This window comes from Varanus komodoensis, unplaced genomic scaffold, assembly GCF_004798865.1.
Source record: "Varanus komodoensis strain SLA01 unplaced genomic scaffold, ASM479886v1 scaffold46_3, whole genome shotgun sequence".
Taxonomy (NCBI): domain Eukaryota; kingdom Metazoa; phylum Chordata; class Lepidosauria; order Squamata; family Varanidae; genus Varanus; species Varanus komodoensis.
The window spans coordinates 5,064,762-5,208,940 of record NW_025336044.1 but is presented as its reverse complement, the minus strand read 5'-3'; the positions used below and the strand labels follow the sequence as shown (position 1 = coordinate 5,208,940).

Below are 144,179 nucleotides of genomic sequence, written 5' to 3'. Positions count from 1 at the left end.
CAAAAATTTCACCTCTGCGTATAAATTAGCCTTGGCACTTGCTACAGAGTCCTGTGTAGTCTGCTGCCCTGTGTCCTGCTGATGCGTTCCTCTTCCGGGGCATTCTCTAGTGGCCACCCCACTGCCTTTTCTGCCTGACTGTATTGGCCCAGGTAAATGCTGGCTTTCCATGATCTGAGGCGGAAAGAGGTGGCTTCACACCTTGCCCCTGCCACAAACTCTCTTGGTAGCTTTCAACATGGATCTCTCAGACATGCCCCTAGTTTGTTCAACTGGGGGAACATAGTGACCCCACAGGCTTCTAATGAAACCCTGAGAGTTTGATATAAATGTTATAAATAAGGCCAGCAACAAAATTTTGTAGCATGGAGTGCTTCAGCCAGCCAGCAAATGCCTAGCCCTGGATACTCTATTCCATTTCCCCATCCCACAGGTTTTCTTTGCCACCTCTGCTCAATCCACCTTCTGTGATTACTGCACGAGGTTGGCCTTCACTGGTCAGATTGGGACAGATCGGGGTGTTCTCTCCTCTTCATTTTTTTTCTAAAGGGGCTCCCCTCCTACGCTGAAAAGTTTGGGTTTCTTTTGGCTCATGAACAATTGATGCCTTTTTAATGTATTTTTGATTTTGTAAACATATTCTTGTATTTTAATATCTGTTTTATGGACTGTGGTAAACGGCCCAGAGAGCTTGACTGTGGGGTGGGGAAAGGAACGGAACAATTTGCTATGAAGTTGGAGAATAAAGTTGCTATTAGTCTGCAGGAGACTTCTCCACAGACAACTCCTGTCATCTCCAGCCACACTAGAAGGGGATAATGGGAGATGCAATTGAACACAGCAGGCTGGAGAAAGATCATAAAGAGGACCGTTCCAAGTGCATTCTGGGATGCCACAGTTGTGACATGTGAAAGCCGTTAACATGCTGGGGCATGGGGGTGGGGAGCAGAAATGTTCAAATGTTCCTGAAAACAGAAAATCCCCACCCAAAGACAGTCTGGCTGCTTGGGTGCCTGACACAACCTTGCGTATTGCAACCAAAAAATGGAAGACACTGTGAAAGACACCAACGGGCAGCCTAAAGTGTTCACGGCATCCCGTGCAGACCTTAGCAGGGCCATGAAAGCAACAGGCATCTTTATTGCTGCGAGAACCTGCAGAGCGGCAGGGCCTCTGTGAGGACATGAGATAAAGAGGGGCTGTCACTGTGCACCTGCTTCCCTCCTCCCCGAGATAAGAATGTTCGCACACCCTTCCGGTGAAGCCCCCCGGGAGTCTTGAGGCCTCTCCACCCTTCCTCTCTTTTTTCCACTGGCAGCTTTTCCAGCTGCACGAATAAGTTACTTACTGTCTCCCAAGTTATCCTTCAGGACAACGAGCAACACGCTTCCTTTTGCTTCCCAGCCAACGAAGCCAGTTTGCGAAGCCACGGCTCATGCTTTCTCGTCAGGAGAATTAACCAGTGCAGCTACGGTCTAGGTGCAGATGACACTGGATTCTTTTTTTGAAAGACAGACACACAACCTCAACCTCGCACAGTGTAGCAAAGCAGCGCCCCTTCCTGCTCTCCCCCAGCTCTGGCAACAAGAAAGGCAAGAACTCCAGCATCCATGCTCTGCTGAGTCCCGCACTGTCCTTATTGTCAGGTGTTCCACAAAGAGATTGCAAACACCAGGCCCTTCCACCCCACCCCTGCTCCTCCTCTTCAAATCAGCTGCTGATTTAAAAAAGAAATTCGGCTCAGCAGCCGCTGCTCAAATACAAACAGAAGACAGAAAGAACACCCTTGCCCCATCCTGCCTCTCCGCTTCCCGGCAGTCCTGCCCCTTCTCCTCTTCCAGAGAGAAATTCCATTGCTTCTGCTCTCCTCAAGGTTGGTCCCTTGGCCAGCTCCTCAGTCGGCAAGTGGCTGCAATCCCAGACAAGACAAGCCACCCCTTTGGCTCCCCCGTCACCCCACCAGAAGCAGTCAATTTAGTCCCTGCTGAATTGTTGTGCCTAGCTGGCTTCTGGCTTCTGCTTGTCGGGTTTTCTCAAGATCACAAAGGTTTCCCTCTTATCTTTTTGTACCCTTCTTTTCTTCAAAAATCCGGTAAAAGAAAAATAAAAAGCTGCTGAGATCTGCAGCTGCCAATATAGAAATAAAAACCAGCAGGTGTATTTCTTCTTATCTTCTCTACTTTTCTCTCACCCTCTCCAAATTTTTTGTTGTTCTTATCCATGGATAACATACATGTTATTTAAGTCTTGTGGTAAAATAAAGTGCAACCCCCATCCCACCCCACCCCCTCTTGATCTGGGCCTGGTGGAAGCACAGGGCGTAGCTGTCACAAAAAAAGAATGAAGAAAATTGAGAGAAGATCCTGCAAATTCATTTATAAATGATGAATAAAAATTAAAATAAAATGAAAAATGAAAGATAAATGAAAAATGTGACTCATCCCAGTAGTTTTCAAGATTCAGCAGCTTGCCTAGGGCCTTCTGCATTTTAAATTCCTGAGGGGCGATGGGGGATATGCCTTGTCTCTAATGCAGGTGCCAATAGCACCATTCCGTCTTTCCATGCCTGGTAGCTGGGCATCCAACTCCAGCGAAGGGGTGGAGCTAGCACTGTGCCGGCATCTGTCCTCCGACAGCCTGAATGTTGTCTTCTGCCAAGAAAGAGGCTCTCATTCTTCTGCTTCATTCTCAGGGTGTTTTCAAATGCATTTTGAATGTCCTTTGACAGTCATTTTGATCGTGCAAGATGGCTGGGTTCCACAACAGAAGCCCCAGTTTGAGCCTGCAAGAGCTGAGCAGGGCTGTCAAAGACAAGACATTTTGGGGGCTTCATTCATAGGGCCGCCACAACTCAGAGAGAAATTGACAGCACATTACCGTCTCTGTGGGCCGGTCAAGGGTTCTGCACTACTCTGCAGCCTCCCAGACTGCCTTCACTTCCTGGTCAGGGAAAGCCCTGCAGGACTTCAAGTGACCACTCTATGTGAAATGTGGCAAGTCAAGGAGGCTACAGACTGCAAGGGGGGTGCTTGCACCATTGCGCCGGACAGTCACACACTCCTAAGGAAGGGACTTCCTACGGAAGGGAAGTAGCAGAATTCTGAATCACAACCATTTCCCCCAAATTCCTTGTTCTCTGAATTTCCTTTGGAAAGTATTTCTTCCCCATTAAACTGAATGAGAATGGCTGGAAAATAAGTGGGAGACACTTTCAGCACAGCATTAGCTCAGAGCACGTTTGGTTTGTTTTAATCAGGGTTGGAAAACATTTGAACATACAAGGAATGCAGACGCTGTTGGAAGGCACAGAAAGGTGGTTGGCAGCGGGGTGAAGTTGGTGTTTCAGATCTGAAACAATGCCTGCAGCGTCTGGGCTGGGGTGGGGGTGCACAAAGGCATGAAGTCCAGGGCCCAGGACAGCTGGGCTGCACCCCACCCTTTCCTTTGAGTCACGGCCCTCTCCATGGCGATTCTCCATTGCCTCCAACGGTTATGGAAGCCACGGGCTGAGCAAGACATATTGAACACATTCACAAGTTTAATGTCACATCCAGTCTGGCCTCTGTTTTCACTCTCTGGCTGTTTCATTTTATGGGGGAAATGGTGCCACGTTCTTCAGAAGTGTGGCCAACACCACATGAACTGTGATTTTTTATCTAAGTTGTGTGGATTTTGTTTCTGGCAGAGTTAGCTACCTTGGAAGATTCTTTTACAATGAAAAGGCACCTCAAGTTAAGCCAGCTGAAGCTTTCCAGTTCAGTAGCTCCAGCCATTGTCTCAGAACAACCTTTCCACCTGATCCATCTTTTAATGAGATGTTTTCTCTTCTTCCCCAGCCTCACAGAACTTAATCCATGATTCCAGCCCAACACAGAATCCCCCCACTTTTTAGAAAAGTTCTGAACACTGGGGCCTTCCTTAATCCTCTTAACCTGACAAAGTCCCCCCCCCCCACTTATTACTTAAGTCTGTACCTTCCCCAACACTCAAACCCTCCCACTTTCCCTTTCTTCCTCTTCTGGTTACATCTAAGCTCTTGATTGTAAAAAGCTACCCCAGCAGATAAGCTCTCAAGAAAGGCTTACATGATTTGGGGAAGGAAACAGGACACATTTTCTCAGTTGCCAACTGAGAATCTCACAACTTATCATTTGCACAGGGGTACCATCAGCTTCGTCATTAAGCTGCATGTGGGAGAAGTGTTTACGCTCCCCTTCCACTGACTGATCTCAGCACTACAGGATTTATTCATGTTCTTATGAGCCACTGTGGGTCTTCATCTCTCCATCATTTATCCTGCTGGCATCAGCCTATACATAGATCTGGGAAATATTAAACAAGATGCCTTTTTTTTAAAATTACCAACCTGTAGAAAGTTAGCATGTAATGTGGATGGCAGGCATGTCATGAGTGGAGGTGGCTGGAGTTGAGGATCAGACTAGATAGTCCAGGAGGCCCCTTCTCACTTGCTCAGCTTCTCTGTTCCTAGGCTAGCTTTGTATTGTGTGGGTGATGCATGCTTAATAAGCAGACTTGAATTGATTTAAAATACATTCCTGAATCTTGGGGAGCCTGGGGAGCTGCAATTCTGGGAGATGGGCTGGAGGTCTCCCATAGAGTTCTCATCAGGCTGTTTCCCAAGATTTGGGGGGAATTACATCAGAAAACAACCAACATACTTTTGCAGTGAAAAGAGGTGCCTCTAACTAGATAGGTTTTTTAAATTTACTTTCTTGTTTCTAGGCTGCCTGTGGAACCCTGAGGCAGACAGACAGACAAAGTGTAGTTATCTCATATTCAAACAAGCACCCAAGCTGGGTTATAGAGATACTAAGATCTTCTATGAAGATCAGTCACACTATGCATTTATGAAGGAGAGCAGCTTTATCTTTTTGGCTTCTTAACTGAAGAGTTGTTTTAGTTTGTCTATTAATGAGTAATTGTGTTTCATTAAAAACTGGAACTGTTTGATTTCATGTTGTTTACATTGCCCTGGGATTGTTCATGGGTGAAGTGTGGTTTATAAATTTTAGAAATAAACAAAAACAAATCAATAACCCATGTGACATTAAAGGCACAATTTCTCTAGCTCCTTTTTGGAATGGCATAGTCCCTGGAAGCCTTTATCAGACAGTATTTCTTAATACAAGGACCAGGTCTATTTCTCTACGGCCTCCTAACACCATGCACTAACAGCAGATGTTCACACATAAATTGCTGGAAGAAAATAAAACTCATACATACAAGTTTAGCAAGGAGGAAATTGCATGAAGAAAAATGTGCAAGTAAAAATATGTCTCTGTTTCTTCCCTGGAGAACTGCATTTCATTTCATGGCTGGGATTAAACTGGAACCATCCACTGAGCTGTGCTGGTTTCTACCTTTTGATGGTCACCCTATCCCAGATGAATCCTTCCTTTCGTCTCTGCTGGAGCCAGCTAAGAAGCAGAGAATGCAAAGTTTGTACTTGCAACGCACACACAAAGGAAAGAACAAATCATTTGTTTGACATACATAAGGTATGCAAACCAAAGCAACTTCCCATATCTGCACCCTAAATTAATCAATTAATTAATTCATGCTGCAGCAAATACCTGTGGTTTCTGTATACTCAAACTCTTGGTGGTTAAAAGAGAGACAAGGGCAAGAATATCTCTGTCTTATCTATCTTAGTTTCATGGGTTCAGACCTGACCTCTGCTAAGTTTCGTGTGCTGCAGATCATTCTATTAGCCCCTATGGATGCCTGACCTATATGTCCACATTAGCAATAAGAAGACTTAAAGGACAAGAAGAAGAAGAAACCCCAGCTTTTGTAAAGCTTCACTGACTAGTTACTTGCAGCTTCCTCACTACAGGCAACCAGGCAAGTGGCTATTTACAAACCCAGCCAAGACTAACCAGTTCGTAGGGTAAATGAGGCATTTCTCTTCCAAGGCGTCCTAGATGAAATCCATCTAGTGAAAGCCACTGGGGGTCTTCATCTCTCCATCATTTATCCTGCTGGCATCAGCCTATACATAGATCTGGGAAATATTAAACAAGATGCCTTTTTTTAAAATTACCAACCTGTAGAAAGTTAGCATGTAATGTGGATGGCAGGCATGTCATTGAGTGGAGCTGGCTGGAGTTGAGGATCAGACTAGATAGTCCAGGAGACCCCTTCTCACTTGCTCAGCTTCTATGTTCCTAGGCTAGCTTTGCACACTTAATAAGCAGACTTAGAGGAAAAGAAGAAGAAACCCCAGCTTTTGTAAAGCTCCACTGACTAGTCACCTGCAGCTTCCTCACGATAGGCAACCAGGCAAGTGGCTATTTACAAGCCCAGCCAAGACTAACCAGTTCGTAGGGTAAATGAGGCATTTCTCTTCCGAGGCCTCCTAGATGAAATCCAGGGGGCACCTGCACTGCAATCACTTATCCTGCCACCACTTCTTACATAGACCAAAAACAATAGTGAAGATGAATGGAACATTTTGAAGCCTCCTTGGATTCAGTGAAGAAGTTTGCCCTTTCGACAGTATTATGGGTGTGTAACTGGCACATGCAGAGTAGAGGAAAGAAGCCACTGTGGTGTCTTTTCCCAGTGCTCGTGCAAAGTCAGCATCTGTCTCTCGCCCCCTTCATTCTAACAGCACATGGCTGTTCTCTAAACCATGCGCTCCTTTTTATTTATTTATTTTATTTTATTTTATTTTTCGATTTATATCCTGCCTTTTTCCTACAAAGGGCTCAAGGCAGCTTACATCATTCTCCTCCTCCATCTTATCCCCACAACAACAACCCTGTGAGGTAGGTTGGGCTGAGAGTCTGTGACTGGCCCAAAGTCACCCAGTAGGCTCCATGGCCGAGCGGGGACTTGAACCCGGATCATCTGAGTCCCAGTCCCATGCTCTTAACCACTACACCACACTGGCTCTCTTTTTTTTCTTTTCTTTTCTTTTTACTGTTAAGCATCCACCATCCTTTTTGTTCTGTTAACCAGATGACTATCGTGTTTGGTGTACAGTGAAGTTCAAAACATAACATACAAAATGGGAATGAAACAATGATACCAAAACAAGTTGTAAGTAAAGCAAGATAAAATCAGGAGAGAAAATAAAACAGCACCAAGTTTTTGAAATATTGGAGAGAACAAAAAGATGGTATCCTGATGCTAAAAAGACCATAATAAAGGTGCTAATAAAGGACTATCTTGGAAGGATTGTCCATGGGGAGGGGGCCACTACTGCAAAGGCCCCCAGCAGTTTTATACACAATATTATGTACTTCAAGCATTTCAGGCCTCTCATTCCTCAACCCGGGTCCAGCGTGGCTTGCCATATTTATGCGCCTGGCGCTGGGGGAACTACACAAGACATTCCTCCAGCATGAGAATGCCTGACTCACATGATGTGCATGCCAAACCACCCTTCTCATGCTTTTTCTGCCACTGTATCCTGGATTTCTGCAGAGCAGTTCTATCACAATGTTTTTACGTCTTGCACTTTTTCCATGGGGATAGAGACAGCTGGCCCATCTCTCGCTCATGGCACGCTGTGCTGTGGGACTCCTCATCAGGTTCTGCAGAAGAGGAGGAGTGGCAGGAAGGGGGCTGCATCCTTGGAAGCTTCTTCTGGATTCCCCTGTGATTTCCTCACGCTGAGTGGGAGAGTCCATCAGTTTTGGAAGTGGCAGAGGGTTTCCAGGAGGGGAGGGGGAGCAGAAGCGGGACCCAGTCCTTGCCCCAGTGAGGAGGCACCGGGAGAGACAGGCTGCTCAACCACAGGGACTCCATCACTCTTGCTGCCTTGCTCCCCAATGAGCCAGCCAGCTTCACTGAAGAAAGGAGCACGAGATGTTTCCAGTGTGGGTTCAGCTCTGCACATGAATAGCTCCACACTTAGAATTAAGTCACATTGTCTTCAGCAGCGCTTATAGACATGTCCGCCCAGAGACAGGATGGTGACAATCTTACCTAGAACCCGGCTTCCTTGGTTTGCAGACTTTCTTTGAGCACAGCCCCGTCTTAGAAAACAAGCCAAGCTGGGCCAAGAGGAAGTCCCCAACTTCGTGGGCTTGTGGCTGAGCAATTGACAACCTTCTTCCATGCCATGTGCGGCCCGAACAAAGGCTGCAAAGCATGTGCAGAGGGGAGGGACCCCTCTTGTGTAGCAATCACAGGTGCCTTGATTCCTGGGGAGAACCACACAACCATGAGCCACCCCCCCAGCCTCCCCGTCCTCCCTCCTTACCCACTTCTCCTTCTCCATGATTTTTTGAAAGAGAGGAAGAGAATTAGTTCAATGTTTTCCCTTCTTTAAAAAACTCCACCAGTTTTCTCCCTTGCACTTGTGCATGGCTTAATGGATTTTAAATAAAATACAAGGAAGGGTCATTTCCCTACACACAACACCTTTCCCACTTTTCCTGCAATTGTGTTTGCAAGTGACACAAGATTACAGTTGCTACACAGTGGAAACTGCACTCAATTAGTACATGCGCAACAATGGTATAAATGTGTTTTGCATAAGTTGCCCTGATATACAGAAGGGGCTCAAATGAGACCCCCCCCAACTGTGCTCAGTGGCACTTACTTCTGAGTAGATATTATTATTATTTATTATTATTATTATTTATTATTAAAACATTTTTATGCTTTTTTATGCAAGGGGTTGCACTGTAAAACATTTCTGTTTGGAAAAAATGGTCTGAAACAGGAAGACCAATCCTGTCCATGGGTGGGAGAGGCACCAAAAATCCAACAGATTCCTGTCAGCAGGAAGGGTAGAAGGATATTGTTGCTTCACTTTGGGTCCTTTGTAAAGTTTTGGGAAGACTGGTGCAGACAGTCCACCAGCTGGTAGGGCCAGTCTCTTCCAATCCTGCTTATATAGCACCTGAATGAGGACATAATATAAATAAACGCTCTGTCTTGTCACTGAACTAAAAGATTTAGCACACGTTCTTTGGAGTAGATCTGTTTGAACTCACTAGGACTTTCTTCCAAACAACAGTATTAGATTATACTGTTTGTGGGATGAATTTGAGACAAGCGGCACCAGTTTCAGATAGACTATCCACACTCTTGCAATGCCTTGTGGTCACACTTCTGTGCGGTATCACATCTTTTCATTTACATTGCCACGTGCGAGCAGGCCAAGCTGTAGAGGCCCTTACTTCATTACACTGTTTGCTTTTCATTTTAACGAGGAGGCAATTTATAAAGCACATGAAGCACTTTATGATGAACAGGTTCTTCCCAAAATGTTCAGAAACACAGGGCCGTCTCCTGCCAAATTCCACAGACACATGCGAGCATCGGGGGAGCAGACAGGAGGAAAAGGGGCAGTGTCCAAAGAGTCCATGCCAACGAAGAAAGAGATGAAAAAACCCTTTGTAGAATAAGCACTTGAGAGACTAGGATCTTCTCTACATGATATTACCAAGTGTTTGCATGAAAAGGATTCATTTGCAGAGCGATAGATATTGGGCTCTTTTTCTAAGGAGAAGAGAACCAATAAAATTAATCTGGAATGGAATGAGGGGTGCACAAAATGATCCAAAGCTCTGCATAAGTTTTTTTCCTTTGGATTCTTCCAGGAAATTATCATAACCTTTAAAATGTGTGTATTTTGAGATGCGAGTAGAATTTTAGGTTTGTGGGATTCCTCTCTCTTTTGAAGGAAGACCAATGGCTTAATAAGAAAAGTCTGAGATGGGTCGGCAGGCTATCATTTCCAGATTTATGTAAATAACTTTCCTGCTACATACATGATTGGCAAAGGCAGAGGATGAATCCCTATCTCCCTCCAGTCCACTGGTCTCCACTTAACAAAGTTTGCTTTTGCCAAATGATGTATGTAGCAGGAGTTATTTTCATAAATCTGGAAATATGTCACCAAGATGAAAGAGACCAAGAGGCATATTATCACAACTAGGCTGAATTTTAAAAATGGAAGGAATCATATTATTTGATGTTTTCGTGCCAGGATTTTGAACACAAAAGGTGTTATCTTAGGGCAACCAATGTTATTTTGTTGCTCTTTCATAGTATGTGCTGGCAGGATAGATATTTTGAGCAAAAAGGGAAGCTTTCCAAGGCATAATTCAGCTACACTTTAAGATTTTATCTTGGAATGCAAGTAAGATTAAAGGAAGGAAGGAAGGAAGGAAGGAAGGAAGGAAGGAAGGAAGGAAGGAAGGAGGAAACCAGGAGAATTTATCACTCTTCTACTTCCTGGATCAAAACTGTTTCATCACTTGGCAGAATATTATAGACTAGGTGGTCACATATTTATTAACAATGTCAGAAATACATCAGCAAAAAATAGGACAAAGTGGACACAGATTTACATAAGTTGTGCATATTTTAATTTATAGTTATAGATGAAAATTAATTGGTACAATCTAAATATCAGCACTGCGAAAAGACTGTGACCAACTGAACCTGCGTGCCCTGCTCTCTCCATCTGCTGCCTGGGCTGATAAGTATAAATGGGAAACTTCAAGGCCCTTTTGCTCTCCCTTCATTTATCTTTAAACTGGAATTGGACATCAGGGATGTCCAATTGTTTAGACTGCCCTCAAGCAGAACACATGGCCGCTTCACTTGGAAATGACAACCCTGCTTGCAGAGCAGTTCCCCCAATCTGGTGCCCTCCACATGTTTTGAAGGTTGGTTCCCATTGGCCCTGGACAGCATGGCGAATTGTCAGGAATTCTGGGAGCTTTAAAACAAAACATCTGGAAGGTACCAGCTCAGGGACTACTGATATAGATAATGCTTTCAAGTACAGGACAGCCGTCTTTGAAGTTGGACACATGGCCCCCTAACAAAGATAACCAGGTAATTACATTAATCAAACATTAATGTGCCACTTGTTAAGGTTGCTCACTCTAAATAGAAGGATTTGCCCTAAGATGGACAACTTTGGGTTGACTCAATTCATTTAATTGGTATGAAATCTCCAAAATTCATTACAATTCTGATTCAGCTGTCTAATCTGTTTAATAGGTGAGAAGAACAGGTGCAGGTGGAGGGCATATCCCGCAGCCTGCACTGCAATCCACTTAGATTCTCCAGACTATCGATATTTCATTGGTCTATATTTGGTCTGGTAAGCAGTGTTACAGTCACAAAAGCCACCTCAGATCCACCACTTGTCTGCGGGATCCTCTCTCCTCCATCTGATTCTCCAACCTCCTTTTCCAGTCTGCTACAACCTTCCAAGCAGGACCGGTCAGCATGGTCAGGCAACTTTGGAGTTGCTCCTCATCTTCCCCATCACAACCTGCTTGATGACCTGCTTCTTGCTCTGGCACAGGGAATGGCACAGGGTAGATGCCACTGCTGTCTCGCTCACTGACTATCTGCCTGTCAATGGAGCAAGTGGCTCAGTAATGAGAGAATGGAGGAGGAACACCAGAAGCTGCTGACAATAGGAGGGAGGCTGAGTGACTGCAGGATGAAGCCCAGGGAGGGTCGTTCGCAAGGATCCTCCCAAACATGGAGGCAGTGTTGCCTCCAAGCTCCACACTGGAAGGGCTCTGCCTCCAGCCTCCTGATGCATCACAGGTGCCCACACTTTGTCATCAAGGGTTGAATCTAAGAATCAAAGTCCAGGGTTCCCAAAGAGCAGTGGCAGACCAGCAGGGCATCAGCACCTGCAGAGGTGGGCCTGCTGGTACCCACAGGAGCTGATACTGCTTGCCATAGCATCCTTCCTCCCACTTTTAAAAGAACATTTTATAGATATGGGACAGTCAGCCTGGCAGGGATATGGTGGCAGACACATATTTCATCGTTCTCTTATTCCTCTGACATATTAGGAATATAGAGGTAGCTGAGAAGCGTAGAGTAGAGGTGAGGAGAGAGCAGAGAAATGTTAGTAGCGCTTCCTTTACAACTGAAGGATACTGAGGCCATCTCAAGGAGCCCCATACAGGACCACTAAAGGAACAGTCTTATGCAACTCTTGACAAGAGAAAAAGCCTACAACTCCCAGCATGCTGCACTCTGCTTTGGTCCAGACCCACATTCCTTCAGGCTCCTTTTCTGATGTTACTGTTTTGTCCAAGCCCCATTTCAGCTCACTGCAATTTCTACAAGATTTGTTTCTTATCTCTGCTCTCCTCTAGGCTCCAGCAGTCAAGAGCCGGCCCCAACCCTCTTTCCTTCTGGCTATTAAACTCGAAGAAATCCTTTGAAGTGCAATCCCTTTACCGAAACCTAACCAATATCAGAACAGTACGGATGCTAAACAGTTGAGGGAGAAGCATCTGCCCATGGAAAGAGTTGAATCCAACTGGAAACTTCTCCTTAATCCCTCCCTTTCAATAAAATGTCAGCGGACGGCTGCTTGAGGACAAGGTGGCAAGAATACGCAAGGATCTCTCACTGGCAACTCACTTCTCCCTCCGCCTCCTTACAGGGCCCAGGACTGGGTCTTGCAGCTGCTCTGCCTTCCATTCCAAAAACCCTCCTGCCCTTTCCAAAGGAGCCCAGTTTCCACGCTCTGCCTGAGAAACTTCGCCAGGTAGCCTTTATACTTCAAAGTCCCCTCTCACCTCCTCCTCAGAACCAAACGGATGTCTCTGAACACTCTGTAATAACGCAGGGCCAGGCCCACTTTCTGCCCCAACCCCAGCAGGTACCGTGGTTGGGGGATTGTCTTTACTTTTCTTTTTTTTAGGTAGCCCAAATAGGCTTTGTGCCAGAGGTATCATAACCTGTTTTATATACTTGGGTATTTTAAACTGTTCGGAAAAAATATTTAAAATGTCTGTTTCAATATTCAGGGAGATTTTTGTGTGGGGGAGTAATACTTTTTTCCAGTAAGGAACCAGAAGCAACCCTGCAGCCAGTGAAACAACAGACCAGCATTGCCAGTTTTGCCAAGGGAAGCACACAAGCACACTTTGTTTCTATAAAAGAGAGAAGGGGACAATTAATGAATTGACATTTAAAAACCCTCCCACAGACCAGGCCATTTGTAATAAGGCACTGAGATTCTCAGACTGACATTCTGATGTGTACCAGGTGGCATTTCCCTGGTTTTGTGCAACTTGTGCAATTAGTTGCTTGAATTTGTACTGGGATCAGTTAAGCGTAATCACTGTTGACGAGCTGAAGCAGCACAGACAGTGATCACAACATTTCTCAGATGCTCAGCAGTCTCATGCCAGAGCTGTCAAGCAGTCAGCAGAACAGAGGAAGATGCCTTTTCTCTGGGTTTCGGCACTGTTCCGAGATGGACATCTGTATGCCTCCTTGGCTTCTCGACTGAGACTGCTTTGCACAGTGCTGCCGGTACCCTCCTCCTTGGCAGTGGTGAACGCCAAATGTCCCAGTGGGAGCTGTGTCCCCCAGACTTGCACGTGACCAGCCATGCTGGTTCCTGTCCCTCTTCTGCTGCTAATTGAGTCAACAATAGTACAGGGCTGTGGTGAAGGGTCACTGCTTATTCTGCATACATTCAAACTTTAGTTGCATTGTCATAGACTGTACATTGTGCATTTCATTGCCACTTGACTCTGTTCTTCAGCATTTTTCTTCCTTCATGTGTGTTTGTGTACCAGGAATGCTAAACCACTTTCAGCCTGAGGACCAGATTCCATTTGGAAACTTTGGGGGCCACATCGCAAAAACAAAAGGGATAAGGCCAATAACAAAAGAGGCGAGGACCACATATCGGAATGTTGTGGCATTCTTCCTACCAGAAATGAAGTCTAGGGAAGGAATTTCAGCCTTTTGATGGGAAAGCAATTGTGCAGAACCTGGGAAACCACGAGAAAGTGAAATTGTAGTGGGTGTGAAGTGAGGGATCAGGAAAGAAGATGGAGGTTGCGTACCAGCAGAAATCTCCTTTTCAATGACCACTGCTGCTTGTACGAAAGGGTGATGGAGATGAACAGGCAACTTGGTGGTTGGCAAGAAAAGTGTCTGGAGCAGATTGGTGCCCATATGCATCACACTGCTGCCCCCTTGCTCTAAAGAAAAACTCAAAGTTGTTTCAGTGCAGCGATTCAATCTTTCTCTTACTCCAAAGAGGTTTCTGCCATGACTTCATCCTGTCTTTGACAAAACCCAGCATGTGTTTCTTTACTGTTGCTTTAAAGAATCAGGATTAAGAAACAAACAAGTATCAGCATGCAAAATGATTGTTGCGGGCTACGCTTTGCATAACCCTCATTATTAGAAACAGCTCTCCATGTCAGCTGCAGTCCTGCATGATGTTTTTCAGCCAGAGAGCAAAGACTGATTTCCTGGTACGTGAGAAACCCAAGCTGTGAGAGAGCTAGCTTTGCCATGCTGAGAAAACCCTGGGGCAGATATGAATAGGGAACCATCGAGCCAGTAATTCCATGGCAAGGGGAGCCAGTTCCTTTTGCCTGAGTTCCGAGTGGATCTGGCGCCAGTGCCGAGCTGGTAAACACCATTTCTTAGTGTCACTTGACACTCTTTAGCAGATGTTTCTGCTTTTCGGAGTAATGGAAATTTTATGGACCATTTTCTTCCCTCTTTCTAACCATCCTCTTTCTTCTCCTCAGATGTTCAATGGAACACAGTAATTATCTAAGGCAAAATTTGCCAAAATGGAGGGACCGCTCATTTTAGAGTTCGAACCATACATTGAAAATGACACACACATGACACACACAGAGAGGTTCCTTAAGGAAACTGCCAAGGTTCCTGGCTACCTGCTTCTTAGTTCAGTGACATTTACACTGCAGCCAAAGCGACACGCATGAAAACAATAAAGGAGCACTGCCCCGTCACCACGTAACGTACAAGGTGCTATTGGAAATTCTGGGAGGGAGCTGTAGTGCTAGGGCAGAGTACTTGCTCGGCATGGCAAAAAGCCTGCACTGCCTGGAGTAGCCAGAGACAGAGCCTGGGATAGTCTCCATGCAAGAGTTCCTCTGTCAGAATCACAAGACCCCCTCCTGCCCAGCTCCTCAGCAACTGGCATGTGCATGCACGAGGCCCCTGGTGAAGAAGGCAGCACACAGCCAGCAAGCCTAGTGGCCACTGATAGACCCCTCCTCCATGAGTCTGCCCAATCCCCTTTTAAACCCATCCAAATTGATGGCCATCACCACTTTCCATGGTAGCAAATTCCACAGTAACTTTGAAAATCTGGTAGATTTTCCAAAGAACAAAGCTTGCAATCTTGTCGAAACCTTCACAGATGTATCTTTCCCTTTGGGACCTGAGGCAGCATGAGAGATAGTTGCTCCTAAACATTCTCTGACTGGGCACAGCACAGGGTCCTTGGTTTTCTGAGGAGCTCGAGACCAAGTGCTGGGGCAGAAAACTGGAGCAAAATGCAATCAGCAATTAGGGTCCATGTTACTGCCTATTCCATGGCAGAGAGGGCAGTGAAGAAATGATTTTTCTCCACCTCCACTGCATTAGTACAGTATATAGGAATTTGGCAAGATGATGATGATCATGATGATGCAGTTGAGACTAGCATTCATGGGAGTGTAAGTAATAAGCAGAGTTAAGAATGATTTCATCATCAATTACTCCTGTTGTGAGTGATCACTGTGCTGACTTTTAATCCATTTAAATAAAAGGCTTGGCCTCTTGCAGTTTCTAATATTTTGGTCCCACTATTTACAATCACCCCTCTATATTCATGTGTGGACACACTCCAAATGGATGAATGAGTCACTCTCTTTCTCTCAGTTTCTCATTTTTCCAGCCTTAAGTCTGATTCATCTCATTGAAAATTTAATTTTAAAAGATTTCTCCTGGAATTAAGAAGCATATTTGTACACGTGCATTTAATGCACTGTTGCCTAACATGCACCCATCTTTTGCATCTTTTCTTAATACATTTTTGAATGCTATTCCCCCCCATGTAGACATTTTTGCATGCTTTGTTTGGGAGAATTCAGAGAGGTGCGGATTTTGAACTGCAACTGAGCCCGGGCTCACATGGCAGTTCGATGTGCACCATTTAGATGTGCACCCATGAAATTGTGTGTATGAGTCCCTGCTAAAACTATGACTGCATGCACTTGACCAAGTTCACTCTGAGGAGTGCTTGGCCCCCCAGAAGTCTTTGAACTACAACTCCCATCATCCCTCATCACTGGCTATGCTGGTGAAGACAGATGGGATTTGCAGTCCAGCAGCATCTGGGAGAACCACACATTCCCCAAGCCTGTTCTTGCCCATGAAGCTGATGCCACAAACATCTCGTTGCCAAGGGGCCCAAGCCTGCCTGAGGATGTGCTGCCCTGGTTACCAAGAAGCTTCAAGAAACTTCTTGTTCTTCCCTTGCTTCATTCCTGCAACAGACTTTGCTCAGGGTATTTGTGTTGCCAATGCTTGGAAAATGAGTGAGTACAACTCTTTCACTGCTTTTGTTGCAACATCCTCACATTAGTTCAGGACTGTTGTTCCAGATATCTTTGCGCATCGCAATAAGCAAAGGCAATTCCAGTGGGCAGTGTTGATTCGATTTCGTATTGGGACACAACAGCAAAGCTTCTGCAGGGGCTGAGGGTGGCAAATGGTAACGTGGCACGGCTGGAGATGAGAGGCTCCCTGCAGAGAGCTACGAATGGAAAGAATATCAGAGGTCAGAAACAAAGTTCATCATACCCTTTTCCAAGAGTTCCAAGTTTAACAGCCACAATTGAGTGAAAGATGCAGAATTCAAAGGAAAGTATTGGGAGAGAAATGCAGAATTCAGGGAGGTAAGTAGAAATAGATAGTTGATGTGGGGGTTGGGGGAGATGAGAAAATTGCGGACAAGTAAGATGGATGAAAATGTCCTGCTTGCAGCCCCAAACATGACTGCAAATGGGATTGCCGCTTTTGGAAAAAGCCACATATTTTTAAGTTTACTATCATATTAGAAAAATGCACCTTTTTCAAAGAGGATACCCTGTTATAGTTAAACCAATGAGGGGAAGCTCACATCTTAGCACATGCTTGCAAAAGTGCCCTCTTCCTGTTTGAAAATGGACACTTTTCCTGTTAAATGAGGCAACATGAGCAGGATAAAGAAAGGGAAGCCAAGCTCAGAAATCACGCATTCCCATAGTCTTCGGTAAATCCTGCTGTGGCTCATGGGAAGGCCTTTGTCTCAGGCGGGAGGGGAACGGTGGTGAATTGCCTCCCCAGCACCCGCACTGTAGCCCACCAAGGACTAGCTGCCCCCTCCGCACTGCCGTGGATGTTTGTCTCGGGGAGCCACTGACATGTCACCAGAAAAGAGGAAACAAGAAGTAAGAAATGTGTAATTCTCTGCAGTGTTTTGCCGCTGTTTGGTTGAAAGATTCTGGAAATCCAATACAAATTATAAATATTTTTAAAAGGCCACAGATTTGTATAAAAATGCCACTGCTAATTTTCGTCCTTATTTATTTGGAGCGTTCATAGCCTGTGCTTTAGCCAAGAGGCCTCCCATACATACTTAAGTGCGAAGGTGTGACACACGGAATTAAGAAGAGAGAAGGAGTATAAATGACTGTGAGCAGCATTACAAGCCTGCTGGAAGAGTGGGTGAAGTTCCCCCACTTCCTCTCCAGCTTCCTGAGTAGTCTGCTGAAATGGTCTCTGTGAGAGGTGCTGCTTTGTGAAACAGCAGCAGCTTCCAGGAAAGTGATGAGTATGCATTTACGCAAAGGTTAATAATCATGTTGGGGAAGAGAGGTCAGGGGACTGGCCTGCCTGCTCCACTGGATGTCCTGCTGCGTGGGAGGCTCTCAGCACTCCTCAGGTTCTTTGTCTCCAAACTAGACTTGGACTGAGTGCTTTCAAATGGAGGTTGGTTCCAGCTAGAGGACTGTCAGTCCTACAAATAGAAGACCTCTTCAAATGAAGAACTGCCCTCTGCCAGGTCAAATCCACTGGATCCTGAGCCCATCCACATTTCAATGGGGCAGAGAGGCAATGTTGTGAGCCAGACTCTCCCTTTCTTGCTGTTAGGCTCCGAAACAGCAGACAGTCTTTGCACTGCAGGGCACTTTGCAGATAATAAGACAATGTAACTCTAAGTGCCCTCTATATGAGAGATTGGCCTCTGCTCATATAAACAGTGTTGAACCCAAATTGGAAACCTCTCCCAAAATTCTTCCCTTTCAGTAATGCTGTGGACTCCACCCTCAGCCTGGTCCCCACTGGTGAAGGACCAGCTGGTGAGACCTACACAAGCCGTCTAACTGGGTAGCTCATCTCTCCTGATGCCTTTTAACCAGGCAAGGCAATGGCTCTTCCTTCTTTTCTTCCTGGAACCCTCCTGTCTCTTCCAAAACACGTCGGCTCTCAAGGTTGGCCTGGAAGACTGCAGGCAGCAACCCTGGTGGAGCTTCAAGGGCCTCTGCTTCCATCGGAGTTCCCACCCCTCCCACTGCTGAGTCCTTAATTTCTTCAGAATCTGATGGATGATGACTCTGGAATGTCTGCGTGGAGGGAGTGCCTGCCCCACTCACTACAGGAAATATCTCGGGATTTTGATGAAATGTGAAGTTTCATTCCAAGGCATAGCCCTACACATTCTGGCAGTGACTAATGGCAGGGGGTTTCTTCATGGTTCTTTATCTAAAAGTGCTTGTAGAAATGCCTGAAACAAAGATTTTTTATTGCTTATCTTGGTACTTCCATTTTTCCAGCTCTGATGCAGTTTATTAATGTATTTGGTTAATTTGTCTACCTATTCAAAGGGTCAAAATCTGAACTGATGATAACTGGAGATACTACTTCTCAGAGCAATTGCACTGGTAAAATATCTAAAATGACCAAGATTAATTTGAACCAATTGCTTAATGAGATTTTTTAGTATTTAGATTGATGGACATCTGCCACTATGTGTTTGTGGTACAAGGTAAATACTTCTAAGATAAATCCTACACCTCAGATTCTTTATACTGTATGAGGGACCCCACTATGTACATGAGGTAAATATTTTCAAAAAATGATACTTTGTTTTGTAATTTTTGAGGGGTGGGAGCTCCTGTTAAAAAAGGTGGAATTGGTTCTCTGGATCTTGCTTATTGGTTGACTCTTCCATTCGTTAGTCTCTTCCATTCAGATCAGATTTTCTACCTTGGTCAGTTTTGGACTCTTCTTTCTTATTTATTTCATTCTAAGCTTTTATACACTGTCACAACAGCCACATGGCTTTCTGGATGGTTTACAGCAAATTAAAAAACAGTCAAGCAAAACATAAAAGTCCATAAACATTATCCGCAAATTCAATAAATAAAACATCAGTTCTATCAGCAGCAACATCAACCATATTGACCTCATACAATGGCTGATTGGACACATCTTATATTTAAGTAGCAATTAAAATTTTAAAATTCATAAATTAAAATGCCAACCTAAAATAAGAATTAAAATTTGATTTAAATCTGTCAGCAGTTAAATACTCTAAAAATTAAAAAAGTCTTTGTCTGGTGCCAAAACTGCAAGAAAGGCACCTGGCACACTTCTTTGGAGAGCCGGTTCCACAAACTGGGCACCATGACTGAAAAGGCCCTATACCTTTACATCCTTTAGAGGCAACTCCCAAAGCAGGACCTTCAATGAAGATCTTAGGATCCAGGTTGGATTATATGGATGGAGGTGTTCCTTAGATCAGGGGTTTCAAACTCAACTTACCTGGGGGCAGTCTGGGTGAGGCTGGACTGCATCAAGTATTCCACCACCGCGGTGGTGGTGGGCCGCTCATCCCGCGTCGCTCCCGGATGCCGGCCCGGGTGCCGTTGGCGCTTTGAAGGCTGCAGGGCCCCACCCCCGTGCCTCCCCCGTCCCAGCAATTGGCCTGTGGGCCACGAGTTTGAGACCCCTGCTTTAGATATTGAGGCCCTAAACTGCTTAGGGCTTTATATGTTAAAACGAGCACCCTGAAGTGGTTCTGGACTTCAATCAGCAGTCAGTGCAATTGACAGAGGACTGGTGTTACATGTTTAGTGCTACCAGTCCTTATTAGCAATGTGGCTGTTCTAGTTTGCGCCCCTTCAAGCTTCCGGACCATTTTCAAGGGCAGTCCCATGTAAAGTGCATTACAGTAGTCTAGCTGAGAGTTACCAGGGCATGGATTACTGTTGCTAGGTTTTACCTATCCAGATAAGGTCAAAGTTGATGCATTAACCAGAGCTGCTAAAAGGCACTCCTGGCCACAGGACCCACCCAGTACTCCAGGGACAGCTCAGGATCTAGAATTACCCCCAAGCTCCGGACCCTGTCCTGTAGCGGGAGTGCAACCCTATTCAGGGCATGGCAAATATCCTCCATCTGGACATGGGACACACCTATCAACAGCACTTCCATCTTGTATAGTTTAAGCTTCAATTTGCTGGCCCTCATCCAGCCCCTAACTCCAACCAGACACAGGTTTAGAACCATCACCACCTCACCTGGATTAGATGAGAAGGTGAGGTAGACTTGCTTCAGCCCAAGTGTACTGATGATCTCTCCCTGTGGTTCTATGTAGATATTTAAAAGCATGGGGAATAAATGGAGCCCTGTGGTACTGCATGACATAATTGCCATGATGCAGAGCTACACTCCCTCAGCAACACCATCTGGAATTGGTCAGCCAGGTAGCAGCGGAACCACTTCAAAGCAGTGTCCCCAACTCCCAACTTGGCCAGCTTATCCAGAAGGATATCCAAGATGATGGTATCAAATGCCATTGAGTCTGGACTCTCTCTCTAAATGGATAGTGTTAAGTTCTAGGCATATTAGTGTCGTGAGGCCGTAACTCACGTACCAATTACACAGACGCAGGCAATAAAAGCTAAAGTCCTTTATTCCAAATGAGTACAAGATTTATGTGAATGACAGATAGCGCAGGAGCTACCGTAGATAGTACTAAGCAACACAGTTGCCCCCTCCTTTCTGACCTCTCTGAGAGATGTTACGTGGATCTCAATCTCCTCCTCCATCCCTCCCTCCCTCAGGGGCTGGATAAGCGTCTCTCTCCCCTTCTTTCACTATGTCTCTCTTCTAATTGGTCTAAGCGTAAAAGTCTCCTCCTCAGCCTGGCACTCGCCATGGCAACCACTTGCCCAGCCTGATCTCCAGGAGCATGCTCAAAAACCCCAGAGTCAGGTGGCGGGGGGGGGGGTGTTTGTGCCATGGGCACCAAGTATAAATCTTCCTGCTCTAAAGCCTGATCCCTGCTGGGGACTCCTGGCCCTCTTTCACAAGCTAACGACTCGTTAGGCATGACAATTAGAATGGATAGGATCCCGCACACAGCTGCAACTGTTAGAGATGTGTTGCACATAATGCCATGTAAATTTGAGTTTGATTCATCTTCTCATGCTAAATTGACAACATGGGGAAATCCAGATTTTAAAATGGGAAATAAAACGTTTTTGTGGTGGACATGAATAAATCAGGAATTTTTATTACTTAACTATGTTATTTAATTTCATTTCTATTGCACAATAGCCAAAGTTTTCAGTTGATCCAAGATTTTACTTTAGATCAACGGCTGGGTGCTGATGATGCACTGTTGTTGTTCTTTATTTTGTGGGTTAAATATGATTTACCAGATATAATTGAATGTTAATACCTGCAACTGCAACTTTTATTAATATCTAGGTCTTCCCCTGTTGCTTTTACAACATCAACATTTCCGTCTCTATTGCAAGCACTTATTGAGGCCAAGCAGGTAAATGAAACCTTCAATCCATTTCTATAAATACTTGTTTATGGTAAATATTCTATACAGCATATTAAGTGGGAATGGAAAAGTGAATTGTCCCATTTTGCCTAATGATTGGATTGCCATTTTGTCACCTGTACCTGGTGTGTTTATGGATCTCGATGCATCTTATTTATCCCAAACTTTTGTTTTGTGTCTACTTAATAGTGCAATATCTCTTTAATAAGGGATCGGCTAAGTTGGCTAATTCTTAGAGCTATAACACAGGTAATGTTTCTTCTATGCATAAGTTCTGGCAATGTCCAGTAGTTACTCCTTTTGAGGAAGAGGTCATTATGTAGGTAAATGTTGTATTGGAACACTCCTTAATATTACTGGGAGACATACTATTTTATTCTCCTGCTTCTTAGAAGTTAATGTATGGATGGTACAAATAGGATATTTGTGCCTTTTTGACAGATAAAAAACTGGTCTTACAATATTGGAAGGATAAATGCTTACTTTCCATAATACAATGAATTGGAAAACTTCCAATGCTTGCAACATTTGAAAAGGTGGTATTCACCTGAGAATGAGTACTTATTTGGATATCTGGTCTCCTTTTACTGAGGTTTATGTACAGTTCTTAGGCCCAGTACATACTATAAATGCTTCAAAATTCAAATCTATGCAGTTACATTTGTTCTTTCTTTTTCTCCCCCTTTTCTTTGTTGAAAATTTATGTTAAAAATAAGATAAAGTGAGGAAAAGATAATAGCCTACAAAATGAATCATGAAGGAGGTTCTGGAAGAAGACCTATATGTATTAGTCAGAGACAAAATATGCAGAGATACTCCTTGAAATAAAACAATGTTCATTTTCAATATCCTGAGACTTCCTCTCTTCATTCCGTTGTGGATTTTGGATGTTACCCAGTTTTGTTTAGTTCCCACCCTGATTTTGGCTGGTCACTATTCCCTGCCCCAATCCATCCTTCAGGAGCCACTGACCTGTATCAGCTTTAGAGTGGCTATGCCTCTGGCACATGAAGCCAGTGGTTGCTACAGGACTGGCCCTACCATTAGGCTGAGTGAGGCCATTACATCATGTAGCAGGTGCTGCAAGATGGCAACAAGGTGTTGGGAAGAAAGCCATGTACTGCTTGGCTTGCCCTGCACCCCCTAAGCTGGCCTGCTGCCTTGAGATGCAGCGGAAGGGCCATCCCATAGAAACATCTAGTCTGATCCCCAGCTCCAGCCCACTCTGCTCATGACATGCCTACCATGTGCATGTTCATCATCAGCATGGACAAAGGATTCAGCCAGTCAGACTGTCAAGTAAGCTTTGCACCAGGAATGGGATACAGCTGAAGTAAAGACCAAAACCAAAGAGAGTATTGTGGAGGAGTAGGTTGTGGTTGCCACAAAGCTCTTCATGAGCTATTCATTTTTTCTAAATGGCTGCCATTCATATTCAGGATCTAACACTATTCAGAACAGCTGCCTGCACCAAACAATGGTCACTACCTTGAATGGGAGGCTACCAATATGCAAACGGTACAAAATGAAATCATCAACTTATGGACCACAAAGGTATTTTCCTACCTGGTGTTTGCAGCAAGATATTCCTCTGCCATTCTGGACTGCACACCTGACATTGTCCAAGCCGAACCTAGGACTAGAAGGATGTGTTTTATAACACTAGCAAAGACCAAGTGAAGATGTTTTCACAACAGGGAGGTCTGCAGTAATTTCTCAGGTTGTATTGTAATAGAAGATGCTACAAGAGCTGGGAAGACAAAAGCGCATCTGGAAAATGTAGACCTGTCCCATCATAGGATATCTGCTTGCATAGCTATCAACTGAGCAAGCATGTTAAGCTGAGAAGCTGCAGGCATACAGCTGTATGGGTGACCACATGTGGAATTGGGGCAGGCCCTGGACTGCCTTCTAGGCCCCTTCCAACTCTACTTCTATTCTGAATAGAAGGTGGTCTTAAATAAAAGTGTCATCGTGCGTCACTTCACGGAGATGAATTCCAAAGTGAAAGCAAGCGCAATGGTGATGTGCCAATGCAGTGCAGACGGCCATGTTTGAGCTCAACAGACTTCGGGGTGGGGTATTTTGGAGAAGACTCACCTAAAGCAACTTTTGGAAACATCTCATCGTACATTGCAGCCGCAAGCTGCTTCATAATGGTGAATTCGTGTGGAAACAGTGAAGGATTCCCACCCCAGACTGGAAAGTAGACAATGCCCCAACCTTGCATTTTCAGTTAAAGCAGATGGAATCACTGAAAAAACCTGAAGCTTTGCATTTTGTGTGACTTCTTGTTGTGGTGATTTACTTATTTGAAATTTAAGTCATAAACAAATAACTCCAAGGGGCTGCTATTTTTGGAATCATAACATAACATGACAAGCAAAATTAATTCTCTGTGGTTATCATTTATGCAGAAGAAAGAACTGAAAGTCTGAGATGAGGGAGCAGTGAGTATTAGATATATGCTGATACTCCTTTCCTAATATTAATGGACTTGCAACAGGGGAAGTTGGACAATCTGCAGTGGATTCAAATGCGTTTGCATTTCTGTGAATACACCTGCACAATGAAGTGGCTTTTTCCAAGTCACATGGATTTCTCAGATTTATAAATGAGTTTTATATGCATAAGGGGTAGTGGACAGAATTTGTGCTAATCCACATTAGCGCTCATCTGCATTAGCTAACATGCATTTGTACACACGAGAGATCTCCTTTGACTCAAGGCCTTGTCTTATGTATACAGGTTTATGTGTACGACGATATCAAATGCTATCTTGGGAGCTGTAAGTTAGAGTCATGTGATGTGGCATGATGTCATGCATCCCCACATAATGGTACTCCTCCCCGATTGGCTGTTGCCACGTGGTCTTTCTACAAAGTGTTTATTCGCCATCATCGAGTGGTATGTGGGGGAGAGGTGTAGGGATCCGTACAGGAAGGCCTACTTGAGCTTCCTGGATGTTTGTCTGAGCATGACAGATTTGTGGGAAAAGCTCATCTGTCACTCCTTCTCTAAGGACATATTCTTATGGCCTTCTGACTTCATATGGGGGAGAAATGGGATTTTTTACAGTCCCAGTGCTGAGGTCCTGCATCTTCGGTGCTAGGCTTCCAAAGATGAAGCCCCTCCCACCTCACAGCTGGAGCAGAAGAACCTTTCTGGCGCCCTGTCTGGGATCACAATGGGGTTGGGAAGAGGGCAGAAAGGTAGGGGGCAGTGTGAATAGGAGGCTAGGACTGAGGTTTGATGCTGATTCCTATTAGAGCCTGGAGTCCTCTCCTCCCACTCCCCAGTGCTTTATCGAGATGAATAAAAATGGCCATCTAGATAAACTGCATGGAATGAGGAGCGGCAGCAGCCTCACCTCTCGTTCCAGTTTTAGGAGGAGCAAGCGAATGGGTTTGTGCCCTGACAGTGTATGTGTTGCATCATCTTTCCCCTTGAAAGAAAAGCAATATACCAACCAACTCAGCACATGCTCAGGAATACTGTAGTTTAGATGTTCCAAATGCTGCAACGCATTTCAAAATTAATGGATTTTAAAGATAGTGATCCAAGCTTGAACACTGCAAGCAAGTTTCAACCAGAGGACAAAATTTGGTGGCATCAGTAGTTCAAACAGTAATATTTGACCAGTTCAGTAACATTCTGTTTAATCAAAAATAACGATTAGTTTAATTGTTGAAATGTCTATCCACTGCGTCATCCCTTTAACTGAATGATACTTGCTTAGGAATTTTAAAATTGTGTATCATGGACATTATTCACCAGACTTGCTAAATGCTTCATTTTTCTGATTTCTGTGAGGCTCTGTACATTCACCAGGATTTTTCCCAGACTGGTCAAATAAAATGCATATGTTGGAATCTTTCTTAGGCATTTTCAGTTGCAGACAGAACTAATGAAAGTTGGGGAATCCCAGTGACTCACACCTGTGTTAATTATTTTTAGCAGACCTTGGATTTAGTGGATGAGAATATTATCCGGTGGGGATTGTGAATACAATGGGAACAGGAAACTTTTTAAAAGAGCATTTCTATGTCGATATTATCTCACTGCTTCAGGACACAAGATTTACTTAATTGCAGCCAAGAAAGTTTTAGATTACTCCCTTTGCAGAAGGCAATCCTGTAAGTCTCAGCCATCAAGGGGGAGATTTTTTTTTGTTGTTGTTGCATGCAGCAGGGGGGGGGGGGGGTGGCTCTTTTCAGATCTGAGCCATTTCCACTGAATATGTCAAGGAGGAGGGAATTTGCACTGATGAAAGTGCTTTCCATGCACTCTTAACAGAGCCTGAAATTAAATTCAGAGTTGTGCAATCTCAGTCTGTGGATGACATGAAATGGCTTATCTTTTCAGATTACATCCTGTCTTTTCTTGGTGGAGAAAAAAGGGTGCCATCGTATTGGAAGAAGCTGTGGTAACTTCACAGGATTCCCTGTGGGTTAACCCCCACAAATACAGCAGAAAGACTCCTGCCAGGGATCAGAGTCAAAGTCCAATCTGGCCAGTGAGTGGGTTCCAGAGCTGGTCAACAAGAACCCAAATGGCCGGGCACAAATGGAATGGCTGTATGACAGCCTTGTGGTCAGATTCCAAGAGGCAGCGGAAGGAAGTCTGCTTAGCACCTTCCTGCACAGACAAGTTATTTCCTTTGCTGTGTCTGAGCCCTGGGAGATCTGGCGAGGTAAAACCTAGCATTCTGTTTCCACGAAAGCAGGCAGCAAGCACTCTTGCTAGACCTATCCCAGATGCATTTGTATAATCAAGAACACAAGGCACCTAGAGAGCGTGGCTACTTAACACAAGAGAGAGAGAGAGAGAGAGAGAGAGAGAGAGAGAGAGAGAGAGAGAGAGAGAGAAGAAAAAAGAGAATAAAGATTTGGATATTTGCATAAGCTAAGGCAGCCTTCTGCAGCCTCATGCCTGCTGGATGTTCTAGACTTCGACTCCCATCTGCCCCAGCCAACACTGCTGAGAGTCATTGCCCTAAACATCTAGAGGGGTAGTCTCTGCTACAGTAGAGGTGGATAAGACAGTTTGGAAATGCCAGCTGTAACTACAATAGAACCATAGTGGGTCAGAGAGTAACCAAGTCAGACTTGGCAGCAAATGTTTGTTGTCTGAGAACAAGAATGGTCTCCCCTCCTATTCCATATAGAAAAGCTGACAGGACTGGAAGGTGAATCCCTCTTCTAGACTGGGAATGAAGCAGCATCCCCCAGGCTGCCTTGCAGAGTGCAAAGTAGGCCTCTTGGCACCTGCTCTCTCTTCCAATACTGTGCTGCTGACTGCCACAACTACCTCACCCTACCTAATGGAAGGGCCGGCCCTGAACCAGGTGACCTGAGTCCTGCTGTTGATTGGAAGCTTCACAATTCTCCTTTCTTGTGATGCATAATCTTTAACTGCACATGGACTGAACGTCCCTTCCAATAGAGGACTATCCTTTGCAGGATATGACAGACGTCTACCCCAATTGTGCCATCAAAACAGCATAATTCAGACCAGGACTCTTCAGCTAGTGAGGTTGGAGAAATCCACAGCTGAGTCAGAGGAGTTCAGGGTTTGCTGGATCTAGACCATCCATTCTGCATCAGATTGGCTTTTCCCCTGTTGAACAGATCCCATGGATTTATTGCTTTTTTTGGACTTTCCATACCTTTATGCAAATCTAGTTATAGAAAAATACAAAACATAATAAGAATGTTTACTGTGTGAATGCCCCCCATAAAGTAAAGCTTGAGGGATCTGAATAGCTGGAAGCACAGCAGAGTGCAAGTGAAAACCCTTCCATGGAAATCTACCAAATCAGACAAAGTCCCTAACTGGAATCCCGGTCCAGCTGTCCAGTGTTCTTGACTGTGCCATCTTACTGTGGCTCCACCCTCCCATTCGTTAGGGAGCTGACCAAGCTTTTGTGCCACCCCCTCCCCCAATTCTAATAGGTTGGTGTGTCCATCCTAATGTTTAATTATTGGCAGTAAAGACTCTAAAGAGGGCTAAGTGCCCAATCCTGCTTAATCTCGGAAGGCCTGGTTAGTCTTTGGGTGGGAGACTTGACTCCTGCATTGAGCAGGGCTTTGACCTGATGGCCTTTCTAGGCCCCCTCTAACTGTAAAATTCTATGATTCTAGTCTGTTAAAAATCTCCTTGCCCTCTGAAACGGAATGCAACCTTTGGGCTGGCAGAGATGTTGCGCTCCAAGAATCATGTCTTTGGACAGCCATCTTCTTCCCCACTTAGCACCTTAGCACCGTCAGTTTTCTTCATTGTCCAACTTTCACACACAGTGGTTGCAAATACAATACTGTTAATGATCCTGGCCTTGGTCTCCAGTGAAACATCCTTACTCTCAATCTTTTCTTGTTCCTTTTTTGCTGCCCCTCCAAGTCTCAGTCTTTTTCAAATTTCTTGGCAGCAGTCTCCATTTGAATTGACAATTGAGTCAAAGTATGCAAAATATTTTACAAAATCTACTTTATCATGGTTGACATTAAAGTTGTGTAATTCTTACGGAATCATGATTTCTTTTCTTAATCTTCAGATGCAGACCTGCTTTTGCATTTTCTTCTTTTGCTTTCATCAAGAGTAATCTCAATTCATCCCTGTTTCCTGCCAGTAACACGGTATTACCTGCGTATCTTAAATTATTTATACTTTTTCCACCAGTTTTCACTCCTTCTCCTCCTGTTCCTAATCCATCTTTCCTTCTGATATGTTCTGCATACAGACTGAACACAGGGAAATAACATACACCATTGTCTGATACTTTTGCCTATCGGGGGACCATTCTGTTTCTCCATTTTCTCTCCTGACAGTAGCTTCTTTTCCTCGATGTGAGTTACTCATCAGGACAATCAAATGCTAGGGCACATCATCCAACTAGGCCTTTCCCCCCACTTTTTTGCTACAGGAATTATCTTTCGACATTCTTCCCTAATAATGTATCAGTTTCAGTCCACAGTTTTCTGCTTCACAATCGTGTTCAGAAATGCAGAATGGTTCTTTAGGTGGCCTTTAAACTCCTCAGGAATGTTATTCAAGTTGTATTTTTGTACTATGCTTCTGTTAGTAACCTTCTTTGAGCTTTACTCTGAATTTTTTATAAACTGCTCCTGGCATTGTTTTTGCAGGGATAATTCAGTATCATCTTCTCCTTCGAATTACATAGTGTATTTTATTTCTATATTGGCTATGTGTATAGTCAGGTGACTGGTGGCCTGAAGTATGCATTTGCAAAAAACAGATTTTTGGCTTCACAGAATTCTGTGAGTTGTTCTCCTGCTTTGTTTCTGAGCCTAGGCAAAATCCCCTCACAACACTGGATTCTGCTTTGTTTCCTGCTTTTTCTTTCCAGTCACCTAAGATGATCAGCACATCTTGTTTTGGTATGTTATCAATTGCCTATTGGATGCCTGCATAGAAGTTTTTTATGTCCTTCCCTTCAGCAACTGTTTTTGGAACATAGACTGAAATTATGGTTATGTTGATAGGTTTTCTGAGAGTTCTGATTGGTATTGTTCTGTTGGACTTTCAGTATCAGAACCATCCCTTTTGTTCTGAGTTTTTCATTTCCAGAGTAAAACACTACGTGTTGGTCTGACTGAAAAGGTCCCAATATGACTATAGTCCTCTTTAAGCTTGTTCACATAAAGTATTGCAGTGCTCCATTTCCTGGTTTACAATTTCTGGTTTGTCTTGATTCACACTTCTCATACTGCACACCCCAATGGTATGTGTTGTGTCACACCAGTCTTTCCTTTTTGCCTTTGTGCATGCCAACCAGTAGACTTCTTTACAGCTTTGATCTAGTTGTCTCAATAGTGGCAGCACTCTCCGTACTTCTCTTCTGCTCTTCCCCAGTAGTTCATTGGGTGCCTTCTGACCTGGGAGCCTCCTCTTCTGCTCCAGTGGTCGGCATACCTCATCTCATTTTGGACTGTTTCCTCTCATTTCTATTCCTTGTCATTGGTGCTTTCATGTTGACAGTGCTGAGCATCCACTCTCCAGGCTTCGTTTGGAGCTTAGAATGTCCATAATTCTGCAAGTCCAGGGACTTAGGTGCAATGGGGGGGGGGAGCGATAGAAATGTACCTTTAGAGATTTAGTTCTATGTTATTATTACTATTTTATCAATTCCTGCACTGGAGAGAGGGGGGTTGCATTATATTGTGTTTAATTCTTTTAAATATTTGTATCTTGGTTTATAGATTATAGATGGGTGGATTAGAATTGGAATAAATAAAAGAATGAATAAATTAATAAGTCAGGCTTAAAGATCCATCAGAAGGCCTTGAAGTTGCCTGACTAAGCAGGGCAAGAGATGGCCTTCCAGTCATAGTCTTCCACCATGTGGCGAGATGTGCTGCACCTTTCCTTCATTAATTACAATTATTTCAAACTTTGCATCTGTACATACAAATCAACATATGCACATTTTATGCCCTTTTAAGCCTTCTTTTGTCCTGTTTTTGCTTATGTGTTTCTTCTTTTTTGTGTCAGACTCATAAACGGGTATAACATTTAAACCAGCACACTCACGCACTAAGTCTGGATTGAAGGATTCTGGTAGGTTAGGCGTCTGGATCAGAAACTACTCAAATCTAGGAATTTAACTTTTTAGGCCCCAATACTGGTTACCTGGCAAAATACAGTTTTACCTGTTCGGAAAATACACCTAGTTGGCCCCTTAACCACAGCACAGCCTCTTTGCTACATCAGTGAAATGCCATTAGCCCTTTCCAAAAATCCTCCAACTTCTTCCAAGAAAGGCCAAAGGATCCAAAACGCAGAACAAAACAAAAATAAAACTGAAAACCAAGACGGCTGCATTCTCCAAGTTAAGTCATGTGTGAGGGGCTCTTTTTTTGTAATTATTTGAGGAATTGGACAGCCCCTTAGTGTCGCCAGGATTCACTTTGTCAGGTTAATATCAGGAGCAGTGCTTGTGAAGACAAATGCTTCCATCCTTCAGGTATGCAAAGCCTTGCTTGTTAGATCAAGTTTCATATTCTTCTTGAAACTTTTCTTTCTTTCTTTTTAAGTAAAAATAAAGCCCCTACTGTTCAGCCTTGAGCTACTCCATTGCCTGCCCCTTCTCTGGTGTTTAGGAAGGTTGCTTGAAGTTGGCCTACCCCTTGTTTCCTTCCATTCCATTAAATTAAGATGCAGGCCCCTGTATTCTTCAGTTTTCAGGAACAACGTCTCCCAGAAACAAACATAAACACACACTCCAATTACGATAGAGCCTGCCGAAAATTCCATAACAAGCCATTTAGTAGATACACAATGGCTTCAGATTATCTCTGAAGAAATTACCCCAGCAGGAGGGAATTCCACTTCAGTCAATCTTGGACATGCTTCAGTGCTTTGGACATTGGGTTGATGAAAAAGGTGGTTATAGACCTCAGGCTAAACTCCTATGGCCTGTTACATGGAAGTAAGCCCCATTTAACTCAGTGGGGCTTGCTTCTGAGTAGACATTAGGCTGTAGATTAGCCTTGGTTTCAGGAAAGGGAGAGACCCTTATACTAAACACGTGTTGCTGTTCTCAGTTTGTTGTAAACTGCAATTTGCCACATTCTTTGAATTCTGTGGTTCTATTTCTCCCTCTGTGCCACACCTAGGGGGCCTTCATGTGGAAAGGTGTTGCAGAAATATATTATGATGTAACACCTGATGATGGCAAAGTTTTAGGGTGCATTACAGGTTAGATCAATGCCACATTCTGAGATAGTCATGGTCAAGTTAGGTTGATGAAAACTCCTCAAGTACCTCTTGCCCAAAGATGCTAGCCAATTCTTTATGCTTGTGGTAACTCCGCAAAAAGCAACTGAGCAAACTATGTAGCAGGTGAAGTGCATACTGTTGTTATAAACAAGGGGTGGGCATCATGAGGGCCACATATATGCATGGTTTAGAATGGATTTAGCTACTCTTCCCACCAAAAAGTCAAACAACTTCACAACTGAACTTCAAAAGAGAAACTGCCTTGGCATAGGGCCTAAACATTCAGAGAATGGTTCACTTTCATACTGAACACCAGTAGCTGGAACCTCAAAATGAGACACATGGTGTGTGTCTCTGTGAGAATAAACCACCATGCAAACACTCTCATAACTAACTCCTTGAAATGACATCTTTCAGTCTTTCTTTAATCAGGCATATATTAAACGTCTTTCTACAAGACAAAGTAATCCCTTTCCACCAGTACTGGAAGGAATACAAATACCACCCTAATCCTGACAAGCTCTCTTGCTGAGAAGCGTCCGCTGGAGCAAGTTTGTTAGTGCTCTGTGAAACTGTCTGCACAGGTTGTGTTTGCAACTGCAGATGGCTCTGTTGGGAGGAAGCTGCAGCTTCCCATAGGCAGGCTTTCAAAACCATGTTTTAGTGAATGTGTATGCCTTTCCAACTGTTAACCATGAGCTGCATCAGTTCAGAATACAGTTGGCAGGGGTGGGGGTTCCACTTTGGCATGTTACCTAGGGTGACCACTTATATGCCACCAAAATGAAGAGGGCACCAATTTGCATAATTTCAGTGCATGCTAATTTATAGGTACAGATGTCAATTTATAAAATCCTAATTTACACCGGAATACAATAAATCATCACATCAGTGGTTAGGGGTATATTTTGAAGTCTAGTTGCTCATCATGACAGTCTACTTGCACCCATTAGAAGAGTCCAAAAGTGTAGACAGCTTGGTTGATCCCGACCAACAAACCGGTTCAATCAGTTATAATTCCTCTAGAAGCAAGAATTATAATAGCTGCACTCGATCTCAAACAGTTGGAACTCTGTCAACACAGAAGGGCTTTTTCCTTGGCCCGCCTTAACGGACCCCCTTCAGCCGTTTTGGAGGGACGGTACAAAACGATTCCCTGGCCAGAGCGCCTCTGCCTCTGTGGGATGGGACAGATGGAAACCACTGCACAGGTTCTGCTGCGGTGCACCTTCTGCAGGGCTATTCGCACTGCACTCATTTCCCCACTGATGAATCGCTTCCTGGGCCGTATGGAACAACAATATATTTAGATACTGCTGTCCGACACTAACCCAACAATAACATACAGTGTCGCTGAATTCTTTGCGGCCACAATGGGTGTCTGAAGACAGATCCTGGGGGAGTGTGACCCTACCTAGTTGGACAAGGACAAAATCTGGGATTGTCACTGATTTAAGATGACTGATATTGTGTTCAAGTATTTATTAATCCGAGTGGGGTTTTAATATAGATAATTTTTATGTATTTACTTTTTTAAATCTATGTATTTATTGAATGGAGCTGGTCTTTGACTGCAATAAAGTTTATCTATCTACTTACCTACCTATCCTCTAGAAGCAGGTCTTTCATAAAGCAAATGGCTCTTAGTTACCCATCCACTAACATGTCACTCCAAAATACTTTGCATTACATCAGGGAAGAATACTTTGTTGCTAGGGAAATTCCTCCCTCTCTCTCTCTCGCTCTCTCTCTCACTCTCGCTCTCTCTCTCTCTCTCTCACACACACACACACACACCATTTTCCAGCTACTGTACTTTGGTTTGCAGTGTGCATCCCACTGGCAATTCAAGGCCTCCCTCCATGGCTTAATTTGTATAAACTCAACCCTAGAAAAGATTCTGGGAGGCTTGTCAAGCACTCCCACTATGCACCCTCCCCCGCTACACATATCCTGCATGTTCAAAATGATGGTCACTACCACAGTGCGAAACCCCATGAGAAATTCCCCCACGGTGGCTTCTCATGTGAACTGGGCCACTGAGAACTGCAGCCAAGACGCAGGAGAACAGGGAATATAGACATAATGCCAGCACCCCTGTGATTTTTTTTAAAAAAGGCTGTTGCTGCATTGCAGCAAGCCTGGTTCCACTGCACCATCACGGGGAGGACCACCAGTGCACACCCCGAGTGCCTGTGCACAGTGTGCTGTTCAGGTGCCGGCAGATGATGAGCAACAGCAAGGCCCCCACTGACTCCCAACCAATCTCTTTCAACCAGACTTGGCCCGGGCAGCTCTTCAAGCAGAGGACCATCCCCTAGCAGCAGTAATGCTGATGGAGATCTAATCTCCCCCTAAGTAAACATCCCTCACAAGGAAAGAAAAAAGCACACCAGTGAGAAAGGTTCTGCCCAGCCCTTCCCCTATCAGGTATGTCTTCTGATTGCAGGAATGTCTCTTTTTGTTTAATGTAAGGGAGCATTCAGAATCACGATCCTCTAAAATGACCATCACACAGCCTTTCAGGACTCTTGCCACTTCAGTACCTCCTTATTCCTTTAAGTCTGCATATTCACCTGGTTTAATTTACTGCAGCATCGTGTTTTGTGGGTTAGGGCCCACTTTGTCAAATGCAAACTGTTACAACACAGCTCACCCTCTGGAATTTGTCAGAGTAATGAAGTCAAGGCCTTACCCAAACCTCCAAGAGCTGCTTTCGCAAAAGCTCATTTGTTTAAACAAAGAGATATAAACAAAGACTTGGAACAGAGGTCTATGCAATTCCCAACTCACCCAGCCAAAATGCAACCCACATATTGTCCATCAAGCACTCAGAAACATAGTTTCCCTGACTGCTGGGGACTCTTTCTCTTTCTCTGTGTGTGTGTCAGAGAAAGGGGGAAAAGGGGAGGGAATCAAACCTTGGAGGGCCATTGTGTATATTATCTATTTATGTGCAAGATTTATATACTGCTCTATATTTTGAAATGGCGAATTTGGAACAGTGAACGATAAAAAACAGTAACAGAATAAAACAATATGTTATAAATAAAATGAATGAAACTGTGCCTGGTGGTTTCCTGAAATAAAAGCATTTTCTGGAGGTGCCAAAAACAATACCAGGTTGGTGACTTACAGCCACACTGCACAGGTCACAGACAAAGACATTCTGCATCCCCTGATCCCTGATTCTTTTAACTGTCAGTGCCAAAGACAGAACTTGGAACTCTGCATATAACTTATCTCCTCTACTACCCATACTTCCTTGGTTGTGTGGATAGAATGGTCCAAAAGCCAATGGTTGTGCACGTGCATGAGAAGGAGTGAGTGAGGGAGATCCTGCCTATTGCTGGCTCTGTGTAAGAATAATTTGTTTTTATCTTCTGTTTTAATTATGATTTTGCTCTTAATCTCTATTTGCTTATCATTAGCTGTCTTGAGTGCCATTATTGACAGAACGGCAGGGTATGAATAAAATAAAACAAATGTTGACAGGCTAGATGTAGGTGTTGTTAACATCACAGGTTTATATTCCTATTTCCATGGCACAATTTACAAATGCAGGTCAGGGGAGGGGAGGGGAGGGGAGGGGAGGGGGAGCTTGTTGGAAGCTGGACTAAATTGAAAGGAGTAATGCATCAAGAGTAGGCATGGCTGGGCACTTGCTGATAGCCCACACTGCTGCAGTGGCCCATGGACAACAGCCCCCTGCCGTTGCACCATCTTCTGAATGATGATGGAGAGAAGGGGGAGAAGAGATGCCACAGCTTCCTGGCTTGTGGGCTCTCTGCCTGCCATGCAAGCAAATTGTAGCTGTGCAGGTGGTGACGATGGAGCTGGGAAGGTAGGTGCACAGAGGCAGGGGCCCATCAAGCAGAGCTTGCATGGACTCCTTGAGAATTGGAGCCAGCACTGGTCATCTATGTCATGCAGGCTTGCGCTGAAGTACAGTGGATGAGCCAACGTATCTGAGATGTCTGAATGGCTAGCACTAGGGATGATTACAAGCTTTCAAGGGAGAAATAAAGAAGACCACAAATTTCAAATCTGGCTTGGCATTGCCATATCTGCTCTGTGAAACTGCACAAAAACTCCCCATCCAGCATTTCCTGTCCCACTTAAGATCTTCTCATGATGATTCCCAGCAAAAGGGGGCTGAGATTCAAGCTTATATCGTCCCATGGAAGCGATTCACTCATCCAGCAGCTGCTCAAAAATGCTCTTCTGCTCTTGAGAGTCCTGGAACATTCCAGGCAGATCTTGCAAAGGCAAATTCCCAAAAGATCATTGCATTATTTGGGAGGAGTACCGTGCTGTTAACCCAGTGCTTTAACTATATAAAAGGGGGCAGGGGAGGTCTGCAACCAAATGTTGTGGTGAAGCTCTATACTCCCTAAGAAAAGTTTTCTTGTTCAGGGCTTCTACCAACCTAGAGCAGAAGACTCATAATCCTGTTCAGCCATGGCAGGGAGGGAAATGGAAAGTTTTCAAAAAAGGTGCAGAAAGAAAGAGACCCATTTCCATACCCATCACTATGAGACTTCCCTATGCTATGCTCTTGGGCACCTTTTAGAGACTGAGTGCCCAAACTACTACCCAAAACCCACTTATTTCTCGCAAAGTGCCAACACTACAGTAGAAGCTGAAAACTGAGGTTTCAGTTCAGAAAAAACACCTCACAGCCAGTCCAAGAATATATATATATCTCCTTGACAGCATACTGACCGGCCATGTGAAAGCTCAGATGAGTCACAGCTAATGAGTCGTGGCTTGTGATGTCATCACCTGGCGCCGCTACTCCTTTCTGAGCATGCATGTGGCCCCTATGCGCTGTTATCCGATGCTCGGCTGCTGGGGTGACTTGGCTCGCATGCCGACAGAGAGGGCTCTGTGTGTCCACTGTGGCCCATGTGCCGCAGGTTCGCCACCACTGCTCTAGGGCAACCTGGGAGCTCCAAATCCACATTTTTTACAGCTATACAATGACCTGAAAGAGGGGGTGACCAGTCTGCTGATCAAATTTGCAGATGATACTATAGGGGCAGTGGCCACAAGAGAGGGGCAGATATTCCAGATCCAGAAGTATCTGGACAGACTATGGAAGTGGGCAGGAGACAACAGGATGGCGTTCAATGTGGATAAGTGCAAGGTCTTGCACTTGGGGTACAGGAATGAGTGTCATAAGTACAGGTTGGGGACAAGTGGCTGGAGAGCAGCACTTGTGAAAGGGATCTTGGGGTACTGGTTGACTGCAGGCTAAACATGAGTCAGCAGTGTAAGGCGGCGGTCAAGAGGGTGAATGCCACCCTTGGTTGCAGAGCCAGAAGCGTGGCTTCTAGATCAAGAGAGGTATTACTACCACTCTATACTACTCTGGTGCACCTGCAACTGGAGTATTGTGTTCAATTCTGGGCCCCTCATTACAAGAGGGATATAGCAGGGTAAGCCATAAGAGGAGAGACTGAGGATCTTTTCAGCCTTGAGAAGATGAGACTCAGACAGGACCTGTTAGCAATATATAGATATTTGAGAGGGTGTCACAGGGAAGTGGGTCATGAACCTTTTTTCCTCGGTGGATGAGAGCAGGATGCATTTCAGTGGATCAAACCTCAGGGAACAAAGATTCAAGGCGGATGCCAGGAAGCACTTCCTGACAGTTAGGACCCCGAGGATGTGGAATGGGCTTCTATGGTTGAAGCCCCATCGGTGAAGGTGTTTAAGAATAGGTTGGACATACACATAGTAGGCATGTCATAGTAGGCATGTCATGGAGCGGGCTGAAGCCAGGGGTTAGACTAGATGGCCCAGGAGATCCCTTCTGACTTGCTCTGCTTCTTTGTTTCTAATTTGATACAATGAAAAGTGAGGTGGATACTTATGAGTCACATAAACATAAAAAATGTATCACCAAAAAAGAGGACATGGGCTGGCATGGAGTATCTGGGGCCAGGCTGGCTGAAACCCTAAAACTCCATTCTGCAATATTTTGTTGTAGGCCTATTTGCAACATGTAGATAGAGCACTCAAGGTTTCAATGCATGCCATATATACGATTATCTCCTGCAACCCTTAGAAAACAGTAAGGTCAGGTTCTTATTTTCTTATGAGTGTACAGACTGGGGAGTGTACAGAGAACAGTGGCCTGTCAGGTTCATGGCACAGACAAGTTGTAAAGCCAGCTTGTTCCAGTTTACAGCTTTTAGTGCAAATCATGGAGAAACTGGCATTTATCAGGACTGATGCATTAAGGCAGGAGATGGAATAGGAGTGCCCATAGGAAGAGGAAATGCATCAGCAAAACACAGTACAACACAGGACACAAAACTGTGAAAATGTGCAGAGGCTAATTCATAGGCATATATACACATTTTGAAATGATTACTGTAATTTAAATAGAAACACATCTCACCATGGTGTGGAAGACTGTAACCAGGTGAGCTAAGTGCCCGCCCTTCCTGCCTGCTTCCAGGTGCTCTGATGGGCAACATGCGGGGGTTTTTGTTCTTCCTTTGGATGGCTCATTATGCTTAAATCAGGCTTGACTTAGTCACCCCTTCAAAATGGATAACACCTTCAGAATAGAGTTCTCCAAGTGACCTTCAAGCAGAGGACTGACCTCTGTGCAAGAGGATGCACATCCACCTTATAAGGCATCTGAACTTAATTACCACACTAAAAACATACACATGGGCATGCGCACACACAAGAACCATCCGTGATTGCTTTCTTCCTCTCTTTAACATCCACAGCTCATTCAGATATACAGGACGGAGGATACTGAGAGTCAGGGGATCTTCAACTGACATAATAGAAACATCCAAGCTTGGAAGAGCCCCTTGGGTAGATATTAAAATCACTCCTTTGAGATGGTCTTGGATCCAGTGGTACATCTAGAGTCAGCCCTGCTTGTTTGCATCTGGTCTGGGAATCCTTTTATGGTTGTTTTTATCAGGAAATGATCTGCTGTATTGCTCTCTCTTTGGCTCAGAGTTGCCAGGGGAAGGGTAACGACTTCTGCATCAGTGAAACCTCTCATCCATTGCAGCTTTCATGTTGAACTTTAGGAGCTGCTGAATCCCATCTCCAAAATGCTGCTGAGCTCAAAATGGGTTCATCTCCAAGAAGCACCTTCAACGGCGCCCATAAAGTTCCAAAAAGCTGCAGTAGATGAGGAGCTCCGCTGACTGTCAGCCCATTCTCACTTTGCACAGCTAAGAACATCCACTCAGCAAAGGCAGTGAACTGGGCTCCCCAACCTGGACTAGGCTGCAATGAGGATGTGGCACATTAGGGACTCAGAGTATGCTATCTTAGCTAATAATGCCAAATTCAGTAGTTTACTAATGTTGGCTATGTAAGCAAAATCATCAAGGAACAAGGAAGAGGTATCATGCTTGGGGGAATTTGCAAAAGCGGGAAAACTGGTTTTTAGGGAAAGTAACCCTAAGCAAGTGTGGGGACCTTAAGGCAGGGGTGGGGGTCAAATTCAGCCGTCCAGCATTGGGAGGACTTCTATGAGTTGAAGGGACCTATAAGGCCAACCCCCTGCTCAACGCAGGACTCCAAATGAAAACATCTCTGAGAGATGCCCATCCAAGTGCTGCTTGAACGCCTTCAGTGCAGGAAAGCACATGACCTTCCAAAATCAGTTGTTCCATTGCCATCCTGCCCTAGCAGCCAGAAAGTCCTTCCTGATATCCAGCTGGACTCTGGTTTCCTCTAACTTATGTCCATTGTTCCATGTCCTGTACTCTGGCATGATTGAGAAGAGATCCTGGCATTCCTCTGTGTGACAGTCTTTCAAGTATTATGTCCCCACTGCCTTCACTTCTCCAGGTTAAACATGCCCAGTTCTTTCAATTTTCCTCATAGGGCTTGATTTCCGGCCTCCTGCTATTTTGAACTGTTCCCAGTTTGTCAGCATTTTCCTTGAAGTTTGGTGCCCAGAACTGGACACAGTACTCAAGATGGGGAACCAGTACCTTGCATGATCTGAAAGCTAACCTTCTACTAATGAAGCCCAAAATAGCATTGGTGTTTTTGGCAGCCACATCACATTGTTGGCTCATATTCAGCCTGTGATCTACAACAAGTCAAGGTCTTTCTTCTTTGTAGTATTATCGAGCCAAGTATCCCCCCTCTTGTAACTGTGCATATGGTTCCCTTTTCCTAGGTGTAGGAGTTGGCATTTGTCCCTGCTGAATTCCTTTCTGTTGCTTTTAGCCCAGTGCTCCAACCTATCAAGATCACTTTGAAGTTTGTTTCTGTCTTCCAGGGTATTAGCTATCCCACCCAATTTTGTCTCATTAGCATTCTTCAACCAAGTCATTAATAGGGTTAAGAGCAGTGGTCCCAGGAAAACCCTGCTTGTTATCTCTCCCCAGTCTGAGAAGGTGTTGAGAACAACTATCTGATTCCAATTCTGTAGCCAACTGTGGGTCTACCTGACAGATGTTCCATCAAACCCACTTTCAGAAAGTCATGGAGCACTTTATTTATTCATGTAATAAACTTATATCCCACTTTTTTCTTAAACACACACTCAAAGCAGCTTGCATCATTCTCCTCCTCCTGCTCACAAGCTTATATCCACAATAACCCTGTGAGGTAGGCTGGGCTGAGTGTCTGTGACTGGCACAAATCACCCAGTTGGGTCCATAGCTAAGTGGGAACTAGAACCCAGATCACCTGAGTCCCAGGCCTGTGCTTTTAAGCACTACACTGCATTGGCTCTCAAAAACTTTGTCAAATGCTTTGCTGAAGTCAAAATATATCATGTCCACAGATGGCCTCACTGCCTTTCCCCCAGTCACTGATAATTAGCTGTTTTTCCAGGTTTTGAGCTGCTTTTCCTCCATCCTAAATGCAGGTGCCCAGTGATGCCAATACTTGATGTGAGCTCTGTGCTCACCCCGAAACACACCCCTCCCGCTAGCATGTGTGTAGAAGTACAAATCTGGATGTGTGTTGGTCGAGACTGGGGATCTGACACTGGCTGACAGGCATATTTTGCAGCTGCAGACCACTCACCATAATACATTGGCAGCTGAGGGGTTCTTCTGTCATTTGTGAGTAGGAGTGTTTTCCCATGACGGCAGGACAGTTGTGTATTCAAAAAGAGCTTACCAGGGTGTGCTAAAGCAGGAGCCTGAGCAATGTTCCATGGGGCCTGACTTCTTGATCAGGATGTTGTCTACCCATGTCATGGTCCCTTTATAGCATGCAAGCATGGCTTCCCTCTAGGCCTTAGCTCACTGGCAAAGTTCCAGTACATGAGAAATGGCTGGAGCATACATCAAAACATTTCAGTGATGCACCAGGTCATGCGGGATTGATGCAGGGCCAAGCTTGTATCGACTCTTCAGGACACCTGCCCGACTCTGGGCTCAGTTTAAAGAGCTCACAGTTCTCACATGGCCCTATCTGACCCACCAGTGTCCCTACCTACTTGCTCATCACAGGCCAGAGGTAAGGCTGATCCCCTGCCCAAGCTGCTTTAAGGCTTTCTAAAATGCTGCTTGCCATGGGAATGGATGCTGGTGAGGGGTCTACCCCCACCCCCTTCACAGCCCTGTAACTCCCTTGAAAAATTGTTTCTCTCCAGGGGCAATGTCTGGAGGGGAAGGACAGTGTGTGTGTGTGTGTGTGTGTGTGTGTGTAGAGACAATCGTGTTGCATGTCAGCAATGAGGGCAGAATACTCAGTGCAGGTATGTTGCCCCCCACAGAATGAACCCTGCTCTTGGTCCAAAAACAAAGCTCCTAAATGGCCTTCAGATCACAGACCTGCTTTGCAAGCCTTACTCTTGGTACAATGGGGAAATACCTGGCAAGTGAACACAAAGGACGTGGGTGTGTGCACGTCTATTCAACAGTGGTGCCACAGCTGTGGAATGCCCTTCCCTTTGTGATCCCTTGGGCCTCTCCTCAAAGCTCCTTCAACAAGAAACTGGAAACCCGCTATCTTTTCGCGAGGCTTTTAATATTTGGTTGATAGGAGTTGCTGTCTCAGCTCAGTTTCAGTGTTTTTGAAACATTAAGTTCTTTCTCGTTGATGCCCTTGCTGTGTCATGTGGCTGTTTTTAAATTGTTTTTTAAAAAGATTTTGTGGTATGTTCAACATGGTTTTCAGGTAATTGTACTAACAGGTACAATTGTTAGTTCAGGTACTGATATTAAGGAAGTTGCTAACTTAGGAATGATCTTCAAATTCAGCAAGCTTACTTTGGACCAACGTACACATATGTTTTGTCTGGAGCTGGGGTCAGACTAGATGGCCTGGCAGTCCCCTTCTGACTCGCTTTGTTTCTATCTGGTGGCTGCTGCTGCTGCTAGCTTCAGAACAGTGGCTTCAGAACAGTGTGCAGACTGTGGACTAACAAATACAAAAGCAGGCATCACTGCCAAGCAATACATAACGCATCTGCTCCTACTCTACCTCCCGGAATTCTGGGATTGTTCTCCAGGGACAAATGATTAATTAAATAAAATAAACTTGAAACCTTCACTCTCTTTAGCCCAAACATGTATTTGGGCACTTAATTCTTAATTGATTGCTACTATTTCAACTCACCTCAAGTAACGATATGATCCAGAAGTTGGAAACTACTGATCTGACACACTTCTACATACTTTTTCTAAAAGTACAGTGCATGATTGATTGCAAACTGACAACGTTTGCAAAGGAATATAAAGTTACCTAATCACTAATGTTAGTTATTAAGTGTGAACCAACCAGAGAGCATCAGCTATTGGGTAGTATAGACATGTAAGGGATAGAGCGAAGCAGAGCGGAGTGAAGTGGAGGAATGTAAGTAACAGCACAATCCAAGGGCCCCCCACACTGTCAGGGCGGCTGTACGAGTAAGATTGTTCTGAGTCCAAGCACCAATGTCCTCCAAACTCATTGTTCAGACTCTTAAGGATGGGCCTACAGACCTACATCGATCCTCAGTGGTGCCCCACTTCCTTCCCTCCTCCACACTGATGCTAATTTTAGACAGCCCAAAATAGCCATCTAAAGAAAATTTGGGGTGCAAGCTGCAGCGACACAAAGATGGGGGCAATAGGACTACCATAGTAGTGCCTATTACTTGGCTCTGCATCTTGCACAGATGAGGCTCGCTTTGCTAAAGCGCAGTGTATGCATCTACTGCTGCAGGACAGGGCAGCATGAATTAATCCAGTTGAGAATTGACTGCTTTTTAAAAGAGGCATGTGCTCCTCCTTGAGCCTGCTCAGTCACTCCATTCTGCTTCACACATGCATCTTCATTCAAGGACTGCATTTTTGGAGGAGACCTGCAGATCCCACACTACCATACACTGGCCCCACATACTGTCACTAACTCAGTTGTCTTTCAGAAATGGATGCCACACATTCAGGAACTTCACACATTGCAGAGAGATAACAATTCAGGATCCCCAAGGAGCATACCTATATAATATTCAAAACATCGGAAAAAATATACCTCCTTTAACTTTAAAAATGTTCAGTGTAGCTTTCAGTTAAAAATAAAGATAAAAGTACCATCCAATTATCCACAGGTAGAGAACCTTAGTCTGGAACCCAAAGCAGACCTGCCAGGGCTCTCTGTCCACTAGACCTCTGCATGTCTGCCAGCCACCGACCCTTTGTTCAGTTCACTGTTGTTCAGTTTTTAACCCATCCCAGTTGAAATGCTTCTCCAGCGTGCAGACATTTGTTTTATTTTATTGTATTTGTCATGAGTGGAGCCAGCTGGAGCCAGGGGTCAGACTAGATGGCCTGGGAGACCCCTTCTTACTTGCTCTGTTTCTATGTTTCTATTTGAATCCACCCTCTTGCAGGGACTTTCGCCTTCAGCCCAAACCACCACTAGAATAGGATCATGGAAAGGTAATGGAAAGGTTTTGATATGCCATTTGTTTGATTGTGTCTTGCCAATGTCAGCTACATTATTTTGCACCAACGTGGTATATCTGTTCAAAGAATGTTTACTCTGCTTTCAATTTAAACCCATACACACGCACCAGAATAGCTTCTAATAAACTCAACATTAATACAGATATGATTGATGAAGCGATTCTCCACTGCCAAAAAAAGTAAGCCATGAATAATTGAGCTATGCCTACGTATGTGTAGCCAGTCCCACGTTCTGTTCCCAATCCACTGAGTCACTGCTGACCTTGACACTTTCACTTTCCTTGGAATAAGAAAGCTTTGTCCCTATGTTGCTTTCCTCCCACATGTTCCCGTCTCTGTAAATTTCTTCACATACCCCTACAGGGAAACTTGGAGACCCTATTTCATACTCTTTCCTCTTGACTCAGAGTCCCTGCTGCAACTGTGACGTGGTGGTCACGTCCCACCTGTACTCAAGTAGTGCAATTTCCTTTCAAGCACACAAAACTATCCAAAAACCAGCATTTCTGTATTTTTTATTATTTTGCAGGGGGAGAGGGGATGCTGTTGCTAACAACGCAGCAAGAGCTTGGAATGTACTGGCTGAATTGACTCCTGTTCCAGGAAGTGGATGACATCACAGCTTTATCTGTCTGGTTGGACTTGACTCCTGCTCTCTCCTCCTGGCGGATCCATCCAGAGAGATCCCCCTTTTGCTCCATCAGCTCTTGCTGCTGCCAAGAGGATACAGAATGCTCGAACGAGCATCTGCACTTTTTATTAGGCTTCTGGAGAAGATTTGTGCAATTTTACCTTTATAATGCTTTGGAGAAGAAGAGCTGTGCATTTTTATCTTGCAACAAACCCTTGCTTTCTCCTGTCATGCCACACCTATGTTTTCAGGGTTGGGGGGGAGGGGGGTCATGGAAGCACCTACATCCAGGGGATCTTGCCAAATGGCTCTCTTTGCTGGTTTTGTGCCCGGGTAATAGTGTGGCACAGGAACGTAGCTCTTTTTTTCTTATTAGTCTCCTGGTTTCAGCTCTGATCATCACCGAAGAGAGGGAGCAGACAAAGGTGACTTCTGATTGCCACTCCATGCTGGTTCAGACCCAAGGTCCATCTAGTCCAGCACTCTGGACACACGGTGGCAAACCAGCTGCCCACAGGATCCCTCACGTGGGATGGGGGCAAGACCTCCTTCTGCCCAAGTTCCTCAACAACAGGTGCATGCAGGTCTGCCACCTCTGGGGAAGGAGGTAACACACTGATCACTTCCTCCTTCACGAAACTCTCCAATCACTTTCAAAGCCACCCAGACTGGCGGCCATTGCCACTTTCCATGGCACCTGCTTGGCTGGAGGAGCCATGACCGTGCTGCAGCTGCTTTGAGTTCTGAGGGAGAGGGGGATCTCTTTTTTCAGGGCAGGGGTGTAGAACTGCAGGTCCAAGGGCCAGGCTTCCTTTATATGGCTTGAACCCCTTTCCCCCAACTGGTGATCCTTGAGTGGTTTCCCACTTTTGAGTGCTTTCCTCTCACCCAACTGTAAGAGGCTGAAACATTTCCCTAAGGCTGAATGACTGGCAGTCAGAGCTTTAGGATGTAACACACAGGTGGGTTTTCTTTGCTTTGGATTTTGGCCTCATTCTCTTCTGCTTTGCTGGGATGTGGCCCCCAAGAGCATCTCTGAAATTGGATTAGGCCCTTCACCTGGAAGAGGCTCAAAACCCTAGCTCTAGGGGATGTGCATCTCACTGTTCAAAGTTCTCAAAACTACTCACAATATTTATGATATTGCAATGAATACTTGCAAAGGCATATGCACAAAAAGCAGAACAAATCTGGTCCAGCTGGAGCAACAGCCTTGTGGCATCTCCATCAACCTTCCCTCCTCTCTCCTATATTCCTTCCTACAGGACTGCTGTGAGAGGGCAGTGGGGAAAGGGGCCAAAACAACAGCCTAGCTTTTGCAGTCATCCATCTACTGTTGGACTGCAATTCCCACCAGCTATATCCAGCATAGCCAATGATCAGAGATGATGGGCCAGGTTGCTCACCCATGCTCGAGCTGGAGGGACAATTTGATGTTGCCTTTTCCTGCCTGCCTCTCTCTCTACCTGTCTTTCAAAGGAGTCTACCCTTTGTGTTTGGCAGAGCTCATTCTCCATCATATCCAGAGAGAAGGGTCAAAGTAACCACCAACAACAGCAACCAACCACCAACAAACCTGAGAAGCACTGAAGCAACCCTGCCTCAACTATTGTTAGGAACTATCCAATAGGCATTTACCGGCAAGTTTTGGCTGGATGTACAAGAGACCAAAATCACCCACCAGTATTGTATTCTGGATTATTGCAACACGCTGTGCGTGGGGCTGCCCTTGAAAACGGTCTGGATACTTCAATTGGTACAAAATAGAGCTGCCAGGTTGCTGACAGCGGCCAGCCATTATTCTCATATAATGCCGGTCCTCTATCAGCTTCACTGGCTCCCAGCTGAAGTCCGAGTCCAATTCAAAGCGTTGGTATTAACCTACAAAGCCTTAAGTGGCTTGGGACCAGGATACCTGAAGGAATGTCTCCTTCCCTATATGCCCTCATGCCCCTTAAGGTTGGCAGGGGAGGCCTTGCTCCAGGACCCCTCTCTGAAGGAGATACGGAGGGTAACTACTTGGAGGAAGGCCTTCTCTGCGGTGATGCCCAGACTATGGGATATGCTCCCCAGAGATGTCTGCCTGGTGCTGACTCTCTACTCTTTCCAGCACCAGGTAAAGACCTTTTTATTTACCCATCATTTTAATAATTAAATTAATAATTTTGATAAGAAATTAGTAACATTTTACAGTCGCATTTTTTCTTCTTTTCCTTTTTTCTCTTTTAATTTGGAACAATTTGTTATGATTGAATGTTATTTATTTATTTATTTAAAACATTTCTATGACGCCCCCATCGCAACAAAGCCTCGGGGCGGCTCACAAAGAATACATAAATAATAATAATATTACAATTTTAAAAATGCTTATTATTGCATATTTTGTGTTTTATATGATTATTTATTTGTTGTAAGCCATCCTGAGGCTATGCAAAGGATGAGATAGAAAGGTTATAAATCAATCAATCCCAATTGCTATGTCTGAGTGTGAAAGCTGGACAAGAAAGCCGACTGAAAGAAAATGGATGCATTCAAAACACAGTGCTGCAGGAGAACTCCCTGAATACCCTGGAGCAGCAGAAAGACAAACAAGCGGACCTTAGATAACATCAAGCCAGAACTTTCCCTAGAAGCCAAAATGACAAAACTGAAGACTGTCATACTTCAAGCACATCCTGAGAAGGCAAGACTCCCTGGAGGAGACCATCATGCTAGGGAGCGTCAAAGGCAAAAGAAGTAAGGCGATGTATGAGATGGATGGGTTGCATAAGGAAGGACACAGCCTTGAATTTAGAAAAGCTGACCAGAGTTGTCATGGATAGGACATTTTGGAGGGCTTTCATTCATAGGGTTTCCGTAAGTCAGAAGGTCTTGACAGCACATGGCAACAACACAAAGAGAGCAATAGTTGATTTATTATTAAGAAGCATGCAAATAAAATGTGTGGGCGTGGTTAACAAGCCACTGTGATTTGTGAACAAGACCACTGACTGAGTTCAGGCAACTCAAGGGTTGAGTGTGGGATATTGTTGAACCATGGGCTATCATGTTGCCAGAACTCAGCCGAGATAACATGCCATGCTGAACTACCCGCAGTTCATAATTCAATAACAAACCCTGGTTTCCTGGCACAGCTGGGTTCAGACAACATGGTAACCCAGATTTCAACAACCCACAGTTTAATCACAGTCTCCACTCAACCTGTACTCAACTCTTGAGTATGGGTCATCACTTTATCTGAACTCAGACAGAACCAGGTGATTAGTCCAGCCAGTCCAGTATTGTTGACGATGACTAGTAGGATTTCTGAGGCAGGAGTTTTTCCCAGCTTAGCCGAAACAGCTGGGGATCAAACCTGGGATCTTCTGCATAAAGGCCTCATAGGAGCTTGAAGTCTGTACTGAAGGAAAGGGCTCCCAGGGCATGACTTGGCACTCTAGAACTGCCTCCTTCCAATCAGCTTCCACTGTTTCTGTTTTCACAGAGTGGGAGGGGGCTGGAACTCTGCATTTGGGGTTGTTAGATCGCTAAATCATTCCAAAACTAAAAGTACTTGAATTTGAGGGGGGTGCATGTTGCATCTGCATGAGTTGCTGCTCTGCTGGGTGTTGTGCGCACAAGTCCTGTCAGAACTCAGGCATGTGCTTGGAAGGCTACCCATCCTGGCAGGATTGACAGCTCAGATTCCAAAAATGAGATTCCGCAGATTCCAACTGCGGTCCAAGGTCCTGAGACTCCACAGGAAATACATACGGGGGAGATTAGCCCAAGGGCAGATGAAGGGACCAGTCTACTCAGCCATGGGAATGGGGAGGAGCCGCAGCCTCCTGAGGAAAGAGAAATTGAAGCAAGCAGTTTCTCTGACGGGGAATTCAGATCTCTAGATGTCATCATTGGAGAGAAATCCAGTTAGGTACACAGCAGGCAGAGTGGAGGCATGCCCACTTTCACAGCACTCCTCCCCCAAGGGAGAGATGCAGAAGGGTTCAGAGAGAGAGAGAGTTTTGGGTAATGAATGTCAGAACGTGCTCAATATTTCACTTTCTATATGCTCAGAGACTTGTATGTAGCAATAAAGATTATTAGCAAAGAAACACTGGTAAGACTGAAATTGCTTGGACAGAGAAGCAGGACTCATGGCAGTAAAAGTGAATTGTTATCCTAATAGATCTTAAACTGTGCTTATTTGGATCACTCACTCACTCGTGATGCAGAACACTAACTAGGGTGATGATTTATGCATTGCAAAAAAAAAGAAAGAAAAGTGGGGGAGGGGGAAAGAAGAAACAGTCTGTTGATCAGATTCGCAGACGATACTAAAACTGGAGCAGTGGCCACGACTGAGGAGCAGGCACTCCAGATCCAAAAGGATCTGGACAGACTATGGAAGTGGGCAGGAGACAACAGGATGGCGTTCAATGTGGATAAGTGCAAGGTCTTGCACTTGGGGCATAGGAATAGGTGTTATAAGTACAGGTTAGGGGAGAACAGCACTTGTGAAAGAGACCTCGGGGTGCTGGTTGACTGCAGGCTAAACATGAGTCAGCAGTGTGATGTGGTGGTTAAGAGGGTGAATACCACCCTTGCTTGCAGAGCCAGAAGTGTGACTTCTAGATCAAGAGAGGTATTACTGCCACTCTATATGACTCTGGTGCACCTGCAACTGGAGTACTGTGCTCAGTTTTGGGCCCCTCATTACAGAAAGGATATAGCCAGGTTGGAGTCAGTGCAGCGTAGGGCCACAAGGTTGGTGGCCGGTTTGCAGGGGATGGGGTATGAGGCGAGACTGAGGGAACTGGGTCTCTTCAGCCTGGAAAAGAGGAACTCAGAGGGGATCTGTTGGCGACATACAGGAATGTGAGGGGGTGTCACATGGAGATGGGTAGAGATCTGTTCTCCCCTGCAGAGGAAGGCAGGACGCGCTCCAATGGAGCAAATCTCAGGGAGCCAAGGTTCCATTTGGATGCCAGGAAGCTCTTCCTGACAGTCAGGACCCTGAGGGTGTGGAAAGGGCTTCCACGGGAGGTGGTTGAGGCCCCATAGGTGAGGGTGTTCAAGGATAGGCTGGACATGCACATGGTGGGCATGTCGTGAGCTGAGCCGGCTGGTGCCGGAGGTCAAACTAGATGGCCCGGGAGACCCCTTCTGACTTGCTCTGTTTCTATGTTTCTATGAAATGCATCACCAAAAAAGGACAAAGGAGGATACCAGTTTGCATTATAATTGCAAATACTAATGTGAATGAGCATTTAGAAATAATAAATGTAATACATCTCACCAAAATAAAAACTAAAATTAAGAAAAGTAAACCTTTACAGTTGCAAATGTAAACCATGTCCCACCTAGGTGGCCTAAGCACTTCCCTTCCCCTTTGAGCAACCGCTCGGGTGAGAGCTACTCCTGTGCAACATCATCTAGGAAAGGATCGCATGCAGTACAGTCTTGCGTCTGGAATTCCATTTTTGCCTTTCACAGTCAAGAGCTCCATTCTGAGTCAAATGCAATGACGTCATTCTGTAGTCTCACTTTCAATGGGTTGCCCAGTTGTGAAGGAGGAAGCTTTACAGAACAAACCAATGTGGCTATCAAAGGCTTCAACATGATTTCATTTGTTAGGTATGTAGGTCTGTTGCTTGGTTGTCAAACACATTGTTCTCTGGAAAAGCAAGACCAGGCTAAATATTTGGTGCTTTCAACTTAATGAAGAGTGACATGCCGGTAGGGGTAGATGTTGTTGTTGTTGTCGTTGTTGTATTGATGGCTACATTTTCTGAAATGCCTGCTTTGGTTTTTCAACACTTTGGCACAAAACCTTCTCCCCTAAATGTGCTTAGTTGTTTTCCATTAGTGGAGTCTCACAACAAGGTCCAGGTGGGCAGACAGGTAAAATCAGACAGTGGACTTAATGATCCCACTGGGGTTCAGGTATGTGTGGGACAGCTCCATCTAATATAGTTGCCCATAACCCCCGTTTAAGAACATCCTACGGAAGGCAGAAGTTATTCCACCCTGCAAAAGATGTTGATGGCCAGTTGCAACTAAGCCTTTTGCCCTGGCTTGTAAGGGGGAGAGGCTGAAGTGACACCAAGTTAAGTATCATGGCCGAGCCTCATTCCTCTTTCCCCTGACCCCAGAGGTCAGTCTTTCAACCTTGGATCCACAGCTCATGCAGAAAGAACCACAGCATCTGGAGGGGAATAAGAAGGGCCTCCAAGCCAGAATTTCAACTCTGACTGTGGAGCATATCTCCAAGGCTGCGGCATGGATGCTGTCTTCTCCTATGGAAATCTAAGCAACATCTCACAGCCACAGGACTGCATTCTCCAATAGCTATGCATACTATTTCTAGCTTGAAGCATACAATCATGGTTGTCTTCTCCCCATGTCCCAACTACTGCTTCTGCATTCCTGATATGTTATGGCAAAGGCAAGAAACTATATTTGGGGAGAGACTTGGGGAGGAAAGGGTTCCACAGATGAGATCCAAACTGCAGGTCAGACCGTGCAGCCCCATGTTTCAGATTAGGTCTGCAAGGAGGTGGTGGTTGTTGTTACTACACTGCATTTTGATCCCACTGTTCTTCCTCTTGTATGGAACCTAAGGCAGCCTACAAGCATTCCCTCCTCCTCTTCATTTCATCCTCACAATAACAGCCTTTTGAGGTATGTTAGGCTTTCCTCCTTGGTGTAAAGAAGGAAAAAGATGTGCCGTCCTCTCTGGAAAGCGCTATTGTATGCATGTGCAGTTTACATTTTAAACCACGCCTGATAGTAATAGCTACATGAATAGCTAATGAATCAATCAATACAGTGATAACACGGAACTTACTTTTCTGCCCTAATGCCAATCAGATTTTGCTGGAAATAAGTGTCATAATGCTGCAGAAAGTGAAAAGACAAGATGAGCATCTGCAACCCTGGACATGCCCGGAAAGCTACTCTGGGGCAATCAAATTCTTGAAAAAAGGAGACGTGGTGAGCACCCTCAATCCAAATGGGGGCATCACATCCGTGCTGGATTAGGTGTTAACACTGGAGCTGTGTGCCACTTTCCAAGTGGTCCTGCCTGGAGGGCAGGGCCCTGGCCCTCACCCAGTGGCAGCCCTGTCCAGCAGATGTGTCCCTTTGCTGGTCTGGGACTGTGCTGCGCAACACAGAATGAGGAGTCACAAGCTGCTTTGGCACATCTGGTAGTTTGTTTGGATGTGCAAAAGCTGCAACTGAGCTGCATCCTTCTTTTTAGGCCTGTTATCTTTCACAACAGAAATGTGTAAATTTAAAAGAACACTTTTGCAAAGGAGTATATTATAGGTGTATGCCAAGGAAAGAAAAATCAGAAAAATAGACCCTAAAAAGAGACTAGATACTGGATTAGATACTTTTTCTTCACTACAGGAGTCAATTAATACCATAAGGTTTATTGCCCCAATAATTAAATAAATTGAATGTGTTCAGCCTGCACAACAAAAACAAACATGTCAGCAAATCTGGATTCCACATATGAAACCATTTAATTTATATATTAATCCATAAAAAGTCCTTGTGCTGCTTGGATACTGAGATCAGAGGTTGTTTGGTGACTGCAAGTTGTTCAGGCTGATCTGAGCAACAATACTTGTTTTATTTGTAATTTCAGTCTTTTGAAATGTGCGTAACAAATAATTTCAAACAAACAAACAAACAAGGCAGGCCCACAAACAAAAAGCAAAAACAACGCAGGTATTCCAACCCAGAGATGCAACATGCATCTTTCGGTTTTCAAATCGAGAGTACACATTGTGTATTTATCACAGTGAATAAGCATCTTGAACCTAACAACTTGTTTCCAAGCAATTATTGTAAAGTGGAAAAAGAAGAAAAAGTAGCGATCTATTATTCAGTCAAGCTAATTGCTAAGAATGGGAAAGGAGATGCAAAAATGTGATACACTGAAACATAGTAAGCTAGTCAGCCTGGAAAGTGAACAGTGAAGAACAATACGCAGGCACACGAAATGGTAGTAATCCAATCAAACTGAATGGGGAATAAGAACAATTGACATTATGCATTGGCTACAATTCAAAATCCAAAAAACCTAAAGCAAGCTTTTAACCTGCTATTTTATGATGTTCTTGAAGTTTTAGTTCTGCTGCTTGTTTCTGTTTTTCACTGCTAATATTTTACTATTGGTCTTTTAATTCTCCATTAGTTTTATTGCCAGCTGCTTCTTTTAATAGAAAAAACAGAACTGAAAAGTGCTTTGCCTACAAGTATCTCTGAATGAAGAACAAGTATGTTTCAGCAGAGGAGAGAGAGCACATTTAGGGAATAAATGAAGCTAGTAGTGCTCAGAAAAACTTCTGCCATTTCTAACTACCCAAAATTATGTTTGGGTTTCACTGGCACTCTTAAAAAATTATCTTTTCAGCCATTTGATTTGGAGCCTGGAAAACCCCTGGCCTCTCAACCCCTTCTCTGTTCCTGGTAACAGGCCTTCTTTTAATGTGCATCCATAATTTCATCCGGGGAAGACAATAAGGCCAAAATGACGCTTAACCCAATCACAAATCCTTCTTTATCATGCCTCCTCCACAAAGGTTGCCCCAAGAATTTGGTAGACTAAACAGAAAGGATGTGTAATAGCAAGCACAAAAGGGTGGAAACAGACAAGGCATTGAGATTGGAGGACACTTAAAATGAACAGGCTGCCCATAGGAGAAATGGGGAGGCTAAATTAAGTCTCTCAAATGACTGCAGGAAGGAGGCATGTAATGCTTTTCATGAAAGCACTCCATCTTCTGGAGCAATGTTTTGGATTTTGTAATTTCACAACTTCCTATCACTGTCCAGAGCAGTCTTCCACAGCTGAGCAGCCTCCAAATGTGTGGGACTTCAATTCCCATTACCTCCAGCTAGTGTAGCCATAGGACATGTTTGGTGAGGATGATAGGAGATCCAGTCACAACACATCCAGAAGGCACCAGGTGGGAATGTGCGGTTGGGGAACTACAACTCGCATCAGCCCTAGCCTCATGACCAGTGGTGAGGGATTTATTTGCTATATTTACATCCTACCTTTTTTCCTTTCGAGGACCTCAAGGCAGCATACAGAATTCTCTTCAGATTCTCACAGAGTGAGCTCCATGGCTGAGTGTGGACTAGAACCCAGATCTATGCTCAGAAATGAGGGTACCATGAGTCCTGTTTGGAGCCTGCCTCCTGTATGGTAAGAAAACTGCTGCTTGATGCAATATGAGGCCGCCAGGAGGCTGGGTGAGGCACCTGGCTTTGCGCATATCACACCAAGCAAGAAGGCAACTGCAGTGGGTCTCGGTTAGCTGCACATACTAAGCATTGCTGTGGCATGCACAGTCCCGAAGAACTTGGGACCAGAATACTGCAGATCATCTTTCCCAATAAAGACCTGTGAAGGCATTTGGATCATTGGAGAAAGCCTGAATGGCTGCACTATGAAATGCAGACTGCAGTCTTCCAGCGACCGGGAAGTTGGCTTTCTTTGTTGTGATGCCCGTCCTACAAAATTATCTCCTGCTGGAATCTGTAGCATGCTTGAGACATCAACTAAAAGCCCATTTCATCACTCAGGAATGGGTGCACTGCTCAGTCTGTTTGCTGATAATTATGCACGGTAATGGTTTTAATACTTTTATTAATGTGTTTCTTTTTATAAAAATATTTTAGCAATTTTATGCATTTCAGGGTAAAATTTCAACTTTTTGAGAATCACCAAGAGATATTTTAAAGTATGTTCAGCTGTCTATAAATGCATTTAATAAATGAATTTTCAGATGGCAGTCCTATCTTTTAAAGCATCCTCTTTTGGGTCCAAGTCCAGCATAAAGCTGACAGGGAGAAGGGAAAGAGCAGGAGCCTCGATTTTTCCCCTCAACGGTCAGCACATGGATGGCAACCTTTACAGGCAGCCACACAAATCACCTTGTTGCAGCCTTCCTGACTGTGGTGAGATGATGGCTATTTACCTTGTTATATAAAAACTGGCTTATGAATACTTGTATCATTTTGGGTGAGTTGAGTTCTCACATCACACCAAGTTGTCTTGATGTAATTAACCATGAGTTGGTGGTGGGCTTGATAAACTGACAAATGATGGGATACTCTACAGCTACCCTTGGCTTGTGTCCCCTCTTGGTCCTCTTGCCAGCTCCGGCATGGACTCCAGTGGCCTCTGTGGCAAATTCCTTGCTTGCTCAGTCCCTGCATCAATGCCCGGTCTGCAACTGATCTGCTGGGGTTGCCAGTTCCTGAGGGCACCTTCACACTGCTTTGGACTGCCAAATGGGATTAATTTATTGAGCCCCTGTGAACACAGCAACGTGTTTGCATTAAACAATGGAGTCTTGCACAAGTGTTCAAAAGTGCCTGCCTGTTATTTGGCAAAATCCACAGACATCATCCATGGTGCTGGAGAAGAGCTTTGTGAAAGCCCTGGACAGACAGAAAGACAAACACATGAATCCTGGATCAAATCAAGCCAGAAGTTTCCCTAGAAGCAAGAATGACAGAGCTGCGGTAGTCATATTTTGGGTACATCATGAAAGGACAAGACTCCCTGGAGAAGGCCATCAGGCCAGCAAAAGGTGAAGGCAGAAGAAGAAAAGGAAGACCAATATGAGATGGTGGCATTCCACTAGGGAAGCCACAAGCTTGACTTTGTAAGCAGGGCTGTCTTAGGACATTTTGGGGACCTTCATTCATAGAGTTGCTATGAGTCAAAGATGACTTGACCACACAGAACAGCAACAACAGACAGTCTTGTCTTGACAATGGTTTTGATTATATCATCCCCTTCCCTTCAATGCTTTCACAGACGGTGAACAATTTTTTTGGGGAAGGGGAAGACTGCTTCCCCTGCTTCCAAAGTAAGTGCACCCACCCCAAAAAATCCTTCACTTGCAGCTACTGGCACCTTTGTCTTCTCCAACAGTACCCCCCTCCCTTTCATGCTGGTCACTATCCTCCCACTGGTCTTAATTGTTAGTTGTCAGCTATACAGGTGAGTTATGGAGCAGCAACCTAAATCAATAAACATACACAAATGTCAAGGCAGAGAAATGAGGAGGATTAAGGCAGAACCATAAGGCTGAGGGGGAAACGATGCAAATTTTACAGTGGCTGCCTCTGCATCTGTGAGATTCTAGGGAGCAGCAGAAGGGTCTGTTGCTCTTGCTGGAAGACTCTGTAGGTATTCCCAACAACCCATAATGACCTTGCCCTGCTGTTTGCACATCAAACAACTGAACAACTCAACAACAAGGCATGGGCTCTCAGTGTGGCTTGACTGTGAAGAATAAGTCAACCTGCAAAACCACGCTGGTTTGGATGTCATGACAATGCACCATGGTGGGCTGTCATATCAAGCAAATCAGGCCATTTTCTCATTTTGAGATCTGTAAGTGGTCATCAATCAATCAGGACCATAAGAGAAAGCCAAATCTGCTCCATTATTCCAGATGCAGGATGAAGAAGTTATAAATGCCTCTCCAGCACTATCACTAATGAGCAACTGTTTCCCTTCTCCTAGAGAAACAAATAACTGCTACCCAAGGAGTTTCGGCTACAAGGCAGCATAGAAATAAATGAATGAATCCACTTCAGTGGATAAAAGTACAGCACAGGGATGCTGGTGCAGTAAGAACAAACACTACTCCCCACTAATGGCACCAGATGGTTCGCCTCTCACCCGATCAAGGATTCTATGGGAAGTGGGTGAACAAAATATCTAGAGCAGGACACCCAATCGGAGGACTCACATGCCTTTTCCAGGCCCTCTGTCCACATCCACACATCATGTCACGGGGGTCTTCCCAAGCAGTCATGGCTCCGAAGAACAGGAATTAAATGAAGAAATGTGGCATGTTGCCTCTGGTTTGGATAGCAGTTGCCGAGGGCACACTGAGTGTTTCTTATCAAAAAACATACAGTCTTGGAATGGGGGTGCATTCTTTCTCTAATTTACAACTGTGGCTGGGAGCCATGGCTGATGGGGGTCCATAACTCACACTGTGGGCTCACCGGGGCAATGGTGGTGTGGAACACAAGGAGAGCAGTGCTGGGTCAGTCGAAGGTTCATCCAGCCCAGCAGTCTGCTCACGGGATCTCCAAAGCAGGACAAGAGTACCACAGCACCCTCTCACCTGAGCTGGGGCATTTCTCAAAGATGCTCTTCACTTTTGCAGCTTTTGGGTCCTAAGAGCCAGTGTGGTATAGTGGTTATAGGTCTGAGTTTGCTGATCTAGATTCCAGTCCTCACTCAGCGAGGGAGCTCACTGGGTGAGTTTGGGCCAGACACACACTCTCAGCCCAACCTACCTCACAGGGTTGTTGTGAGGATTGAGAGAAAGAGAATTAAGTAAGCCACCTTGAATTCCTTGAAAGGAAAAAAGGCAGAATACAAATGTAATTATATAAAATCTCCCATATAGTTTTATCCTGCTAATCTTGGAAGTTAAGCAGGGTTGGGCCTGATTGAAATCTGGATGGGTGACTTAAATGTTGTGAACCACCCAGAGAGCTTCAGCTATGGGCAGTACAGAAATGTAATGTAATGTCATTAATAATGACAATGATGATAAAATAAATAAAAACCAATCAATCATTAGAACTCTTTTCCTTTTTCTGTACTGATGTAATCACATGCCAACTAAGGATAACATTTCATGTGTCTGAGGCAGCGGGCTGTAATCAAGGGGTGGCCCTCCAAGTTCTTGGCCCCACAGGTCCCAACAGCCCCAGCCAGTGTAGCCAATGGTGAGGGTTTATGGGAGAAGCAGGGCAAAGTAAGTAGCCGACATCTTTGTAATCCTTTAAGAAGCCAGAAGAATGCTGAGTTTCTGAAAACAGACCAACAGAGCTGGATCCAGATTTAGGGAATCTATTTGCACTACAGCTGGGGAATGAACAACTCATGGGACTACAATCATCATCCCTCACCACTGGCAATGTTGTAGGAGCTGCAGTCTAACAACACCTGAGTTACACACTTTGGGGTGGGGGGTTGGGTTGCTCATGAATCAAAGTGAACAACTAGAGGGAGATTTAGGGCCCAGAAATCACCCCATCTACCTAACACATCAAAGTGAGCCCAAGCCCTCTGACTTGCAACTTCTTTGAGAAACGTGGCTCCTGGTGCTCACCCAATTGCCCAACCCTGATATCAAAGGAGGCCAGTGGAGAATGAGGAAGCTGGTGCGTACAAAACAAGGCACCGGCATAAAATTACACAGGCCATTCACCTCACATTGTTCTCATTCTCAGTTTTTTAAGTGAGTGCCAACATAGCAAGAGTGTCTCATCTCTCAAGACGGATGCCAGAGGATTGGGAAAATGGCATGAGGAAAACCCCTGCCATGATCAACTCAAGGCTAGTTCTTGCTCAACATATAGGTTTGTGCACATTCCTGATTTGCACAATCCTTGCCCAACTCATGAGCAGTGTGATAGTGGTAAAGAAGCACTTACTCATCACAAAGGACAAAAGAGGACACTGCATACAAATAATTCATTTTTCTGTATTGGGAAGACTGAGACTAGGTGACCCATGTATCTGCTCCTTCTGCTGTCCAACCAACTCAGGGCTCCTGCTCTCCATTCCTATGGTTCATCATTCTTAAACTGGACTTGGACTGGACATCCGTTCTTCAATTCCTTTGGAGAATGTTCTTATTTATCGTATTTATATCCTGCCCTTTTCTCCTATGTTAAAAGCCTCTTCTAAGGCTACATTACTAGCAGGAAGAGTTTTTGGCTAAAATAGGCTAGCATTTTTGCCCCTGCCTCTTGGTCTTTTGCGCTACCCATCACTGGAATGCAGCCCCCAACAGCTTCTTTAAAATGGAATGTGTTGGACCTGAGACAGGTTAACTTCTCTAGAATAATGGATATATTATTAAATATTAAAAACAGTGGTATGGAGAAGCCTGTTTGAAGAGATGGAAGTATCTTTTCTACTTTTCTGCTCACAGGCACATTGTCAGAAAGGCCTCTGTGAAAAGCCTAGTCCTGCTGGGTGAAGCAGCAGATGACTCAAGTCCCATCCATGTTGCTTGCTACTGCAACAGCCATTTCAAAGTGACTTACACAAAAAGGATACAAAATCCTTAAGCAATGTAACAAAGAAATGAAAGATACACAAGAGGTGCCTTCAAAGATCAGGCTTCCCTCTGGAGCAGTGCAAATGACATCGCTAAGAACTGCTCCGTGGTAGAAACCAAGTCTCCTCATGCCAGGCCTACTTTCACTCACAGAATGACTTACACACCAAAAAAGGAAGCATGTGAACCTCCATCACAGGCTGATTCCTGAGAGCATATGTGAACCAGTCCTGTATTTGTCACAGTATCTTTCTCACACACACACTTTTTAAATAAGAAGTGGGCTATTGAAAATGATTACACATCAGGAACTACGATGGACAAGCTCATGGTAAGCATTTCAAAATATCACATAACAAGAAAATCAAGATGGCGGACCTCTCAGTAGGCTATGCAAACTGAGTAAACCTCTCATACTCTGCTTAATTTGTTTTGATTGTCTTAACTGGAAAATGCTAAGGGGTGAGTTTTAATCTTTTTTGGGCTGAGAACAGGGAAAACAAATGCACCAAAAAACAGATCATCACAGGCAGGCTTAACGTGCACCAGCTCAAGACTGTTCCAATTATCCAAATCTTCTTTTGGCTAAGATATGACAGCCAGTTCTAATAAATTTATTTTTTTACTGGCATGGTTCATTTGATTGTAAAGCACCCTGAAATCAAGCATAAATAGAAATGCTCTATTTTGGGAAAGAGACAGGAGACAGGCAAAGATTATCTCAGGCCCTGCTCTAGCGGGGCAGCGGCTTCCTCCTCCTCTTCCTTCTGCCATAAACTGCCCCATGAGCCCTTTTATTCATGGGTTGCTTTACTTGTAGGATTCTACTGAGAGTCTGTGTGGTGTAGTGATTAAGAAAGCGGGACTGGGTGTCAGGCAACCTGGGTTTTAGTTCCCACTTGGCCATGGAACCAACAAGGTGACTTTGGGCCAGTCACAGACTCTCAGTCCAACCTACCTTCCAGGGTGGCTGTTGTGGGGATAGGGTTGAGAACAGGAGGAGGAGAATGACATAAACCACTTTGAGTTGTAAGAAAAAAGCAGGATATAAATCTTATAAATAATTGGAAAGCTGGATATAAATCATTGTAATAAGTTAGGTAATGGAGAGTCCCTATCCCCACATGGTAGTCCGAAATGAATTTTTGAAGTTTTTCTTTGTAAACCTCACTCAAGGATCAAGACCGGCATTTAGGATGTGAGGTGTTGAGCCTCAGGAATCACCTTTCAAATATCTCCTTTAATTAGGCAAGGATAAAGGGGCTTTAAACAATGTCACTACAGATTCATTCTTTGCATTAACCTCTGTCATAAAGCAGAACAGGGCAATCAGTAAGAAATGAAGAAGTGGAGTTTGGTTTTAAGTTCATTTGTTACACTCACTGCTTTTGAACAAAGTCATCCTTGTGGCCCTAAGCTACCAAAAAGAACAAAAGTCAAGGTCATGATAGCAGTGTGTGTGTAAGGGGAGAAAGACCAAAATGTACTGTGATCCCCCACTGAAGTCTGTCTGTCTGTCTGTCTGTCTGTCTGTCTGTCTCTCTCTCTCTCTCACACACACACACACACACACGACCAGTGGCCCTTTAATCTGAATTTCTTACCAGCAACAAACCTATTGATATAAATCCTATAACTGCTCTGAAGTCTCACTGAGTTCAACTGGACTAATTCCCATGTATGTGTGTATAACAGTATAGCCTAAAGTGCTTTAGAAGTGAATAAAGTTAATCCAGATAGCCTTTTAAACAAGTGCCTAAAAAGTAGATATCTAAGAATCCTTGGTTCTGTATTCATAATAGGCAACACAAAAGGAGAATTCCTATTTCATCCTTCATAAACTTGACCCATTTGACATTTTGACTGTCTTTGTTTAGTTTCCAAGCATAGGTCAGGCAAACCTTTCAGAGCTCTACTTGCTTTCTTCCATCTTAGCATTCCACCTTAGCATGTGAGTATGTTACTCCTGTTTACAGCCTTCACTCTCTGAACCTCAATTGCTCAAAGACTCACAGAAAGCAATCCTATGGTCCCTTGGCATGCATCTCTTGAAAGGGGGAACTGGAAACCTGTTGCTGCACTGCCAGCAAGGAAATGCCAGCTACTTCTCTGAGGTCAGAAACGCAGTTTTGGAGCAGGAGAAAGACTCATTCCTGTGAGTGCAAATGGCAGCAGAGGCCAGGCAGAGCACAGTTTATGTTGACCTCCTTCCAGCCTCCAATGTGCCCTTACTAGATAGGCTGAAAAGCCAGTGTAGTGCAATAACAGGTGAGCAGGAAGCCAAGTTCACCTCTGCCATTTTTTCCTGCTTCACCACAGCAACTTCCTCATAAGCCCACCCCATAGTCCCCCATCCCTTCTGAAAACAACAGCTAAAGACATGGATTTGCTGGAATTTAGTGCATTGTATTAATTCTTCTTGGTATCTTCCACACTGAGAAAATGAAGTTCGTAAGTTCCTTGAGGGAGGGACCTAGTTGCCTGGCCTGGAATTTACCTGTCTAGGGCATTTTTAATGGCAGTGATTTTTGACCTAGAAATCCCTGAAAAAGTTAGGCTTGGAAGTCTGCTTCCTATGGAAAGTTCGTCACACTTTCCCTTCACTTACGTAGACTCTGATTGCAAAGTTCCCTTGAAACAGCTTCTGTTACAGGCATTGTGTTAGCGTGGCAAAGGTAGGAAAAGTTGCTACTTTCAGTGAAGAATATCGCTTCTGCTGCAGTGTGGTGTAATGTTTGGAGTGCTGCGCTCAGGAGATCCACACTCAGCTGCAAAGTTCCCTGGGTAACTTTGGGCAGACGGGGACTCTCAGCCTAACCTACTTCACAGGGCTGTTGTGAGAATAAAATGGAGAGGATGATCTATAATTTGATGGCTTTTAGAGCTGCTGTTTACAATTTTACCTCCTATGCCCATGAATGTATTTGAAGACACGGGCTCCATCAAAGGCTTATGCCTCAGTAAAAGTTTGATTGCTGCAAGATCTTTTGCTTCTTATGCTGTAAACAGAACTGCCCTCCAAAATGTGTGGCTGTTTTAGAAATAGCTCTAGTAGAAGCAAGCAAGCAAAGAAGCAACAATAAACGGAACCCGTGCACCCAAGCCCATATATGTGCTAGAGAATCCATCTGGCAGATAAAATGGACCATTTTTCAGAAGACATCACTTGATTAGTAATGCTCCTGATATGAATTGGCTTTTAATGGTCAGCCATTATACCCAGACAGAACCTAGACTATAGCAGTCATTAAATTATGTTTCACTGACTCAAGATCAAGCAAGTGAAAAGCTGAGTCATAATGTTAAAACATCCCTGTGGAACCAGATTAAATATCCTCATTGTGTTGCACTGTATACAGACAATTGCCTCTTTTCTTTTTGGCTTTCTCCAAGGCTGGCTTGCATAGCAAGCATATTCACCAAACCACCCTCAAATAGAAGACTATAATGTTCTAGCAGTTCAGACTAAAAACCATTTCTGCCCCTCCACAATCTGCTTCTGATTTGAAACTGACTATTTGTAGCATCCAGTGCAAATTTGGTTGGTGGAAATGAAACCAACTCTTAGACTAGGATTTATATTTAGACTTTTGTATGGCGCTTTCAAAGTGTTCAAAATGTTGTCATACATACCAGGGATGTTGAAACCCTAGGCCTTCTCCCCGGTCTGCCTTCCCAGATTGCTACACCCTTCCCCATCCTTCCCACATTACTCCTTTACACATTTTCCCCTAATTTAAAATGACGATGTGCCTACCATAAGGCTCTCGTGACGGTAAGAGCTTTAAGTTAAAATACACTGGTACTTGCACCTTTGCCCCATTTGACAATGCCTCAACCCATTACTGAAACAGACTTCCTGGGAATTCTCTGAGACTTAATTTGTACCTTGGGCTGAAGGAGAGGCTAATACTCCAGTGCAATGCATCTCAGTAAACTATCCACAAAGGCAGGCTGGTATTAGCTCATACTGGGGAGGAAGGAGGCAAAGCTAAAGAATTCAGCTGACCAGCAAATCTGTATAGGTACAGGTGACCAGACACTTCCGACTCATGCTTCTGGCAACTCAAATACACCAACTCTTATTTGAAAGAGGGAATGATGTATGACAAAATACGGTATGGAATCCCTCTAGAAACTGAGAAATTTGCTTTGCCTGATTCGCATCAGCTTTAACTGCAGTCTTGAACTTCAGGCTCAACATTTATGTCTCCTGTCCACTTCACCAAAAATGGAACTCAGTCCCAAATGTCAACAGTTTTTGAAATGTAAAATTAACATGCTTTTTTTTCATAAGAGCTCTTTCTTGTGAAACTGGCAGCCAATGTGAGTTGAAAGATAAAGGAAAGCAGAACAGCAGCAAATAGTGAGTGGTGGTCTTGGTTGATATAGCCTGCAAAACAAGGTCACTGAAGGATCTGCATTAAGAGTGGTGTTTTTTAAACTTGTCCACAAATGATCTGGAGTTGAGGATAAGTGGTACAATAGCCAAGTTTTCCAAGGACACCAAATTATTTAAGGTGGACAGAACCAAAGGGACAATAACACACTTCAAAACAACTTTTCCAAACTAACGGAATGGGCATTAGCATGTGGAATGTGGTTCCATGAAATATGAAGGCAAATATGAAGCAATGTGTACAGCGGCAGAAAGTTTCAACTTCACATAGACACAGATGGCACCATAATTAATAACAGTTAACCAAGGAATGTCTTGGACTTAGGGTGATTTGTTTGATGAGGAAGTCATCCTTGTCTATGAAAAAAGTAAAAATCATATTGGGGATTATTAAAGAAGGATTAACCTCCTTGCTAATATAATTTCTTTATATAGATTGCACACATGGAATACTCTGTACAGTTCTGATCACTGCACCTCAAAGAAGATATTGGTAGAACTCAAAAAGGTGCAGAAGAGGACAGCCTAAATGACCAAAGGACAGGAAGAAATCACTTGTGAAGAAAATTTAGAGTGTCTGGTGCTTTATCACTTAGAAAATGGCAAGTAAGGTAGAAAACTGATAGTGGTGTATCAGATGGTGCAATGCATGTGGGAAGTAGATGCAAAGAATACTTTTCCATTTGTCCTGAATCTCTTGCTGTTTGGCTTCCCTGATGATCCAGTGAAGTGAAAGATTTAGGCCTGGCAAAAAGTTCGTCACACAGTGCATGGCTCTTCAGTCCAGCCCCTGGTTTCCAGTATCTATTAACTACTGCACTTGAAGAAGGGGTGGCGTGGAGTCAGAGAGGGGAAGAGGCTCTATAACACCAACAGCTCTGTGATTTTCAAAAATCAATCAAAAGTCAACACAAAGTTCCTCAGGGGCAATACACCCACTAGTTAGCCTTTACGTAATGCTGGATCAGGCTGGCAAACTTTGGCTGAAGTGTAATGGTGCTAGAATATGACAAAATCTTCACCTTTATTAGCAAGTGGCTGTTGCTTTAAAGTGCAGATAGCAAGTCCTTCATTTGAGCGATCCTATGAACCCTAGGGTCATAAGAAACCCAGGAAGCTGCCCACCTACCTAAATATTGTTTACACTGGCTAGTAGAGCTCTCCAGAATTTCAGACAGGGGTCTTTCAAGCCTCAACTAGGAATACCAGAATTGAACCCAGGTCTTTCTACTTGCAACACATGCATTATAGTAGTAGGCTTAGGCCCAGAGCTGCATTTTGACATACGAACTAACCCCTTCATAAGCGTTCATTTTCCACCTGATGCAGAACATGTGCCTTCTTCCTCCCTGCTTTGGCTTCTGGCATGTTAAATTTGCTCTAGTTCTGAAAGGGAGCAAAACATACAGCATCCAGGCAAATTGATTTCCAAAATGGTTTCATAGCTTTAATCATTGCTCTTTGGCAATTACCTGATAACTGGCAGAGGTCTTTTCACACCTCTGGAGCCAAAGTAATATTTAAGGAACTGTCAAGGCTGGTGCCTTTGGGCGCAACCATTTGGGGAAGCACCACGATTTTTTGGGAATAGTCCTTTGGGAATAAGAGAATAATGCTGGGAGCTTTATCTACTCAGTTACAAAACGTTAGAGAAGCAAGGGTCCAAGTAGCAGAAACCACAGTATAGGCTTAGGTACTAAGAATGGATGCCAATAGTTTTATATACTTTCTATAGTGGGCGATTTTATAATGTTGGTGTTTATGTTTTATATTAAAGATGTTTTTAAAGTGTTATGAATGGATTTTGCCATGGTAAAAAAGGAGTGTATAAAGGAATGTGGCAGTCAGACTACTGACTGGAGTTTGTGATGAGGAACATCTTAGTACAAAACTTATTGGCTGGCAGTCTATTTGTGAGCTCAGTTCAAAGTGAAGGTTATGACCTTTAAAGCCCAAAGCCTGACTGAAAGTTAAGAGCCTGTGGATAGGTTAGCGCCTGAGCCCTGCCAACTCTAAGCTGCATTTTTAAGGAAGAAGGCCTATACCCAGGCTTTAGAAAATTCTTTCCTTAGAGAGTCACTTGGCCAGCTTCCTGTTTTTTACCATCATCCTGGCCTGCACATAATGCCAATCATTAAAGAACCAATGCCAATGAATTGGTGGAGTCATGCAGGAATGAGTGAGTGCAGCGCTTCCCACCTGCTTCCTACTTCCATGTGGTATAAGCTTGCCAAAACAACTGAAGAATGCACCCCACATCTGGCTTCTTACCTGATTCCGTATCTAGTAATCTGGGTTGTTGAAGATTAAGCAACCTAGAGTTTTAAACTAACAACAAAGCATGGGTTATCATTACATGCAAACTGGGCTAATGACTTAAAGCTGTCTTTTCCTGTTAGGCTTTTAGCCTGTAAAGTGTTAATTGTATTCTCCTTGGTTTGGTCACTGCTATTTTTGCTTTGTATTTTTCACTGCCTTTTTAGCAGCTGTCATCTTTTAATACTGAATTGCTATTTACTGTTAGGTTTCCATGATTAATCATATTACTATTAATAGTTGGCTTGCTTTCCCACCACCCCCTATTGGAAAGGCAGGCTATAAATACTTAAAATAAATGGATAAATAAAATTAATGCCATGTAAGCAGCCACACATTTATATGGATTTCCTCTTATTGTGCATGCTGCTATAACACTGACATTTAGGCGTGGCTTGGACATTATCTTAAGGGTTGCTATGCAGATTCAGCATCAAGGTGCTGAATTCCTTTCCTGCATAGCATTTTTCTTAGCAGTGATTATAATTTTATAGGTATGGTAGGTAAGCTTTAATACTGAACTGAATCCCTGCTTTAAGGAACACAAGATCCTTGGCTGCTGAATTTTCTGTGAGGAGAAAAAAGATCCAGAATATAAAGATTAGCCAAGCTGTGCACCTAACAGTTTAACAAAACAATGAAGAAAGATGCTTATGTTTCATTAAAAAGTCCACTGCTATTAAAGCAAGTTCCATTTCACAACAGAAGCCAAACACATTAATGAAAAGAATTTTGCTCTCCCATGGATAAATATCTTGTCAACAGCTTGCAGGGCCATCATTTCTGTAAACAACAAAATGTGTCATTAATTACTCTGCTGACAAACAAATGAACACAGGAAATGGGATACATAAACTAAAACATAATTTATGGTAAGATGTTGGGTGAATGGCTTTAGACTTTTAGACTTTCATATATATCCAGACTATTAGGAAACCAGCAGTGACTGTAAATGCCAGAACACTGTCAATGCCAGAAAGGGGTAGATTTGAACAGCTGACTTCTGCAGAATCCATGGGTCCTAGTACCTGCCAACTCAGAAGAAGATGGCAACGAAGATGAAGAAGATGACAATGAAGAAGCAAAAGGAAGAAGAGGAGGTGGATAAGGAAGGCTTTTCATTTGGATACAGCCTCAAGATAATTAGTGCATGCTTTTCATTTCAGGAAAGTTTGGATGGCCAATATGTCAATTTCAGCTGATGAAGTCTAGATTTTAATACCTAAATCCAGTGAAGAGTACTATTGTATTGGCTAAGACAGTAGTTTTCAAGCTTTCTTTGTGGACCACTCGGAAATAGCTGGATGTCTTGGCAGAACATAACTATGTGCCTTTGTCTAAATGTTCTTCATTTCTGTTACCAACAATAAATTAAATGCAGAGCCAAGTTCAGAAATTATTGACTGCCCAGCAACCATTCCAAAGACCACCTGAATGGAGCTCACTAACCACTTTCTGGTCTGGGAGACTAAAGAGAACCAGAAGGTTTAAATCTCATCTCTGCCATGAGCTCACTAAACAGCTTTCAACAGATATTCTGTACTTCAGTGTCAATCCCCCTTCTGCCAAATGGAAATTAGTTTTCATATACCTTAAAGCAGGGGTGTAGAAAGTACATATTACAGGCCATTGGTGGTGGTCTCCAAGCCACGTCTGGTAGTTCACCAGACCTGCAGCATGTGTTGCCACCAAAAAAGGGGGTGGGGAGGACAGGAAATCCTTTAAGAATAGGCTCTATGGAGCCTGCAATAAGTTTCTTTCCTAATGTCTCCTAGGACATTCTAGGGTCAAAGTGATGACTGAAGAATTACTAAAAACATCAACCAACAAAGTACTTTGAAGTAGGATACATTTTACATATAGTATCTTTCCTCCAACACCCTCCAAACATGTTCACCTGATAACTATTTTCTGTTCCTTTAGGCTGGGTAAGAGAGTATAAATCCATTGCTTGTGATACAGATGTTTTGCAAGTGTCTTAGAGCTCAACTGTGCCCATATTTAGACAGAAAAAGTCCAAAACTCCCAGTACGTCCCAGCCAGTATGTCTGGCTGCAGGGATTCTGGGAGTTGTGGGACATTTTTCCTCTTAAAACATGCACAAGATTGCACGCTTAATTGTCTAGTTCTTGTCTAGTATTGTTTTCTATTTTTCTATTTTGATCTGCTCCAAGATGCTTAGAAAAGATAGGGCATTCATTTTTAAGATACATAAATATGGTATTAACTTAGTATCAGAGCCCCAAAACACAATCCTGTAAAGAGAGATGTACAATGAATCCATGAAATCATCAGTTAGGACCCTTTAATGGTATTTAAAGAATGCATAGAAATAAGTCATCCTAATAAATAAATAAAAAATCAAAGATGGGGCAGCTAACGTAGAACTATAAAGTTGAGATCATCAATGATTTTCAACTAGTTCAGAAGGAATATATCCTCTGCTGAGCAACCAGCTTTCTCAGGCTCTTCCTCAACTATTGTAGGTTTTCCATCCAACCACAGTAGATTTTCATTTTTGAAGAACGAGATGAAACATATTTAAAAGAATTTGGTAATTTTAATTCAATTTTAATTTTAATTTATTTTAATTCAAAATGACCCAACGTAAAACCTTACATTACAAAAGGAAGAACATAATATGTTACGATATTGCTAACACACAAGAGCTGTGTGGAAGGTAGATCAGCGGGCAAAATGGTACATCATTCTTCTCACAGCAAGTTTAGTGACACTGAAGTGACCTTATCAAGTCAAACTTGAATTTCAAATTTCCCTAATCCTCCCTCCATAAAAACCTGACAAATAGGTGGTGAATCCACAGCGAAGGTCTCCATCTCAATTCTTAATGAAATGAACAAAGCTTGCCACAGTACAAGAACCACAGGGTTGCTTCCCAGGAGCTTCTGTACACAAAGTTCCTGGCAGACTGTATTCTCAGGCCTATGACTCCAGTGTAAATGAAATGCTAGCATCCCAGAAGCCATTATTTGCACATTGGGATTTAGGTTCCCTTCCTCTCTCCCCTCTCCTACTGAGCGCAATTTCGTCCTCCCTTCTGGTATTAGCCTTAACTATGGTTTAGGAATATACCTGTACTACTGCTAACTGTACCTAATGCTGAACAAAAACTTCCATCTTAACTCAAATTTGAAACAAGTTTGGAAATCCAAGTTAACAGGATTTGATATAGATGTTAAATAAGCCCTTGTTAAGGCAGGGGGAGTGAAAATTTATGCTATGAGAAGAGAGGAAGTGCATATTCTTTTGGTTGGCTCCTAATTTACACCCACCATTCATATGGAGGAAGAGCTACCCCCAACACTGGGTATTAGTCATCTTTGTCCATACAAAGTACCAAATACTAACAAATACAGAATATTGTGTCTTCATGCTGTCCCAAAGAAGGCAAAGTTGTTCCTAGCATGAGTAAGGAATTAAGCAAAAACAAAAAAGCAATCTCAACAGAAGCCTTTGGAAATAACAAATATGGTCTCTAATATTGTAAATAGATTAGAAATATGGTAATTAAATAATCTAAAAAACACACACTCTGCTGTACATTTATAAACAGAAATATTTACAAATTCTTGTTTTGTTTTAAAAGAATGAGGTTTGTGGTTTGCTAATGATCATCTTGTCTGTTTCTTTGGTGTGTCTGCCAATTTGTGTATGTTTTATTTAAAAAAAAAAACTTTAAAGGTTGCAAATATTCAAGAAGTGGTAACAGGTCTGGAATTGATGCTCTTGTCTTTTTGGATTAAACTCAAACATTTAATGGAAAACCCCCACAGTTTTCTAGCTGCAAGACTAAAATATGGCAACATCATTCTCTTCTGATTCTCTGTCCTATCATGATGGTATGTTTGCTCAAACAGGGGAAAATCTACTACACTGTCTCATCTGGTTGCCCCAGCATGGAGGTATGTACATTGTACATTCTGTCCTTTGGCCCAATTCAATGTAGTACATAAACAGTGGAATACCCTGAAGAGAAGAGAAGAGAAGAGAAGAGAAGAGAAGAGAAGAGAAGAGAAGAGAAGAGAAGAGAAGAGGATGATTTGCCCAGTTACATAATAACCGAAGTGCTAAATTTTCCGCAGAACTGGGATGCAAGGTTTCCCCCATTGCCCTAAGCTTACAAATACAACTTTACTGAAAGAAAGACTCTCAGAGAGGGTTCAGGGGATTTTTGTTTCATGACCCATTGTGTAATTCATAAAACGGCATAGATTAGAAACATGGGGAAAAATAAAAACAAACCTCAGTCAAATAAATAAATGGAATTATACAGTTCCTTAAATAGCACTTTTGTTATCAGCAAGATATTTATATTTTTTTTAAGTCACAGCAGCATGACAGAATAAAATCTACCTTACAATGGATCCCTGAACCAGTAGAGAAAACTAGGCTGTTAAGAATGCACTATCACTTATATTTATTTATTTAGAATGCCAACCAAACTGATTCAGACCTGAAACTCTATTGTGTCAACTCACCACACTTAAGCACGACTAACTTCCTCTGGCTGGGGAGTCTTAGATACCAAAGAACCTAAAAATTAGAAAAGATTGACCATTGGAAGAACGTTTTTGGAAGATCATAGAAGCTCAAAACTTAACAGTAGCCTTTAGCTCTGTATTACTAGAAAACAAGGACCTTGTTCTTCTTAGCTTGCAAAACCCTTGCATTCACTATAGCAACCAAATGAAGTACACTTGGCTTGGCTGGGGCTACATCTAATGAGGAAGAATGAACTTGTTGGCCATTCAATTACTATTTTTCCTCTGGCTGCTAGTTTACTAAAATGGGGGAAAAAGAGACACTTGTCTGTTACCTTATGCTGACCCATCAATCTATTGCTGGCTTGGCCAAAGCCAAGTCAAGAAGCCATCCCAGCCTACCACAGTTCCTTGCAGTCCTTCTACAGCAACAGGAGTGATGTTTGTAAAAATGGGTACAACCACTGCTGCTGCTCTCATGAATTGTCAGATAAAAAGCACAACTGATTCACCCTTCAAGAAAGTAGGGGAGGGGCTGTGCTTGGAAACTGGCAACAGTTAAGTGAGAGAGACCAGTATTTTCCCCTAACATAATCTATGTCAAAACTGAGACCAAATCAAAAAGCTTTGGGTTTCAAAATCATGGCAGAACTTGATAAAGACAGTTAAGTGCTGGGAACCAATTTTTGTGATGATCTAAACCCTCATCGAAGAACAGACTTAATCTACTATACCCACAGTTAGTCAAGGGTTTGGGGCAAAAACAACAACAACAAACCTGGGCTTTGGCAAGATTTGTGCTCAGATTACTATTTTCTTCCTAGAGAGAAATTCTCATTAGAAAGGGCCTGGAATTCTCATTGAATTCTCAATTTTGTTATGTGTATAACCAATGATTTATGCTTCAACATAGCTATGGAAATAAATTGTATCAAAGTTCACAGTAAGATCTGTGCACTCTACATTTTGGTTTTTACTAAGATTTGCCTCAAGACATGCATGTGTGTGTTCCAATTCATATTTGCAGATATTTTAAGATATGAGTTATTTTTACATGGTCCGTATGAGCACGATAGATTTTTGGATTGACCCAAGGTCCTGTTTAATATCAAGCAAGATAAAAGCACAAGAGAAAACAAGCCCCTTTACAAGGATTAAAAGCAAATTGCTAGCTCAGAATCTGGTCTTAACAGCACAAATTAGCCTCTAACGTGAGGGGAGGAAAATCAAAAGTGAGCTGCAACATTTTAATTTAGATGCCATTGAAATTTGGTAGGTAAGAAAAACTACAATAATATTGTAGCAATTCCTATATTAGCAAGCTACATGTTGAGGTCAGGGTAGGAATGTGTGAAATTCACACGAGCAATGAAGAAAATCTAAATTTGAATAAATTATTGTTTGTGAGGCACTATATAAAAACAGGATGTGTTTGCCTTGAAATTAGATTTAGGGGGGTTGCTTTGTTTTTTTGGTTAATGCTCTTTTTAATAGAAAAAAATTACACAGAGACCACAGAGGCATCTGAGCAGTGTAAAACCTAATTACAAACAGAACATGTACTGCTATCAAAGCAGGGATAAGACATATGGACATCCAAACTACAATAATTATGTTAAAAATCAAACTTGTACTTAAAAAAATAATAATGAAGGTAGCAATGTTTCAGAAAGACGCCATGTTTATAGTAAACTCTGAACACCCTAGTTACATGCCTGAGCCATGATTCTGAGAAAAACTCCATATGAGCAGGAAACTATGCCCACATGAAATCCAGTTAACTGACAGGACTCCTTATGGGGCATAAGTAGTGTTGCCCATATTGGTCCGTTGTACGGGAGCAGTGCTAGTGGACTAAATTCACCAAGCACTGTTGCTATGCAGCATCTTCATTCCAAATAGGTCTGCCTAGGACTCTTCACAAATAAAGGAACTCAACAGCAGCACCTGGTGGATTTCTCCCTTAAGTTTCCCGCCTTTATTTTGTTAGCATTCGCTCAGCCATCTCACAGTATTACACATGCTACATGGGGGTGGGGGAAGGCTTCCTTTGAAAAAGTTACGTTCTTCATTTAAATGCTGCAAGTTTGTGTTTTTTTTTTAAATGATACTTAAAAAACAAAACAAAACAAAACAAAACAAATCCCCTGCAAAAACCTAAAGCCAAACCCACAAGTTACATAGAAAGCTTGGATTTTGTAAACTTGGACCAAGGAAATCAAAAAATTAAGACCTTCTAGCATTTGGTATAAAACACCCACCTCCCCCCAAGGAATTGTATACCTGCCTTCTGACTTCTCGGGAAAAAACAAAAAATCAGAAATTGCATAGGATATACGTTGTGCAAGGTGACCAGCCTTTGAAAGGTATCTGGAATATAAACTAATCTTGCTTATTGTCCGACTCTTTTGTAAAATGTCAGATGTCATCAAATTTGTGTTTTAAGTAGTCTTTCATGACCTTGGCAATTGGTAGTTCATCAAGTAGTTTGAGGTTTTGAAGGCCTATACACTGGCGGATTTTAATTCGGCATAGATCTTGCAGGTTCCGGGGCTGTCCTAAAAAAGGAGAAAAAAGAATTACCATATCATTAAAAAGGTCATGAGTAGTAAGAGAGTGAGCTGAAACAGACAAGTAGAAGCTTTCTTTCCCTGCTCTATGAAACAGAACAGCTAAGTGTTTAGACTTAGTGCAGACAATGTTAGTTTTCAGTAAAGCGGTTTTAATTCAGACTATTAACAGTGGATCTCAGACGCTATTTCCTAGCTACACTTAATAATCTTATAAGTGAGTGTGCTAGGGAAGGAACTGGGACTTTCTACATGTAAAGGTATGTGCTGCACCACTGAGCTGCTTCAATCCAAGATGTAAAAAAAGCAAGGTCTTCACAGCAAGATGATGTATATCAAAACAGAATCGCCATCTCAGTCTTATCCAGACACATCTGTCTTTAAGAAGCAGTATATATGATATGTGCTTTACATGGTATGCCCCAAACTTGGTATATTTTTCACAGGTGCACAGGCACAATTCCAGGTATATGTTATAAATGCCCAAACATTGTATATTGTTTTGGACATACAGCAGTAAATGCTGGCAATCGCAAGTTAGACAATTTTCAGTAGCGTACCCTTAGAATTTTCAGACATTCACAGTATTTGCCTGAGAGTTCTGCTAGCATTCATAAGTGACTATCAAAAGAAAAATATTCTTTGTAATCAGTAAAAAACACACAGCCTCCGTATCTGCAACAGAATATTCTGAAGAAAATGGAAGGATGAATGGGAAGTCAGTCCACACTTAAGACAGAATCCCTCAAGAGCTGATTATTAAGCGTCTTGACATTTTCCCCTGATAAGCTGAAGAGTATTTCCTGGGAATGTGCTAATAATGGGCATTTCCAGTGTTAAGCACCAGTTGCTACAACTATTGGCTCTCAGTGTCTAGAGCAGTTACTCATTCTTGGTTGCATCTGAATGAAAAAGGGAAGGAGGAGGATTATAGACCAACACTGGTGAACCCTCATCTGGCAAATGTGAAACGTTATTAGTAATTTGGCAAAAACAAGGCAAGTAAAGAAGGTGATGAGTTAAGCTCTGCCTAATGATTATTAAGAGGTAATAAGTGTAGAGCTTTGGTCAATTTTGGAAAGCTCTCTGGGTTTGTATTAAAATGGAGATTAGTCAAACCAATTAAGAGGCTTCCAAAGTCAGCAACTTGTCTGCAAAAATATGTTGGTATCAAAAGAAATTCTATTTACCATTCTCTGCTTTTAATGGAGGCTCATTTTTGCAACATCACATTTAAGGAGGAATTACATTAGTAAGCTTTATTGCAAAATTTAAAAATAGCCAGCAGGTTTTCAGTTGTTTTGGTACAGCTAACAGTTTGAAGGCCAGCTTTTGACTTCAGCTACTTTAAAAAAATAAATAGATGGCATTTGCTTGATAGCAGTGTAATTTCAAATGATAGCAACACTACTTCAAAGGGATGGAACTTGGGAGATTCTAAGCCAAGCACCCCAAAGATCACAGCAACTGTCAGATAAGTCTGCCATATTTTCTGACATGGCAAAGACGATGAAGGGCATTAACAAGATCTATTTCTTGTGTGTACCATATAAAAGGACTCACTTTCGGGTACTGAACTACTTAATAATTGTGTACAGATGACAAATGTGCGATGGGCATGCCCACCTCTTTTCAGCCCCTCTTCACAGCCACAGACCACAAGCAGCATGTAAACCAAGAGAGGCTTTGCTCTGTCAGCCTCCCCTCACTCAGTGAATGCACAGCCAGCTTGAATTTATCTGTCACACCATGAAGGTGGATTGCAGGTGAATCTGCTGTGACCAAGGGATCCAGGGGATTATCTGCCTGACTCCTGAGCTGTTACAACTTTGCTGTATATGAGGCTTTCTGGGGCAGGGATCCTCCATCTAGGATCCTCCAACTAGAACTCTGGACAGCAAGCAAATGATGCCAGGCAGGCACGGCAAAGTCTGTCTGACAACTTATATTATATAAAGTGCTGGAAGGAGCATTTAGTCACCCACCACAAAGTGATTCTGTATCCTGCTTTAGATGCTTTAATGAATAATTATTAGGCCTATTTTCAACCATTCATTTTGAAATACCCTTCTCATAGTGTGAAGAGTTGCTGGGGCTCGCTGTGTCTCACCAGGCACACAGAGGGTCAGTGTCGTGGGCTGTGTGTCCCTTCCCAAGCAAGACTGTCACTCCAGCACTTCTTAAGAGTCTTTATTTTATACAGGAAATCTAAGCATTCACAAGTCTCTGAGCACACTCAAGAAGTGCTGACCCCTCTCTGCTTCCCTTCACCCAAACCTTTGCTTATGAACCCCATGGGGCCTGTCTCTAGAAGGTGGGGAGCTGTGAAAATGGGTCTGCCCGCATTCTGTACTCTGAGCCCCTAATTGGTCCAGCCTGCAGCTGTGGTGACGGGCCCTCAGGTCCGTATGTTCAGGAGGCTCGTGTTCTCCATTTGTCTCCTTCATTCCCACAGGCAGGAGGGCGTCTGGGCCCCATGCCCATCCTTGAGCTACTTTCATCCAGGGCAGGTAGAGACTGGCATGGTGTGTGTGTGGGGGGGGGGGAGTGTGCAGGTGTAGGCCTCTGTTTCAACAACAATTCCGTTATTAGAGTGTGAGCTCTCAGACTTGTCTGGTTCGGTCATCCCCACATCATCCCCTGAGCCTGAGCTTTCAGTCTCACCAAAACAGGCCATCTCTTGTGTGCGTGGTAGGGTTAGCAGCTGCAGCACACCAGGCTCCCCTCTTGCTGCATTTCTTTGGGAGGAATAAAATGAAACAACCCAAGCAAGAGAGGTCACACACCTTGGTGCAAGGTCAGTTCCCTATGCCAACCTGAATGAACACTTGGACAAGCTAGCATGAATGGGGTGAGAAGCTAGGAATAAAAGGGGCATGGGGTGAGGGCAGGGGGCACATGCACAGGAGGGAGTGGGGCCAGGGATGGATGGAGACTGAGAAGAGCAGGCAGGGGAGCCTTGCTCTTGGGGTGGACAGGTGCCAGTATGCTTGTCACTCATGGAAAGGGTGTGGGGGCCATTTTCAATCTGTCCAAGTCTGCCCCCTGCTCCTGAGGCAAACTTTGCTCCCCCATTCCAGGCAAGATGGGAAGGCCTGGGGGATCATGACTGGGGGATCCCTGGGGGATCATCAAGGGACTGGGAGTCAGAGTTAAGAGGCTCTGGGGCTGCTAGGCAAGGAGAATTGCTGCAGAAGAAACCCAGGCTGTAACCTTGCTAATTCCCCTGAAGAAGCTGGTGGCTGGGGTTCCGTGTGAAGCACCTCCCTACCATGTCAGGGCCATGGCTGTTGCATAATTACACTGGGGTAAAGATTCTTTTCCCCATTTGTTGAAGTCCGCTTGAATCGTTGAAACCTGTAGCCACTGCACCTTCGAGAATCTCTTCAAATGTCCCTGCTAATGGAGGCAATGGAGCAGAGAGGGTTTGACATTCCCCTTCCCCTGACCCTGTGACACATGGGAGCAAAGGTAGTAGTCTTTCCAAAAGTAAATAAGGATACTTTTAGGATCTTTTATAAATCAATATCTTTGCTTAATCAGAAATTTGAAATTTATACAGCCACATTAGCAAAAAAGACTTAATAAAGTACTAAGAAGATTGATAAAGATCGGTCTGATTTTGTTAAAGGGAAACAACTTGTATATAGAGTTAGAAAATGAACATGATTGATAACAACAAAGGAGTGTCATTGTTCCGAGATGCTGAAAAGGTTCTTGATAGGTTTAAATGTTCCTAAGCTACAGAATGTGCTTAAATAATTTTGGTCCATTTGTTATCAATAGTATGAATTCCCATTTCCCACCAGATTTTAACCTTTCAAAGGGCATGAGACAAAGTTGCCTTTTATCTCCCTTGTGCTTTGCATGGAATCATTACAAAAAGCATTTAGGAAACATGAATAAAATATGTTCCATTAAAAACAAAATATTCAGACATTCTCTTGAATGAAGACAATGTGGTACTTATCTTGACATTCAAAGAAGTCAGTGATATTTGCCTCAAAATACTGAATGATCTGAGCTCAATCTACATTTAGGCATGTGTAACTGGGCAGAAGTTGACTTTCCTGTCCCCTCCACTCCATGGCTGCTCTTTTAGTCCCTGAAAAATGTGACACAGAGGGTTGGAGAATCCACCTGCATGGGATGAGCTGTGCTGCAGATCCATGGAAGGTAGATCTAGATCCAGCCCAACGAGTATAAGATATTATTTTTCTCCATTTAAGTAGATAGAGATTGATGGCAATAGATAGGGATCAGAGAAATACGACAGTGGAACCAGCTGCCTAGAGAGGTGGTGTGCTCGCCCGCACTAGAGGCATTCAAAAAGAAACTGGGTTGTCAGCTGTCAGAGTGGGATGGTGTAACTTGGTGTCCTGCAACAGGAAGGGTTGGACCCAATGGCCTTCTTGGCCCCTTCCAGCTCTACTATTCTATGATTCTATGTAGAGGTAAAGAATAAAGATAAATAAGCAAAACAGCAGACTATGTCCTGTGGAAATCTAGTGTAATGTAATTAAGAATCTTGGTATTTGGATGTCTGAAAATGAGGAGAAGCTTGTAGAGGTGTCCTACTCCGAAATATAACATATGAAAATGAAAGTGGTTAATTGGTGATCTATGCTAAATTTAACCTGAACGTGATGCATGTCTACAAGCAAGCATAACTAATACTCTTTCTATAATATAGTTATTAATATCCTCTGGCAATTAAGAAAACTAGATTAAGGACCCACCAATTATTTGCACTTGTTTTATTTGGGAGAGTAGGGAAGAATGGATTACATTCTTCATTACAAAACTCTTGGAAACTAGCAGGGGTGCATTTACCCAGTTTTTGACAAATTATGATACATGTAGGATCGCTAAAGCATGGCAATGGTTAGGGTAGAGTAGAGTAAGCACTTGGAAGTTATCCAGTTTTACATCAGTGAAGATCTTAAATATTGCAGGAGACTCCACTGGAGTAGAGGGCAGCATATAAATGCAAAAATAAACAAACAAACAAACAGCATATTGACATTCATGCTCATTGACACACAATGAATGCAATACTAATGAACGCACCAGGTTAAACTTAGTCTGGGACCATCTTTATACAGTGTACACATACTCAGCAAAAGACCATGAAAGAAATATCAATATGTATGACTTAATGGGATTCCTAGAATTTTAATGTATAGAATTAGTTGTTACTCTACCTTTTCAATAATTAATCACATCCCCAAAAAGTTTTTGTCTCCCCTGCCCCACAAATTATATGCATAATTATTGATTTAATTTAAAATATTATTTGATCATCAAACAGGGAGAAACTGTGTGCAACTGTTTTAAAAGCGTTATTTGGTAATCTACTTTGTATTGAGAACTTAAGTTTCAGTTTAGAGGAGGCTTGATACTTCAAGCAGAAAGATTTGGGTATCACAGTCTCAGAAAAAACATGCTAATGGCAATGAATTATTACCAATGGTATTTAACTTCTTATGAATTACAATTAATCTAAAATCTCAAACAAGATCATTGTTTGTGTGGTGGAAATTCACATGCAGATCCTAGACATTTTCTTGGAGTTGCAAAAGATTAAAAATAGCAATTAGTTTTAGTCATCAACCAAATTAAAGGGTGTAATACCCTAAAGGAATCATTGAGAGTTCTTACTTGAATACACACAGGCATCATTCCTACAGCATATCCTAGGAAGCAGTACTCAAAGAGTCCTGCCTGTTTCCTAGGTCACTCTACTTCTAGGAATAATGCATCTGCAGCAAGAACCACAGTGCCCATTTCCAAGAAAGGGTTAAAAATGTGAGAAGGTGAGTGTATGTGTCTGAGAGTAAGGGCAAGGAAGGTCCCCAATCCCTGAGAGCTTGCTTATTCTTCTCTTTAATACTGGAAGGTTTTTTTTAAATATTAGAATTATGTAAGACAGGAACAATTTATTAAATTAATTTCTAGGCCACCCGACAGCTGAAGCTCTCTATGCAGTTCACATCTGGGCAGCTTATATCTGTTCCATAGTACAATCTTCAGCACAATGTGGATGAATGGTTCATACACATATGTAAATGTGGGAGTTAGAGCTTAATTTGCATTGTGGCACTCACTTGTGCACATGGACAGCCACCACTGCTGCAGCAGAAACTCCAAGGTTGTCCCTGCGTAGTGACTAGAGTGTTGGGACAATGATCAGAAAGACCCAAGCTCCTAATCAGGTACCAAGTTCAGTGACCACTGAGCTCACTTTCAGATAAGCCTATCTCATAAGGTTGATCTGGGGATGAAGGGAGAGGGATGGCTATGCACATACTTAACACCTATTTACATTAATGGGATAAAGATATAACATTGAGATACAATGGATTAATGCTTCCTGATATCAGACACATATAGTGGAGAACACATTGACTTCATGGCTTCACTAGAATCTGACATCTAGTCAGGGGTACTTCTTTTCTAAACATATAACACTACCAATAAATGTACTGTTTTCTTTATGCATGTTCTCATGCATGGACCACAAACTACCCTCATTTATGCTTATGTCAATATGATTTTGTGCTCAAAATGATCTTAAAGTCATCCCTCAGCCTACATGTTCTCTCAGAATGGATGATGAAATCAAGTGACTCCAGAAGACAAAGATCAGTAGTGTTGTTTACTTTGCCATTATGTGTGATTTAGAAATAGTTCTATAGCATTAACAGGGAAAATAACATAATGGATCAGATCATAGGTCCATCTAGTCCAGCGCACCATACACACAGTGGCAAACCAGCTGCCCAGAGCACCTGCCGCCTCCCCGCCCGCCCCCAGGATGCAAGACCTCCCCCTGCCCAAGCTCCTCAGCAACTGCTGCATTCAGGCATGCCACCTCCGGTGAAGGGGATAGCACATAGCCTGCAAGACTAGTAGCCACCGATAGCCCTCTCCCTCATGAGTCTGTCCAATCCCCTTTTAAAGTCATCAAAGTTGGTGGCCATCACCACATCCCAAGGCAACGAATTCAATAGTTTAACTATATGGTGTGTGAATGAGTTCTTTCTTTAATCTGTCGTAATCCTTGCGCCAATCAAATTCATGGGATGACCACAGTTTGGTTGTTATGGGGGAGGGAAAAAATGTCTCCTCCTCTACTTTCTCCCCACCATGTATTATTTTAGACCTGTATTATGTGCCCCCTTACTTGCCTTTTTTCTAAGCTAAACAGTCACAGTTATCATAGTCATTCCTCACATAAGGGAGCTGCTCCAGGCCTGATAATTTTTGTGGCCATTCTCTGTACTTTTCTCAATTCAATAATGTCCTTTTTCAGGTAAGGTGACCAGAACTGACCACAATATTCCAAGTACAGTCAAACGAAACATAAGCAAGTTACAACCGTAAGACTTATTCAACTGCAGAACTAGTTTCTAAACTTTGCCTTGAAATCAACACTTCCATCATAAGCTTCTCTAGAGAAATGTTTACAGAAATACTAGTTAAAGAATCTGTTTAAATAACCAATTTCTCATGCTTCATTAACCAGATTTGGTCAGCTTCCAGAAAATTTAAGCAGATTTCAAAGACTGTACACTATGTGTAACAGATATAAAATCAGTAGATATTCTGGTATATTCAATCTGATATGGGCATATATTTTTTCATGTTTAGAAGCATACTTAGCTAAACATTTTACTGCATGAATCACACATTGCCAATAAACACTTGTAAATTTTTCCATTCTGATAACCTGTTCAGCATATGTTACCAGATGAGGATGCATACATGTTTAACTGCTGAATTTTCAAAGCAACTATCCCGTCAGCATAAAAAGATAGCTAAATAGCAGTGCTGTTGTGTAAACCTGTTTTGTGTAAACCTAATTCTGAAAATTTTGACAAATTCTTGCAGCCTAAATCCTATACTACATGGCATTTCATTCCAAATAGTTAAGCTATTTTTCCAAAAGCCTCAAATGCTTTAACAAAAATGAAGCACAATAAACTCCAAAGGAATAGCCTAAAATTAAGAGAGTTCCTTTAAAATTGCTCAAGGTTGTCAGAACACCTAGTGGGACTTTTCCTTGGAAATGAGAGATAACCATATTATGAACTACTTTTCTAAGTTCTTTCATTCCAAAAGTGAGGTTGCCATGGAGTTTGTGAAACACAAGCCCAAATCCACCTTGGACATACAAAAGTCCAAGTGTGAAGTTGTTTGGATTCTAACAACTGTTAGTACACACAAGGAACACCTGTCCAGTTGGAAAAAAATCACTAAAATAAACAAATATGGAAACTCAAAGATAAGGAAATGCTAACTTCTCAAGACAAGAACCCCCAAAGCTAGGGACAACAATGGTTAAGGCCCTGATTCCAATAGCCACTGTTATAATTTCATAAAATTTTGGAATATTGAGCAGGACCAACTGGCACTAAAATATCAGAGAGAGAATGCTCATTTACCATAGACTTAAAAAGATATCAGCACAACCTTGAATCATTCAGTGCTATTGGAAAACACAAAATTACATCCATCAATATGCTGCAGTTTCACTTCGAGTAACAGTGTTAAGTGACCTGGGAACTAGGTCAGGAGCATACAATCTGTTTGTTTGTTTGTTTTGATTTGATGTTTGTGGTAAATAGCATGAAAGCCCATCTTTGTTAAAAGGTCTAAAATTGAGATAAAAGGAATGAATCACAGTACCAAAACCAAAGCAAGTATGTACTTTTCATTATGCTGGTATTTTCCCTTCTCCAGTTTTCCTTTACTTAATAGTTGTATGGTAAAATTGTCATCATTTTAGCTCCACAAAAGTGGGCCATGCTCTGAAGAAAAAAAATTAATTGCCAACTTTCCTCTTGCACCCATTTCAGATTCTTGTGGCTTATGATATAACAGATCTCTATACAAGAAAACGCTCTCTCCCTCAGGCTAATTACCTCAATTGGACAAAGCTAGTGTTTAACCTTTCATTTAAAATATATACCAAAGGCTTGTTTAAAATAGTAGCTTTACATCTGAAACAATGAGATTTGTTCTCTAATGGAAATCGGAAAGATAATTTGGTATCATTATAACATTTCTCAAATTGGTCATGTGAATGCCAAAAGTTTAATATTTCCAGTACAGGCAAAAAAGTGTGTTGATACTTTAAAAAACTTCAGCAACAGAATATAATCTCTGCCTTGTTGAAGAAAAATCAGACGTTTCTTCTGTTTTGATTTCTTTTGTATTCACTGTCTTTTAGACCATAAATCCATGTATCAGAACGCTAGATGGAAATTCTAAAAAGTGAAATTTAGAATAACAATTCAACCTCTACATTTTATTTCTGTGTTAAGGAAAAAGTAACTAATTAAAAAGTAGAAATATAGAGACAGTCCCTGAGTTATTAACACCACATAATATAGAGACAGTCCAAGTTTCAAATAACCTATACTTATGAACAAACTGCCATAAAGCATACTAAGTTTTAAAAATTACTGTGGAAAATTGTCATTACCACAGAGGCGGTGAAAGTGGAGAAGGGGTGGAGGGGCTTCAAAGCAGGCCTTCTTGCCCTGCCCCTCCAGAGAGAAAAATCATTCTGGCATTTCCTTGCTGCGAAGAGGCAGCCATAATGACTTTGGGTGGGGTGGAAGCCTAGAGATTTTCACAGTTTTTCCACTTTCACAGGGTCCTGCACCTGTAACCCCTGCAAATGCGGAGGACCAACTATCTATCTAGCAAACTTATATGCCACCCCCTTCGCATAAGCCTTGGAGTGGCTTACAAACATAAATAAATACCATCAATACAATAATATAAAATTGGAGACATCCTGGCCAACATTGTTAAAATCAATAAATAAAATCAACAATTAAAATGACATTTAAATAAGGAGGTCTTGGCCTGGCACCGAAAAGCAAATAATGACGGCACCAGGCAGACCTCTCTGGGGAGCGCATTCCACAGATGGGGCACCACCACAGAGAAAGCCCTCCTCCGGGTATTCACCCTCCTAATGTCCTTCACGGAGGGCTCCCGGAGAAGGGCCTCTGCCGCCGATCTCAACTTACATACATACTTGACTTAAAGACAAAATTCCATTTTCTCAGGAATGAAGCTTATTTGTAACCCAGGGACTGCTTCTCTATGAAATTCTAGTAAAATAACCTAGACAAACTTTAGAAACACATTTAAAAACTGCCAAATAATCCTTTCACAAGATGCTGACATGCACCTATAAGAGAAAATATTGATAAATATGTTCCTGCTAGGGAACAGCCAAATGATATCTTGCAAATCTCAGGAGTCTGGGGTTGTTTTGCTTTGAAAAAGGGGGAATTGATCTATATTCATTAGGTTGTCTATATGATCTCTGTCAAATGAGGAAAGGAGTCAAAAAGGATGAAGAGGGGTAATTCACATTTCTATCTAATAACAAAACAGTTAGTCCCTATAACCTGAAATGACAGCTATCCACCCCAGCACAAGCAAAGCTCTCCTGGCTCTTTCCTTTTTTTTCCCAATTTGGAAAAAAACCCAGGTTGACTACAAAGTGCAAACCTGGTCTTGTTCAATTGCCCCACCATTCTAATTGCCCCTGAGTGCTTCCGGGGCCATATGGTATCTCTCAGAACCCCTAGGAAAATTAAATGGTGGGAGGGCTGTGCTTCACAGTATTTATGGGAACCCTAGGGAAATGTTTTTAAACTCAAAAGTTGAAACAAATTCCCTCCAACATTTGGACATTGAATGGTATTGCAGAAGAGTTAGAGGAGCCCATAGGGCAACTATGGGCAGGGCAAACAGTCAGAATGTAGCAGAAGTGGGTAGTCATGGGTACGGTGGTCAGAAAATACCATCCAAAGGAGAGAAAGCAGCTGAGTGATCAGAGCTGCAAGGAGTATGTACAAATGGTGGCTGTACGTGATGAGCAAATGGGGTTGTGTGTGTGTGTGTGTGTGTGTGTGTGTGTGTGTGAGAGAGAGAGAGAGAGAGAGAGAGAGAGAGAGAGAGAGAGAACACTATGTGTCTGTGTGTGCAAGGGTTCCCAGGCATGTTAGCTGATGACCTTCAAAAAAGAAAGGAAATGCATGTGTGCGCATTTTATTTATTTATTATTTATTTATTTAAAACATTTGTATGCCACCTAATTGTGCCACAGCACAATTTGTGGTGTGTGCGTATTTCTTAGAGCATCACCAGTCTAGTTATCTCTCTGTGAAATTTGTCCTTCATTGTGCTTTATAGAGTTAAATAAGTGATTTGGCATATGGGACTCGGCCCCATCTCTGCCTCATACTCAACTGCTTGTACTAGTAGGTTGGTCTCTGTGCCTAGCCATATGTCTTATGGCAGCATTTTTGGGGTCTATGTTTTTCAAATTTCAGAATGTGCCCAATGGATCCAAAGATTGTGGACCTCTTCCTTACATTGGAAGACATTCCCACCCCAGAATCAGCAACCTGTAAAGGTTAGCATTAATCGTAAAATTAAACACAAGATTCTTTAATGTGAATATTTTCCACAAAGGTCTATTTCATGTATAAACCTCTATTTCAGTTCATAGTTCAAATTCAGGTAGAGTCCAGCTTTCTCCCATTCTCTAAATGCTTACAGTGTTCAAACTTATTAAAAATTATAACTACATGATCGGACACTTAGAATAGAGTGACTCAAAACAGCAAGACTTCAGTAAAACTTTGTGTTAATTCCATTGACAATACCTGATGCTTCACTTTTTTGCAGTATTGTAATGTTCAAGAGTGGCCCAATTTTATCACCTTGAAGTAGAACACTTGATGAGGGGGGCTTGATAAAGGAATGTCAGGGCATAAGCAAACATTATGGGGATAGCAAAGAACCTACCTGAACAAAAAGACTGGTAATGTACTTGAGGCAAACATACATGCTTTGAAAATGTGCTTGGAATGATAACTAGGGACTTTGCTTTGCCTAACATTCACCAACCTAAGATACCACATAACATTTTGAAAGTTTAGTCTCCTATTTTCCATGCCTAGGAGGAGCTGGTGTGTCAGTTCTCCAAATGAGTCTGATCCACTTCCAACATACATAAAAGCCTGCCCCCTTTCTCATAAAAAGGTATTGATCTTAAAATTTGCCTTGGAATATCAGCTAACAAGAAAACATTGGTACTGCATGGAATCTAAAATATTCAAAGATTCCATGACTACCTTAAAAAATTGCTATTATGGATGCATAACGAGAGGATGAACACCACAATTATCCAAAACCTAAATTGCAAAGCAATTGCAGTTTACGGTTAAAATTGCCTGAAGCAAGAGATGTTTAAATTTCACATTAAGGTATACATTATTTTCCCACATGTATGAAAGATGCTGAGGATACAATTTCTTTATGTTTGCAGGTAAACCAAGCAATTGACTATGGAATTACATTTCATGGTCTCCATTTCAAAGGATTCAATTATACAGCAGTGGAAGCCATAGTAAGTTTTAAGAAAACAAAGCACACTTTTTCCAATTTTAGCAAAGAAAACATAGCTTATAACTGTAGGTATTTAAACAAAAAGGTTCTAAAGTGTTTTAAATTTTGTACTAAATCCACATTTTTTCAATTATTTAACAAAGACAGTACTGAAACGGATTCAAAAGGCAGCTGAACAGTCCCTACAAGGCAGTATCTCATGATGTAGCAAAGTCCTGTCTAGTTATGCTCATCAAGAAAACCATTCAAGCATCTAACACTAAAATTGGCCCTACTCAATCACTGAAACTGATCAGAGTAGAAACTTACTTTTTGCTTGGATTACTATGGGCCACATCCAACTGTGTCATTCTGTTAGTGCAAATGGTGTTGTGCAAGTGGAAACTAGGTTCTAGATTATGCACAAGAAAAGAAACCAACTAAAGTTATGTTTGTGCAAGTACAGATGAACGAGTGGTTGTGCACCTGTTTTTTGTGCAACCTGCTATGCAATTTTTTTTGCAACTGGTTGAACATTTTGCTTGAGCAACCTGCTGTGTAAGTCTTGACACAACCAGATCTGCAAGTGTAACAGGAACTTAATTACACAACTGAAAGATTCAGTGGAGCTCGGCTAACACTATCTGTGTATTCAGTAGGATTATATTAGATACTGCCCAGGAATGCCCTTATATATGCATAATAAGGCAATATACAATGACAAGTGAATTATTCTAGCCCCTTCATGGATCACTGCCTTGCTGTGGTGAAGGGGCTTGCATAGCACAATGAAGCTACAAGCAATACCATGCAGGGGCACCCAAGAAGCAGAGAGCTCTGACAAAAGTTGATCCACTGGAGAAGGAAATGACAACACACTCTAGTATCCTTGCCATGAAAACCCCATGGACAGTATCCAAAGGCTAAAAAGTATGATGCTGGAAGATAAGCCCCTCAGGTCGGAAGGTGTCTGGTGCACTACTACGGAAGAGCAGAGAGCTACTATTAGTAGCACCAGAAAGAATAAAGCAACAGGGTCAATGCCAAAAGGACATTCAGTTGTGGATGTGCCTGGTGGTGAAAAGAAAGTCCGATGCAGTAAAGAACAATATTGCATAGGAACCTGGAATCTAAGATCTATGAATCAAGGTAAGCTGGGCATGGTCAAACATGAGCTGACAAGACTGAACATCGACATCTTGGGAATCAGTGAACTAAAATGGGCAGGAATGGGTGAATTTAATTCAGATGACCATCAGGTATACTACTGCAGGCAAGAATCCCTCAGAAGAAATGGAGTAGCCTTCATAGTCAATAAAAGAGTAGGAAAATCAGTATTGGGGTACAATCTCCAAAATGACAGAATGATCTCAGTTTGAATCAAAGACAAACCATTCAACATCACAGTAGTCCAAGTCTATGCCCCAACCACTGATGCTGAAGAGGATGAAGTTGACCAGTTCTATGAAGACCTACAACACCTTCTAAAAATAACACCAAAAATGATGTCTTTATCATCATGGGGGATTGGAATGCTAAAGTAGGAAGTCAAAAGATAACTGGAATAACAGGCAAATTTGGCCTTGGAGTACAAAAGGCTAGCAGAGTGACATGCTGGTCATAGCAAACACTCTTTTCAAACAACCCAAGAGACTGCCCTATGGATACTGCCTATGGATATGGATACTACACATGGACATCACCAGATGAAATCAGATAGATTATGTGCTCTGCAGCCAAAGATGAAGAAACTCTATACAGTCAGTAAAAACAAGACCAGGAGCTGACTGTGGCTCAGATCATGAGCTTTTTATTGAAAAACTGAGGCTTAAGTTGAAGAAAGTAGGGAAAATCCTAGGCCACTCAGGTATGACCTAAATCATACCCCTGATGAATATAAAGTAGAGGTGACAAATAGATTTAAGGAATTAGATCTGATAGACAGAGTGCCTGAAGAACTATGGACGGAGGTTCACAGCATTGTACAAGAGGTAGCAACTAAAACCATCCCAAAGAAAAAGAAATGCAAGAAAACAAAATGGCTGTATGAGGAAGCTTTGCTAATAGATGAGGAAAATAGGGAAGCAAAAGGCAAGGAAGAAAGAGAAAGATACACCCAGTGAATAGCTAGAAGAGATAAGAATGCCTTCTTAAATGAACAGTGCAAAGAAATAGAGGAAAACAATAAAATGGGAAAGACTAGAGATCTCTTCAAGAAAACTGGAGATATCACAGGAACATTTCATGCAAAGATGGGCATGAGAAAGGACAAAAATGGCAGAGACCTAACACAGGCAGATGAGTTTAAGAAGATGCGGCAAGATTACACAGAAGAACTATACAAGAAATATCTTAATGTCCCTGATAACCACAATGGTATTATCACTGATCCCAAGCCAGACATCCTGGAGTATGAAGTCAAATAGGCCTTAGGAAGTCTTAGGAGAAGACCCTGATGCTGGGAACAATTGATGGCAAAAGCAGAAGGGGACGGCAGAGGATGAGGTGGCTAGATGAACTCACTGGGGCAGTGGGTGTGAGCTTGAGTGGACTCTGAGGGATGGTGCAGGACAGGAGAGCCTGGAGGAATGTTGTCCATGGGGTCGTGATGGGTCCAGCACGACTTTGACACTAACAAGAAGAGGAAGAAGAAGGGGCTGGCAGAAGTCTTAGCAACAACAAAGATAGTGGAGGCAATGGTATTTCAACTGAGCTATTCAAAATCCTAAAAGACGATGCAGTGAACGTGCTGCACTCAATATGCCAGCAAATTTGGAAAACTCAGCAGTGGTCACAGGATTGGAAAAGGTCAGTTTACATTCCAATCCCAAAGAAGAGCAATGCCAAAGAATGTTCAAACTACCGCACCATTGCACTCATTTCACATGCTAGCAAAATTATGCTCAAAATCCTACAAGCTAGGCTCCAGCAGTATGTGGACTGAGAACTACCAGAAATACAAGTGGGGTTTTGCAGAGGCAGAGGAGCTAGAGATCAAATTGCCAATGTACACTGGATCATGGAGAAAGCTACACAGTTCCAGAAAAATATCTATTTTTGCTTCACTGACAATGCTAAAGCCTTTGATTGTGTGGATCATAACAAATTGTGGCAAGTTCTTAAATAGATGAGAGTACCAGATCATCTTATTTCTCTCTTGAGAAACCTCTGTGTGGTCAAGAAGCAACAGTGAGAACTAGACATGGAACAACTGGTTGTTTCAAAATTGGGATAGGAGTACTGCTAGGCTGTATATTGTCCCCCTGCCTATTTAACTTATAAGCAGAGTACCATCATATGAAAGGCTAGGCTAAATGAATCACAAGCTGAAGATTAAACGTGCGATTCATTAAGATTGCCGGGAGAAACATCAACAATCTCAGATACCCAGACGATACCACTCCAATGGCAGAAATTGAAGAACTGAAGAGCGTCTTGAGGAGGTTAAAGAGGAGAGTGCAAAAGTTGGCTTGAAACTCAACATTAAGAAAACTAAGATCAAGGCATCCAGTCCTATCACTTCTTGGCAAATGATGGGGAAGAAATGGAGGTAGCAACAGATTTTATTTTCCTGGGCTCCAAGATCACCGCAGACAGTGACCACAGCCAAGAAATTAAAAGACGCTTGCTCCTGGGGAGGAAAGCTATGGCAAATCTAGATGGCATACTAAAAAGCAGAGACAACACCCTGCCAACAAAAGTGTGTATAGTCAAGGCTATGGTTTTCCCAGCTGCAACGTATGGCTGTGAGAGTTGGACCATAAGGAAGGCTGAGCAATGAAGAATTGATGCTTTTGAATTGTGCTGAAGAAGACTCCTGAGAGTCCCTTGGACTGCAAAGAGATCCATTCAGTCAATCCTAAAGGAAATCAATCTTGACTGCTCTTTAGAAGGACAGATACTGAACCTGAAGCTCAAATTCTTTGGCTACGTAGTGAGAAGGAAGGACTCACTGGAAAAAAAACCCCCTGATGCTGGGAACGACTGAAGGCAAAGGAAGAAGGGGACAGCAGAGGTTGAGGAGGCTGGATGGGGTCGCTGGGGAGGTGGGTGTGGGGTTGGGTGGCCTCCAGGGGATGGTGGAGAACAGGAGAACCTGGAGGAATGTTGTCCATGGGGGTCGCAAAGAGTCGGACATGACTTTGCGACTGAACAACAACAAAGTATTCTGGTATTATAAGCAACCTGCCAAATCTATACAGTGATACCTGTATGGTTTTTTTTTTTAATTCTTTCGATATCTCACATCTATCAAAAGTACCTACTCCTTTTGCCAGCAAGCAAAGTCCATATTGCCCACCTGATTCTCCATTTTCATACCTGAGCCATATAGCCAATCAACAGCTGTATGAGTTCAAGAAAAAATGAAAGTTAGAGTCATGTGAATTATGACACAAATATTTGTGAATTTTAGGGTGATCAAAACTATTTTTAAATGTTTGACTATGGGCAGCCTTTCAAATCACCACTGGGTCTCTTTGAAAGGACTGTCCATAGCTGTCAAAACAGAGATTGTGAAACGTGTTTTTGAGATTTCTAGAAAAAGAAAAGACTAAAGCAAAAAAAAAAAAAAAGTTACAGGAAACCCAAAATGGTTCATGATTATTATGGGGAAGTCAATACCAGCCACCCTTCAAGCACCTTCTGAGCACTTTGGGGGAAGCTCGAACTGGCAACATGTAAATGAGCATCCTCAGCAGGAATAGGAAGGTGTTTGAAGTTGGTAGATGACTTCCTGTACCTAGGGAAAAGAAGTATCACAGACAAAGTAATGCATTTTGGAAACAACTACTCCAGCATGAGCTATAGGTTGTCCTGATGGCTTACTGCCCTCAAACAAGCCAAACCATGCCATGTAGCCCAAACCAGCCCACAATGGGCTATTGTATTAAGTGAACCCAGTTCCTACAGGAATCATACTGATATTTCTCAAAATGAACTTGAATCCAAACAAATGACAATGTCTATCTTTTTAAAACAGTTTGAAAATACAAATAAAAATGAGATGAACTGGAAAGAAATTTTATATAGAGATAAAAATACATTGTGGGGCAATGCTATGCTCAAAAATTCCTACAATTCCCAGGAATTTCCTGGGAATTAAATGTAAGCTATATTTGGAGTTAAAGGGCTTTTTGAGTTTAGTGTCTACAAAGATTCATGTTCAGATGTTATTGAATCATTTAATACTTAAATGTCATAATAATGTAATATACTACTAATAATAAATGGCTCAAAATGATGGCTATCAATTAGAGGTTTCATAAGCCATATTTTCTTGTTAGGAATCGAAAGAAAAGTGTAATTTCTTCTTTTTTTTTTTTATGGGACCCCATTTGCCCTCTGCATATTTTTACTATGGGAAACCATGGAAAGGCCATTTGATTTTCTCACAGCCAGCACTGCCCATCATTAAACACCTGCCCAAATGCACTATCTGTAAGATGGAAAAGAAACAAGGCATATGCTAACATTCAGTTCAGATACAGCACCAGATAATGGTTTGTCATTACTTGAATTAGATGTGGCTTTCCTACTCCTGCTCCCCACTTGTCTTTCAACAAAAAACTTGTCTTTCAACAAAAAAAGGAACCAGGCTTCAGGCTGGATGTCAGGAAGTACTTCCTGACTGTTAGGACCCCTAGGAAATGGAATGGGCTTCCAAGGGAGGTGGTTGAGGTGTTCATGGAAAAATTGGACAGCCACATATTGAGGAGTACATGAGAGGAGTTGCCTGGAGCCAGCGGCCAGACTAAACGGCCCAGGAGATCCCTTCTGACTCGCCTTGTTTCTATGTTCCATCTTATTTAAAATATTCATGGAAACACTGGGAAAGGTCATCTGAGTTTCAGGGTCCAGTGCCACCAGTATGGAAATAATGCTAACCCAGCTAAATCCAAGGAAGCTGTTAAAGTTCTAAATTAGTGTCTACTGATTATAACAGCCTTGCTGAAGGCAAAAAACCCTTAAAAATAAAAACAAAGCTAAATATTGAGGTGTTTCTTGTCTGTTGAAAAGCAAACTGAGGAATAGGGATTCCTCAGTTTGAATGGGGGTTATACTCTCTATTAATATTCTAGTTAGTTGTTTGAATGTATTCCTGGATTCAGCTTGAATGTGGAAGTCCATGTTTCAGTGGTGGCCAGGAGTATGTTTGCATAGCTAAGACTAGTTTGTCACATATATCAATTTTCAGCACTGTCATTTTCAGTACTGTCCAGCCATTAAGATGCATGCCTTTGTAATATCCTGTTTGGGCTACTCTAACAGGCTCTATGTGTGGCCATGTATGAAAAGGATTCAGAATCTTCAGCTCCATCCAATTACCTCTGCCAGACTGCTGACTGGGGTCCATTATAGCAAGCACTTCACTTTCTTATTACAACAGTATCACTGGCTACCAGTTCATTTCCAGGCACATTTGGAAGTACTGGTTATGATAAAACCATACATGACTTGGGACTAGACTATTTTTAAAGACTGCACTCACCCATGAAACTGCTTGGACTCTTTGTATTCTGCCACCATCAGAGACATATTTGGTGGAAATGCAAGGGAGAGCTTTTTCAGGGATGGATCCCAAGCCCTGTAACTCCCTATCAAGAGAGGCTAAGTTAGTCCTTTGCTTGTTGTATTTCTGCCAAGCAGAAACATTTTTATTCAGGCAAACATTTGGTTTTTAAGCTGTTCACTGGTGGATTTTAATTGGTTGGTGCTCTTTAGAATAAATAATTGTAAAGTATTATTGTAATGCTTTGATTGTATAATACCAAGTTTACTGCTTTGAAACTTGGTGGAAAGATATAAAACTGATCAATAAATGATTTCTTTTTAATGATGTACTCAATGGTTTACTTTTAGGTTTAAATAATAATTTTTTTTAGCTTACATTTCAAAAATAGTTGCCACCTTTACTATAAAGGTGGGGTATAAACACAATAAATAAATACATGAATGCATACATAATAAGATTTGAGAAAGAACACTGAAGTTTGTGGCTTGAAATACTAAAGCACAGTTTGGCATTATTGAGAGCCAGTGCAGTGCAGTGGTGAGAGTGTTGGACTGGGGACTTGGGAGATCAGGGTTCTAGTCCTCACTAGGTTATGAAGCTCACTGGATGGCTTTGGGCCAGTCACGCACCCTCAGCCTAACCTACATCTCAGGGTTATTTTGAGGATAAAATGGAGCTATGCAAGTCACCCTGGATTTTTCACAGAAGAAGGTATATAAGTGCAATGTAATAATAATAATAATAATAATAATGACTGTGTCATCTAAATACACTTGAGTACAATGCTCAATAAGATGAACTGATAATTTAGATTCTTCTATCAAGACTGCCCAGCCTATTCAATGAGTCACTAATAGTTTATCTCAGTTCTCTTCAATACTCCTAACATAACCAGGAAGACCTAGTCTGAAAAGGTTAGGGTTTTCTTCCGTTTTCTATAGTTACAAGCTACAGTAGCCATATCCACATCTCAGCAACAGTTAGAGAGATGTTAATCTAAGCTTGCTGCTTAACAAAAGAAGGACCTGCATTAATACTTCGTATATTAGTATATCGTTCCTTAGTTTTTACAAGAAGCCTCATCTATGGAGAAATGGCATTATGTAATGTGTATTCATTTATGTATTTAGAATGGTGTTGGTACAATTAGCCAGGAAGTCTACAGTGCTAATGCAGAATAGTTTGGCTGCCTAAGATTGCTAGCTCTTCAGTTCACGCTCACACACTATCCACAGTGTACCATGGGGGGGAGCTAGCTTTCCAGACAAAGCAGCTAGTGCTGGTCTGCGGGAGTGTCGGTGTTCTCCAGTCTCTCTCCACCATCAGTGCTGTTGCTGATGCAGGCTCAACACTGCAGGTCCAACATGGGGCTGGTCCTCATATTTCCACTCAGCCACTAGCTCCCCACTGAGGTGGGTACCCATTTATTTACTCATGCTTTCACACTTTCAAGCTGTTAGGCAGGCAGAAGCTGAAACAAGACAATGGGAGCTCACCCACCAAGTGGACTCAAACTGGGGCAAGGCAATGGGGGCTTACCCTGCCACTCGGTCTTCAATCGGCAAGTTCAGCAGCTCAGTGGTTTAACCCAAAACACCACCCCATGTAATGCATACAAGACTAGAAACTGATTGCTATGGTACAGTCTTGCCACACAAACAGTGGCTCTGCTCAATTCTGTGTATCTAACCTTTCATCTTATTAATTTTTCTCTCCAGTCAGATAAATGGCAACACCAGATCATAAGCAAAATCCAAACAGAAACGGGACTATATATCAGACAGCAGACAAAGGAAATGGTCGGATGAAATTTACCCCAAAATAATATTGCTGAATAATAAATAGTATCATAGGATGATTACCAATTGATTCATTATATACCATTTTAGAAGTAATAAAATATAAAATATTGCTAACAAAAGAGTGGCAGAAATCAAGCAGAATCATCCTGTAGCTGTAAAAGATAATGAAGATTCTCATCTCTAGCCCTGATGGTGAACAGAAAATTTAAAAAGTAATTTACAGATGCTTTGTTATGTTTCTTTTGCAAACGAGTGCAAGTTCCCACATGACTTATGAAAAGTACAAAGCTCAATGCATAGGGATCCTTGTGTAACCAGGAGTAGTAGTTCTGTTCACAGAAGGGAGTCTGATCCAGGGGACTATGGAGGAAAAACCATTTCTACAGATTTCCACTGCAACCCCCTTGCCCTTAAAAAAAGCTGCTCCAGAGGGTGAAGGCATGGAGGAATTGGTTAAAAGCAGCTCCCCTTTCATTCTTTAGCAGAGCATCCTATGAACAGAACTACTCATGTACAGTCTGGACTGCAGCCAACATTCTGTCAATGCCCCCAAATGCACTGGAGAATTTGGATTAAAGATTTCCAGTATACATACTTGTTACTTCTTGCAGGAAATCCAAACAAGGTCGGCTACTTCCAGAAATACTTATAGAAACCGCCAGTGGAGTCTGTCCTTCATAGTTCCTTGTATTAGTGTCTGCACCATAGTTGTATAACATCTGTGCACAGAGTACATCATCCCTAAGAGCAGACAAGTGCAATGGCGTCTGTCCATCTTCTAAGCGCCCCAAGTTTGTATCTGCCCCTCGCTGAAGAAACATCCGGCAATAAGAATGATTGCTTTTGATCACAGCATAGCGTAACAGGAAGCCATTTTGAATGTCAATGTTAGCATTATGATCGAGGAGTATTTTGACACAGCTGGACCTTTCACGGATAATGGCCAGCTGAAGTGGTGTAGTACCTTTGTCGCTGAGTGGATCAACCTCAGCCTTGAACTCCAGCAGAAGTCGGACGAATGAGTCTCTGCCATAATGAGCTGCCACATGCAAGGGAGTCCAGCCATCGTTGCTCTTGGCATTAATGATATCAACACGGTAGTCAGACTCCAACATCAGGCGTGCAATCCGGGCTCGACCATGCATGGCTGCATAATGTAGAGCAGTGAAGCCTCCAATTAAATCTTTCACTGTGGGATCAGCTAAAGGTAAAAAGAGAACACAAAAAGAGTTAACTCACTGAGATTACAAAATGGCAGTTCAGAGTAGAGCAAGCATTGCATACATTGCTAAAATTTCTGGGAGTGCATTTTATACAATGGTCTTATCCAGAAGTCTTGCATTTGACCAGTCACTGCTAACTTAATAGCATTTTATAGTGCTGTATTCATCTTATTTACTTAAATATTGTAAAGAATTGGGAAGTTGGGGGAAGAATTAGCGCTTTTTCTTGTCCAGTTTCAGTCACTGAAAATAAACTAGTCTTTAGCTTTCCAACTTTGGCCAATTCAAACAATTCCATAGTATGAGCATAGCAGTGACTGGGGTTTTGTACTGTTCTGATTAAAAAAGTGCACCTCTGCTTGAAAAGCTGTTCTATAAGCTCAGAGGATATAAAATGTGGCTTGTCAGAATGAGGACAAAAGTCAGAAAATTAGAAAAAGGTATATGGCTACAGGAAAATTCAAGTTTATTTTATTTTTTCAACCAAAATGTTGTCACAGCTAGATTTGACTTGAAATTATATCTAGCTACTGGAGTTCAAAGCAACAGCTCATGAATTCACCTGTCACAAACCAAATTCATCCATTTTTAATTTGGACTTATGTATTACATTTTATACTGTACAAAAGCTGAAGCTTTCCAGACAGTTTACAGATTTTAAATACTGAATAGAAAATCTAACACATTTGACGTAAATTATAGGTGACTACCCTTCTTCTCTTTAGAACTGATTCAACATTACCCTGTTAAAAACATTTTGGAGATCTTGTTACATTTGAAAACAATAATTTTTATTTTACAATTCAGTATAGACACAAGTAAAAAGCTACCAACAAAAGAAGCTTATTTTATTTAATGTCTATACCGTCCAACAGCTGAAGCTCTCCGGTACTTGGTAGTAGTAGCACATTGTCGTTGAATGTCTTGTATGAATCACTACCAGTGTACCTAAGTTAAAAGAAATCAGAACAAAAATCCTAACTATAGGCAAAAGTCTCTAAACTGTCTGGAGAGCTTCAGCCATTGTACAGTATAAAATGTAATAGACACATGAAAAGTGGATAAACTTTGTGACAGATGAATTTTTGAACTGTTGCTGTGAATTTCAATAGCTAGATATATGTTCAAGTCAAACAGTGGCAACATTTTGGTTGGGAAAAAAAAAGAATAAAATTGAATATCCAATGCATACAGATAGTTTGCACAATCAAGTCTAACTATTTCACTCATGTACCCTAAATCTAACTGCTCAAAGTATTTCTACCTACCCCAGCCCCTTCAGTTCTAAAATATCATACTTTCAGTGTTTTGTTTTCCCTTATGCCTCTTGGTCTTAAAGAGAAACATGTGTAGCAACATTTGCTGGCCCCGAATGCGGATGTATTGTGGTCTGGCAAGATGAGTTTATTTTGAGGGTGCAATACTGTATAAGGTAAAGAAAATCCTCTGTACTCTGAAGCTCTCCCAAAGCAGGTAAGTGATATGTTATTTCAGATCATCTTGCAAAGAAATGTTTTCTATAAAATGAAAATAATCTGCTATTTCACAAAATATCAAGATTCTGCAAGAATGTAAACATCCAATTCTGAAGAAAAAAGTTATTTGAAATAGCCAGTAAAATTCCAACAAATGACAGTTTAGCTATCTCTCCTTTGGAAATCTGGATTCGTAAAACTTCCATCAGATCTGTGAATCTGGTGGCTGTTCTTAATCTTCCAATATACCTCTCTCACACAAATTTCTTTCCCATCAGTAGTGCTGCCTTGGTATCATCTGCATACAAATCAAGCATAAGATTATAAACTTGCAGCAATTGTGGCGATTTCAGAAAGAAAATCCCAATCTGAAAGTTTATTCTGTAGAAGAGACAATATCTGCTTTTGCAGTGAACCATGATTAAAATAAGAATTGTGGATTACTCCCTGGAATGAAAGTGAGAAAACTGCTCAGATTCTCAAGTCCACTCATTCATTTTATAGCAAAACAAATTAATTTCTTGCAATAATTTCTGGATCAGATCATAACTCTGAACTGGGATTCAGCCTAATGGAAGGTTTACCTTAGCTCAAAATGCACTAGGTTTGTCTGTTTAAATAAATTACATTTTGAACCTATTAAATCTTCCCAGAACCAACCACTGAAAGTAAAGGAGAAGCATGCTGAAGACCTCAAGTCTGTTGCTTAAATTAACCTTGCACTTCCAAAAAAAAGGTACATGTAATCTCAGCATTTGAGAAAATAGAGGGAAGGAAAATCTTAAGAGAAACATGAAACTCTACATTAAGATTAATCCACTTGGATGTGCAATCAATGCATAAATAAGGAATTGAGAACAATCTGATGCAAGAATAAGATACTGCCAATAAGGTGATACCAAGGACATGAGACCCTAAGCAAATTTTTGGTAAACAAATTTAGAAACACCTGAAAGAAGGAAGCCAATGGTCTGGAAAACCATACTGGCAAAGTACAAATATTGAGGGAAAAGTCAGGCTAAAAATGATTTGTGGAGAAGTATGAAAGACTGAAAACAAAACCAAATTCCTTGGAGATGAATCAACATAAAAACATTATCACCTCAAAAAACTGTACAACTGTTTCAACCATGCGAACCTTATCAAGATTGCAAGCACGGAACTTGTCGGTTTTAGATCATGCACAACATTTGTTTTGTATAACAATGTACTATAAACATTTGAATAAAAACATTAAAAAACCCATTCTGGTATTCAGCTTCAAACATTGTGCCGCTTCAAACATGTGGCAGACGCGACAGCCATCCAAACTATGACCTTGCATTCTTGCTGCACTGTCCATCAAATGTGGTTCCAGCACAGGCTTTGTGGCTGTCTTCCTGTGAGCCGCCATGACTACAGCATTTTATAGCAGAACTATTAAGAGCAGTTATAATTTGCTGAATGATTCAAAACCAAGTACCAGTGAGACTTAGTTTTTAATCGCAACAAAAATTGATACTACTAATGAATAATTACAGAAAGTTCCTCAGTAGATAGTTACACCACTGGTGGGATAGAAAATGTTTCAGAGAAAATTTTCTGATGTTCTATTTTATTGTGGAATATTTTCCACAACATACAAACGTTTGTTTATAGTTGTCTGCATGGTTGCACTGCAATCATTCATGCTAGATGGGCAAAACAGAGGACATGAACTTATTGTTTATTTATAATTTGTTTGCCACCCCATAGGCATACAAAGGCTCTCTGGGTGGCTTCTTTATTATTGGGGAAAGTGAAAAATACAGTAGAATCACTCCTTCTGTGCAAAGCACAGTTAACTCCTGGTTGAATCTTCCGCATGGTGTACTGGCCCTCTATTTCTACCATATTTAATAAGTGAAGGAAAACTGAAACTAAGAATGAGATTACTATTTCATTTAAAAACAGAAGAAGAGTTGTGGTGGATCCAGCTCCACCTAATCCAGCATTCTGTTCACACGGTGGCTGAACAGCTGCCCAAAGATCCCACAAGCAGGACATGACCCACCCAGGGAGCCTTGCGGCTAATGGGGCAGGCTAAAATACAAACAATCAAATGAATGAATGAATGAATGAATGAATGACAGTACTTGCCTGCCCATGTCCCCAGGATGTGCCCACAGACCCACATCGATTGTTTAAAGAAACAGAATGTCCAGTTAGTTCTGCTGGATCAGCCTGATCTCAACTTGAAATTGAGCCAATTTTCAGTGAAGAGAGTTGATGGAATAGAAGGCATTACCACTATCTCAGCAAAAGAAAATTTTGCTGTTGATATAGGATGCAAGTCACCCAAAGAGCCTATGGTTAGTGGGGCAGCATATAAAATGAATAAATATAATGAATAATATATCAGTTCTCTCTGGGCATATATTCTTAAATCAGTGTGTTCTTTCAGGTTTTGTCATTTGTTAAATATAAACAAATATACACATATTCTACTCTATTTATAATTTTGCAAGTATTCCCAACCAAATAATTTCTAAAGAAAGCTTTGAATTTACACTTAAACTGCAAGGTGTGCTTTGTTTAATTTTCCCCCATTTTTTCAGTTCAAAAATTTTGCAGCTATTGGGAAAATGTCCAATGTATTTTTCTGATATATTTTTACTGCACTTAAAATTGACATGGATCACATTTTTAGGCATGTTTACTGAATATGAGATGTTTTGTGTTTAGGTAAGTTTACAGATTTGGCATTAAAAATAAATACCGAAGTTTAATTATGCATAAATGAAATATTTTAGAAAGGTGGGCATCTCTTGAATGAAGCCTGCCAAAATGAAATTGCCTAAGCTGCCAGCTGCTAGATACATTTATCTAGCAAATAGTAAAAAGTAAAAAACACACTAGATGTCAAGTATCCAAATACCTGCATACAAGATAGCAAAATACTATCATAGGTATCACTGGTTTTAAAACTATTTTCTGGAGAACCTTGCCAAGGTTGCTAATTGAGAACACTTTGTCATACCAGTGATGTGTGGCAATAGCAGAATCTATGCAAGATATGACTAAGCATTCTTATGTGTGAACCAAATGCCACCTTAGAACCTGCCCCAAAGCTCTTGTATATTACAGAGAATTCTGTCACAGGGAGTCTGAAAACCACTTTCACATACCACTACCAATACATCAAATGCTAAGTACTAATGTGTGCCCAGCCATCACGCATCAACTGCCTGGTATCAAATACTGAAATTGGGTATCACTCGTTATCAAAAATATCAACTACTCAGAGACTATTAGAAGAATATCTGCACATGAAGAGTACAGTTGGCATCAACATTCACAAAGGAATTTTTTCAGGAGCAAATTCATCTGCATTGCAAGCACTATGCTGCCATCTTCTGGCTACATTCAGCACAGGATGAAATTTAAAAAAAAACCAGCTATGCAAAGTGGAGCTTAAAGAACAATACTACTACTACTATTGTGCAGTACAAGGCTCCATTGCTGACATACAAACTAAAACTATAAAATAACAACTAGCTTTTTACATACCCAATGATGAATTACTTTGTTTTAAGGTAAGGAAAGAAAATTTCTATATACTTCAGAACCACATTATCTTACTGACAGTCTGAGTGCATTTTTTTTGCTGAAAAATCTGACCTTCTCATGAAAATGCCCAGTTCCATAACTGTTAGCACCACCTACTGGTAAAGACATCATATTTATGGAGTATATCCAATCACTACATACAGATGCACTACATACAGAACTCAAGCAAAAGATGCAGTATTAGAGCAATCAATCTGCTTCTAAAACTTGAATGCAATTGTTTTTCTTTCAAATATAGCCACAGGCCAAGCAAAGGGTACCTCCTCTAGTGCAGCACTGTGAACTGACCAATAAGGAATGTGAAAACTAACACCCTTGCCAGAACACGAGCAATGAGATAGTTATTCAATTTTTTGAGCAGAACTGAATTGTAAGATCCAGTTTTCCTTTCATGTACATGAATTTATTTCCATTCAAAACATTCCTGCTTCCACTTGGTATGTTTAGTGGCTCCCAATGTGTAGATATGGGGCACATGATGCTTTGTCAGAATTTGACAGAAATGTGGTTCACTCAGATCCATTTATTCTTGCTTCGGTGCTAATTCTAAAAGCACTTTAGAATTTCCTTCAAAGTTTCCATATTTTAGATTCTGTTCTGTCATCTTGACTCCATTTTACGGGCTTTACATGCCAACATATTGGGTCCAATTCACGATAGAAAACACATTAACAACATGCTGTGTTCAAGCAGGAGACACACAAAAACTTCTACTGGCTAGTTCCCACCTTCAGGAGTTCTGGAACCAATCATGTAACCCTTTACGTGATCATACATTAGTTAAAACACTTAACAGAAGAATGTTGTGGTGGACTTGCTATTACATAGCTTGCTTCCTCCATTTAATTTATTTTTGCTGCTCCTTGTTCAGTTATATTGAACTCACCATTATGTTATGGAAAAACTTCAAAAACAGACAAAGCAGAAAAGAATTTAAAGTGAATGCCTGAAGACTGAAAGTTAATCTTTGATTAGACAATCTGAAATTTTCTTTTGAATCAACCAACCTCCATGCTCAAGGAATACACGAACACATCTTTCCTTCCCTCTTGCTGCTGAGAAGTGGAGCAAAGTCCAGCCATTGGCATCTCGACCATTTGGAGAATAACCCTGCTCTAACATCTTGCGCACAGTGTGAACATCCCCAGCAGCCACTGCAGCCTGAATCTGCAATTCTTCCTGTAGCTCAGGGTTCCTCCGGCAGTGGTGATGTAACATCCTCGCAGAATCTGCCTCCTAAAGCAGGATCATGAGGTCCAACTGGTCACCTTAAAGTGACAAACAGCAAGTACAAATCAGACAGTGGGAGGAGTAAAAGCAACACAATCTCTTGATCAACAACTGTAGCAGCAAGACAGAATACAAACATCTGTACAGGGCGACCCATTCATTAGAATGCCCATACCTCACTATAGCCCCAAGAAGCCATTTTGAAGGAGGGAGGTCCCTCTGGAGCATCAACAGACATGAGAGGTTTCCTGGATCCCAGGCATGACTTCTTTAAAGAAAGTTTTTGTCATCAGAGACAATCACAAATACAAAATTTAAAGTCACATTTGCTATTATCTATTCCTGCTAATACCCAAAATTGGCAGATTATAGCACAATGGCTGAAAGGTCGTATCACACCAATATGATAGCATTTCAAACAGCAGTCTTAAATTGTATTCTGTCATAAAAATTGAGTTTCAAATCAAATAGGAAAATGAAACATGCCTCATTTTAAGAATTATTATTCAAACTCAAGGTAAGTGTCAACAAGCATGCTTTTTTTTTACTCAGAAAGCTGTGTAGAGAAAAAAAGATTGAGAAAACAATCTGTAGTAAAACAAACATATAATATACCTGATGCTATATTTCAAGTTTCCTATGAAATATAGTGATAAAGCACCAAAGATCTTATTTCACAAAATGTGCACAAAATGTAATGTCCTGAAACACTACCTATATGTTACTTGCAAACAGTGAGATTAACCACACTGATTTAAAGAAATAACCTATCCAACCAAATTGTCTTATGGTTCTCATAAGGTTTTCCAATCTGTTTTCAAACATAGGAAAGAAGTAGCAAATCTCCATCTTTGGCCTTGCAAATTTACACAAAAGAGCAAAATGATGGGGTCAATCCCTTCCACATCACCCCACTAAGTGGCAGAGAAATTCTGCAAAAATTATGATTAAAAAACCTTAGGTATCAGAAGCAATTATATGTACATAAAGCTATTAAGTGAAATTTATGTAGTACTGCACAGTACTAACCAGAGTTGGCTTGGTTGCCCACCTGACATTGTCAGTGAAAGATCATCTGCTGGTGTTGTTTCCTGTTGCTGCCCAATGGCTGCCTTACAGCAGTTTCTCTGCCCCCATCACCATTACAGATGCCCATTCTCTTCTGCTGATCTTACAGTTATTTGTTAACCGGTGGATGCATCTTAGTGTGGTGTCCCAGCTTACGCCATACCACCACTTGTGACCAGAGTCGAGAGACCTGCTAGGAGACTGGACTAGAGAGAGAGTCTGGACTTCTGGTAGCATTGCTCTCCGCTTCTCTAAGCCTCTCAAAGCCCCTTACTTCATTAAGGTATGCATCTAAGAATACCAAATACTAATGTTTGAAACAATTTTAGTTTTTTATTAAAATTATTTTTCTGGCAGGCTAACTTAGAAAAAGTGTTTTATAATATAAATGAAAACAGAAGAAAAACCCAGGATGAACATTTTTTGTCATTTGCCTCCAGCACTGGGATATTTGTTCCCAACACCACCCCTGAAAGGAGCACTGGATGCAGAGGGTCTGGATGTCCTGATTATGTCTGATTGAAGGTGGACATCTCACATAGAATGACATAGAATAAATCATTTCATTAAAAAGGTTACCTTATAGGGTAGAGGTCACTTTTTGTTTTCCATCTTCATTATACAGTTCCTTGTTTACATTTATAACCCATCAAGTATATGCTTCTCCTTGAAATAAGCAATACAGTCTTGTTAGATCAAAGCAACCAAAATACAAGAAAAATGTTTATCCATTGTCAAATGCCACACAGATTGCAAGCATCATAACATTAAACAACTGATGGTACAGTAGAATCAGTTCTGTCAAAGACACTTATTTTAGTCATTTAAGTTGTTGGAAAAGCAAGTTGGAGGAATAGTGCAGGGTAGTCAAAGAAAACAAGAGTGAGAAAATGAAACTCTGGGACATTTGCATCTCATTTCTAGAACATGCTAACACCCTAGAGAGTGTCAAGCCGAGCAGAGCAGCTGAATAATGGTCCGCTCCCTCTGCCCTATAAAAATATAAACAAAACTTACCCTGAAGTTATAAGGGAAATAAATATTATTCTTCTTGAAAATACATAATATGCAGGTTAAATAACTAAACAGGGAAGATAACTCAATGGAATGTCACTGTTGGGTTTTAAATAGTAAGCTTTTGCATCAAGAGGGCCCTATTTCTGCCCTGGTCACAGCATCAGAGACCTAGTTCCTCCAATGGAATTAAGTGATGACCTCTATAGGAAACCTAGTACATTTAACAGAGCTCCCAAAAGCTCTGCTGTCTTTATGTCTTTACTAACATCACACACTCTATGATATTTGCAGTCAACTAATTGAGGTGGTTTGTATTTCATTGTAGTGTACCTGACACTTATTTTAGAAAAAGAATATTTGCCTACCCATTACACTGCATATGCATGGCTTTGCCTTATATACTCTAGCGTAGGATGTCCTTGATTAAACCTGGGAAACCTATCTATTGCTGCTAGACTTAGGTTTTTACAAAGTAGATGCAACCTATGTGCTTATGATTTCTGTACACAGACTGCTCCTCTAGGCTTCCTTCACCTCATCTTTGCTCTCTGCATTTCCTCATAGGCTATTCTGCTCATCTGTCAGTGTTCTGATGTTGTGCCAGCACTGACCGTAGTTCTGGCACATTGGAAGCTGCCTTGCACTATGCCAGACTTCTGCTGCATCTCACATAGTACTGAGTACCAGGGAACATGTCTCCAAAGGTTGAGGGAAGACTCTTTCCCAGGGTAACCTGGAGATGCTAGGGGTTGACCCAAGCCCTTCTGCATGCAAAACACATATTGTACTGAGCTTCATACTTCCCTCAAGACTTTGCTATTATTGATGTGACTATGCTCTCATTTTACCTTATTCACATAAGGTACACAAATCGATTGCCAAGAAATATTGAAATGTTGTGGAATATTGGGGGTTAGCAGGCAGGGAGAGAAGAAAATCAATAACTTTTTATGTGGGCAAAAACAAATCTCACAATATAAAGTCATGTTAGGAAAAATCAAAATAAAGCAGAGCCTATTTTCTGATATTAAAAAGCCTTGGAGCAATTACATATAAATCCAAGGTTACTGTATTCTCCACCTAGACAAACAGAATTTTTCAGAAGCAATCTTAAAATTGTTTCTCTAATGATTTCAGCTAAAGACAGGATGGGAAGTGAAAAATACTAAAGCACTGCTAAGTGTTGCTATGCAATACTAAACAGCAGTTATGCCACTACGTTCATCAAGTAGCTGCATTTCAACAATAAACAAAATATTAGTGAAGAGAATTTTACTTCAGTTTGAAAAACAGGAAGTCAGCACTATCCCACTAACACTGCAAGTCCTGTAAATGCCCCACATCAGATGTGCAGTGAAGCACTGAGACAATAAGGGTGTGATCCTATGCATATTCAAACAAGAAAAAGTCCTTCAGCTGCCAGCATCCCTACAAACAGCCAGTTGTAGCTACTTTGAAACTATATCTGGGGAAATTTTTCAGCATGGGTGCCACCCTTTTAATGCTAATAAGCTCAGACTGTGCATGATGTCCCAATTCAACTATAAAAAATTTGTCTCCACTGTATTCAAAAGGTCATCTATAATTTTCAATGCACAACATTTGACAAAAGTATTGTAATTTGAACAAGTGCAGACATGCTTATATTATGGTCATAAAGACTACACAGAAGTATTGCAATGCAAGCTGTTTAGTGCTTGACTAAATAATAAATATTGACAGTAAAATATGAGTCAAGGTTTAACATAAAATTAATTTCAACCAAACTAAGAATAATGCTATAACACTAAAACCAATATATTCCAGCCTTCACAAATATATTGCCAGTGAAATATTCGAAGATTCTTGCAATACCAAAGAGCTCCCTAAAACCAGGCTGAGCCTCACTGAACAAAAACAGTATTTGACTCTTTCACTATGAAAACATCTGACTGCAAACCCTAATCACAGAAGAAATTACACTGTCAGGGAGCCACCCAGTTCAGCTTACTACGTAATAAGGGAAGATACACACAAGTCCTGAGCCCATCTTATCTGTCCTCAAGACACCCCTTCCTTTTTCATTACACAATCATTAACCCAGGAAGTCTCCAATAGACCAATAAACCCTAATCCAAACCCAATTACATCAAGTACAGAGAACTTTTATCACCAGAGTAAGAACAAACCAGGATCTCAAACGAAAGTTGAGCCATAGTTTAAAAATCTAGTTTGTTCAGAACCCACTGTAACCATACCTTCCCAGTTCAGACTTACAAGAAAGCTAGTTAAGTGAAGATTTCCTGGGTCAATTGTAGTGCACTGAAAAGGTGGGAAACAGCACTTTAATGGCAGTGTAGGCACAAGGTTTATGCATATCTTAATTTATTATGCTGAGATGTGCATGTCCTAACTGGGCAGGTGTAAATAGAACCCAGAAATTTAAGCTCAAAACTACAGATCTGGAAATTAATCCAGTGCTCTCAATCCTATGTAGATTTACTTGGAATGAGTTGCACTGAATTAAGTGATTTACTGCCAAGTAAACATAAGCAGGATTGAACTGCAAAAACTGCTTTTACTGGACATGCCATGTAAAAATCCTCTAGTGTAACTTCTATCAAACTTGGGACTCTTTTTACTATTGGCTAGAGAAATGGGATTTGGCATAGATTTAAATATGTTTTTAAGTTATCATAAATGGAAAAAGAAGGGTGCGGGGGCTGACTCAGCGGGCTCGATGTTTTTGATGATGGATGTTGTTTGTAGTTTTCTGTTTTTTAGGATTATAATTTCAAATAAAACTTATTAAAAAAATTCTCTAGTGTAGCCTGCCAACATGCAAAGAGCAAAAACAATTTCACTTGCACAACTAAGGGCTATCACGATGGAAACTATGTTAAACAACTACAGCAGCAAATTGTTATCAAGCCCCAGATAACAATTCTGGGTATCAAAACTCATAAATTGGTGTAAAAAAATAAGTGTGCAGATTTTCACCTGAATGCTCAGTTCTTCCATTACATCTTCACCTCTTGACTTTTGTTTTGCATTCAAAATCTGAAAATTCCTTCTGCAGAGACATGAGCCTGAAATGACAGACGAAAGAACCACGTTAGCAGGTGGTACAAAATAATTTCTCTGCAGCCCACTTGATTTATTACATTTTTCCAGCCTTCCATAAAGGCAACCAGGCAGCTTACTTGTGTTACCCCCAAACCCATGCCATCAGTTTATCTAGGCAAGAACCCTGTGAGGAAAGTCAGGAGGAAATCACCCATAAAATATCCCAACTAAGTAGGGATTTGAAACCAAGTTCTCCTCACACGTAGTCCAACATTCCAACTACTGTGTTATTCTGGCCAACCAATACACCAAAGTCTACAATAGTGTGCTGAAATTGTGTAGCACAGGAGTAGACAACTAGTTCTGGCCTATCTACCATAACCAAATGTGAGGGCTGATGAGAGATGTTTGGAGGGCCACAAGTTGCCTGCCCCTGGTGCACAGTAGTAGATCCTGCAAGATTTAAAGTTATGGTTTCCAACTACTCTGAAAGACTTATTTGTCTAGCCTGCTACTCTGTTGTGTTCAAAGTTCTACTGTAAAGAAATGTTACACACTCCTTTTCACATAAATGGGCCACCAGAAGAAGTTCGAACAAGAAACAGAGAACTTGATTTAGGAAATGGAAAAAGTGTTCATTGGGAAATAGTTCCTTACTGTGAAATGGCTGAACAATAGAAGACTTGCCCAAGATGCAATACTCTATCCTTGTACCCAGAAGTAAGCCACAACAAACTCAATGATACTGGCTTTTAAGCAGTGTTGAGGACTCAAGTTGAGCACCTTGCTCCCAAGTCCGAATTGAGGTATGCCAGGATTCAACTCGGGAGTAATGAGCTAGTGACTTGACTCTACACTTTTTACCACCAAGTCACTCCCAGGCAGCGGGATATCCTGGAAGGCAGGCACAAACACAGCAGAGGAGGGGGGAGGGAGCTTCAAGAGGGTTTGGGAAGGATACAGATTTTAACCACTGACAGAAGTACAGATGGGAACATCAGGGGGGTTACAACTCTCCCACCACTACCACCTCACACACACCTACCACCTCTCTTTTTTCCATTAAAATTGGCTCTTGAAAAGAGACTTGGTATTTGACTTGAAAATTTCTTGCAATGACTTGAAACTCGAGACTTGAAGTAAAGGACTTGAACACATTACTGCTTTTAAGCGGCCATCTAATGACAATTTCTAAGCAATTCAGAGATTTAGGATCGTGTCCAAAGTATAAAACCACTAAGCCAACACTCATATGTCCAGATCCAGATGAATGGATCTTCCAGTAGCCAAGCTTGTGATTCTATCAAGGTCATTGTCATACTATGGTATAGCAACAAGCAATGGGTCATCAACACAACAATCAATAGAGGAACCCTCAAAGACCTGATGTAATGAATCTGCAAAACACTTTGAAGATAAAATCATTCATATGTATGCTGACAGTGCAGTGCCTGTTCAGGTGTCTAGTGGATTGTCTTATCCTCTTTTATGGGATCAATATCAGCCTCTGGATGTGGACAATGTGGACAGGATAATGGCAGACTCTCTCTGCCCTTGCCCTTCATGTCTTATTCAAACTAGCTATATGGCGCACTGGACAGTTAAATCAAGGGAGTGGTGAATGATGTGGTTCCTAACTGCCTGAAAAAATGCTCCCTGGATCCAGAAATTTATGCCATCTGTTGTCTGGTCAGAAATACCCCATTCCTGAGTATGTTGCTCAAAAGAGTGGTTTCATCTATGCAGCAACAGCTCTTGAATGAAACTGCTTCCCTAGATCCATTTAGTCTGGATTCAGGTCCAGTTTGGGCACGGAAGTGGCCTTGATTGCTCTGATGGATAAAATTCATAGGGAGAGGGCTAAGGAAAATGCAGACATTTAATTACCACTGGATCTTTCAGAGACTTTTGATATCCTCCTGGACCACCTTTGAGTTGGAGGAACTGTTTTATAGTGATCCAATATTGCTGGTTCCAAAGAGAAATATTGGATGACTGTACTTCAGCCCTGCAGCAACTGAATTGTGGACTGTCACAGGGTACCATCCTGTCCTGAACGTTGCTTAACATTTATATGAACCTGTTGAGAGTGGTCAGTAAAAGGTTTGGGGCAAGGTGTTGCCACTGTGCAGATGACACCCACCTATATTTCTCTATAAGACCTGGATCAGGAGAGGCCATGAATGTTCTGAACCAGTGCTTGGATGCAGCTATGGTTCGGATGAGAACTAACTGAAACTGAATCCTGGTAAGACAGAGACACACTAGGGGTTTGGCATTCCCAACTCTGGGAACTGAACGGTTTGTCTGTTCTGCATGGGATTGCACTTCCTCTGAAAGAGCAGTTATGTAGCTTGGGGTGATTCTGAATCCATATTTGTCACTGGAGCTCTCAATGGCTCTGAGTGCTGATTACCGACTTCTGTTGGGAGAACAGCCATATTCATCCCTGGGTAACAGTAACACAGCCATAACGATCCATTCACTGGACTACTATAATGTGTTTCAGATCCAAAAGGATCTGGCAGACTATGGAAGTGGGCAGGAGACAAGAGGATGGCGTGCAATGTGGATAAGTGCAAGGTCTTGCAGTTGGGGCATAGGAATGGGTGTCATAAGTACAGGTTAGGGGACAAGGGGCTGGAGAGCAGCACTTGTGAAAGGGACCTCGGGGTACTGGTTGACTGCAGGCTAAACAGGAGTCAGCCGTGTGATGCAGTGGTCAAGAGGGCGAACGCCACCCTTGGTTGCATAGCCAGAAGTGTGGCTTCTAGATCAAGAGAGGTATTACTACCATTCTATGCGACTGGTGCACCTGCAACTGGAGTATTGTGCTCAGTTTTGGGCCCCTCATTACAGAAAGGATATAGCCAGGTTAGAGTCAGTGCAGCGCAGGGCCACAAGGTTGGTGGCCGGTTTGCAGGGGATGGGGTATGAGACGAGACTGAGGGAATTGGGTCTCTTCAGCCTGGAGAAGAAGACTCAGAGGGGATCTGTTGGCGACATACAGGTATGTGAGGGGATGTCACAAGAAGGTGGGTAGAGGCCTGTTCTCCCCTGCAGAGGAAGGCAGGATGCGCTCCAACGGAGCAAAGCTCAGGGAGCCAAGGTTCCATTTAGATGCCAGGAAGCAGCTCCTGACAGTTAGGATCCCGAGGGTGTGGAATGGGCTTCCATGAGAGGTCATTGAGGCCCCATCGGTGAGGGTGTTCAAAGATAGGCTGGACATGCACATGGTGGGCATGTCGTGAGCAGAGCCAGCTGGAGCCAGGGGTCAGACTAGATGGCCCGGGAGACCCCTTCTGACTCTATGTTTCTAATGTGCTCTATGTGGGGCTACCCTTGTTCAGAAGCTGCAACTGGAGCAAAAGGTAGCAACTAAGGTGCTCACTGGGACACCCAGCTATGTCCACATAAAATCTTTGCTAAAAAAAACAACAGCAATCCTGCATTGGCTGCTTATAGCTACCATACCGTATTTGAGGTTATGGTACTGTCAAGCAATACCATAAACAATTTAGCACCAGGATACCTAGCAGTCCACCTTCTCTTACACAGACCCAACCAACTGAACAATCAGAGATTTCCTAGCCATTTCAAAGTTATCAGTTTGTTATCCTGACAGATCTTCTTGATGATGACACAACAACACTCAACAGCTGAGGCTTAAGGTAAACAGGAACAATTATCCTCAGGGAGCAGGAAGACTCCTTCATGCCTTCAAACTCCTCCTGAAAACATACCTGTTCATTCAGGCTTTTTCCAGCTTGGAATTAAAGCAGTTATATGTTGCTATTATTGCATTGTTCTGCATTATCATTATTGTAATTGTGTTCCGTTGTTTTTAATATTGCACTTTAAAGTGATTTATATGGGATTCACTTAGAGATCTTTAAAGTATTTAGTAGAATAACAACAGTATACATAATAAAATCAAGGAAGGTGTTCTACTAGGTAGTCTGCCCTAAGTTATTAAAAACTTTATATACTACCTATAAGGCACTGGACTTGGCAGTTACTAAGAGATAGCCAGCGATGCTGCTTCAATACATGCCCTGCCAGGTGCCCTTTTCAGCATCCTAGCATTCTGCATTCTGAAGTTGCAGCTTCCAGATGAAACATAAAGATGGTGCCATATAAAGTTCATGACCGTAATTTAAATGTGAGCTTACCAACATATGAACTAAAGTGGCCAGACTAACCCTCTTTATGAAAGGGTTAGGGTTAGGCTGCTAAAATGACTGAAGCAGGTAATAGGCACTCTTTTCCACAAAAGTCACTTGAGCTTGTAATAATGAGGAACCTATGAGTACCCCAAGCTACTTACCTGATTTTTTTCTTGGGGAACACAGCCCCATTTATTGAATCCAATATTCAAACCTAAAAATCTTAAAAAGTGATATCAGAGTTGAAGAAATAATTTGGGATGATAAATATGCTCCCCAAATCTGACCTCCAGATGACTTTGATTTCAGCTCCCATCAGTATAATAAGGACATGAAAGAAAGTAAAACCTCTGTAATACTAAAGATAAAACTGCAGCTGGGATGACAGGTAAAGAGAAACAATAACTACTTTAGAAAACGTAACAGAAAAATGATGCATAGCCAGAGGAAAATACAATGGTTATTTGGACAGGCTCTTTTCGAGAAGGTAGAAAAAATGAAGGAAAGGCACACAGTAAAATGTGGGCATCCTTTCATGGCTGTGGTGGAGCACAACAGGATGGATTGGAAAATCTCATCTTGAGTGGGGAGATGGAATATGCCATTTACACCCACTGTCTCTTTTATAGCTAGAAACTTGTAGCCATTACATCTTTGGGCTCTTTTCTTTCCCTCTTTGCTAGTACTCTTGACTTTAATGAGGAGATTAATGGGGAGTTTCTCTGTAACCCTCCTAAATACCAATCTAAAAATGCATTTCCCTCACCACCCACTCAAGGAAGAAGTGCTATGAAAGGTCTATGTCCTCCTTAAACATGGAGAAAGTGGAAGCAGTCATCTTAAACCTTCCTGGTTCTCCAAACTTCTAGGCAAGATCAACACCAGCAGCAATCTTCAATATTAGAATCAGTGGAGACCTTCCTATTCTATACTGGTAGAGCAGCCCATATAACACCTGCACCAAAAGAACACTGGTTACCAGTTGTGACTTAAGGTGCTTGTTTTGACATATAAAGCTCTAAATGGCTTAGGCCCTGGTTATCTAAAGGACTGTCTGCACCATATATACCTACCCGGCCTTTGAGATTGATGAAGGGTCCCTTTTGCAGGGAGCTATCCCTCAGGGAAGTAGAGGGGTGGCTAACAGAAAGAGGGTCTTTTCTGCTGCTGCTCCTCCCTGTATTTGAGATGTTCTCCCTAAAGAGATTTGCCTGGTGCTGTGTTTGAATTCTTTTTGGCACCAGGCAAAGACTTATCCTTTTAAAAATTTCTCTTCTGGATACCACTATGACCTGTGGGGTAAGTTAATTTATTGGAATTTTATATTTGTACTAATTTATAAATTAATTAGGTTATTACTGTTTAAAGTTTTATTGCTGAGTTTTTAATATTGTGAGTTATTTGGATGTTATTTTAGTATTGTGAGCCGCCTAGGGGGCCATTGGTGGAATATGTGACATATAAATATTTCAAATAATATTCTAGCCCATAAATTTCACTTTATCTTAAAAAAGGGGGGAACAACCCTTACCTTTCACCCCATCACCATCTCTTTATTTTCCTCCTCCACAAGATGACTCACCCTCACTTTGTTTCTTCCCCACCAAAGCAGGGGGATACCCTTCCTTCTTGCACTTTTTCTAAAGAAGTAATGTAAGAGCATCCCCTCCCTCAACTCAAGTATTTTGGACAAATAGTTTTCCCCGTTCCTTACAATATAATCTTCCTCTTCTCCCAGATCCAATCTCCATTTCTTCTGCGGAGGGAAGAAAACTGTGTGGAAGAGGCCTACCCTAACTTACCAACTCCTTTAACCCAGCTCCTTGAATCTTGCGGGGGTAGGATGGCTGAATCACACTCTATTTCCACCACTCAGCCAACTTCCAACTTCACCCTTTCTTCACTACCCCATCATTTACTTCCTTCTGCCTTTTTAAAAAGCAAGCCATCTCTATCTGCCCTCCTGCTACCAGTCCAAACTCTACAAATAAGTAGCTTTATTTCATACCTTCCACTCCCCAAACCCCAAATCAAGAAAGAGACTTCCCACTGCAATTCTAACCACTCTAACAGGGGAGCAAACTCGACAGAACTTACTCCTGACTAAAATAATACAAATAATAAAAGAACCAGGATTAGATGTAAGTCCAGCTTCCTATTTTGAGTGGCTGGGGAGTGGGAAAGAGGACAGACTTATTACTTTCTTAGGTCCTTGAAACGTAAGTTATTTAAGCCGATCATGTGAAGTTTCATACAATAAAGTACCGCAGCAAACACTGGGACAACAAAACGTGGAGAAGTTATTCACTCGAAGTACAAATTCTCCCCAGACCTAAGAGAACCCCTAGAAATATACTGATACAATTGGCAACAGAAGGAAGCGAGGGGAAGCAACCGGCCCTCCCGAGCGCCCCACCGAGGATGAGCACCCCCAACAGCCCCTGCCCAGGAAGGTACCCAAGCAGGCGCCCCTCCCAGGTGAGCCTCACCCAGCAGCTGCTGCTCCACCTCCTCCTCGCCGCTTCCCACCCTGCGATTGGGGGAGGGGGCCGCTAAGCCCCTCCCCCCTCGCCGGCCGTTACCTGTCTGTCTTTCCGCCTCTGCTCTGGGCCCGGCCCAGCCGCCGCGCCTCAGCCGCTTCTCCCGGCGCGGACGGAGCGAGGTGGGAAGGGGGGCAAGGGGAGCCGCCGCCCTGCGGGGAGGCTGAAAGGGGAGGCTGCAGAGGGTGGGCGACCGGAGGGAACACACTTTGCACCGACTGACTGACTGAGCCAGCCACCTCCTCTCCTCACTCCGGGGTCACCGGGCAGGGGCTGACCCCGGCGCCCAGCCAATCAGCGCCCGCGCTCGGCCCCCCTTCACCTCGCGCCGCAACCCACCGCCTCTCGCGATTGGGCGGCGCGCGAGGGGGTTCCGAAAGCTCCGCCCACCCACATCCCTGCGGTCTCCTCCTCCGCCTCTTCGGGAGTCTGTGTGTGTCTTTTTCTCCCCTTTCCTTCCCCTCCCGCCCCCCAAGGGGGTACAGGCGCGCGGCAGTTCGTGTAGGCACTTCCGGTGTGAAATGGGTAACTTTTTCTTTCTTAGCTTGCTTTCTAAAGCCCGGAGTAAGGGAAAGGGGGTTTTAACCATAGAGGCGTTGAAGGTAGAGTGGCGTCGCTCTGCGTCCCGGAGAATAAAAGACTAATTGCGGCGTTCTTGTCTCTATGGTCGCCCACCGGAAATTTGGTTTGCATGTGAGTGTCACTCTTCACTTTTTCATATGTCTTTGTCGTACTGCTCGCCTGAAAAGAGGAAGAGTTTTCGACGCTGCCGTAAAGGTTCAGTCGGGATTTTGCGATGTCGATGGGAGGAGGTCGGTGCGGGCGCTGCGCGTGGTCTGGATGGCAGCTGGGGCTGGTTGCCTAGCAACGCGGGGGTTCGTGGTGCTGAGGCTGGCCTGTGGGTGCTGTTGGGGGGCGGGGGCGGCGCGCTGACTTTCAGGCCGGGCCCAGCCTGGCTATGGAATGCCGTGGTAGAGTCATGGGCAGAACGGACTGTACCGTTGCAGACTTACAGGAAATCAGATTTTTTTAAAAAAAAATACCCCGTATTTATGCCACCCACCCCCCGGAAGACAACTCATTTTTCCTCATGCCGCTAGAAAGCAAGCCCTAGCAGGTCATGGAGTTAAGGTGAATTCTTCCTGTGCTAGTTCTCCATTTGTAGGCACTAATTTAAGGGAGAGAATCTCTAACTTATGGTAACCCTGTGACCGAAACCCTTCCAAAAACCCTAGTCCTGTTCAGCTCTTGTGTCAGTCTTATAATTGGGCTTCATCTTCTCCTTCTGCCTTTGACTTTCCCTAGTATTATTATCCTTTCCTGTGAGTCCTGCATTCTTATGATGTGCCTGAGAAATGACAGTCTCGGGTTTTTTTCCTTTTTTTCTTCTTTCAGGACATGTGGCTCAATTTGATCTACGATCCACTTGTTCATCTTTTTGTTGGTCCAGTGCATTGACATTCCTGCATTATTTGAATGCATCCATTTTCTTCACTGTTCAGCTTTCATACTTGCATGTAGTGATTTTGAATATAGTAGTAGATGGCCTTGGTTTCCAGTGAAACATCCTTACAATTGAAGATTGTTTCTAGTTCCTTCTTTGCTGCCCTTCCTGTTGTCTAATTTCTTGGCTGTAGTCTCCATAAGTATTGATGACTGAGCCGAGGTATGCAAAATCTTTCACCTTTTAAATTTTATCACTGTTGACATCAAAGTTGTGTGATGTTACTGTAGTTGTGCTTTTTGTTTGTATTCATCTGCAGTTCTGATTTTGCACTTACTCCTTTTGCTTTCAATTTGTTGCAGGAATCATTTCAATTTGTTGCAGCTTTCTGCCAGTAATATGGCATCATGTGTGTATCTTAATTTATTGATGGATCATCTGCCAATTTTCATTTCTTCCTCTGATCCTAATCTACCTTTTGTTATAATATGAGCTGTGTGCATATTTAACAGACAGGGAGATATAACACACAGTTGTCTGATGCCTTTGCCTATGTGAAACCAGTCTGTGTCTCTATGTTTTACCCTAATAGTAGCTTCTTTTAGGTTCTGCATCAGGGCAAGCAAGTGCTGAGGCATACCTATTCTTTTGAGAACCATCCAGAGCTTCTTGTGGTCAACACAGTTAAATGTCTATAGACTGATTTTCTTCTGAATTTTTGGTACCTTCTAGTAGCCAACATAGATAAACAGGAGTCTCCAAATGGGGCTTGAAAGATTGTACCAGTGGGGAGATGGTATTTGTGACTGGGACTAATGACCATCTAGGTTGATGTACTTTCATAACACACTTTGTGTAGATTTTCAGAGAATTCAAAATCCTTCCTATTATTAACAGTCCTCCCTTGTGGTAGCTACAGGTTTTGAGGGCCTTGGGAAAGACGCTCTTAATGCCTCTCTCCCTCACTCAGTGTAACTACCTTCTTTCTGCCATTTTTACCAGCTTCTGTGTACTTCATCCTTTTTCTCACTATTGCTAATGCTTGCTTGACCAGTACAAAGAACCAGCAAGCAAGGATGCTGTGGTTCCTACTGCTTTTTCTCACCACCTCCATTTTCTGGGCCAGAGCAAGAAGCACCTGAACAAGCAGGTTGCAAAGGTGAGGTGGGAGGAACAAATCTGGGAGGCTCTTGTCTGTGAGCCTCACTGGCATGTGTGCCCTCACAGGCCCAGCTTCACCACCTGTTGGTTCCAGCCCTTGTCTCTTCCTAAGCACAATAAAATAACTTACCTGGGAAATACATCATATGTCTTTTTTTACATTTGAGAAGGTAAATTTTTAACAACATACACCATTTCAAAAATTGTGTTTATTTTCTTCTGCACAGCAATTTAGTTCATTACCAGAATGTTGCATGGATGTAGGAATGAGTTTAGGTTGTGGTTCTGTGCACACTTATGTTGACAGTATGTCCTACTGAACTTAGAACTTGTTTCTGACACGACTTGCATAGGATTGCAGTGCTGGGCTACAGTTCTGAAGAATCATATAACTCTTATGGGGACTCTGTACAACTTCTCTTGTACCTGAGAAGATGTACATAGGATAGCACTCTTGTGGTATGTTATATTAAATTGTTTAGACTTTTCAGAGCTCTCATTACAAATCTTATGTATGGTTTTTTTCTTTTTTCCCCCTAGATGTTCTGGGAGAAGCTGTACAACATCTTCCCTTTTACTGAATATCATCAGTCAACAGCTAGCTCAAATCACTGTAAGGTGACTGCATGAGGAATTATTGAAGACATCAGATTTGCCCTCAATGGAGTCTCTTCTTCTTTTCCTTCAGCAGATGTATGATGACATGCTGATAGATGTCCCATTAGAAAAAGATAGTCACAGTTGTGCAGCTCTCCTAAACCTTCCTCTTTTACTGGAATACTGCTCAGCACCAGACAACAGATCTTGTGGGATGTGTTTAAATTCTGTTAAGTTTGATACTCAAAACTCTTCTGCTCAAGATTCTGTAGTCTTCAAGATGGATAATGAGCCCAATATTTGTCAAAAACTGAGCAAATCAAAGTGCCATGTATGGGAAATTGTGTTGCTCCAGCTAACCTTAATCAAGATGATGTTTGCCAAAGTGCAGTCCCAAGTGGCGAGAGCTGAAATAAAACAGAAATATCTAGAGATAATTCAAACTCTCTTGAAAGAAGAAAATGTTGACTCAAAATTAGTGAGTATTCTAAGAGTATTCCACTCACATACCCCACCACCCAAGTTTTGTTGTTTAGGTATCCTTACCTACCATTTCTTTCCTTTCCCCTTTCTTGCAGATCTGTCTGTTACATAGTTCTGATAAACAGCTCTCTTACATGGCTTCCAAAACTTTGGTCTCCCTTGTGCATTTTCAGTTAAAAGAAGAGGTAAGTCATAAGCTCAGTTGGGGATTAGTTCCTGTTTGAATAAAAATGTCTTTTTTGTGATATCGTCTATGTTTATAAGTAGGAGTGTGATTGATTGTTGCCAATGTAACTGATCAGCCTGTTCAAATGAATCAGATCTTCACATTCATGATTTTTAATGTAAGTTCTTATAAACACACAAATGGTCAATTCATTGATCCACTGAGTTTTCATTAACTGAGTGGCAAGCCTATTTGTGAAGCAACCAACTCTTGGAATGAATTTTTTCGCCATTCAGATCCTGTGTTAAGTGATCTATGATTGTGGGCCAGTTTCACATTTTTTGTTGCCTTCCTTTCTTGCTTTAAGGGTGGGAGGGTACCAAAAGATGAAATACAACATTTGGATTTTCAGGAACCCACCAGCCTATGAAAAAGTTGACCAGACTAGGATCTGCTTTGCATGTAATGAGAAACCGTCTTGGGGAATTTCCCAGTGGGACTTCTTGCTGCAGCATCCGGCGTGGCGGCTGGAATCTTTGCAGTGGGTCTGCTGCTGTAACAAGAAGCCTTGTGGGAAAATTCATCCATGTGGGATTCTTGCTGTAGGCGAACCTTATCTATATGTCTGTGTATAATTTTTAAAAATTGCTTATGGCATACTGATGACCGGAAAGGGGGAGAAATCCATTCTCTCTCTCCCCCTCTCCCCGCTTTCCTCTTAACATGCTTTTCTGCTTGGTCTTCTGAAAGCAGTTCTTTCTTGCAAGGGACTCTTTGTAAGTCTGCAGTACCTCAGTTAACCTGAGCAAGAGGTGGGAATGGACAATTACTAAAAGAATTTAACCTGCCTTTCAGGTGCACTGCTCTCAGTAGTTAAAAAGTGTTCTTGGGCTATATTATTCCAGACGGATGAAGGGAGAAGATATAATTTGGATGTGCCCTGTCTGCTCTATAAAAAATAAAAACAGGAAATGGAAAACTGTCTATCAGGGGATCTGTTTCTGTGGCCCATTCGCTTTCCATGTCTGAGGAGCGGAAGAGGTTATGCGTTGGTTGGGGTGGTTTCCCACATAGACCCAATCAGACACAGCACCGTTTGTGCATGCCTAGGTGCCGATACAGATTCTTTCTCATGGGTAGAGCATTTTCCATGCTCAAGATTTCATCCGAGGGTGATTGGTTGTAGCAGCCTGTTCTCCTGCTCACCAGATTCCACCCGTTAGTTCCTTTTGGGAGCCTGTCCCTCACTGCAGTACCAGAATAATCAGACAGAGGGCTTCATAAGATCAGCGAAAGCTCTGCGTATGGGACATTCCCAAGCCTTGGCTGCTGCCTGTGCTGGTGCTGCACTTAAAGCTGCGTCGTTCTTCGCTCGTCTTAATCACAGCCGTGCTGTTCTGGTGCCACTCAGCTGCCCCCTTTTGCTTCAGTCAAAAAGAATGCCTCAAATCTCATGTCTCTGCTGGGGTAGTTAAGGAAACTATTTTCAGGGTTAGGGCCTTATGGGGCAGTTTAGGAGGTTGAGGCTTTGTGGAATTGTTTCAGCTCTGCAGCGGACAGAAACAGGACAGATCTGCTGTTCTGATACATAAGATAATAGGTTTGAAAGAAGGAATCCTAGGAGTTAATGGATGGGTGAAATATATGTAGACCCTTAGTCGGCGCTCACTTTTATGGAGTGACTGTTTTGAGAAAGGTGATGGGAAGTCCCAGTGCTGGCAAGCCCTATTTCCGTAACCACTGCCTTTTCCATCCTCTTTGCTTTGTGACGGCTTGGGAGTGGAGTCACATGGCATTTTCGGAAGCTGCATTTGTTCCAGGAGTTCACTCATCCCTAACATAAAGAAATGCTCTTTTCTTTTTGTTTTTCCAGAGTTCACTGAATAGTGCCTGGGTTACTTTTTATTTAAAGGCTTTGTCGGGATTTCCCAGTAACAGATGGATAGCAGAATGCCTGTGGACTCTTACTTACATGATGAGAGAAATTTTGAAAGATGAAGGCTTATGCAAAGGAGGTACCATTTGAATTGGGATTAAGTTACAAGTTACCAGGAGGGACAGATGAGAACAGCACTAGAGCAGTTATGTGCTGGAAAATAATTGACATCTGTCTGGGAAAAATTAATATTCGAAAGTACAGTATTTTCATGAAGAAAAATGAAAGTATTTGTTTCTTTGCTGAACAAGTTTTTATTTACCAAATTAGCTAATCTGTGTCTGGGTGGTACTTGTAACATCTTTATGCTGGTAATATTGTTACAGGTGACTTGAAGAAGTTTCTCACTCCACTTGACAGTGTGTTTGAAAGCTTTTACACCCGCTTTATGACGTTTTACTCTGAAAGTCCCCAAGATAGTTCAATATCTGAAAAAGCCATAAATGACTTGAGTAGCTTTCTGGACCTCCTTGAAATACTTGTGACCTCCAGAAGTCAAGCACCTCCAAACTTTGTCTGCCAAAGAATGGTATTTTTGAATCCTGCTTGTGTCTTGAGTCTTTCTACCTTGCCTGTTCATGATTTAATCAAGAAGAAATCCATCATGCTGCTTAAAAAATGCATTCTTCACAAAGCTTGCGAAGACCTAGTAAACAAGGTTTCCCCTTCCTTCCACCAGGACTCTCATTTTGACAAAGACAGATCAGCACTTGCTGGTATTATTCTCCAGTTCGTGAATTCTGGGTGGCTGACTAGGTTGTCTGTAAGTCAAACGGCTAGCCACTTTGGTGGCAGTCATGTTAAGCCTGAACTGGTTATCTGCCACAGTCCTGATCAAGTGACCCTAAGAGACGTAAGCTTGCTTCTGCTTAAGGCTTTAGAGATTAAGATACAGGATTCTGTCTCTGAAACCGAAGCCCAAGGTAATTTCTGTTCTAAGTATCTTAACAACCTTACCAGCTGGGGTCCCTTGAGAAGGTGGGTGGAGGGTGATGGGTCATTCACTCCTGGCTCCTCCCAATAGATTGCAACTTCTTGCCACATGAGTCCCTCTCAGATTGACATTTTAGGGGAGGGGCTGATTAGTACTAAGCAGATTTTATTTAATAACTCCCTTTCCTGTAATTGGTAAACTTCAGAGACCTACAGATCGAACAGCATCCTACAGTGAGGCTGGCACTATTGTTTGCCAAAAGATATTGGAAGTAACTTTCTAGTCAGACATTGCCTGTAAGCTTTCAAAATACCCCAGAGCTTTTGTATATATCCTCCAGAACCTTTCTGTCCCAAGACTTGCTCTTCAAACTTTAATCCATAGATCAGTCAACAGATGCTGTAGGTGATTTACAAGGGACAACGTTTGAGGTCTGAGTGAAAAAAGTATTTCTAATGTATTAGGACATTTAGATTCTGGGACATATTGCTATAATAGAGAATGAAAAGAGTATTCTAACAATGTGGTAGATTTTGTCCACAAAAAAGCAAAGTTTTTAAAAGAAATATGTCTTAATTGCATGCAAATGGGGGGTTTTGCAACTGCTGGAGATGTAAATTTGAGTATCGAGTCACCATTAGTCAGACACACCTTGGCAGCACATTACTACAACAACAGCAAAGGGTGCCTAGCTACATCTGCTCTTCATTAGCTTGTTTTCCCTTTAATTAGTCTGTGTAACAAACTATAATGCAAGTAGATGAGGAGGGTGATATTTAAAATGAATTGATGTTACAATACTAGAGCAAAGGCTGTCCAGAGAATTCAAATTTTCTAAACAGTGTGATTTATTACACAATTTGGCAACCAATTCAGAAGCTCCACCTGCAGAAGTCTTAGTACATAGACAGTCATGAAAAGGCTGACTAACGTTGAGGTGTTGTGCAGAGGCTGGTACTCATATTATGTGGAACCAGTTTTGCACATCCAGGGAAACCGTGCATCAGGCTCCTCATGGGTCATACGGCAGAGCATCCTGCGTGGCTTGCTAAATTTTAAACTGGATTCTTTTTTACTAAAGAAAGCACCAGGTTGCTCTTCTTTATACCATCGATCCCTCATTTGCCTCATGCTACCCTGACCCTGTCATCCAATTGTCCTCTCCAGGGAGAGCGACAGGATGTGTGCTTGGGGCTAAATATCACTAATGAATACCAATAATACAGTGGGGGAGAGCCGTCACGGTACAAAGCAGCCTTCCCCTTTGCATACAATTCTATCTTAGCAGTCTTCATCTAACCAGCTGGGATGAAAACTCCCCCACCCCAACTTCTTGTAGCAAACATATCCTGATGGGAGGCACAGCGAGAGAAAGGGCACACAAAGCGGGGGCTCTGTGCATGGCGCGCAGGTGGCGATGCGCTCATACAGTCACCACTTTGACTATGCGGCTCCTGCTTGGAGTTTGTTGCCTGCCAACTCAGTGAGTGAGGGTGATGCAAGGGTTAAAATGCCCTGGGAAAGCCCATGCTGGCTGGCTTTGCACAGCACGACACCTGTGAAGAACCAGGTTATTCCCTGTGGTTCACTATAGGTTGCACAGGTTCTTGTCCAGCCCTCGCTTGTATGTAGATGGCAAAATGGCAGTTTTGCTTTTGACAATACAAGTATTTTTCTTTTCTTTAGCTCATTTGGAGAGTGTTATGGGTAAATTGCTCACTTTCTTAAAAAGCTCTCTGAGATGGTCTCCCTCTATTTGCCCATTTGAACATCCTTGCATGTGGCTTTCTGTGCTGTTTATAGAACAAGATGATGACATGTTGGATGCTGCAAATTCATTACTAACAATTCATTTAAAGTTTGAGAGGTGAGTGCTTTCCTTTTCTGATTTTGGCAAGTTCTGTTTCCAAAAAAATTGCTCATTACAAGCAGGAGGGAAATGACAAGTATTTACCAGCAAACACAAGCATAATGTGCATGGAAATATACAAAGGGGCTGAACTTTGTATTTCAATGTATCATAGATTATCCTCAGTACAACATTTTATAAGATGAATTTATGCTTAGTTTTTTGAACCCCAAGAGCAAACCCAGGAAACTTATGTATTAAATAGTCATACACTAGTCTATTTGCATACAAATAATCAGATTTCTTTTTATTTATTCCTTCTCATGCTGTCAAGGGTTTGCATTATAGGACTGTAAAGAGCAATCCACGTACATCATGTGTTATATCCTTTACATCTCCCTTAGCACAGTTTTATTTCATTCATTCATTCATTTGTTAGATTTCTATCCCATCTGCTTTCTTTTTAAAGAACTCTTTAAAGTAGCTTTCATCATTCTCCTCCTCCTGCTCTCAGTTTTATCACCACAACAACCATGTGAGGCAGGTTGGGCTAAGAGTCTGTTACCGCCCCAGACTCATCCACTTGCTCTATGGCTGAGTGGGAGCAAGAACCCAGATTGCCTAAGTTCCAGTCCCACGCTGTTAACTGCTGCACCACACTAGCATTCATTCATTCATTCATTCATTTAGGAGGCTTCTATGCCGCCCCATTCATCGAAGCCTCGGGGCGGCTCACAATAATAAATAAACACAATATAAAAACAATATAATTTGAGTGGACCTGGCCAAAAATAAATAAATAATATTAACAATTAAAATCACATTTGAATAAAAAGGTCTTCGCCTGGCACCCAAAAAACAAATAATGACGGCGCCAGACGAACCTCTCTGAGGAGCGCTTTCCATAGAAAGCCCTCCTCTGACTACTTGCCCTCCTAATATATAAGGAACAGTTCAGTGGCTGTAGCATATCTTCCCTCTAAATATGCTGACGGGATGGTGAAAAGAAATGAAAACCTTCGGCTGTATCTACATTGATCTGAGTACAGTATCTGTATGTCATCTGCTTAGATACTGAAAACTTTGTTTCCAATGCATTGCATCGCAGCTGGTGAACCTCTGCTTTTTTGGTGTAGTATCATCAGTCTTTTAGCTTTCATAGGGTACAGAAAATCTATTTGCATTGGCCATGCTTTAACTGGAAGTTAAGGAATAGGTAAACAATTTCAAAGAATATGTTTATTAGAAGAAGTTAAACTTTGTACTGGAATACTCTTTATCTGTAGGATAACTTCTGCCCAAAAAGGGGTGGCTACTAGATATTGCCAAAAGTAATGTTGAACAGAAGCATTTGCACTTTATATTTCCATTTGTTAGGTGACTTTGGTAACCCTTGTTAACAAGATAAGGAAGCATCCCATAAACATGAAACATTTTTGTTGAGTAAGACATAACTTGATGTCCAATGAAATGTCAAGGATAGATTAAGGTAATGATTTACTGCTTATACTAGATAGGACATTCCAATTCCATATTTCATTCCTCCATTAGACCAGATGTATTCATTAACTGATAGTACACATGTATAAACACATCTTGGGGATCAGTGAAACTTATCAATTGCAGTGTTTCCAAAAACAGACTATGAAACTTTAAAGCAGCAAGGTCAAAACTTGATTCTGACAAATCCTGCAATTGTAAATATTGCCATTCAGACACAACAGGCAAGTGGTATTTGGCACAAACCTCAGAAAATGACAAACTCATTGTCTCTCACTAATCAATCCAAAGTAAAAATAAGTTAGTCTGTCTAAGTCTGCCATGCGAACATTTTCATGCCAGTTTTTAAATCTGGGGTTTGCCATATTTAGCGCTTTGAAAGGGACTTGGAGGCATGCTGGAGGGTAATGCGTGCTAAATGTCAGTCACATTCAGTGTGTTCATCAGCAGCTTTCTGAACCATCTGTAGTTTATGAACAAGATTCAGAGAGAGCCTCTGTGTTTAATACCTTGCAGAACAGCATACTTTATATATAAACCTATAAGGCCAGAAGGCTGCATTTAGTTTAGTGGATCACAGATTTGACAGGTCTTGTATATAGGTAAAGGTAAAGGTTTCCCCTTGACGTGAAGCCCAGTCGTGCCTGACTCTCGGGGGCAGTGCTCATCTTGGTTTACTAGCCAAGGGAGCCAGAGTTTGTCTGCAGACAGTCTCCGTGGTCGTGTGGTCGGCATGTCAGCTTAATGTGCTGGCGCTTACTCTGACTAAAACCTGGAACTCTCAGGGCTCTTGTGCCTTCTCAGGTTGCTATGGGATTCTTGTTGCTGTTTTATTTGGAGTTATTGTTTCATTGTTTATGGTTTTTGTTTGCTATATGTTCTTTTTAACTTTGTGAACTGCCCAAACAGCCTTTTGGCTGTTGGGTGGTGTAGAAATGGAATAAATAAGATTAGAAGCAAACCAACTCTTATCCTGAAAAATCTATGTATTCTTTGACTAACAGTTTAAGCCAAAGTGAGAGATCAGAGATTAAACCACAGCTTTGTAGTTCAGATGTCATAGCAAACTGTGGTTTAACCAGTCTGGATGTATTTAATTATAGCAGGAGAAGAGAGTACATAGATCTAACATTTATTCTTACAAACTATGTTTGTAGGATGTCTGAATTAGGTGATAGTCACTAATAGATATTGAATACAATATTATGGCTCCGTATGACATTCATTATTTGCTCTGTGTGCACCTGCTAACTTTCTAGGTTCTGGCGTGAAGCTGGCTCTATTTCATACTGTTCAGAGGAAGGAATCCGAGACAGTGTGACACATCAGACTGGCTGCAATCCACATTGCATCTTTTTGTTTCTGCTAAGTAGTATTGCCTTTGACACCACAGTTCTTCTGGATTTCTTAATTTCATCTGAGACCTGCTTCCTGGAGTATTTTGTAAGATACTTGAAACTTCTAGTAGAAGACTGGCAGCATTTTGTGAACATTTCTAAATGTTTCAAGCCTGCATCCAGCAGAGAGCTCAGCATTTCTGTGGAGAAGTTGTCTTCCTCTGTGAAAAGTGTCAGCCACTCAGACTTGAGTTTTCAGAGCACCTCATCTGTTCCCCAAACCTATAATGTGGCACTTTTGACTCCTTCTCTGAACATTTCTTCACCACTGCATGTTGACAATCAATCTGTAAAACCAAGCAAGTCTAACTGTTCACAAGAGTCTGATAACACAGGTTCACTGGGGACTCTTCAAAAGCTGGTTGATTATGAAAGCTCAGATTCTGATGTAGAAGGCATAGGGGAGGAATGTTTCGGAGACATGAAGCAAACATCTTTACATAATAAAATCTGTACAGGTGAAACTGTCCGTATGGATCCGGTTTACCTAACAGAAAACTCAAAGCAAAATACATTGCCTCTGGATTTGAATGCTTCACCCTTTCACTGCAAGATATCCCCAAATAACGCTGAGTTGGTAGAAGGAGTGTTTCAGAGATCACTGAAGTGTTTCCAACAGCTGCAAAAATCAATTTCTAGGCTACATGAAAGAAACCTCTTTCCATACAACCCAGGGCCACTCCTGAAGCTCTTGACTAGAATCAACACAATTAGTAAATAACGCAGAACTGCTTCAAAGCAGTCAGTCTGGGTACATGTTCGTTCCCCAATTAGCATTGTCAGCCTTTGAAATAATGTGTCCTGAAATTGTACCAAAAACTGTGGTGAAAGGGATTCGCCTGTCTATTGTTCAAAAGCTGTCTAACTGGCTGCAAAAAACTTCTTGTAACTACAAATCCATAGAGGTGTTTTAAATGTGAAAGAGTTTGCCCTAAAGATAGTCTTGCCTCTGGTATGTATACTTGGGGCTTTTAAGGGTTGTTTTTCCGTAATGGTTGTTTTAAGTAAAGCCTTGTGTTTCTGGGTAAAGCCTTGTGTTTCTGGCTGTTTTGCTGTCTTTGAGAGGGAGAGATCAGGATGGGGGAGGGGGTCCAGTATTGGAGAGGGCAAAAGCAGACCCTAAATAAATGGCACAAATCCTAGTTAGATTGCAATGGCTTGTCAAATGGGAAGGCATAGCTGAAGGGGGTTAGCCTTATTTCTAACTGCCACCCTTCCTAACAGGCTTCAGGATGGGAGCATTTGGCCACTCCCATAGCAGGCTGAAGCTTACGCTTGATTATTGCACTGTAACCTGCCAGGGGATCAGTGAACTGCTTTGCAATTCCATACAGTGGGAAGACCAAAGGGCACAGCTGGCGGGGGGGGGGGAGTGTTTTGCTTGGTGGTTGAAGGTACATAGGCCTGCACATTTTATTTAGCAACAGTGCTTAATGCTCAGTACAGGGCCTCCAACCTTGCTAGGCTGGTGGACACATTTTGCAGTTTGAGTGTTGTGGGCTCTCTCACAAAAAGGCTGCCATTTGGAGCTTGCCCATTCACAAAAGAGCTTCCATTGTACGAACTAGTTAGAAAACAACCATTTCTCAGGAGGCTAAAAGTAACTTGTCTAGAACCTATAGGACAAGGCAGGGGTGGGGTTTGAATTCCCAAATATAACTGCTTTCTTGAACCCAATTTTCTGCTTTCATTTCATAAAAGGCAAAGTGATAAGGCTCAGCCAAACAACTTGGCCTAATGTTCTATGTGGGGCCATGGGGCATTTTTGGAAATATAAATGGCTCTGGAGACTGTATGTCAGCCTGTTAGTTTGTCCGTTTAAAAATAAATTTTAAAAATAAAATGAAGGTGGGTAGGGAGCCTGGGCCACAAAAAGGGCTCATGGACACCATACAGGAGGCCTCCAGCTGCAGAAATAGCAGCCCACAAAGCCAAATACATTTCATCGCTCACAGATGGTGGCCTACCAGGGGTTTGTCTTTGCTTTCTGCAGAGAGATTGGCAAGCACTTTGCAAGAAAAGATTTGTGGCTATTGGGTTATATGCAGCTTGGTTGGTCACAAGCTCTTCAAGTTAGATTTGCTTTAAACGAGTAAAGATGCCAATGCAGGCTAAAACTTTTGCAGATTGCAAAACGGCGTGGGCATTCATTGAGGGGCCAAGGGGGTAAACAGTGCTGTTGTTCATAAATGAAGTTCTTCTCTGTGGTCTCTGCACATTGCACATCAGGCTCTGTACCTGTGTGGAGCCTGTTGCTGGGAAAAGCACTCCTGATACCCATGAAACGGCATTCATGCCCTACTTGCACATCATAAGGTGTCAGATGGAAAGGTGTGTTCCACGCAGCAAAATACTGTTGCTTAGGAGTTTCCATGCAAAAGTGCTTCCTGGAGAAAGGATACTGGAGTGAGCAGCGAGACATTCTTGCCTACCAATCGCTGTGCCTTTATTACTAATCTGAAGGCGTATTACTGCTTTGCACAAAAAAATATTCTTGTAAGTTAATTGAGATTCTCTAAGGTATGAATAGGCAGCCTTCTAGATAGTTTGAATTCAAAAAAGAATAATTGTTTATATATTTTTACACTTCAGCCCTACTAATTGTAGTCTTTTATGCTTAATGTCTTTTATGCTGCGACCCATTGTGCAGCCCAAGTACCTTGCTGGTGCATGAATGTGACTTTGAAATCTTCATAATCGGGCAGTGCTGTGACATGCTGGCGCACGTGTATATCTTTTTCCAACTGAATTGCTGTCAAGTATACCTCCTGAATTTGAAGTGATGGGATTTTTATTCCGATAGATGGAATTTGCTGCTGTTGATAGTTGATATCATTCCAAGCATTTGTAATACATAGAGAAGGCAATTGTGTGGTCAGTTCCTGGATAACATCCAAGGGACTGCGGCATTTTTGGAGCTTTGGAGGTACAGCCTTGGCAGGGGGACTCTGGAATCCAGACCTTCCTAGTGCCACTCACAGCTACTGCAGAAAGTGCTGCACAAGCATCGCTGGATCAGTTTTAAAAGCATGTTGATTGAGGAGGAGAAGGGAAGAGAGCCAAATTATGAAGAACCTGATGGGTTCCCCAGGTCTGTCCTCACCAACATGCTTATGCTAGGTGAGCTCTGAGGCCTGCCTAGAGGAGGAAAAATCAGAGTACACAGAATGAAAATCACCTCTCTTGTTCTCCCTGCCCCCCCCCCCCCCCCGGCACTAGCCTAACTATTGGATATTTGGAAGCCTCTAACCATCAGGGAACAAGACCTGACCTGCAGAATTTTGCCCTTAAAAACAGTGAGAGCGAATCTGCATTAGAGGCAGCTCTGTTACATATATGGTCTTGGTACAATATATTCGCTCAGCTAACCTGATGACCAAAGAGAAACAAACAGACTAGAAAACTGAAAGAACGGGGCAGAAGTGCAATCACCATGAAAATGGGCATGGGAGGAGCTTCCTCTCACTCTGCCCCCCACCCCCCTGTCTCCTTTCCTTCACCACTGATTCCTTCTGCAAGCTGCCAGTAAGGCAGAAGTGGGCAACCTGTGGCCCTGAGAGGTTTTGGACTGCAACTTTCATAGGCCTTTGGATAATTGCAGGCCAAATGACTCCGCTGCCATTGCAAGCTTATTCAAGCTGGCAACTTCCTGGATGGATGGATTTCCAGGAGTAGCAGCTGTTCCCCCGGCTTTCCACTTCCAAAGGGAGAAAACAGTGCAGTGCTGAGTAGGGGGTGGGGGTGGGACTGGGGCTTCCTTAGGCTGCAGTGGAGGGGCAGATGTCTAACACTCCAACAGCCTGGCAATTATCTGCAAGAGTCACTTGGTCTAATTCTGGCCAACCAGTGAGGACCTGTTTGAGATCCATGGCAGGCAAACCTAGGGAGAATGCAGACCTTTTGTTAGTGCTGCATCAACGATGCCCTGCCCACTTCTCCCCCAGCTGATTTTTTTCTAGCACATGTGGAGGTTTAGCAGAAAATGTTAGTAGATGTGCCCTTGCCATGGGTTGGATTACAGTTTTCCTTTCTTTAAAAGGCCTGGGGGCCATTGATTCAAAAATCACTTTGTTGGCTAGCCTAGACTGAGCTACCAAAAGCAGCATGTAAACGTATGTGGGGTTTTTTTGCACATCTGTACCTCCATCATTCCCCGGGTATACTTGTATAATGCTCTTTCTATTTTGTATTATGAAATAGCTGAAAGCATTTGTGCATGCTTCCAAGCCAAGCATGGAAAAGCTTGGCCATAGAGAAATCATTTTTATATGAGAGGCAGAAATCTACACTGGTTTTCATAACTGGAATTATCAAGTTGATCTGTTTGGCAACTCACTGACATGGCCTCATTTATACATTACATTACAAAGTTAAATAAATTACATTACAAAGTTAGTTGTTCTTTCATCTTTATGCCAATGAAGCAAACATGATGATCTTGGAAAAAGCAGGTTGAGAAAAGCATAGTTGAGACATTTCTTCCATTGAAAGAATTCTATTTCTGACCTAGCCAATCTACTTTTTTCTGTGTTCATTCTGTATGGGACACGCTGAGAGACTGTGGGGCACTGAGCAAAGCTTGATGGGTGTGGTTGGTGCTGTCTAACATTTTGTTCTACCATTTATTTATGTTACCTGTTGGTCATTTTATTGTAATGGCCACCCAGACAGCACAGTGCTAATGGGTGGCCTTCAAACAAATCTAAAAATAAGAGATACAGGGTTTCGGGGAGACAGATGCAGAGAACAGGGAATGTTCAATTTCTGTAGTACATGGGGATGCTCCCTTACAAGGCCCAGTGGTGCTCTGGGAAGGTTCAGAGCTAGAACTGCAATAGCAAGACCGTTGGGATAGGATTGGAAGAGCCAACGTCTTTATCTCTAGGGATCATTTTATCTTCAGATAAGTGTCTGTGGGCTAGAAGTCCCTGTCCCACTCCACCACTGAGTAAGCTCACATCCTTGAGACCCTTCCTTGAATTACATCTGAAGCCTCTGCTAGGACAATGTCCAGGGGAATTCTTCCTGCCAAGGAGCAGTAGATACCAACTTTGGACATGGCCCCAAAGAACTTCCAAGTGCATTTCCCCCTTTAGTACAAAAGACCTTTGTACTAAAAAGGGCTTGGGGAGGGATTACATGCAGCAACCCCCTAGGAACAAGTTATTGAAGAGAGGTGCTAACTCTACAACAGGCTTTTGTCAACTTGTTGCTTCATTTCAGGTATTTTCCTTTGTGCTGCCCTTGTCACAGAATCATAGTAAATAGAGTTGGAAGGAGCCAGAAGGTCATTGAACCCAACCCCATCCTCAGTGCAGGACACCTCAGTGCTTCGTGAGACAGAGAGAATAGTTTCACTGTATATGATAAGGTAAAGGTTTCCCCTTGACATTAAGTCCAGTCATACCTGACTCTAGGGGGTGGTGCTCATCTCCGTTTCCTAGCCGAGGAAGCCAGCGTTTGTCCACAGACAGTCTCCGCGGTCATGTGGCCGGCATGACTAAACACTGAAGTGCACGGAACGCTGTTACCTGCCCACCGAAGTGGTACCGTTTTAGCTACTTGCATCTGCATGCTTTCGAACTGCAAGGTTGGCAGGAGCTGGGACGGAGCAACGGGAACTCACTCCATTGTGCAGATTCGAACCAGCGACCTTTTGCTCTACCAGTTCAGCGGTTTAAACCACTGTGCCACCTGCAGTCCCTGTATATGATAGCTATACCCATTTTAAATTGTTAATGTGCAGAATTCCTATTTTTCTGATTACCTCATTATGCAGCTGATTGCAATTTAGATCAGAACTGGTATAGGTTGTACATCTCTTCCTTCTACAGGGTTCTAGATCATCCTCATCCTGGTTTCTGATTTCATCTCCTGTGCTCTGACTGTCATTGCAAAATTTGGCTCCTCATGTCCCAGTTCTCATGTGACTTCATCAGAAGTCCTCTCTCACTTCTGGCACCAGATTTTCAAATTACCTTTCACTTGGCATAAGCCTGCCAAATTAAAATATTTTCACTTGCAGATTTCAGTAAGCTTGTGTGGGAACTGTTACGGGAAGAAGTGGTCGTTTAGCATTTACAGAATGAGTTATTAATGTATCCAAAGGATTAACTTAGCTCATGCTTATTTCACACGATGTCTAAACAATCTACAGAAGCAATAAAATTACACAAGGTGCCCAGCGTTTGCCAAGATTTTGGCTTCTTGTGGGAGAGTGATTCAGAAGGTTGGTGCAACTACAAAGAAGACCCAGTTTTGAGCCATAATTTGGCAGTGCACTGTTTTTGTTCAGCACCTCTCGTTGTTTGCAGAAATCACTCAAGGATGTAGATGAAGGTTATGCAACAAAATGCTTCCTTCTAGATGTTTTTTACTAAAATGCTGCTAATTTATTAATAACAAATTTTCAATACTTAGTCTTTTGTTACTTTAACTTCATGTGTCACCCAGAACAAAAACTTCTCAATGTGGCATGCACTTGCACACACAAAATCACACAATAACAATAATTAAAATTGAAAATGCATGGGAGAAAATAAATACCTTTACTTGGCACCGGCAACTAAGTATGAGTGCCAGGTGAGTCTCCTTGGGGTCAGCATTCTGTAAACAAGTGTCAGGCTCTTGTCTACACAAGCTCAGGAATGTAAAGGTCAGTTGGAACATCATGACAAACCCTTCTCCAACAGAAGAAATGGGGCATTCAAGGACACCCATCAAGGGATGCCTCATCTAAGTCACCCGAGGAACTCTCTCAAGACCACCCTGAGCCTTCCCTTGCCGCCCAGCTCTCCATCCTGCAGCTCATTGGAGCACAGAAAGACCAGGTGGGAAACCCTGACATTGATGAAACACCCACCTGGCCATCAGAAGTCCCAAGAGATGACACTTATTTAAAACAATAGCACAATCCAAACTAATCAAGGGACTGCAGATACAGAGATCTTAGAAAAGAACAGCATGAAGAATATACCTTCCATGATTGCTCAAGCATCACGGATCTTCAGTAAAAGGTCTTGTGTGGAGAATATACAATGTTTGGAAAGAGCTAATGTTTCAAATTGGCAATGTTGAACAAGAGGCTGTTACTGATTAAATGACAGGTACCAATTATGCTCATACCATGTGCAACAGATCCTATATAACAGAGACTTGGTGACCTTCAAAGTATACTGTGTATTATTTGACTAGATATAATACGAGATGTACACAACAAAGCTCTGAGGGACACTTGGTGTCTACTCAATGGTTCTGAACAATGGTGTGGGCTTACAGATGGTACAAAACCTGTCCCTGTTCAATAAAGTTGAACAATGGAGGGCTGTTTTTAACCATGCACAATACAAATGAAAATGTCATATGTCACCATAACATGTATATATGTATATCAGAAAAGAATTCCAGAATGTCACTCCTGTTCATCTTCAGAGTATGTCCCTAGTTTCATTTGCTTCATAATTGGTGCATGTCAGTCGAACAATTATCAATTCTTTCTTTACGAAACAAAAATACCTTTAAAAATTACTTTTACTGTTACTTAAAAGCTTGAAAAATACACATGTTCCAACAAAGCTGCTTGACAAAAATGTTCTAGCAGGATCTTCCTCTTAATGCTCCTGAAATACCAAGGAAACAAGGTAAAACCAACCCTAATTATGTGGAGTCATATTCATGTTTTCTCATAAGGATTATATTTATATTTACTATTTGTATAGCCTAGTTCATGGATCCTCAAACTAGAACCCGCAGGCCAGAAACGGGCTGCCATGGTCATTTACCTGGCCCACCTCAGAGTTTTTGGACTCGCTCAGAGAGAGCCGAAAGCTCTGAGCCGGCGCAGGCGTTCTCTGCACCGCTTTCAGTTTCGGGGACTAGCAGAGAGCCGGCAGATGCGCAGTTGAAGGGAGCTGTTGCAATTTGAGGCAGGCCTGCTCTTCCCCCCTGTTGCACGCACGCGTTGGCTCTGAATACAGAGCGGGAATACAGAAGAGCGGAGGACGGGAGAGAGAGGGAGAGACGAAGACACTAAAAGTAATAAAAATATAACTTTTTACATCTATTTTCAACTATGTGAGCCACGTTCCCGGGCCATGGGCCAAGCTGTGGCCGCCTCGCCGAGCCGAGGGGTGGACAGGCTGAGGCGGAGCAGGGTCGTGCAGCCTTCTCTGGGCAAGCCGCCGCCGTCGAGCAGCTGCCACGCTTCTTCCCCCTGCGGCGGGGAGAGGCAGGAGGCGCCCCGCTCAGCCGGCCGCAGCCCCATCCTCTCGCCTCCCCCGGCCTCTCCCGGTGGGGGAGCCGCCCCTCGCCCGCCCCTCCGGCCTCCTGCTCCCTCCCGGAGCCGGGCGCGCACCTGCCAGGACCCTTCCTCCGGCTTGGAGCCCGAAGCCCAGGCGAGCGGCCCTCTTGGCTGCCCCTCGTGCTGTGCTCCCCCTTTCAGCGGGCGGCGTGGCATCATACTGGGCTTCTGCGGCAGCCCAAGTGAGTGGAGCAAACTTCTTTAAAATTTTTAATTAATTTTTAAATGTTATTTTTTTAATGTGCAGTGTGCATAGGAATTCATTTTTTTTCAAACTATAGTCTGCCCCCCAAAAGTCTGAGGAACAGTGAAATGGCCCCTATTTAAAAAGTTTGAGGACCCCTGGCCTAGCTTTTCCCTACAAGAAACCCCAAGACTGCTTACATAATCCTCCACTGTCTCTTCACTGCAAGCTGATGAGGTAGGACAACTGGGAGTCAGTAATAGACCCCAAATCACCAGTGAACTTCATGGCTGTGTAGGGACTAGAATCTGGATCTCCCAGGTCCCAGTCCAAAAAAAATCTTCATTTCTTTGCCATATAGTTCAAGCTTTGCAAGTGACCTAGAGAAGCACAAGGTCCCAAGCAGGGGAAGTAATCCATGGCTGTTCAGTATAGAACACTGCCAAATAGCATTGCATAATCTGATCATTTTTCTGCTACATTTTTCATTAAAAAGAACAAGGTAAGTTGCTTGTTGTGGACTGCAGTTGCTCACACCTCTATCATAACACATCCAATGGGGGGGGGGGGGAGTGGTCCACGCAGTACCAAGGAACAGTCAGTGGTATCAAGGCCGCAAACATTATAAGGTAACCATTTTGTAGGAAGATAGTTACAAAAGGCAACCAGTTTCAATCTAATATTTAGACCTCTGGAGATGTAGTTTTTAATCTGTGTTTCTAAAATGGCAGCATTATTGCCTTTGACAATAATGCTATCAAAGAGATATGGTTGAAAGGAATCCACAGTTTATGTTCCAAAGCACAAAATCTTTCTTTGGCGCTCTATGCCGCTTAAGCCGAGAGGCACCCCTGAATGGAATAAACTGAAAGCCAGTCACAAGCACTAGATGGAAAAGGAACACTGGATAGCTGCAGTGTGCTGCAGGTCAGAATGGAGGGGAGTGATTCTCATCTGCAAAAAGCTTAAAAACTGGGGAGGTTGGGATGCAAGAGCTCCTTTCCTTTCCACTGGGTGCTGGACTATAAAGGGCTCCTCACCACTTGGAGCCGCTCTCTTGGCCAGTGTGGTAAATGCGAAGGTGGTAGAAGAGGAACTGCTGCTTCTGCAGTCACCAGCCCTGGGCAGGCTTCCCATGTGCTCTCGCTTGCATTGCTCAGGTCCACCATGAGAGTCCAGGGCAGGGGTGTTGCTGGACTGGGCTTGGCTTATGTGGCCCCAGGGCTGCTTCTCTTCCCCTGAGTGCTACATCCTGCTGCCTATGGAAGACCTTTCTGAAGCTTAATTGCCATGCCATTTGCAAGGGAGATGGCAGCCAGCAGTCAGAATGGACCAAGCTTTCTTCACAGCCGCATCAAACCTCAGCCCTTTCCTCCCCTCTGCAAGGCAATCCAGTTTAGAAAATATCTCCCTGTTGCCAAGGAGGAGAGGCATTTCCTCACTTAGCTGCTGCATGGAGGTGGGGCTGGGGCGGATTTCCATGGTGATCTCAGATGGGGAGGGAACAGTCAAGTTGCTCTGGCCAGAAGCATCCCCAGTGCATTCGCCCCTTCAGTTGTCCTGGACAGCTGAATAAAGGCTGATGAGAAAACAAAGGCATGAAGGATCTTTGTCCAAAAAAGAATCTGTGGGAATTTACATTCCCTTCACTCACAGATCCACATCTCTTTTTCCACCGCCCCCCACTCCGTGGGGGTTGGCCACTCCTTGCAAGGGGCTCAGTGACCCATTCCCCATGTCCTGAGAAGAGCCACCTTTAGAACAATCCTGGGTTGTCAGGGTTGCTTGTTGCTGGGTGAAATGGTCTGGAGTCACATGACATGGCTATCCATCTTGAGTAGCAACTCCTTGTGAACCCAGCTGTAGGGAGTGGAAGGCTAACCTCCTTTTGGGCTTCAGGACTTAAACCTGGCTTAATGTTAAGGGCTCTGAGGTACAGAGCTTGTGCACTTAGGGGACATGTGGTCATGAATAGAGTGTGATCTATAAGTACGGGACAAAGAGGCAGTGTTGGTAGTACAGATGGAGAAAATGGAAATGCAATGGTGAGCAAATTCTTCAATGTTGAGAATAACTTAGCCTAAGATGCTATACCCATTTTAAGCTGTTAAAGATAGTGCAGGTTTCCTTCATTGCCAAAGATCTCATTATATGATTGCCTGCAAATCAGCTTAGAGTTTTGGAGCAGTGTCAGTACTTTTTAGGAAATGTCATCCTGGTTTCTGCTTTCCTCTCCTGTGCTCTGACTGTCATGGCAAAATGTTTGCTTCAGGGGCCTGTGACTCCTCATACCTGCGTTCTTATTAGAATTCTCTTATTTCTGGTGCCAGATTATCAGACTCACTTAGCATAAGCCTGCCAAATTAAAAGAACCATATGTGGGAACTTTTATGGGAAGGTGTGGTAGGTAAGCCTTAAATGCCTGGGCCCCGGTTATCTTAAGGAGCACCTGTACCCATATGTCCCTACCCAGCCTGTCCTTTGAGGTCGACACAGGGGGCCCTCCTGTGTGAGCCACCCCTTAAGGAGGTGAGAGGGATGGCCGCTAGGAGGAGGGCCTTTTCTGCGAGTGCTCCCCATACCTGGAATGCCCCCCATACCTGGAATGCCAAGGAGATTCACCTGGGACCTTCCCTACAGTCTTTTCAGGGCCAGGGGAAGACCTTCCTTTAAAAAAAACATTTTAATAGTTAATCCCATTTGACCTTTGTTTCATATTTTTGCCCTTGTTTTATTGATATTCTATTTTCAATAGGTTGTACTTGGTTTTTATTGTGTTTTATCTTGTGATTGTGAGCTGCCTAGAGGTGCTGTGGCACAATTGGTTGGCATACAAATGTTTTAAATAAATAGGTAAATAGTTTAGAATTCATGGAATGGGTGCATAATTTATCCATTTAGATCCTGCTTGATACCACAAGATCTCTAAGCTGTTTACTTAAGAAATGCACAAGCTACAATATAAAACCCAACATTAAACCTATATGCAATAATAAATACATTAAAAATATTACAGAGCAGTAAAACAGTACAAGAGAATACTGCAATTCTACATCAAGGAAAGCCTGAATGCACACTTGCTTCTTCAAGAGACATTTAAAGTTTGCTGCAGTTTCTGTTTCTTGGATCTCATGTGGATGGATGCCACCACTGAGAAGGTTTCCTTTTGTGGCATTCCTTGGTAACATACACTTTTCTCTGAGCACTTCTCAAAATGGAAACATTGCATCATTTTTTCATAGCTCATTTTTAAATTAATTTCATCATGTCAATTTCCACAGGGATCTCAGCTGGGGAGAGAAGGGTTAACTTTTCTTTCCCTGTGTACTGTGCCCCCCCCCCATCTCCACCCACACATTCTAGGGCAATTCAGTTTAGATGAAGTCTTTAATTGGTGCTTTGGACCTTTATCTTTGAAGTGCCTCAGGATGCCTGATCATCATCTCATTACTTCTGTTGCTCCAAGGTCTTCAATAAAAAAGAGGAACATGTGTGTCCATCTAAGCAGGAAAAGGTGCTTGAGGCAGTCATGTATCATTTCCAGATCCCAGATCAAGGCTGAACCATAGGTGGTGACCAGAAGTGAGCCAAGGAATGTCCCAACATGTACTAGATTATTGCTTTTACAAGGCCACTGTTGTTCAAGCAACAGCATTTTGTAGTCTTTCCTGCCCAGAAAACCCAATGTGGGTGGGAGCAGCCCAGTTCAGAATCCAAGCATGTTTCACTGCAAGTTGCAGTTCTGGGAGCTCATGGCTCTGCAGGGCCCGACGTTTCTGGTCCTAGTTTGAGCAACTCCCAGCTCCAAAAGGAATTGTTTGGATCCACTGCTCCCCAGAAGCAGACCATTCCAATTTGTCCTCCACCCTTTGTGAAGCAGTAGGGTGGGTGGTACGCGAATGAAATAGCTTGTTTCAGGCTTGCAGAACCAATGAGAACAAACTGACTGCTGAGCAGGGTAGTACAAGAATCTCATTTTGGTTCCTTTTAGAGGCAGATGCTGATGGGTCCAATAACTAACTACTAGACTGTTGCTCCTGCCAGCGTGGCCTTATGAGACAGGATGGCATTCCCTGGATCCCAATACCTGTGCTGTCTAGCTGCTCCTGGGATTGGGTAGGCATCCACAGCTGTAATTGCAATTCATGATTTGTTCCATATTTTAAAAATGTTCTGCTTATGCTTGCTTATACTGCAATTTTATAAACGTTTACTTGGAAGTAAGTTCTTGTTGTGTTGCTAGTCGCAAAGTCATGTCTGACCCGTCGAGACCCTGTGGACAACACTCCTCCAGGCCTTCCTGTCCTCCACCATCCCCTGGAGTCCACTTAAGCTCACATCGACTGCTTCAGTGACTCCATCCAGCCACCTCATCCTCTGCTGTCCCCTTCTTTTGCCGTCAATTGTTCCCAGCATCAGGGTCTTCTCCAGTGAGTCCTTCCTTCTCATTAGGTGGTCAAAATATTTGAGTTTCATCTTCAGTATCTGGTCTTCTTCCAGGTAAGAGGGTAACGGATTGCAGCCTCACAGCACAGTCCTGTAAAGGTTACTCAAAAGTTGACCCACTGATTTCTGTGAGACTTACTCCCAAGTAGGTGTGATTGGGACTGCCACCTAAAAATGTTAAATCTTTGAAGTCAGGCATTTTTCCTATATCTCTCATACACACACACACACACACACACACACAGAGCTTCCTGTTATGTTCAAGTTTCATATATATATATATATATATATATATATATATGAAATAGAGACTGCATTTTAACATCAAAACTGATTTCTATAGGTAAATTCTGTTTTCAGACTTGGAAATCTTGCTTTAAACAGCAGATCTTATCCATTCATCTACCTTATCAGTATAAGAGGGAATGAAATGGAAAACATTAAAACATTTGCAGGAAGGGTTGGTGGTGGGTGGGAATCAATGGGAGGTTTTGCTTTTTAAGGCTACAATTCTATACCTACTTAGTTGTGAATAAACATGAAACTCAATGGCTCTTCCTTTTGAGGAGACATACACAGATCACACATAATCTTCCCTTCAATATTTCAGAAAGGTGCTTAAATCGGAGCCTTTATAATTAGCAAATGAAATTGGCTAAGGGGCAGTCTATTATTGTGGGCTGCTTTGTGGATTTCCAACAGATTTTTTTTAATTAACTTTCTGTGAAGTTTGAAAAACCGTATCAGTCTGACAATATTTTTGGCAGTGAGTTTATTTTTACCCTCTTACTTGGAGAGCTTTTTTTTCTTGAAGAACAATTGGAGGCGTGAAAGTCTGGCTTGTTGATTGTAGGCTCATAGGATGCTTGCTTAATTGTATCTCTGAGATTAAAAATTAAATCCTATGCACACCCCACTGAAACTTACTAAAATTGTGCAAAAGCAGACCCAGAACTTGAGACACAGGCATCAGTTGACTAGGTTCAGGCAACAGACACATGGCATGCACTCAAAGCTTCAAAGCATGATAATCCATGCTTTAGCAACCACTCATGGCCCAACAAACCCCGCACTCAACCCCTACTCAGCTCCTGATTGTGGGGTGGTATTATGATTATTCCACTGCATTGATATTCCTCCTCCTCCTCCTCCTCCTCCTCACAAGGAGCCCAAAGGGCCTTAAAAGGTTCTCCAACTCTCCGTTTTATCCTTACAACAACCTTGTGAAATAAGTTGGGCTAAGAGGCAGTGACTCAGTGAGCCCAAAAGTCACCCAGTGAGCTTCATGGGCAAGTAGGGACTAGAACTGGATCCTGCAAGCCCTGGACTCTTGCCACCACACCGTACTGGCCCTCACACTGGTTCTCATATGGTCCGGAAAAGCTAGTCTCTCTCAAAGGGGGTTTCTTCCATTTCAAGAACCACAACACTTCTAAGATCCCTTCATTCATGCAAATTCCTTACAAGCACAGTGATGACTGTGGGACTTGGACAACCTGGATTCTGGTCCCTGCTCAGCCATGGAAACAACTGGGAGACTTTGGGCCAGTCACAGACTCAGTCCAACCTCCCTCAGAGCGTTGTTGTGGCGATAAGATTGTGAGGCGGGGGGAGGAAGAAGAGAATGATGTCAGCCAGTCTGACTTCTTTGTAAAAAAAAAAAAAAGGCGGGATATAAATCAAATAAATAAATCATGTGTGATGAGTAGATGAGTGGGAATGAAAGAAAAGATCACAAATGGGTGTTGTGTTCTACACAGAAGGTAGAACCTCTTTCCGTAAACATGAATCAGCTTGCTGCAGTTCCCTAATCCAATTGGGAAATTGTAGCATTAATCCTGTGTTTAGAGCAGGTCCTGTGGGAACAGGCTAAAGCTCATTTGTACAACCAAGCAATAGAGGCCACCTTGTGCTGCTGTTTCCTTTTTAAATCCTTTTTTCCCTTTTAAATCCTTTCCGATTGAGAGAAGCTGCTTTGCATCATCTGAGAACTCAGAACCCACTTGTTGTTTTGTAGTATCTGGACTGATTCTGATTGAGGCATTAGGACTGTGGAATTCTGCCTTCCCCTAGTCCCGGATCAAGCTATGCCTTTCTCCATTCAGCGACCAGAGGAAGAACCCACTGGCTGACCATGGCATCTTCTATGAGAACTGTGTGGTACTCTAATGCAGATGGTTAGAATACTGGCCTGGGATATGGGCGATCTGGGCTCTGAATTGCTACTTTGCCCTCATGGAGTTCGCTGAGTGACTTTGGTCTTGTCCTTGTCGCTCAGTTTACCCTCAAAGCTTTGTTGTGCTGGTAAAGTGGAGAGAAGGAGGACCATGTAGACTGCCCTGCGTTTTTGGAGATTACGGGACTGGAGATCCAGGCAATCTGGGTTCTAGCCTCCATATGGCATCATCCTTGCTCTGAAAGAAGCTGTGAAAATGGAGAGGCCCTGGGAGGATGCTCATGTCAGGCAAGGATGGGCAAACTTCTGTGGGTGTGGAGTCCCAAGCACATGATAAATGTCTCAAGCAGAAAAGCCCCCTGCAGCCCATTGGATGAAATTTGGTGCAGTCTCCTTGGAGAGCCAAGACAAGGCTGAAGCCGGGTGGCTCAGAGGACACCGGAGGAGCACCAGCTGGGAGACCTGAGCCAAGAGCTGAATGAGAGCAAGTGCCTCCATTCACTGGTGGACTCAGCATTGCTGGTCTTCCTAGTAGCTGTGGTTCTGCTCCTTTATCTCACTGGACCACTTTGCTGATCCTGCCTTCTCTGGCCGCTCTGCTCCCATGCCTTGTTGGCCACACCTTTGTTGCTCCTGAATCCCATTCCATTATCCTGACTCAGGTACCAGCTCAGGTACTTCCCTGCTCTGTTGTCTCCCTGGTTCTTGACCCTTGGCTTGCTCTTCCATGTTCTTCCAGTTCCTGACTTTGGCCTGTTCCTGTCAGAAGCTGAGCTCCCTGCTTCGTGCATTCTAAAAGCTGCAGACCTTGTCCTTGCAAAGCATTCTGTATTGGCAAAAACCTACAAACACCCAGAATGCATCTATGGACATGCACAGAGGATTGAACCCAATCTAGCAATCTCCTCTAGGAACTCTCCTTATGGGCATGCCTGGGCACCATCCCTTGGGGAGGGGCCTTCTGAAATGCCTCCTCCCTGCATGCCGATCCTCTAATTGGGCCACCCTCCTCTGCTTGGCCATGGGGTCAAAAGCTGGGCCCACCTCATCTGTGTCTGAGAAAGTCCCCTCCTGCCAGCTGTGCATCTTGGTTATGCCCAGAGACTGCCTGTCCCCCTGGGGAGTCTCGCCTTGAGGTGAGCCTCTTCACTTGAACCTGCCCTGTTTTCCATTTTCCAGTGCGATCAAATCCCTCGCCCTGATGCTCCTTGGCCACCTTTGAGAAACTCTCGCATGCCCTACTGAGTTTGTATAATTATCTACTAAAATCTAATGCATGCAATGCGTTTCCTGGAAACAATGTGTATGGATTGTCCTTGTCTAGAAGCATTCGGATTTTGTGTGTGTGTGGGGACCTGCCTGCCTCTGCATTCCTGCCTTCCTTCCCTTCTAGATATTTGGCTTGTTCGATAGGTAATGTATGCCATGCCATATTCCAGAAGCAAACTGTCACCAAGGAATTATAGGTTCACATAATTCCTGATATTAATGCACAGTGTTTGAAGACAGAGGACTGTGAGATGAGGGATGGCTTTTCGACTTGTGCTTTAAAATCTCAAGGGTTTTTACATTTCGTGGCAAAAGAGCATCGGATATGAAAGAATGTAAGAACAGTGCATGTGCAAGCGGTTGCAGACAAAACACATCTTTTGAGCTTTTAAATATGAATTTCAGAGTGTTGCCTATAAAGCAGTAAAATATCTCACCCAATAACTTTTCTGACTCTGTAGTAAAAGGAATGCAGAAGCCACTGACTTGGTTTGCATGATCAAAACAAGCCATCATGGTTTAAAATGATGTTAGCTTGTCTTCCCCACAGCATGTGTCAGGCCTCCTTGCCCTGATCAACTGGCTCAGCACAGCTTCTTATGTCATCCAAGCTCATGGGCTCCTGGAGGGCTATTTGAGGGTCATTTCCTCCTCAAGCAAGCCATGCCATGCTCCGGAAACTAAAGCAAGCTAGAGTGGCACAATCACATCAACTGGCACAATGAGGACAAGTGACATTGTCCTTCCAAGGACAGGTGATGTATCTGTGAGAGCTGATGCATGGTTCTGTGAACACTGGTGGAACGTCCTGCTGAGAACTAATATATGGTTCTGAAGCCCTTCTGTTTTTTCTTTCATATTTAAATTTGATTTATTTTGAAGTGGTGATGTATGTTTTCTAGAAAAGATGTATATCTCTAAGCATTAGATTCCCCCCTCAAAGTTCTTAGCTATGATTTTGAAGTAATGTATTTATTTCAAACCTTGGCAGCAATTCTGGATGTTTTTTCTTCCTCTCTCACAATATTTCCTGCTCCAGTATTTGCACCATAATATGAACACAGACATAGTTTAGTAAGCAGCTATTCTTCCCATCAGCTTCTTTACCTGCAGCACAGTAGCTTTTTTCTCAGTTTACCTAGGAAAGTTTCAACTTTATCATAACAGCCTCCTAGGTCAATGAAAAGTCAGCCAGTCAGCACAAACGTTACTGCTCTAATGTTTTTGTGAAAATCAAACTGATTCAACCTTCATATAAAACTACATTTTGAAATAGAATTTATTTCTTAATGAACATTATAAACACAAGAGAGAAAAAACTTAGAAGAGAATTATGTAGAAGATCAATATTTTGGAGAAATATTTCCAAGATAGCCTTGCAAGGACCAGCCAGAAGCCAATGCTTGTGGGTCAAGCAGAATGCTGTGGTGTCGGGAAGCCATCTCCTGTTGACAAGAAAGGGTGGTTTGAGCACTGGCTCCCAGAAGTGAGTCACTAGCAGAAATCTTCAGGTCGCCAAACCTGGAAAAGAGGCCAGGTTCTTTAGCCAAGTGCTGATAAGAACGGCATGGCTTGGGCATATCCCTCTGGAGAGAAATGACTTGTTTTATGCCTTCCTTGCTGAAATCCTTTGCACCTCCCAATTTGTTGTGTTGCAATAGCTGATATATGAGCAATTCGACAAGTTCCAGGGGATGGATTGAGATGGTGGATGAGGTGGATCCCTGTGGATAACTTGGCACATGCAAACAAGAAATGCTACTGTGCTGCTTGATTCCTGTTTGCAGAATCACAGTGAAACCTGGGGAAGCAAAGAGGTGAAGTGAGGCAATCTCATGCTTGGAGGTGAAGATATATAGGACAAGTATGATCATTTATTGTTTTGTGCTGTCATTTAAACTCTCTGTTAATAATGAGTTGAAAAGATTTAACCCCAGGGCTGATCAGAATTCCAGGATTTATCAGTATTTGGCTGCACGCTCTTGTATCTGTTGTTGATCCAGTTTAAATCCCATTAGTTTCAGTGGGTCTACCCTGAGTAGGACTGACATTGGCTGCAGACCAAACTGTTCCCCATGGAAGAAACAATAACTAGTTTATTATAGGCTTTTGGTAAAAACATGACATCCCACATTCTCTTACCTGCTCACTTCTTTTAGATTTATCTCCCACACTATCATGGAGGTTCATACTGGGTGACAAAAGCAGGAATAAAAACATATGAAAACAGAATAACATTTCAAAGTGTATTGGAAAGATCTTACCCTGCCAGTCAACTCAGACAGGTACTTCTACCAAGTTTCTGAAAGATACTCAAGGTCAGACTTAGCAAGTCTATAATGGGAAAGAGTCCATCTCTGTGGCAAGGAATACCCAGTGAAAAGCACCCTTAAGTCTCGAATGAAACTGACAGGATTCTGTCTTACTACTTGTCAGTTGCTTTTGCACAGGAGTGAAAGCAAAGAGTTGAGAGGAACACACGCTCTTCTTTTCCCAGAACAGTTAAGCAGAACTTTTGCATCAATAAAGAATGAAGATATAATCCTTCAATCCTTAATAATGATAAGTTGCTTTGCAGAAGAAGTCCTAAGGAGCCTGAGAGCCTTGGATGCTTTACATGTTACATACCTTTGTTATTTAGTCATTAAAACTAATGTTAAATGTGCTTACATGCCAATAATAATGATAATAGCAATAATAATAATGATAATAATGATAATGATAATTACTATTACTATATTATACATCACACAAAACTAGAACCCACTGTGGCTCTTCAGGGAATTATTTAAGCCAAAACAGAGTTCCTTGCAACTTTATGGCCTTAAGTCTGGCTTAAGAAGTGTTTGTAAGAAACTCCACTTTGACCTGAGGAATCTCCTCCTGTAACTGTTGTATTTACCGTCTGGATTAAATATACCATAAAGCACAGAACCTGTCTTCTTTATGATGATGGAACAAGCAGCAATGAAGACAACTGACATTATTCACTGGAGCTACATCCTAGAGTTTTGCAAAACACAAGGATTGCCCTTAGAGAGAAATCCTGAATTGCAACTTTTATGGGTGGGTCTTGGAAGAATTTGGAAAGGTGAGCAGATGGGGCGTTCACTGCTAAGAAAATAGCCGCATGCCTACTCTTTCTTCACTAGCAGTTGTAACATCTTCTCTGGGGTGAAATATTCAGGTAGGATCTTTGTCTCTTGTTTGCCGTTCATCTTTCGCTTTGTAGTCTAAATTGTTCAGTATAGATAGTTGTATTTTTTTAAAGAATGCAAAACTTTCTTCTAACTGTTCTATGCAGTAAGTCACACTAACTGAAGATATTAATGGATATATGCTGAAACATACAAACAAATAACCCTGTCTGATTACTGTCAATGATATGAAATAATTTAATAATATAAAAATATGTCTATATGAATAAAGTTCCTTTCTCCTTTCCATTAATCTTGGATCATTGATGACATGTTTTAATACAACCGTTAGAAGGATGTTTGTTTTTAACAGCAAGGAGATCCTTGTCTTTTTTAGGAGAGGAAAAGATGTGCGGTCTGGTGGGTGGGTGGGTGTGCTGGGCTGAAACTCGGGGGTTTTCGGTTCTAGTCCCCACTTGATCATGATCTCCCTGGGTGACTTTGGGCCATTCAGTCCAACTTACCTCCCAGGTTGTTGTTGTAAGAATAAAATGGAGAGTTGGAGACCCTTGTTGGCCACCTTGGGTTCCTTCCAAGAGGAAGAAAGGTGGTGTATGACTGCCAAGTAATAAGTAGTACTAGTAGTATAGTAATAGCAACAAGGATGTTTTTAGATGAATAAAGCACATAGAAGATCAAGCAGCAGAGGCTAAGCTTTCAGAACTTTTCTCCCAGACATGTATCATTTCTATGTGTTTTGCATGGAAAACTTCCAATCATGTGATTCTCCCACTTGTATGTGGAAACAGTACAACCTTGACACATTAATGGCTTAGCAAGAACTGCTGTAGATGAAAGGCAGTCAAGTGGCTGTGTGGAAGACCAGAGTACCTTTCTAGGAGCCAGGGCATGCATTGTGGTTGCCTCCAGAACCTCCTCCTATAATGCTTATGCTTGGGGTGTCACGTGGATAGCCACCGTCAGGTGGAATCTTCACAGCTTCATCACTAGTAGCAGCATGGATCTGGATTGCATGGACCCATCACTAGGAGTAGCATGGATCCTAGCCCTCTCTAGGTTTTGCAGGGAGCTGGAGGAACAGCCGCTTCCTTCTCCTTGCTCTCATCTCCTTCTATGCCTCAAGAGAAGAGGGCAGCTGGGTGGCAGCAGCTCTGAGAAGAACAGGGCCACAGAGCTCTGAAAGTAAAAAATAGACCCTCGCTTGTGGAATGCACGCTGGCAGGTGCCCAACAAAGCCAAACCTTGGATCCAGGCTTCGATCCCTCATGATGACAACATT

At 42.6% G+C, this 144,179-nt stretch overlaps 2 protein-coding genes across 17 annotated transcripts; one reads left to right on the top strand and one right to left on the bottom strand.

Moving 5' to 3' along the window:
• Positions 1–40,964: 40,964 nt before the first annotated feature.
• Positions 40,965–112,452, bottom strand: ASB7 (ankyrin repeat and SOCS box containing 7). 5 transcript variants are annotated; one of them, XM_044444943.1, is made up of 8 exons: positions 111,944–112,450; positions 105,130–105,218; positions 101,713–101,799; positions 99,843–100,103; positions 93,145–93,750; positions 71,701–71,798; positions 69,238–69,292; positions 40,965–41,752 (listed from the first exon to the last, which is right to left on the bottom strand). In XM_044444943.1, exons 4-8 carry the CDS (start codon positions 100,051–100,053, stop codon positions 41,715–41,717), a joined length of 1,008 nt encoding a protein of 335 aa, XP_044300878.1. In that variant the 5' UTR covers positions 100,054–100,103; positions 101,713–101,799; positions 105,130–105,218; positions 111,944–112,450; the 3' UTR covers positions 40,965–41,714. The 5 variants fall into 5 exon arrangements, 4 of the variants coding, with proteins under 4 accessions (XP_044300878.1, XP_044300875.1, XP_044300876.1 ...); XR_006416162.1 differs by having other exon boundaries at positions 40,975–41,752; positions 70,019–71,798; positions 111,944–112,444; XM_044444940.1 differs by lacking the exon at positions 40,965–41,752 and adding an exon at positions 56,538–65,521 and having other exon boundaries at positions 111,944–112,452.
• On the top strand, positions 112,350–124,397 carry LINS1 (lines homolog 1). 12 transcript variants are annotated; one of them, XM_044444938.1, is made up of 8 exons: positions 112,618–112,713; positions 115,047–115,581; positions 115,682–115,771; positions 117,626–117,767; positions 118,015–118,611; positions 120,309–120,489; positions 121,849–121,960; positions 123,231–123,364. In XM_044444938.1, the coding sequence occupies exons 2-7, from the start codon at positions 115,168–115,170 to the stop codon at positions 121,850–121,852; spliced, it is 1,428 nt and encodes a 475-aa protein (XP_044300873.1). In that variant the 5' UTR covers positions 112,618–112,713; positions 115,047–115,167; the 3' UTR covers positions 121,853–121,960; positions 123,231–123,364. The 12 variants fall into 12 exon arrangements, with proteins under 12 accessions (XP_044300869.1, XP_044300873.1, XP_044300871.1 ...); XM_044444936.1 differs by lacking the exon at positions 121,849–121,960 and having other exon boundaries at positions 112,619–112,713; positions 118,015–118,217; positions 118,368–118,611; positions 123,231–124,397; XM_044444934.1 differs by lacking the exons at positions 112,618–112,713; positions 121,849–121,960 and adding an exon at positions 112,350–112,426 and having other exon boundaries at positions 123,231–124,397.
• Positions 124,398–144,179: the final 19,782 nt, after the last annotated feature.

Excerpts from the sequence above, each read along its gene's own strand:
- LINS1 (XM_044444934.1), top strand. The coding sequence starts at position 115,168 with ATGGAGTCTCTTCTTCTTTTCCTTCAGCAGATGTATGATGACATGCTG. Across the intron at positions 115,772-117,625 it reads ATTTTCAGTTAAAAGAAGAG|AGTTCACTGAATAGTGCCTG; the intron begins GTAAGTCATAAG and ends TTGTTTTTCCAG. Across the intron at positions 117,768-118,014 it reads TGAAGGCTTATGCAAAGGAG|GTGACTTGAAGAAGTTTCTC; the intron begins GTACCATTTGAA and ends ATATTGTTACAG.
- ASB7 (XM_044444940.1), bottom strand. The coding sequence starts at position 100,053 with ATGTTACATCACCACTGCCGGAGGAACCCTGAGCTACAGGAAGAATTG. Across the intron at positions 93,751-99,842 it reads TGTATTCCTTGAGCATGGAG|CTGATCCCACAGTGAAAGAT; the intron begins GTTGGTTGATTC and ends TTTTACCTTTAG. Across the intron at positions 71,799-93,144 it reads TTTCCTGCAAGAAGTAACAA|GACAGCCCCGGAACCTGCAA; the intron begins GTATGTATACTG and ends CTCCTTTTTTAG.